Source organism: Lynx rufus, unplaced genomic scaffold, assembly GCF_022079265.1.
Source record: "Lynx rufus isolate CCGP_SWC_20201006 ecotype Redwood Valley unplaced genomic scaffold, mLynRuf1.p SCAF_2, whole genome shotgun sequence".
In the NCBI taxonomy this organism is placed as follows: Eukaryota; Metazoa; Chordata; class Mammalia; order Carnivora; family Felidae; genus Lynx; species Lynx rufus.
The window spans coordinates 29,973,972-30,118,150 of record NW_025814834.1 but is presented as its reverse complement, the minus strand read 5'-3'; the positions used below and the strand labels follow the sequence as shown (position 1 = coordinate 30,118,150).

General features: G+C 42.2%; 2 protein-coding genes and 1 long non-coding RNA gene across 4 annotated transcripts; 1 reads left to right on the top strand and 2 right to left on the bottom strand.

Annotated features, from left to right (window-relative positions):
* Positions 1-28,804: 28,804 nt before the first annotated feature.
* LOC124516088 (60S ribosomal protein L35a-like) lies at positions 28,805-29,193 on the bottom strand. Its single transcript, XM_047085246.1, is given in 2 exon segments — positions 28,805-29,049; positions 29,052-29,193. Coding segments are annotated over 2 exon segments (330 nt in total). The 5' UTR covers positions 29,137-29,193.
* A 37,188-nt stretch (positions 29,194-66,381) lies between these two features.
* Positions 66,382-128,766, bottom strand: INO80D (INO80 complex subunit D). Of its 2 annotated transcripts, XM_047083170.1 has the most exons (11): positions 127,839-127,980; positions 110,144-110,236; positions 109,792-110,038; positions 103,383-104,134; positions 95,102-95,210; positions 84,199-84,423; positions 78,374-78,483; positions 75,913-76,046; positions 70,071-70,288; positions 69,223-69,380; positions 66,382-68,103 (listed from the first exon to the last, which is right to left on the bottom strand). In XM_047083170.1, the coding sequence occupies exons 3-11, from the start codon at positions 110,007-110,009 to the stop codon at positions 66,938-66,940; spliced, it is 3,090 nt and encodes a 1,029-aa protein (XP_046939126.1). In that variant the 5' UTR covers positions 110,010-110,038; positions 110,144-110,236; positions 127,839-127,980; the 3' UTR covers positions 66,382-66,937. The 2 variants fall into 2 exon arrangements, with proteins under 2 accessions (XP_046939126.1, XP_046939127.1); XM_047083171.1 differs by lacking the exons at positions 110,144-110,236; positions 127,839-127,980 and adding an exon at positions 128,694-128,766.
* LOC124514853 (uncharacterized) lies at positions 128,508-129,656 on the top strand. The gene is made up of 2 exons (XR_006962680.1): positions 128,508-128,596; positions 128,751-129,656. It is a non-coding gene; the product is annotated as an uncharacterized LOC124514853 (long non-coding RNA).
* Positions 129,657-144,179: the final 14,523 nt, after the last annotated feature.

Here is a 144,179-nt window from a genome sequence, read left to right as displayed (position 1 = left end):
AAGAAAAAAAGAGGTCCCCTCGCCCCCAGAGGAGCCATGTTCCTCAGCCCAGCGGAGAAGGGCACACTTGTCTGATATGGTGGCTTGGGACCTGCCGCTGATTTTTCTCCATCCGCAGAGCGAATCTCTCTTTGATTGATTATCTCCCCAAAGCCTGTCCTGGGTTCACAAAGTACCAAAACTCATTGTTGCCAAGCATCTTGTTGAAGCTTTAATGATAAAATGCATTTATGTCTACATGGCCAGCCTTTAGAATTGCTGGTGTGATTTTAGAGTTTTGTTGGCTAAAAATAATACTTCCTTCACTGGACAGGGCCTAAAATTCACTTGTAAGATTCACTTAGCAGGGAGACACTCCTGTAACTTGAGGCTTCCTTCGGATGTTAAAATAAAAGATCCTGTAGAAGGGTTTATGCATTAAATACCACGGATTGTTTGCATCTCTGTATGAATGAGTGCTGGTCTGGCCTCAGCCAGGGTTTGACAGGAAGCAGAGGTAAAGAATATGAACAGAGACAGAGATTCCCTTACCTCACTTCTAACCGAGTCCATTTCCTCAGTGAGTTAAAGTCACATGGCTGACGTTTCACCAGGACTCTGGTCTGCTACAGGAAACACTTAGTCAAACACCTCCCATGGAAAAGGGTGGTACCTTCTAAAGCATCTTCTTTTTTTTTTTAATTTTTTTAATGTTTATTTATTTTTGAGACAGAGAGAGACAGAGCATGAAAGGGGGAGGGTCAGAGAGAGAGGGAGACACAGAATCCGAAACAGGCTCCAGGCTCTGAGCCATCAGCACAGAGCCCGACGCGGGGCTCGAATTCACAGACCGCGAGATCGTGACCTGAGCCAAAGTCGGACACTCAATCGACTGAGCCACCCAGGCTCTCCTAAAGCATCTTCTTAAGACCTTCTTCCCCCACATGCCTTCAGACCGCTTAAAACTCTCAAGGCTCTTCTGCCAAAATCTACTAATCGGGGCATCTCAGGAGCATGATACATGGTGGAGATGTCCTGTGGGACATTATTATTTTTTTCGTGGTACTTTTTTAAGCTTATTTAATTATTTTGAGAGAGAGAGAAAGATCAAGTACACGAGCAAGTGTGGGGAGGGGCAAAGAGAGAGGAAGAGAGAGAGAGAGAATCCCAAGCACTGACAGTACAGAGCCAGATGAGGGCCTTGAACCCACAAACCGTGAGACAATGACCTGAGCCCAAGTCAAGGGTCAGTCGCTTAACTGACTGAGCCACCCAGGCATCCCAGTCCTGTGAGACATTATTGCATTCAGGACAAGGGTGTTGTCCTTATCAGTAAACCGGAAATAGCAACCACCTCTAAGGTTGGTGGTGAGGACTAAGTGAAATCAGCGCATAAAAGGGTGCTGCTATTGGACCTTACCTGCAGGAAAAGGGGGACATAAATGGAGGTGACAGAAGAAACAAGCAGTAAGTAAGTTTCGCAGCTTTCCCTCAGTCTTTGAAATGGAGTGCCACTAAGTGCCGAGCTCAGAAACACCTGCTACTACGACATCGCCTCATTTAGTCCTTACAGCTGCCATTTCGTAGGTAAGAGAGGAGGCTAAGGGAGGTGGTGGAACTTGCCAAGCTGGCCGGGAAGTGAGCGGCAGAGCTGGGACTCCTGACTCTTACTTCTGAGTCTCTCTCTCTCCTTGGATAACATGGGCCCAATCCTGGAATAATAAGTAAACACCTCCTTGGGTCTGCCTATGATTACCAATATTAAGAATTGTCCTTGCAATGTGCACATATCACATGGAATACGCACAGCCACCCCATGAAATAGTATCAATCCCACATGGCAGATGAAGAACCTGATTCTCAGGGAAGTTAAGCGACTGTCTCAAGGTCACACAGCCAGTAAAAAGGAAGAGTTCTCAGATTTCACCCAAGTCAGTGCAATTTCAATAACCATACACTTAGATTGACAGGGATAAAGATAAAGGGAACAACCCCCCTCGGTTTGTTTCTGCTAACTTCACCATAATGCAGCATGCAAAAAATTAAGGAAAGCACTTTTAGAAAGGGACTTAAAATTGCAAAAACACCCCAAGGTTACAGGAAAATCCAGACATGAGACTTGAAAGGGCCGTGATTTTTAGAAAAGATATTTAGGAGTGAGGCAGCACTTTTTTAGGGCAACTCAATTGATTTAATTTTTAAAAAGAAAGAAAAAAATTAAAAGAGAGAAAGGAAGTTAAGGTTTTTTGGTGGGGTGTTTTGTTGTTGTTGTTGTTTTGTTTTTTTGAAAAGCCAAGTACCCAACCAGGGAATGCTCTCTGCCCTACACAGCATCCATCATAGAATGCTGCAGATTTTCTGAAACCAACTGTGTATGTGTGTGGAATTATTCCCTCAAGGAAAGTGGCCGAAACTCTGTTACACAGACTCATATAATAACTGCACGGGACAGAAATGAAGAAAGACACTCTGGAGAATACTCTGCCTGGTGGGAGGGGAGACCAGATGACCCAAGAGTGCCACGCCTTTCAAGTCACATGTCCCACATTCAAATTCACAAGTAAGCACACAGGACAAGGTGCACAGCCAGCAGGTACACACAGGAGGAGTCCCAGCTCCCATGAGCCCCAGGGACTGGACATCACTCTGAGGCATCCCTGGCTCACCACCTGCCTGGCGGGCCCTGCTGACTGAGCCTGGTGAGGCCACACAGGCTTCTGTCTGGCACAGCCAGGCAAACCCCCCCACCTGGCCACCATCACGCTCAGAGCCCTCCCCTCGGCAGGCTGCCCAAGCTGATGGATTGCATCCTGTCAGGATATTGACCCTGGTGAACAAGGGGACCCTTGTCTGTGATTAAAAGAACCTGAGCATAAAGAAAAGTCTTGAACTACAGATGATACCATGCCACTTGGGAGACATTGCCAGAAAATCAACTCCAACGGAATGCGATTGAGACCGTACGCATCTAGGGAACAGGACAAGAGGAGGTCCTACGCAGCCAGAAGGTCCCGGTCAGTTGTTCTACAAACACTGCAGCCGTGTGCCTCTGTGTGGAGACCAGACCACCCGCCAGCTTTCTTGCGTGATGACCTTGCATCCCATCCCTTTAGCAAGAACAAATCAGCCCCCACAGAGCCAAGGATCCAAGAGTAGAAGGGGCCTGTGGCCACCATGTAGCTCCTATCCCACAGACCCCTCAGCACCTCTTCCCTCCTGAGTCCACTGCTGAATGGAAAGGGCACTTGCGGGTCTGAGTCTTTCCACATCTCCCACCTGTCTCCAGGTTCAAAGTCTCCGAGAGGTTGACAATCTTCCTTTCCACTCTTCGTGCACTCTTCTGCTGAATTCCTCCGCTAACCACATTGGGTGTCCCTGAGCAAGGCAATCCGAGCCATTTAAAGTCAATGAAGGGGCTCAGGCCCCTTGAGAGCCAAGGTTGACCCATGAGAAACAGAAGGGACCCTTAGTGACTCCCTGGCGTGGAACAGACTTGAGCAGAGGCAAACACGGAAGCAGGTCCCATGATAGCAGCTCTTCAGCAGGATCTGAAAATCCAAATATGAGCCGCGTCAACCGTTCATTGCGTTGCGTGTTGGTTTTCGAGATGTGTTTTCCACGGAGGGCAGTTCTGTATCTAATTCATCTTTCTGTCTCTCACTTCAGGTACCCCACCCGACAACAATAGGCTTTCGTTTGCACTGTGTTTCACGGCTGGCAGCGTCCTTCCCCGTCAGTCGTCCTCTGTATCCTCAGCCGGCAGCCTCTGAACACCTAGTGTGTGCCCGGCACTGTGCTGGGCCACAGGGATGAAAGGTGGCACACCCCCTACCCTACCTATGTTGGGAGAAGGAAAGCTTGGAATACAGAGTGACAGACACAGTGACAGAAGAGAGCCCTCTCCACGCCCAGACGGGGAGACAGGTTAGCTGAGGAAGCTTCCTGGCGGTGGTGACCCTAAGCCCTGTCAAGAGGGCCGGGTGTGACTGGCCAGTGGGGAGCGCTGAGCCCACAGGAGTCAGGGAGCTGGAACATCACTGCACCACTGGCTAGGATGGAATGGCGGGACAAGGTCAGCTGAGGTTTGAGTTCACAGGACTTGTGCTCCAGGCAAGGAGCTCAGCTTTTATCACAAAGACCAGCAGGATGGCATCCACCCCGGAGACGGGTCTTTCTCACTGCAGCTGGGAAGGGGTGGGAGGGCGGCAGGGAGCGAAGAGGCTGGAAACAGGGAACGCAGGCAGAGAGAGGGGAAACCACACCCTGGGTGGCCGTAGGGAGCGGGTGAAGGGATACAGGTGGGAAACGGGTTAGGAAAATCAACAGCTCTTGCTGATGTGTGGCCATGGGGGGGGCAGAGGGGGGTGAAGGAGGAGTCAAGGATGATTCCCAGGGTCTGACTTAGAAGCCAGGGAGAAATGACGTTATCTGTGAAGGTGGAAATTCAGGAGCAGGGCAGGGGGTCTGAGAAGGAAGTGACCATCAAGTCAGGTTGGGACATGCGGAAGACCCTCGGGAGGTCTGTGTGGACACACGCAGTGGTTCTGACCTCTGGTTCTAGAGCCTGGACATGGGTTGGAAGTGGAGCTAGGGATCCGGGAACCCCCAGGGCCAGCTCCATCCCGGTGAACCATGTTACCCAGGGAAAGCACAGAGGATTGTTTAAAACAACCACAACAGAAGAAAACACGGGTATGGACAGAACCCAGGGACCACCGATATTTAAGAAACTATAGAAGGGGCAGGGGAGGCAGGGAATCCACAAAGAAGACTAATTTTAAAAGCTCGAGGGAAGAAAAATCAAGAGAGTTATATGTCAGTGATATCTCGATTTTTAAAAGAAATTAAAACAAAGGTAAAAAGAAAGAAAAATCAGGAAAGGGTGGTGTCATGAAAACAAAGGAAGGAGAGAAGAGGGCCTCAAGGACACAGAGTCCGATTTGTCCTTCACAGCATCATGACTGTTCCCATTTTACAGAGAAGAAAACTGAGGCTCAGAGACTTGGGGAGATTAAGCAACCTGTTCAAGGCTTTTGGTTTAGACCCCAGGCTCAAATCCAAGTCTTCAGGAACAGCACGGCTCATGGCTTACTCCACCCCCCCCACTCCCCCCCCCCACCCCCAGCTGCTGCCCACAGAGCAGGCTCTTGGATTCATTCACTCATTCATTCATTCACAGAACTAACTACTTCTTACTGTCAAACTCAGTCATTGGAAGTGCAGGAAGTGTTCCACACCAATACGTTCATACACTAACTGAACAGGTGCATGCGTAACTAGCTCTTCAGGTGCAGAGCAAGACCAACGTTTGCTAAAATGCTTCATGCCAGCTCCAGCCCACCGCTCCTCGATCCTGCAGGGTTCCTGGCATGTCCGCATGGGTGGCAGTATGAGAAAAGGGGGTGGGAAGAAGCTAGCGCCTGAGATACCCAGACACAGCGTGCGGCGCCTTCTGCCATGGTGGATGATGGGTCACGGCTGGGCACGGCAGCTGCTTTGCAAAGCTGCCCGCGGGCTGGGCGTCCTCCCGCCGGTGCGCGAGCCTGGAGCGCCCCCTAGTGCACGTGACGGACATAAACATTCCAGGGAGTGTGGTTGGAGACCAGAGCTGGGGGCTAGTGCTCTGGTCGGTGGTGTTCTGCGGGAGAGACGGGGGAACATTCTCCAACCCTAGTCTCTCTCAAGTCTTTGGTCCAATATGGCCACTTCAGATGGTCTGAAGAGGCTTTCCAAAGACGTCTTCGGTGGCCTGAGCACGTTCACCAGGACTGCCACTGACGACCAGCAGAACTACTGCAAGAGTTATCAAAGCCCATGGAAGTCTGAAACAGTTGGACAGCCCCCGAGGAGAAACCGATGTTTCAGGAAGAGCTAGGCAAAGTAGATACAGAGAGAGAAATGTAAACCTTGAAACCCACCTTCCCTGAGCACACCATTAATTCCAGCCACACTAAAGGATGCGTCCGATGAACAAAATTATTTTCCCATGGAAAGAAAGAAGGGAGAGGAGACAAAAGAAAAAAGATACATATGTGCCCATGAGGGATTTTTTTTTAAGGGCATAAACAATATGGGAAAGAGAAAAATGCAGGTTCCTTTGTAGCAAGCAGGAGGAGGCCACTTGATTTGGGATTCACTTGATGTGGGAATGATGGAATTTCCCTCTGCACCCAGCTTAAGAGTAAATCAGTCTTGAAATGTACCAGAGAAACCAACAAACAAAACATTCCCTTCTCCCGCATCTCTCATGCAAAGTGTCCCAAAGAGGCTCCGCAGAATGGAATTGAGCCGAGGTCTGCAATGAGAAAGCATATACGCTATAAAGGAACATTCTATATAGAAGCAATCAATCCAAGGTGATTCATGCAATCAGTCAGTCAGAGGTGTAAATCCCTCGGGGCGCATGAGGTATGCCGCTGGCCTGGATGCCTATTTTCTGGGGGCAATGAATGAATGGATTTCTCCCTCCTTCCCAGGTTCCAATGCTTTTAGCAATTGGCACTGTGGCGGGATTTATACCACGGTTCTTGTAAATTGTACCTTCTCTCTCTCCTTTTCAAAGGTTTCTTTCAATAAAATGCAGATGGAATTGTTGGAGAGCTGCTTTTCATGTGTTTATAGGTTACTTCTGCTCGGCTGCTTATGCAGGTGCGTGTCTCTAGGCCTCTTTGTTTTTTATTTTCTCTGCCTATTAGGGAAATGGAAACATATGGATTCCTTGTTTGGGCCCAGCGGACCTTATAGAATGGTATCCCTGTTGCTTTCCTCACACATCTTCCTGTAATCACATGGCTCTGAATTAGCCTCTTAATCCCCAGTGGAAAAGCCATAATACGGGGGAAATTCAATAAAATGTATATGTGGTGTGAATGCCAAAGCATTTACAAAAATAGATGGGAACGTGGTCATTTATACACCCGTGTTAGGAGACTCTTAGCTGGCGTTGGTGATGAGTCACAATGTGCGTAAAGAAGCAGACATCCAAAATGGCAGCCGTGAGCCTCATGTTCAAGCCAGCTGAGATTTTAAAATCTAGTTAGTTCTCAAGTGCAAAGAAATTGGAGGCCTGATTTTGGATCTGAACCTCCCACATAAATATTTCCAGGTTACATGAGCAGTTTAGTGCAGAGATTCTTGACTGGGAAGACGGAGTCTAGAAACATGCAGAGTGTTCCCCGAAACGAATGGCGAAGCCCCACTATAGGTAATATTCCCATATTATAATTTTCATCGTAAATAAATAATGCATTTATTGAAGTCTGCGTGTGTTTTATTAAAGGGCCCCACTACAGTCCTTTAGGAAGAAGAAATACGTAAATGTTCACCATCCCCAGCAGAGTGCTTATGAAGACTAATGGGAATACGGTGTCTACACTGCTCAAAATTTCAGAAAAGCATCCCTCAGGTGAAGATTATCACCTGGCAGTCATTCTTCCATGCCAGTCAAAGGGCAGCCCGGGAAGGAGGTGAAGCACACGGACATCGTCCCCACCCACATCTGGACCAAAAGACAAATGCAGCCTCTGAGGTCTCAAGTTTGCCACATTTTGCAATCGGGGGGCCCCAAAATGATTTGCAGAGGTCCAGACCAAATGTGGCTGGATTTCATGTGCTTCCCTGAGCCTTGCGGGAACACTGCCAAAGTTGCCATCCTGAGGGAGTCACACGGTAGAGTCCTGACAACCACAGCCCCTGACCACCTTCCCGCCACAACGGGTGGGGAGCATGCTCTTCTGGATGGGTAGATCCCACCTGAGTGGGGCAGAGACATAAAGCCTTCACCAGCCCTTTCCCGGACCCACTCCAGGTTTGGATATATGGCTGCCTGAGGAAGGACTTGGAGACACTCTCCGCCTGGTGGAGAATCACTGCATGGAATGAATGGTATCCGCGATGGAGCTTTTTGTTTGGTGAACAGAGCGGAAGCAGAAAAAGGAGTCACTGAAAACGCACTGCTTGGAAAATTCTTACAATGGGCCTCATGACTTGAATTTGATTTTTCTCCTTGAGATTCCTGGATCTAATTCTACAGCAGCTTTTTCTTTAAAGAAAATAGAACAAGGCCTAGCAGTGGGGTCCCTGACCTGGGCTTGAGCCCCCACCCACCCCCTCACCCCTGCCCTCCCCAGTCCCAGCTCTCCCTAAACATACAACCTCAGGCAGATTGGGGGACGTCTTGAGACTTGCCTTCTAAATCTGCAAAATGAGGGGCGCCTGGGTGGCTCAGTGGGTTAAGTGTCCGACTTCAGCTCAGACCAGGATCTCGTGATTCATGGGTTCAAGCCCCACATTGGGCCCTGCACTGACAGCTCAGAGCCTGGAGGCTGCTTTGGATTCTGTGTCTCCCTCTCTCTCTGTTCCTCCCCTACTCTCACTCTGTCTGTCTCTCTCTCTCCCTCTCTCTCTCTCTCAAAAATAAAGATTAAAAAAAAATTTTTTTTTTAATCTTCAAAATGAAAAGTTTGGACACGATGATTTCTAAACTCATTTCCAACCTGAACATCCTAGGACTCCACATATTAAGTGTTAAAAATTAAACGTTTAAATGTGCTACGCATACCAAGCAAATACAATGATGCTTGTGACTTAGGCAAGCCCAGAAGGGATTTCTCAACCGGGCAAAATTGGTCCCTCCACCCTGGTGTGGACTCCCCTTCTGACCATCAGCCCTCGTTCAAGAGATGGCTGGTCGGGGGGCGGGTTGGGCGTGGGGGTCCAGCGGGTGTGGGAAGGATCGCACAGGTTTTGTCACGGAAGCATTTTCTCACTTGGTCTATTTGCCAGGAGGAAGACGCAATAAATACTAATTAAAATAACCCGATGCGGCATCTTTCACCCTGACAAGTACCTCAGCCCCCATCTTTACATCAACAAAGCAAAGGTTTCACGTATGGATCTAGGGAGAGCAAAAGCATGGGAGTTACACCTCACACTCCCGCCCTCCAGAGCAGCCACAAGTTCTGTGAGTCTGTGATTGCAGCTATTTCAAATGTAATTACCTCAGTCACCCCCCACTGGGCAGGGACTCTTAAGGTCTGCTCAGCTTCTAGTGCGTGGCTGGTGCTCAATAAATGACAAATGCAATTATAATAATTAATAATTCATATATTAATAATGCAATCCTTTCCCCCTGTTCCGTAGTTGCCCGCCAACAGGCCATGCATACACACAGGAACGGGGGCTGCCGGGCGCCCCGGAATTTCTCCACACTTCCATAAAGCTGTGTCCAAAGGTCACCTTGAAGAGGCGATCCCGGCTGCCTATTAGTCTAACAAAGGTGGCTGGCCTAAGTCTTTGCTTCATTTTCTTTCTATCTCCTTCCCCTTACAACTATTTGGAACTGTCTTCGGAGGCCCAGCCCCGAGCAATAAATGCCACGTTAACACAGTCGATAGCTGCGTGGGACCCTCCTTGTGCTTCCCAGAGGCCCGGCAGTCATGCTACCTCACTCCTCCACAGCGCCTCCGTCCTGATCCAAAAACTGCAAAGAACTCAGGCCACTGGGTGTCCATCCAGACCCTCCCCCACCAGGGCCTCGCCTGGCAGCAAAGAGCCTTGAGGAGTGTGGAGCCGCTTATCTGGGGTGAATTGGTGAACTCAGTTTGGCAAATCCTTATCCCACAGCGAACAGATTGTTCATTTCAGAGGCAGTCACAAAAATCAAAAGCTCGAGCAGGTTATTAATATCCTAGCAAGTCTTCCCAGAAGAGGGCTAATGTTGATCTCTTTATCTCATCTGTGTTTTCTTTTTTCCTGGAATTCTTTGATTTTTCACAATGCAGGTAATTCTACTCTGTTTGATCAGAACTCACTCAAGTTGTCTAATGAATTTCAATTGCCAGTTTATTTAGTTTTCCAACTGGCCTCTCCTCCCCCGGACATTCCAAGCGATTTCCAAACTAGGATTAAAACCCGGTGCTTCTTACCCCCACCCCACCCCACCCCAAGCACCCTCCTCCCACTCCCCCTCCACTCCCCTTTCCTCACCCCCTCCCCTCCCCAACGGCTTGCTCTTCCCCCAGACCTTGCCACTTTCTGTGATATTAAGGCCTTGGTCAGCAGGAAGCAGCGAGGCTGACGTCATCAGACAACTCTGTAATCCTTCTGGAGCCCAGAAATGACTGACCTTTTGTTATGCACAAAATCCACTCCTACACCCTAACTCTGAAGGACCGGAAGGCAAAGGGGTCCTTTAAACTGATCACTTCGCTTCTTACAAATTGCTCTCTCACACTGTTTTTTTAGCTTTACTTTTTTCCAGGCTCCAAGTAAAACCAACTCGAATACAGCTTCTGATTTCACCTTCAGAGGATAAAGTATCTATGAAACGAACTTGCAGATTTAATTTTCTGGGTGTTGATTAGATCACATTCATCAAGATAATGTTTAATTGGAGAGCTCTGTTAAGCATACCACTGGCACCGGCCCACCCCAAATAGCTGCTGCTAATAAGCTGGTGTTCCCAGTTTCCACATCTGCACGACTCTGTCTCACTTCTGTCTCCGGTCCTCCTGGAGAAAGCGCTGTGTGTATGTTTTTGGTACACTTTATGCCTCATAGGGGACTGAGAATGGAACCCTTTGATATCAGGTTTTCTCTCTCCCATACTTCTAGTTCAGTACCAGAGCCAAAAGTATCTGCCTCTGTGTTAACACTCTCCTTCCAGACCATTAAAAATACCTTTGCCTTCAGTTCGGTTCTTTGTTTTACTGAATTTGAGATTTCTCATTAAACAAATACATTGTTCACTTACCGGTAAGCCCATCGGTACGAGAAGCCCAACACAGCAAACCCACCACCTTTCTCTATAAATCTGTTCTTCGTCTCCTGTCGTTTATACGAATTCGAGCACAACACCACTCCCCTAATCCAAAGGTTGGCAACCTCTTTCTGTAATGGTCCAGATAATAAATACTTCGGGCCTTAGGCCGTATGGTCTCTGTCATAACTACTCAATTCTGTTGTAGCGTGAAAGCAGCCATCGACAGCACATTAAGGAATAGCGTGGCAGTGTTCCAATTAAGTTTTATTTACAAAAACAGGTGGGGGGCGCCTGGGTGGCTCAGTCGGTTGAGCGTCCGACTTCGGCTCAGGTCACGATCTCACGGTCCGTGAGTTCGAGCCCCGCGTCGGGCTCTGTGCTGACAGCTCGGAGCCTGGAGCCTGCTTCGGATTCTGTGTCTCCCTCTCTCTCTGCCCCTCCCCAACACATTCTCTGTCTCTCTCCCTCCCCCCCCCAAAATAAATAAATAAACTTTTAGAAAATAATAAAAAATAAAATATACATATATATGAAAATTAACTGGTTAAACTTCTTGACATGCTGAGTCTGATTCATACACACATCATTCTCTTTCTAGAGTCATAGAAGTCTGTATCTTTCAACTCAATGCCTCCCCCAAGGCCATCAAGGTGATGACAATGCAGCATCTCTTGAAAGAGCGCTCTGCGAGTGTGTCCAGCCCCTGACACGTATTCTGCAAGTTTTAATGCTGTCCCTTTCTTGATCTTGCTAGATGGTGTCAAAGGAACGTTTGCCAACAGCAGGCAGGACTCCTATTCCTTTCTCAAAGAGCTCCTAAATGGTTTGTGGCTTAGAACGTTGAGGCCCTGCAGTTGTCCAGTGGTGCCACCAGGCAGAGCAGACTAATATGCTTATGACGGCAATGACAAGTGCATCCTGAGTCTGCCTGGCAGACAGCAATTACAACACAATCCTGATTGCAGAGATGTTAGTGTAAAAAAAATGTGCATCTTAGAATCCATGAAATATGGTATATATTTTATATTTTTTTTAAGTTTACTTATTTATTTTGAGAGAGAGAGTGCATGTCAGGGGAGGAGCAGAGAGAGAGAGAGAGAGAGAGAGAGAGAGAGAGAATCATAAGCAGGCTCCACGCTGCCAGCACAGAGCCTGAGGTGGGGTGCAATCTCACGAACTGAGCCAACCTAAGCCAAAATCAGGAGATTACAACTGAGATCACATCCTGAGCCAAAATCAGGAGTCGGACACCCAAACAACTGAGCCACCCAGGTGCCCCAATATATTCTATATTTTACGTTATAACAAATGTTTTCTGGCAGGATGTAACATTCTTTTTTAAACCCCTCCCCTTCAACCAGTGTTTAGATTAACTAACTACCATTGTTACCTATAAAATAGTAAAAGCACTTCTGCTGTGTGTCCCAAACAGTAATTTGGCAAGATCAGTCTCTATCGGAGATCTGGAGCTTGAGTAGCTCTCTTTGGATGAGTATGTCACTCGCGGCTAGACTGTGTCACTGGCTCTACCTTTAGCAATGGGGGGGGGGGGCAGAGGGGATTTGTTTTTTCCCCCAAACTCCTCCCAATAGGCTTGAACAATTCTTATTTCCCTACTTATGTGGCTTGAACAAGCTCAGCCATGGTGACAGAATAAGTAATAAGATTCTTAGGCTGCAATCTTCTAGTCCAAAGATTGTGCCATGACCTCAAATTTGTGAAGTCTTGTGGGACTCACAGGATACAAAAGAAAAGAGCTAAGTATCACAGGGAAATCCCTCTGACCCCGAGAGTTTGTATCATTCTTCCAGATTCACCCTTGGAAGGCAGGTGCACAAACGGAGGAAAAGCATCTGGGGCATTCAGGTTTATACAGGACAGCTCCCCGTCAGAAACTGGCTATGCCTCCAACATCCCCCTAGAATGAGTAGCTAGTTCAACTTTTGATGACAAAAACGGTGCCACTTCCCTTTTGGGATGAGCACTGGGTGTTGTATGGAAACCAATTTGACAATAAACTTCATATATTGAAAAAAAAAAAAAAAAACAGTGCCACTTCTATCGTTGTAGGGCTAGAAGGGATCTCAAAAAGCCAGACGCCTCAGGCTCCATCAGGAAAGACTGGAGAAAAGTGGAAGAGAGTGGATTTGCCTGTGGGACCACCCACGGTCAAGGACAGAGAGTCCAAATCCTACCCCCACACCTTGGGACCCTTGCTAGCAAATTCCTTAAGTTCTCCGGACAGTGGCTACGGATAAGACGATTTTTTTGATTATTAAAATAAAAGCCACCCACCCCAAACCCCACAATCAGAAATCATCTTTTTCGAGGCGCCTGGGTGGCTCTGTCAATTAAGCATCTTGACTCTTGATTTGGGCTCAGGTCATGATCTCATAGTCCTCGGGTGGAGCCCTGTGCTGGGCTCCTCCCTCACTGGGTGTGGAGCCTGCTTGAGATTCTCTCTCTCTCCTTCTGCCCGCCCCCCACCACATCTCAAAATAAATAAAATAAACATTTCAAGATAATTAATTAATTAATTGAACCAAATAAGAAAGAAGCTTTTTCTCCCTTTGCAACGTGAGTGAGGGTAGTCCTGCCCCAAATCCTGTAAGACCTCTTCTAAGGTTTAAACGGAATTCACTAAAGCACTTGGGGAAAAATACCATGGTTTGATTCTCTTGTGCTGTTTGCAAAAGAAAAGGCCGCAGAGTGAGGAGCAGAGCCCAGACGATGGCTGGTGGAGCCACAGGGCTCCCGCTTCTGACATTCAGCATCTGAACAGATCCAGATAAAACAAAACAAGCCGAGTTAGACATGAGCCCACAGCACCCTTCTTCCCGCGTGCCCGGAAAATCCTGAGCGGAACCGCCCATGCGCCTGGGAGACTTTCCGGCAGCCGTGAAGGGATTGGGGGGGGGGGGGGGGAGGTGGGCAGAGGGAAAGAGGAAGGGGGGGTCACTTTTCTCTGTCTTATTTCAGCTGTAAATTTTCTGGGCAATACGACCGTGACAATTGATTTATTCTTCATTTAATACAGATTTATTCTGCGAAGCTTTGAACACTCACTGACTCAGAATGGAGAATTTTCAGTTTAGCAAAAGCAAACGCTCAATAAATATTATTGGATATGAAATTTGTTAATCTGCACTTCCCCTGTTTGGAGATAACCATATTTTCTGCTGCCCCGTTTGACAGATCTCCAACCTCTAGCATTTCAATGTTAATCTGAAATGATAACTGATCAAGGCTCATAACCGATTTTCTTTTCAGACAAGACTGACATTTAAAAAAAAAAAAATCACCTTCTTAAAATCACCCAAAGAACAAGTCAGGAAATCCCTAGGGAATCTAATCAGATCTATTATGCTAACGATGAAGACACCCCTGCCCCCAAGCCCTCAAGAAAGGATCTTAAGGAAGTAGAAATTAAATTGCCAGGTCTAATGGATTCCCTGCGTGACTAAATCGTTGTATTATTTCTCATGTTTGAGGAGATACACAAATTTCACACAGAGGCCCACTCCCAGCTTGGATATTCCTGCTTTAACAGCTGTTGCCTTGCCCTGTGTCTAAGGTCAGGTTCATCGATGGAGGAGCCCAGGGGTTCCTACTCAAGTGGGCTGAAAGCATGAAAGAGTTTTCTGTTGACATTACTCGGATGCCTCCAGGAGACCCCTCCCCGGTCTGTCCCAGGGAAGATTCCGCCTCTCCTCCTCATGATGGGAGGTGGTGGTGATGAAAGGAATCGGGGTAGCTGAAAGCACTTTCATCTAAGTCTGAATAGTGCAGGATGGTTCGGGTCACCCAGCTGTCCCAAAGAGGCCCTGCCCCTCATGGCCTCCAACCTTCACCTCTAGCTTCAACAATCTGCTTCTTCTTGGGCCCCATTTCTTCCGCAAACTCCAGAGAGAAAACTAAATCAGCCATCTTAAGTCTTTGGGGGGAAAGGGTGGCATAAATACCTTCAACAAAGAATAACAAACTTTTTTTTCTAATGTTTATTTTTGAGAGAAAGAAAGAGGGAGAGCACATGCGAGGGGAGGAGGAGGGGCAGAGAGAGGGGGACAGAAGACCCCGAAGCAGGCTCAAAGCTGACAGCACAGAGCCCGAGGCGAGGCTCAAACTCACGAACTGTGAGATCACGACCTGAGCCCGAGTCAGAAACTTAACCTACTGAGCCACCCAGGTGCCCCAATTACAAACTTTTGACCTTCTCCTTTTGATCAGCCTATTGTCCAGGTCAACCCCAGTAGCAAAATCTGAACTAGCCCTCCAGGCTGTGGGCATAACATACAGTTTTTTACCCTCAATTCCACTTACTGCATTTACATTTTAATGTGGTTTAGACTTTATATATATTGGAAATCATCATTTAGGATGTATTGAATAATGGAATGAATATAATCGTATAGTCTATAATAGCACATGTGTTTAAATGCATCATCTGTGTAGTGTAGTACGGAATTTCTTTTTTTTCAAATAGCTATTAATAAGGCTAAATTTTTTTTTAATTTTTTTTTTTTTTTAATTTTTTTTTTCAACGTTTATTTATTTTTGGGACAGAGAGAGAGACAGAGCATGAACGGGCGAGGGGCAGAGAGAGAGGGAGACACAGAATCGGAAACAGGCTCCAGGCTCCGAGCCATCAGCCCAGAGCCCGACGCGGGGCTCGAACTCACAGACCGCGAGATCGTGACCTGGCTGAAGTCGGACGCTTAACCGACTGCGCCACCCAGGCGCCCCTTTAATTTTTTTTTTAACGTTTATTTATTTTTGAGACAGAGAGAGACAGAGCATGAACGGGGGAGGGGCAGAGAGAGAGGGAGACACAGAATCGGAAGCAGGCTCCAGGCTCCGAGCCATCAGCCCAGAGCCCGACGCGGGGCTCGAACTCCTGGACCGCGAGATCGTGACCTGAGTCGAAGTCGGACGCTCAACCGACTGAGCCACCCAGGCGCCCCAATAAGGCTAAATTTTTAACCTGATAAGCAGACCACTTTATCCAAACTCAGACAGGAACCATATCCTTTCTACAAATCCTAAGCTTAGTGAACACTAAAAATAACGTGATGCCTTAAGTTTAAAGTTAGTTCCTCAGGGAGTTCTTTGCTCTGATCATTTCTAGCAGCTTCTACCAAATTATTTCCATTCTCCAACATCAGTTTTAGTTATGCTTTAATAGGACCTTCCCCAGGAAAGTGTATCTACCTGTTAGGGAAAGAAATCAGAAAACACTGTAACTACATCTCAGACTTCCTCTTTCTGTTGTCATGTGAAACGGGCATAGGGAAGAAAGCAGACGATTCTGAGCTGAAAGCAGGGTGTGCGGCCGTGTAGGGGGTTCATTACACCTGGCAACCAGAGAGCTCATCAGAAGGCAGGAGGCCCGGGCTCCTGAGAGCAGGCCCCCACACATCCACAGGCCGGTGCCAACAAGCCCCGACCTCAGCCCATGAACAAGGAGAGGGCACCAAATGAAGCACCTGGAAGGCGAAGGGAAGAGAGAACTTCCTAACTTCCATGCGTGCGTTCACAAAAAGGGCGAGAGGGTCTGCACACAACATAGAAGGGCTCTGGACTCAAGTAAGATGCCTAGGACCTAGATAGTTCTTCCCTACTGCTCCCTGTCTTAGTTTGCTCAGGCACCGTACCACAGGCTGGTGGCTGAAACAACAGACATGTCTTCTCTCACAGTTACTGGTGGAGGCTGGAAGTCCGGAATCAAGGTGCCACCATATTTAATTGCTGGTGAGCCCCTTCTTCTTGGCTTGCCTTCTCCCTGTGTCCTCACATGGCCCTTCCTCAGTGTGTGCAAGGGGAGGGAGAGGGACAGAGTGAGAAAGAGAAGGGTTCTCTGGTGTCTCTTCTTAGAAGGTTACCAATCCCATCAGACCCAGGCCCCACCCTGAGCCTCTCATCTAATCCTAATTACCTCCCAAATGTTTCCTCTCCAAATACCATCACCTTGGGGGTTAGGGCTTCAACATATGGGAAGGGGGTCACACAAACATTTAGTCCATTGTAGGACCACAAGCCCTAAAACAACCAGCCACAGAGGCTCAGAGCCATGCGGTACAGCCATTTATTTCTCACACATGTATGAGGTTCATTGATTTCATCCGGAGGCCCAACTTATGTATTTGGGGTCCAACTAGGGGTTGGCTGATCCACACTGGATCACCTCGGGCCGTGTTCCTGGAGGCCCATGTCTCTTTCCTCTAGCAGGCTGGCCTGGCCCTGTGCTCCTGGTGGTGGCACAGAGAGAGCAAGCCTTTTCCGCCGTCTGGTTGTGTCACATTTGTTAACCACTCCGCTGGCCAAAGCCAGGGCGAGTATCTGAGCCCAGAGGCGGCACGGAGGGTGCGATATAAATAGTGTTTTAACACTGGTTAAACAGTATTTTAAGCAACGTTTTGACAAAGGAGGGGGGACGGGGTTAAGTCTATAACGTTCAATGAAACCAAGACTTTAAGAAAGAGTTCATCTTTCTTGGGTTTTGTCTCTCTCCTCTGCCTCCCCTTAGAGGGTGTTTTTCTCTGAAGAGAACGGTGGGGGTGGGGGGGGGGTGGCTCAGCAAGTGAAGTATCCAATGGGGCCTATTTGCAGCCAATTCCAGCTTGTGTGAGAAAGATAACACCACATCCTGAAAGTTACTAGGTGTGGGGAGAGGAGGAAAAAGACAAAAGAGCTGTTGTACAGACATCCTGATGAATTAAAAAAAAAAAAAAAAAAAAAACCTAGGCAATTTAAACAGAAAATCTAGGACTCTGAGCTTCTGAGTTGTCAGGATAATTGAGAACAGGTAATTTCCTAAGTGATAACGAACTAATGTAGAAGCCTTGGAAACAGGTTGTACCAAAATATCAAATTTAGGGAGATCCCCAAGAGACAGCATGACGCACGTGTTCTGGTAGTGAGAACGGCATCGCGACCCTGCACAGCCGAGCGCGTGAATGGTCCTGTGGCCTGTGGTCCCCTCCCGAAGGAGGCGAAAGCCTGCAGCAGATTCCAGTTGTCATAACCAGCCTTCCCTTTCTGCAGGGGGCCCTGGGAGTCAGCCCAGAAAGGGACCCAGGTGGCAGAAAGCAGACCAATCCTTGTCCCAGAGCAGCCAAGGGTGTGGGGCTTGGTGGTTGGGGAAGAGGTACCTCACTGCTCCTTCCTGAGTCCCCTGAGGCGTGACTCCACTAAGGGCAAGCCACCGGCAGACCCTTTGACCTCAAGGAAAACCCTGCCTCTGTTTCTCCATCTGTGGAACAGAGCCATTCAAAGCCGGACCAGCTGAGAGCAAGCCGTTGGGGCCAGAAATCACTGCCCTGCGTCTCCCACTATGCCAGGTACCATGGTAGCCCCTTCATGCCCATCAACCCACTCACTTTCTCTGAGAAGGATAACACCCCGTTCTGTGAAAGCCGTCACCCCAAATGCAGACAACCTAGCCCGGGAGCACTCACAGGGCGGAAACCCAGCCAAAAATAAAGGGAGGTAAAGAGGCCATCGGTGAGCAGGGTGCAGGGGTGCTTTGAAGGCGGGTCTGGTGTGCTGCTGAGTCCTGGCCCACCACACGCCCCCACCCTCCTCCAGCAGCTCGATTCACGCGGCCCTGGCCTTGGCCTGCGTGGAGGCGGAGCTCCGCAAACGGCCTCCATAGTGACATAGAGACGTCCATGGGCACAAGCTGTCACACTTGTCACTGACACCAAGTGATCTGGGGAGACACCTCCTGTCGCTTGTGGTAACCGTGGCTGTGCCAGCGGCAGTCGAAGGGCTCAGAACAAGGACAACCAGAGACTCAGAAAGCCTGGGGCCTGGAGACCAATCAACTGCTGTAAAATCTCTTTCCATTGAAATAGGACACGAAGTTCAACTTTAAAAAAGTCATCATCTGACACGCGTTCACAATTGGATTCCACACCTGGGTTTCTGAGCAAACGAGGAAATGAAGGTTTTGTCCAAAAGAAACCAAACAGAGCTGCTTTGATGGTCTGCTCATTCTGAGCCATCTTTTGTCATTTACTTGATTAATAAACAGAGGTGGTTCAAAACAAACAAACAAACAAACAAAAAAAAAACAAAGATGAAACAGAAGACACCCTTCAGCCCTGTCAGAAAATCACCACAACCTCCAGAAAACCACAGACACACAAAGGGAACATAATAGGACATGAGAGGTGCAGGCGTGGCCCCAGCTCAGAATGTAATCATCTCTCCCCTCCACCAGCCCTGCCTCTTCTCTCCCTTATCTGCCTCTGCCTCTCAGCTCCCACTCAGCGTATTCTCTCTGTAGATGGACACTGTGCCCAGCGCTACAAAATAGGCTACTTTTATACTAAAAGGAATTCAATAAAAGTGAAATACATAAAAGCCAGTGCTTATAGATTTTTGTTACGATTCTTTTCAGCCAGGTTTTAAAAAAGTCTCTGATGTGGGGAGAAGTATAACCAATGCATCTTGCAGGAGGAGACAAGATGTCCAGAAACAAAGCTGGTGTGCCTGCCCGAAGACAATCCCGGCCCCAGAACAACCCCCGCTCCCCCGCCGCCTTCCACAAGAACTGTTTTCCAGCTTAACCCCCCTCGTGTCCACGTGCTTTGGGACAACTTGCGTTTCGTCTGTCCTCTTGACGGTTTTGGGCACCGAGGAGGTGGTCCCCCCCCTAAACTGCATCTTTTTATGAATCTTTCATGAAAGCACTCTTTTTTTCATAAGCAGTGGTAATCTGATGGTCATAGAGATTGATGAGGGGCCCGGGTGTCAGCAGACAATCAGACAGATGGCAATTTTGACAAGAAATAATCGTAATGCTTTTCACTCTCTTGACCTCAACAATTCAAGGCTCTCAAAACACAGCAGCAACTCAGAATTACAGGGAAGGAGAGACCTTGGGAAGGGCATCCTGATTCTCCTTCCAGCTTCTCACCCAGAGCTCAGACTAAAGGAGATATTGTCATCGGCACGTGGCCTCAGGCCACTGTGGGGACTGCTGTGCTCCTGGTGAGGACACAGGTGCAGCCCATGAGCTGTGGTACGTGCCTCCTCATTGTCAGAGTCAAGGGCAGAGGACACAGTGAGCTCAAGAGCCCTCCCTGTGAGATGGAGAAGCTAAAGAGGAGCTGGAGGCCGAGGGCCATGGGAGCGGTGCAGGAGGCAGCAGTGGGCCCTCAGAGCACTGTCCTGGCAGGGGATGGTCACCGTGGCCACCAGGAAAGATCAGATGCTGCGGAACCTGCAGGGACACGATCATCATCACACTGTGGAGGGCCCGGCGGCCCTGTTCTTTCTTAGCAAACACGTTCTTCGTGACATGGCTCCTTCCTGGGCTGTTAATCAGATGCTAAGAGGGGACGTGCCCCGAGACAGTGACTAGTGACTCACTTCACCTTCCACTTGCCGGCTGCCATGACAGAGCACTTAATGAACCGCAGCGCACTAGCGTTTCCAGATGTGGGTACAGAGACGGCGGACTGCGGCTACCAAATCTTGGTGTTGCCCAGAAACGACGGGGGAGAAGTGAGGAGAGGACGTTTTGCCTTCGGTCACCCACATCCACACACACCAATACCAGGGCCATGTGCACAAGGACCAGTTTAAGGTGAACGTCTGGCAAATGGGTTGTCAATACAGTGATAGTTAATTTTCGTCATTTCATGAAGTTCAAGGCCTCCTTAGAACTCCCTCCCTCTTCATGGTCCCCATAATCATAAGCATTCCAGCCAAGCGGCTCAGGGTTGTCTGTGCGGGCATCTCTCCCTTCCCTCGAGGGCCCTATCTCTCCTGAATCTTATGCGAATCTTAATCCTCATCTCCTTTGAAAAAGTTAATCTTGCCTTTGACTAGAAAAGCAGGAACTATCCTGCGCCCATAAAAATCTATAATAATATCTTTGTTCTTGAATGCCAAATACAAAAAGTAGAGGTGACTCCACATCCTTCTCGCCTTCTTTATCACGTCCAAACTCTGAACTGGAGGAGTTTTAAAATGTGACAAATTTATTAATTTACTTTTCCAATTAAAAAAATGCACTTGTTGTAGCCTTCTGGAAACTGGCCTTGAAACAACAAATACCCACAAGTGAATAGTGGGAGCTGAACAGTCACTAAGAAATAATGAAGTACTTTTTATAAAAGTCCTGTTTATGGCTCAATTTTTCTGCTTTAAGTACTGGCTTAGGCAGGAATAGATCCAGGCATGATTAAAACAAGATAGAACTTGGGGAGCCTGGGTGGCTCAGTCGGTTAGGCATCCGACTTTGACTCAGGTCACGATCTCACAGTTTGTGAGTTCGAGCCCCGCACTGGGCTCTGAGCCGACAGATCATAGCCTGGAGCCTGTTTCAGATTCTGTGTCTCCCTCTCTCTCTGCCCCTCCCCCATTCACACTCTGTCTATCTCTCTCAAAAATAAATAAATAAATAAAAACATAAAATGGGGCGCCTGGGCGGCTCAGTGGGTTAAGCTTCCAGCTTCAGCTCAGGTCATGATCTCGTGGGCCGTGAGTTCAAGCCCCGCCTCGGGCTCTGTGCTGACAACTCAGAGCCTGGATCCCGCTTTGGATTCTGTATCTCCCTCTCTCTCTCTGTTCCTCCCCCTGGCACTCTGTCCCACTGTCTCTTAAAAATAAATAAAGAATGAAGAAACTTTAAAAAAATAAATAAATAAAAATAAAAACATAAAAAAAAAAAGATAGAACTTAATGTCCAAAGTGTTCCCAAAATACAACTGTTCCTCAAAGGCTCACCTCCACAACTACTCTGCACAGACCTTCGGCAGAGAAAAGTCCAAGCATCATAGCACGACAGTGCTCTGCCATCTGGTGGCCATAAGTGAAATGACCCTGAACTTTCAGTCAAAAAAACAGCTGAATCACACAAACCACAGCAATCATTAACACCGTGGTTTTCTGAAGCCCACTACCAATGAGCAGCGAAAGCTGGGATCCTGAAAAAACAAAACACAAAAACAAATTAGATGTGGAAGAATCTCCCCGAAGCGTCACAGCTATGCATGAAACTCTCTTAAACTGCTTGATTGGCTGAGCCTGTCTCGTTACCCAGCACAGGTACAGAAAAACAGCGATTATTAAGTCTGCAAACCCCTTCGATCATACGTATACGCTGACCATCTATCTGTGCCGTGCACATCTCTGGTGATGGTTAAATGGAAAAACACGTAGCTCATTTGGGTAATGCAGTTACAAGATGGGAAAGGAGATCTGGGACGTTCTGAGGGCCACCTGTGAATGTATTTAAATAAGTATGGTCTGCATGAGCTAGTCTATGATACACCAGTCCCAGAGACAACAAAACTGGTCACAGAAATTTGGAAAATCGGCCCCCTTGCTCCCTTTCTCCAGCACATCTGTCATTTCTCCCTCCTTGGTGATTTCTAATATACTTTAAAATATGAATCCCTCGGGGCGCCTGGGTGGCGCAGTCGGTTAAGCGTCCGACTTCAGCCAGGTCACGATCTCGCGGCCCGTGAGTTCGAGCCCCGCGTCGGGCTCTGGGCTGATGGCTCAGAGCCTGGAGCCTGTTTCCGGTTCTGTGTCTCCCTCTCTCTCTCTGCCCCTCCCCCGTTCATGCTCTGTCTCTCTCTGTCCCAAAAATAAATAAACGTTGAAAAAAAAAATTTTAAAAATAAATAAATAAATAAATAAAATAAAATAAAATAAAATATGAATCCCTCAGAGAAGTCTGACAGGAAAGTTGTTTTACTTGTTTAACTCAGACTCACTTAAATTTCTAGGACCTCTAAATATGTTTTATTTGTTGTTCTTTGGGGTTTTCTTTTCATGTTTTTTATTTTCGAGAGAGAGACAGAGTGTGAGCAGGGGAGGGGCAGAGAGGGAGACACAGAACTCGAAGCAGGCTCCAGGATCTGTGCTGTTAGCACAGAGCCTGATGTGGGGCTGGAACCCACAAGCCACGAGATCATGACCTGAGCTGAGATCAGATGCTTAACCGACTGAGCCGCCCAGGTGCCCCTACTTGGGTTTTTTTAAAAGCAATTTTATCCATGAGGTTTTTTTATGTTTATTTATTTTGAAAGAGAGAAAAAGAAAGAGTGTAGGGGAGGGGCAGAGAGAGAGAGAGAGAGAGAGGGAGAGAGAGGGAGAGAGAGAATCCCAAGCAGGCTCTACACTGTCAGCACAGAGCCTGATGTGGGGCTTGATCCTATGAACTGCCAGATCATGACCTGAGCCAAAATCAAGAGTCTGACACTCAATCAACTGAGCCACGCAGGTGCCCCTGTTATTTGTTTTTTTAGTTAGATCTTTGTTTCCGGATCCTTTTTAAAAATTGTTGTTGTCTTTAATATGAGCCAGAGAATTTGAGAAACTCAGATCTAAATGTAGTCTCAGCTCTGCCGTTAGCTGAGCAACATTTTGGAAAGTCCCCTAACCTCCCATGTGCCTTATTTTCTTCAGATGGAAACCAAGAGCAGAGAAGGAAAAGAAAACCTTTTACTTCAGCCATCTCTAAGTTCTACCATTGTTTCCCCATCTGCAATCAACTCTCAGCAATCCACACTGTGGATTATCTGAAGCCTTTCATCTGTGAAATAGCCAACTGACAACACACACTTGCTCCCTTCCTCTCCCCATATGCAACTAGGCTGTGAAGGAATAATAAAGAAGAAATTATAAGGGGAAAAGAACAGGAGAGGGAAGAACCAAAGGTACACGATTTCAAAAAACGCTGGGTGAAAAATAGTAACTAGCTCAAGTCATAACACGCAGCAGATTGTGTTTCCAAAGATGGCCACAACACTTCCTATCTCATGTGCTCTCTGGTGTGACCTTGCCACTCACCCATCAAGAGGGATAGTCTAATTTCCCTCACTCTTGAATCTGGGCTTGCCTTAATGACTTTCTTGTAACCAACAGAAGTCTTGCCTCTCTGCCTTGTCTCCAGGAAAGCTTTCTCTCAAAACATTCCCTCTTGGACCCCAGTAGCCATGCTGTAAGGAAGCCCAAGCCATGTCAAGTAACACCGAGTAGGCACCCTGCTCCACAAGCCCAGCTGAGCCGAGGTTTTGAGACATCCCAACCCAAGTGGCAGACAGGAGAGTAAAGAAGCCCCAGACAGAAAAGCTTTCCCGGGCTACTCTATCTGCTTTATTTTTATTCACAGCCTTAATGTAATTCATTTGTTTATTATTCTCCCTTGCTAGAATATAATCTCCATAAGGTCAGGGGACTTTATCCTATTAACCACTATATCCCCAACACGGAGTACATAAAAGGCACTCAATAAATATTTGATGAGTAAGTAAATGAATAAAACAATCAGAAAAAAAAAAACACAGGAAAATGCAATCCATGCAAAGAATAGAATGAAACTTCAACAGGTATTAATTAATATCCTCGGAGAGATGTATAGCATCCACATAACAAGTATTGGAAGCTGTCAGGGTAGCAGGGCAAAGAAGAATAAACAGAATAAGGAAGAGCTTATACAAAGTAAAAATGGAGTCGCTGAAATAAAAAATTCAATAGAAGGCTTATTAGATAAAGCTGACTAAATCTTGCAGAAAGCTGAATCAAAAAAAAATGAGGGGGAGGGAGAGAAAATTAGGGGCTCAATCGAGGGGGGCTCACATCTAATATAAAATCCAGAAAATAGGAGCAGAGAAAATGGAACATAGCTGAGTAGTACAGGGAACTCACAGGAAGCCGTGCGTGCACCAAGCCAGAGAATACGCCACCAAGTGGAGCAGAGCACAGAGGGCGGGGGGAGCCCAAGGGAAACACAGGACTGATGGATTGTGTGATTTGTCTGAGCATTTGGAGAAGCCATTATAAAGTATTTTGTTGGAAAGTTCTGTTAAGTATTGAGAAAAAAAAAAAACCAAACTGTGGGTGTGCGTGGTGACAGAGCCATAGTAAACTCCAAAACTAAAGACTTAGGTGACTATTAACTCCAGGAAAAGCAAAACATTATACAATTTAACCTAGCACTAAAAAGACAAGATTATTACTCTAACCCTCAATTGTGAGGTCAGCATGTTGGGGGGATGGGGGGAGGGAACGGCACTGAAGGAGGAGAAGTGTAAGTGAGCTAAGTCCTCCACCACCAGAAGCCAGGAGATCATGTCCAAAATGTGTAACTAATATATCTTAAGATAAGCATAGTATTTAGGTGTATGCAGTAAATACAGAAGAACCATAGAGTCCTAAGTGGGGACCTATGGCGAGGAGAGACAGATGAGCAGGAAATTAATATTTTTTTAATAAGCTCTTTGATACTCACTGGTTTTTCAGCTATGTGCCTGTGTGTCTTTGATATAGGTACACACACACACACACACACACATAAATATAAAAGACAAGGAAATCGACTCGAATATAGAAAAGGCCTGAGGAGGGTTTGTGGCAGTCCTGGATGGCAAGCTCCTGGGCATTGTTTCGTCTTCCTTCTTCTTGTTTGCATTTTCCAGATTTTCAATAATGAGAGTGTAATATGTTTGCAATGGAAACATTCCAATGAACATTGTAAAGAACATACTGCAAATATTTATGCCAAAGTGATACTCCCCAAATCTTGATACGGGCAGAAATTCCTTAAAATGTAGAAGCCCAGGCCTCACCTCCTGCGAGTCTGGACTTTCACAGATACCCTAAATATGCCAGAAGTGCCACAGTGCTCCAAACCAGAAAATTTTGCTTTAATTTCCTAAATTACGCAATACGTGAGGCACCTACAATGGACAGGAAGCTTAGTGTCTCTCCAGGATGAACCATTCTCTCACGTGCCCGCGTGTGTTTCCGCACAAGCCTCTGAGTTGCTAGCGCCCCCTGCAGGTGCAGGCTGGGAGCAGAGATGGGCATTTGCGGCGCACTCCCCAGGAGAGGTGCCCAGGAGATGCGGGAACCACCGGTTCGGGACCCCACTCCGCAAAGGGTGCTCCCCCACCCAGTCCCTGTAGCTCTCAGTTTCAGTGCCAGCAGTTGCTCGCTCCACAACATCTGGGGCCACTGTGTGACCACAGCCACAACAGAGACACTTGGAATTTTCCTGGAAAGTATGATTTGGTTGAGAGCAGTAACGGCTAGTAAATTCAACTGAAGAAGAGTTAACACAGTGAAGCAACTCCCCTCAGACGGTGGGAGTCCCAGCTCCACTGGAAGGGGTCAAGCATCGGTCGCCCCCCACCCCCAGGGGATGACACCACAGGCTTCCCACGGCCAGGAGGCTGGATTTCAAAGCCCCTCAGAACCCTAGCGCGGGGGGGTTGCCTAAAGCAATTTTGCCCACCCACCTCCCCCCATGAGACATTTAACAACATTTAGAGACATTTTTCTTTGCTACAGCTGGGCACTGGCAGTGGGATGCCCCTGGCATCTAGTAGATAGAAGCCAGGAACGTGGCTAAACAGCCTATGACACACAGGACAGCTCCTCCCACCAGCTCCTGTAAAGCATCATCCGACCCAAAACGTTAATAGTGCCCAGACTGACGAGCCATGTGCTAGAAACTGTGACAGAATTATTCAAATGAACTAAAAAGATTAGCTGTTTTCTTCTTTTGCCTCTATTATCTATAAATACTCCGCTTGATAGAATGTGTTCCGGGCCATGTGCAGAAGTTGGGACCATTTATCGACAGGTGCAAGCCCACCAGTCGATCCTTCCCAAATAAGATCAAGACACGCACTGTTACCGCCTCTCCTTAGCAGGCACAGACATAATCTCATAAAAGATAACTTTCCATGGTATGCTGCTTTTTTTTTTAAGTCTTACTTCCCAGTGGAAGCTGGAGATGGTAAAAAATAAAATCTGTGTACAAAACTAGTGAGAAAAACAATTTGACAAGCGATGTCCAATGCTAAAAATAAAGTAAGAGGTGTTAGTTTCCTAGTGTTGAGGAGAATAGCAGATGCCGTGAGGCAAGTTCAAGACACCAGCATGACGTATGTTGGAATGGAAGGATGTTAGATATAATCGTGACATCACCCCAGAAATAAAAGATCGGTCAATACGCTAGAGTAAGGTGTTTCGTTAGATACAGATATAATAAGGCCAACAGATCAGAAGATGACTATCATTAAAAAGATTGTTTGTTGGGGCACCTGGGTGGTGTCCAACATCGACTCAGGTCATGATCTCGCGATCTGTGAGTTCAAACCCGGCATCAGGCTCTGTGCTGACAGCTCAGAACCTGGAGCCTACTTTGGATTCCGGGTCTCCCTCTCTGCCTCTCCCCCACTCACACTCTGTCTCTCTCTCTCTCTCTCTGTCTCTCTCTCTCTGTCTCTCTCTCTCTCTCCGGGTCTCCCTCTCTGCCTCTCTCCCTCTCTCTCTCTCTCTCTCTCTCTCTCTCTCTCCGGGTCTCCCTCTCTGCCTCTCTCCCTCTCTCTCTCTCTCTCTCTCTCCGGGTCTCCCTCTCTGCCTCTCCCCCACTCACACTCTGTCTCTCTCTCTCTCTCTCTCTCTCTCTCAAAAATAAACATTAAAAAAAATGTTTTAAGGCTGTTTATTACTCATAGTTCTCCAGAGGAGGTACATGCCATGCCACACATGGCCATATGGGGAATCACTAGAAGCAGGTAGAGGGCAGAAGGGAAAGTATGAGCAAGAGTCTTTATTGTGGCTTCCATGGGGAAGACTGGGTGAAACAGAGTGGGCAGGCTCGTCTAAACAGGTTTAGGATTGGCTAGTTTGGGTCATTTCAGCAGGCTCTGGGCATAGGGTCTGTCCCTGGTTGTCTGGTCCCCGGCCCCAGGGTGATTACAGTAGGTGGATAAGGGCCCAGAGCCTGAGAACCCGATAAAGGAGGTGATTGTGGTCATGGGCTCTAGAGTGATAAGGGTGTGTTTGCCAAGCACCCTAGAGGCCAAACTCTTTATTATTTCTAGAAATTGGCTAACCCTGGAAGGGGCAGTCCCTCCAGGGTCTCCAAAGCTCCAAATAACAAAGCATCAGAATACAGAAAATAAAAGACATGATTAATACACAAAAGGAACACCTGAATGAAAAACTATGCAACATAGTAAACTTATTCTTGCTGAGTGCGCACGGGTCCACGAAAAGGAGATATACACCCAAGAAACGTGAACGGTGCCTGATAGAGTGGGGTTTTCCCCTCCACAGATTGGGCTTCACTCAAATGGCTGAGTCATCTAATGAGTGAACAAAACCAAACATACACACAAATACGCATCAACTGATGACTGAATAAATAAAATGTGGTTCATCCATACAATGGAATATTATTTTTCAATAAAAAGGAATGGAGTACCGGTACATGTTACCCCATGGATGAACCTTGAAACCATCATACTACATGGAAGAAGCCAGATAAAAAAGGTCACATACCGGGAGCACCTGGGCGGCTCAGTCAGTTGAGCGTCCGACTTCGGGTCTGGTCATGATCTCATGGTTCGTGTGTTCGAGCCCCATGTCAGGCTCTGCGCTGACAGCTCGGAGCCTGGAGCCTACTTCAGATTCTGTGTCTCCCTCTCTCTCTCCGCCCCTCCTCCACTCGCACTCTGTCCCTCAAAAATAAATAAACCTTGAAAAAAAATTAAAAAAAAAAAAAGGTCACATACCATATGATGCCATTTCTATGAAATGTCCTGAGTAGACAAATCTGTAGAGACAGAAAGTAGATTGGTGTTGCCAGGAGCCCAGGGGAAGGGGGAACGGAGCGATTGCTAATGCGTGTAAAGTTTTTGGGGGAGGTGATGAAAATGTTCTAAAATCAGAAAGTAGTAGTAATGGTCGTATCAATCTATGAACATACCAAAAAAAAAAAAAAAAAGCTACATTGAACTGTACATTGTAAAACAGTAAACTTTGGGCTGACCTGGCTGCCTCAGCTGGAAAAGCGTGCGATTCTTAATCTACGGGTGGTGCACTCAAGCCCCACATTGGCTGCAGAGATTTGCTAAAACAAAACAAATAACCTTAAAAAAAAAAAAAGAGTAAATTTTGTGGTTTACGAATTATGTCTCAGTAAAGCTGATTGCAAAAAAAAAAAATTATTTTATTTTATATATTTATTTTTTATTTTTTTCACAAGAAAACAAATCTACACCTTTATTTACTTAATTTGCAGTTAGCTTAAATCCTTAAAGGGTACAGCATCAAACAAATTCTGTGGCCAATGGCTTTAGCAGGAAGGTTGCTTCGGAATTTGGCACGAACCATGCCACTGTTTCTATGAGCACGAGTTACTTTTCCCCAGATCTCCCCAATGTTATTCGGTTTGCCACCAGGAGTCACTGTGTTGCTCTTTGCTTTGTACACATAAGCGTATCTCTTGCCTAGATAGAATTCAGTTTCATCTCAAGCATAAACACCTTCAATTTAAGAAGAGCTGTGTGCTCCCTCTGGTTCCAGAGACCCCGCTTATAGCCAGCAAAAATGGCTTTGGACCACAGCCTTCCAGACATATTTGTCGTTTCAGGAGTCCTGTTCGCAGCAGGTCTCCACAGGTTCCAAGATGGCGGAAGAGCTGTTACCAAAAAATGTTGAAAAATCAACAGGCTGTGCTAGGCTCCTCCTGAGACACAGAGTGATGAATTGGGAGTGAGCAGGCAGGAAGGCAGGGCTCAGGGCTGGCGGTCCTCCCAGAGGAGGGGCCTCGGGTAGGCAGGTAGCTTTGGTAGGCCTGCCCCCAAACTACCGTGCCCACTGGCTGGCCTAGTGAATTGTATTCCACCCTAAACTATTCATTACTTTGACATGTGACAGCTTTTGGTAATTGAGAGCCTCCTATTAACATGCAAATCCTCCCAGGAGAGTCAGAGCAGCGTGTCTCTGGAGGAGGGAGGGCAATCCTGTAGGAGAAGCTGCAGGCCACCTGCATGCAAATGCATCAGTGCAGGTATTGCCAACGAGGTGAGACTCAGCGGAGCCCTCAGTCGTGGGGGCAAGGGGAGGGGTTGTGACAGGGGCGTGAGTCTGACTCTGGAGAGATTGAAGGGGGAGGGGAGCAGGTGAGGGATGGATATGGGACAGAGGAAGGAGGACATGGAGTATGGGAATGGCTCGCTTTTCGGGGAACCATAGGAGGTGAAGGCAGACCACGGCAGAAACGAGCCTACACACCCCACCCTGTGGTCCCAAGCCTCCCTCCACCACACAGCACTCCCTGAGGTGACAGTGTGGCCATCCACGTCAGGACGGAACTAGGGTACAGACAGGGGAAAAGACCTCGAGTAGGTTAACAACAGACCAGGGAAGGACGTGACAGAAATCAGGAGGCACAGTGTCACAAGCCAAGGTGCCATGGCAAAGCCCAGGTGGCCTCACACCAGGACGGGGAGGTCGCTGAGGACCAGGGACAGTCCATGAGCCACAGTGGCAGGGCCAGCCCGGTAAGCCCGAGTCTCCTCCTGCCTCAGGCTGCCCAGTGTGGTTTGGTTCCACACGAACTGGACACAAATGATGTGTCACGCCAGCCCTCACTCCCCTCAATAGAAGGAGCTGCACTAAGAAATCTGTCAGTAACCTGTGCATTTTGCCACTCCCTCCTCCTGTGGTAAACATTACTGAAGGTCCGCCTGGCACAGGACCTATAGCAGACAGTAAGCACGTGGACAGACTGAGACGTGGCCCCTGAATGCAGTGGGGACAGAGTCACATCCAGAGTCGAAAAGAAAGCTCCTCCCATGGTCCTCGCCAGAGAAAGCCATTCTCCTTTTAGACTCAGGGGGAGAGCATTCACTCAGAGAACGAGGTCAAGGCTAGGGGCATAGTGTCACCACTTCCTATTTTATGAGCAGGTGTTACCATGGCCTGGGGAAAGGGCATGCATGAGGGGGAGAAGGAAGGCACATCTCGAGGGGCTTCTGTGGGGACAACAGGAAAGTCATCCAACATCAGGGGCTCTGAAGCTCAAACGTATCAGAATCACCTAGAACAGATTCCTGGGTCCCGCCCCCAATGTTTCCCCTTTGGTAAGTCTGGGGTGGAGCCTAAGCATCTGCATTTCTAATCAGTCCTCGGCCATACTGATGCAGGTGCTGCCTAGATAAACTGTCTCACCCATTTTCCCAGGTCACCCGCTCAGAGGGGTCATGTGAAGATACACATACAGGGCTAAAAGGAAGGGCCCAGCATCAAACAGTCTGGCTGGAGAGAAACACGAGGAGAGATTCCATTGAAAAGACACAAGTAGGGGCGCCTGGCTGGCTCAGTCGGTTAAGCGTCTGGCTTTTGAGTTCAGCTCAGGTCATGAAATCACGGTTCATGAGGTTGAGCCTCGCGTCAGGCTCTGCTCAGACAGCACGGAGCCTGCTTGGAATTCTCTCTCTCCCTCTCTCTGTGCCCCTCCCCCATTCGCACTCTCTCAAAATGAACATTAAAGAGCACACCCTATAAGATTTGTAACTGATCTCATTTAAACCACACAACACCCCCGCAGAGGTGGTGCATTCCTGTCGTCTATTTATCCATATCAGGAAATCAAAGCACAAGGAAGGTTAAGTATTAGACTCAAGTCCCAGAATCAAGTCCAGCTCAAGTGCCCTCACCCTTAACCACTGTGCCCTGCTGCTGGGAAAGGAAGTAGAACCGACACCAGAAACCGAGAAGCTAGAACTTTCTTTCCCTCAGAATCCTCCCACCAGACCTTTAAGCACCTCAACTTTGCAAGCCGCTCTTTTTGCAAGCGAAGTGAAAAGGGAAGGGTGAGTTTGCCCGGGCTGCCAAAGGAAAGTACCACGCACCGGGTGGTTTAAATAACAGAAACATATCGTCTCACAGCCCTGGAGGCTGGAGGTCCAAGGTCAAGGTGTCAGCAGGGTTCATTCCTTCTGTTGCTGTGAGGGAGAATCTGTCCCACATCTCTGGCCTAGCTTCGGGAGGTTTGCCTGCCATATTCGGTGTTCTTCACGTTTACATGGTGTTCTCGCTGTGTGCGTGTGTCTCTCCAAACTTCCCCTTTTTTATAAGGACACGATCAGATCCTACTGGATTGGAGGCCTATCTTGCTCCAACATGACCTCCTCTTAAGTAATTACATCTGCAACGACCCTAATTCCAAATAAGGTCATGTTCTGAGGTAAAGGGGACCAGGACATCGCTATATGAATTGCAGGGGTAGGGGTGGGCGGTATAATTCAACTCATAACAGGAAGCAAACACCTTCATGGAACTAACTCCAAATACCTACATCCTAACGATATCAAAAATTCTTCCCCGGACAGGGCCACCTTGCCATACTGTACACACTAAATAAAAAGTCCCACGTTCTTCCAGGACTTGAGAAGCCATCACCTATGATGTAGAATCAACTAGGAAAAAGGAGGAGTATGTTAAGGGAATTTTCACAATGAAAATTCTCTTTTTTCCCTAACACTTGACTTCAACTTTAATGTTACTCTTTCAGATGTATGTACCATCCAATTATAAGGTAGAAATGCAGCGAGTCAGGGCAAGATGGTCTTCTGGTACCTGCCACTAACCAGTGTGTGAACCTCTCCTCTTTGAATAGCATTTGAATAAAAGCTGTGCTCATTTTTGGAGAGCAAGGTTGAATTAGGGAAGATGGATGTGAAGATTTCTCTGAACACAGGTCTAAGAAGTAAAGCAAGGAGAGCTGGTGTTATGTATCAAACTACCTGGGAAAGACATAATTATCTCTCTCTTTCATTCTTAGAGATTTCCCACATGCTTACCCCACTCAGCGTGGGATGGGCCAAACGTAGAAGCCCACAGTATCCGAATCCTACAAGAAGTTCCCATGGTGAGGGATGAGAACAACCTTTTTCTGGGTATTTCTTCTTTTTCTTAGGCAGCGCCCTAATTAAGTGGAGGGAGAACAACACGGACCTCCTTGAGAATGCCAACTGACGTCCAATGCAGAATTCAATTTGGTTTAATGTATATTACACTGGGAAGATAAAGAGACTTGGGTTCCAGTCTTTGCTACAAAGACCTCTCATTCTTTCCTTTAGTTGCTGTTTATTGGACTGTGATGCGTCAGGCATTGTGAAAGCAATGAAGGAGAAAGTCAGATTTAACCAGAAACTTCTTTCATGGAGCTCTGCAGCCTTGAACAAATACTTGTCTTCGTGCGTAAGTTTCAAGTAATATAAAAATAGAAAATTGAATTTGCCTGAGGACTTCAGTTCAACAAACATCCACTGGCCCTTAGCTTGGGTCTAGACAGTGCATTCAGAGCTAGAAGGCTAGAGAGCAAGGCAGGGGGATGGGATCGACAGTGAGTTGCATGGGGCCCCTGCCTTGGAGACGCAGAAGCAGGGTGGGGAAGGCAGACATGTCAATAACCGAGATCGGTGCTCAACAGAGGCATGAGCACAAGCAAAGAAGGGGCTTATTCCGAGGGCTGAGAGCAGGAAAAGGCTTAAGGGTGCGAGGTGCACCCTATACGCTGGGCCCTGAAGAAAGAAATGCTTTCTTTGGTTAAGAACTGATGAAGGACAGTCCAGGTTCAATGTAGAGTGCGAGCCAAGGTCCTGGGCAGGAAAATACCACACTGACAATAAAGGCATGTAGCAAATGTAGTCCCCCTCAATAATGTGGCTCCTGTTTCCAGCCCTTTCATCCTGTACTAGGGACCCAAACATGCAGTGCAGAAGGGGGTCAGGAAACAGCTGGGCTCCAAGAGCCATCAGAGCAATTCAGGGGAGTCAATTATCGCAGATTACAAAATTGGCATGGGGCAGGGGTGGTGACAAAGCATGTCATCTAAAGGGGAGAGCCACTGCTCAGCTTGGCATGTTATATGATTAGAGCAGCCCAATTCAGGGATTCTTCAGAGAAGCTAGCAAAACATAGACAGAGTGTATGTATATATACTTTCACACGTAGGTACATGTATATAGACACATATGCACATACATACATTTTATTTATTTCTATATTTTTAATTGTTTTAATGTTTATTTTTGAGAGAGAGAGAGAGAGACAGAGTGTGAGCTGGGGAGGGGCAGAGAGAGAGGCAGACACAGAATCCAAAGCAGGCTCCAGGCTCTGAGCTGTCAGCACAGAGCACGACGCGGGGCTCGAACCCACGAAACAGGAGATCATGATCTGAGCCGAAGTCAGACACCCAACTGACTGAGCCACCCAGGTGCCCCATATATCTCTATATTTTTAAAATATATTTTTTTAATTTGAAATATCCTTAGTAGGTTGTGCAGGACAAATAAAGGGCATCAGTAGCTGTAGGCCAAATTCAGACCCACAGGCCACATTGCTACAAGTGGAAAGGACGCCGAAGTTCCAAGACAATGGCCCGCATGAGGCCACGTGGTAGATGCAGAGGCAGGGGTTCAAATCCCGGGCTATTTGAGCCCAACGCAGGGCTTGTGGAAGGGCAGGGCTGGCAAGGGGAAATCACCCAGTGATAGCGCTGGAAGTGGTGGACAGAGAGGATGGAAGCCATGAGGGCACAAAGGAGAAAAAGAGCTGGTAACCCGGGGACAAGGTGTTGTAGCAGTCAGAAAAAGACAAAAATCATATGACTTCACTCCTATGAGGACTTTAAGAGACAAAACAGATGAACATAAGGGAAGGGAAACAAAAGTAATATAAAAACAGGGAGAGGGACAAAACAGAAGAGACTCAGAAATATGGAGAACAAACTGAGGGTTGCTGGAGGGGGTGTGGGAGGGGGGATGGGCTAAATGGGTAAGGGGCACTAAAATCATTGTCGCACTGTATGAAATCATTGTTGCACTATATACTAACTAATTTGGATGTAAACTTTAAAAAATAAAATAAAAGAGATAAAATTAAAAAGAAGAGAAAAGAAAAAAAGGAAGGAAGGAAGGAAGGAGAAAGAAAGAGGGAGGGGAGAGAAGGGAAGGGAAGGGGAGGGGAGGGGAGGGGAGGGGAGGGGAGAGAAGGCCAAGACCAGACCAGCATTCTCCAGGGATATTAAAGAACCTAGCATTGAGCTCTGCCCTGCCAGGCGCCACAGGTGAACATTTGCATATGTCAGAGTAAAGCTCACTTCTACTAGCCATCCCTGCTCTCCTGGGAGATCCCCAGGGCCCTGCAAGTCTGGCAGAATTTCGGCAGAAGGGAAGACGGCAAACAAGTGCACATTTCCACCACGTACGTACGTGTTACATAGGTGCACACAGATGTCTGGGATCTGCTGGGTTTGTGATGCCAGCAGCGAAGCGATGGTGGGGAAAGGGGAGGAGGAGAGAAACAAAAACGTTGAGAAAAAGGAAGATGGAGAGATATTTAGACCTAAATGCAATATTGCACTTCTTCTTGCTGAAGCCATTCCCATCCAGCCACAGAGAGTCGCAACTCTTCCTGGGTTACACCTTAAGAGATTTTTTTTTGATGGAAAACGCGTATTCTTTTAAAAAATCAGGGAAAACCACCTACTTAGATGCATGGTAAAGCCATTAAGGCTGATGGCATAGCAGGACATACCTTATGGGTATGAGCATGCCAAGGAGAGCTTTGTTCCTGTCAAGGCTTTACTGTAACGACACACACCCTTAGTGACTTCAGTGGAAATGAAGCTTAGAGGGGTTCTTGGGGAAGACTGACAACAGCCACAAAGCAAATCTCTGGGACTCACACCGGTCAACATCGGGTAGCAAGGGGCTTGATTCGTGGGAAATAAAAGGGCAAATAAATGCATCTTTGATATTTGTGAAAAAAATCTACAGTCTCCACGGGCAGCAGTCAAATTTCCCTCTACAGGTTTCTTCCTCTTTTACAAGCGATCCTGCCCCAAAGGCTGAGCTGTATGAAGCAGGAAAGCGACCCTCCCTTCGGAGCAGCTCTGGAAGGAAGAGGTCAGAGGGGTGGAAGGAACGAAGCCCCTGACCCAGATGACAAAAGCAAGGACGGTGGCAGCTCAGTGTGCCTGAGCTTCCTCCCTGAGGCTGGGCACATGGTGTCAAGCTGTCCCCTGTGGTTTCAAGGGGGGCGGGGGCGCTCCTTCCTCCCATTTCCCTGAAGATTTTTTTTCTACTAGACACCTATTTTTAAAGCTTCTCTCTTTACCCGCTACACACTCCCTGCTCTGACCAAAAAGTTCATTCAGCCAACTTGGGGCGTCTGGGTGGCTCAGTCGTTTAAGCGACCAACTCTGGATTTCGGCTCAGGTCACAATGTCGCCGTTGGTGAGTTCAAGCCCCACGTCAGGCGGTGTGCTGGCAGCACGGAGTCTGCTTGGGATTCTCTCTCTCCCTCTCTCTCTCTCTCTGCCCCTCCCCCACTTTCTCTCTCTCCTTCTCTCTCTCTCTCTCTCAAAATAAATAAATAAACTTAAGAAAAATACGTCATTCAGGCAACTTGCAAAATACCTTTGTGGTGTATCTGTTTGAGTGGCTGCCACCGGCACTGGGTACCAGCTGAGAACCTGCCCAAACTTTGCAACGCTAAGGAGTAAGAAAGGAGTGAGCGTTGGATGGGGCAAAGGGGGGCAAAGAACAGACTCCCCAACAGAGAGGGACGGGAACATCCACAGCCAGGGACCTGGTTCCTCCCAGCACTTCTGGAATCAACAGACTTGATCCACCTAGCGTCATAGGAGGCTCGATCTCACTAACCTTGTATTTTTCTTTCCTTTCTGCCTGATGGCTTGTGTGTGTGTGACAGAGAGAGAGACGTCTCATGAAAAGCCCTGTTAAGAAACAATGGAGTCCCATACATTTTGTAACCGAGAAGCAATATAGCTCAGAGCTCAAGCTCCGGGCTCAAATTTGAGTTCTCGCCATAGTTACATCACTTCCTACCCACATGAACTTGGATGAGTTAATGAACCTCTCCAAGCCTGTTTTCTCACCTATACAATGGGACTACCTAATAAAGTTTGTGTCTAGAAAGAGAAAATAAGGAGGCAGTGAGTTCTGCTATTTTTCGTAACAAGCCTTCTTGAAATACCTGAAATTTTTAAACCATGTCTATTTATAATTTTGTTTAAAAGGTAAAAATTATTCTAAAATATTAAAATACTTCAGGAAATAGGAGCGTCTGGGTGGCTTAGTCAATTAAGCATCTGAGTCAATTTCAGCTCAGGTCATGATCTCACAGTTGTGGGATTGAGCCCCACATCAGGCTCCACACAGGGCGCAGAGGGTGCTTGGGATTCTTTCTCCCCCCGCCGTCTCTCTGCCCCACCCCCTGCTCACTCACTCACTCTCTCTCAAAAAAAAAACCAAAAACCAAACAAAAACAAAAAACACCTAAATAAATAAATAAAAGTAGCTTTAAGAAATAAAAAGAGAAAAAAAACCAAATCCTGAAGGCTAGGAAAAGGCTTTTTTTTCTAACCAAGAAAAGAATATACACAGGTTTATATTAATGAAATGCGTATTTGTATCCCTCAAACATGTATTTCTCAATTATGTTATGAAGAAAGTGAGGGTAGAAGATAAAATAGAGTGTTAATATTCACATTTCATTTTCAGCCTGAGGAGTTCATTGGGCGTAAGCCAGCCTGGGTCTGCTACTTACTTTGTGCTGGTTAGTCATTTCTCCATTACGTCTCTTTTTATTGCATGTATATTTATTTTCTTTATGAAAATCATAATTTCTACATACAGCAAAATATCCATTTTAGTTCTCCCTCAGGTCTCTTAATTCTTTTTTCTGAATATTAAAAAAAAAAAAAAAAAGCTTTTATCAGAAAAAGTTGATTAGATCTGTTTATTGGACGAAAAAATCCATTTTCCAAGTGCAGAGTGAATTATAGTATGAAAAGAGTTATTTGTAAAAAAAAAAATAGAAATATCAAATCTAGATTTGTGTGAAATAGCTTCTACTGCAATTTACTGTAAAGAGAGATTTAAAATATGGCATAACATCACCCTAACTGAAAATTTCTCTGGCAAAATATTCTCTTATTCTGAAAGAATTTTGACAAACAGCATTTCAGAGGTAAGGCTGAATCACGTTGTAGGTCAAAAACAGTTAAACATCCACAATTTTGTGTGATCGAATCTAAAAAAGGAGGACTCAGGAGAGGGTCATTACTTTTCTTCATAGTTACAATAAAAACTCTACTCGGATTGTGCACTTACAATGGGTGAATTTTATGGCATGTAAATTATGTCTCCGTGTTATGGACTGAAGGTTTGTGTTCACCCAAAATTCACACGTTGAAACCCTACCCCTCACTGTGGGCTTTGGGTGGTAATCAGGGTTAGATGAGGCCATGGGGGCAGCGTGCTCTCGAATGGGACGAGTGCCCTAAGGAGAGAACTTGCTCCCCTCTGTTCTTGGCCAGAGGAGGGTTCAAGAAGGTGGGCGTCCGCAAGAGAGCCTTCGCCAGGACTCTGACCGAGCTAGCACCCTGGTCTCAGGTTTCCAGTCCCCAATAAATTAATTCTGTTGTGTTATGAGCCACCCAATCTGTGGCACTTTGTGATAGAAGCCCAAACCAATGGAGACATTCAATGAAGCTGTTTAAAAAAATCTACTGGAGTCATTCATTCGTTACTATTTTCAAAACCCTAATCTATAATTTATCGGTGGGAGAGCTCACTGAGGTTCTATGAAGCTAAACAGCTTGTCTGACTCATCCAGAGGCGGGGAGAAACCCAGGCCACGATGAAAAGCACAGACCTTGCTCTTCGTGGCTCCACCCCCTCATTCATGAGACTTGGATATAAAAGGACCCAGCCTATTTCCAGTGTTTGCAGTACTCCAACATGGGAGGATAATTAAACCAAGGCCACGGAAGTTTGTAGAAAAAGAACCAGAAACTAAAGTCCACGGTCTCAATTGCTTCCTTCTCCCTGCGAAGTTAACCATTACCTTGAGGCCAAACAAGGCTCGCTGATGGCTCCCTCACTCTGACACACCTGCTTCTCCCCAGCCCACCTCTCAGCCGGCCCCCCGTGATGTTAGCAGAGGACAGCCTTCCAGTCCACGCTGGGGGACTGAAAACAAAATAAAAGAAAGAAAAAGAAAAAAAGGTTTGGGTAGCAACATTCAGAAAGCCTCTTTACGTGTTGGTTAGCAGCCGCGGTGGCCTGCTCGAACGCGCTCCTGGGAGCAGAGAGATGCACTAAACTTCCAGGAGGCCCTGGCAGAGGACTGCCTCAAACTTGAATGCACACCCGAACCCCCCCTGGATCTGATGAAAAGGCAAAGTCTTCTGCTTTAGATCCGGAGTGAGCTCTGAGACTCTGCATTTCTCTTTTTTCTTTTAGAGAGCACGAGTCAGGGAGGGACAGAGGGGGAGAGAGAAAGTCTTAAGCAGGCTCCACACTCAGTGCAGAACCTGATGTGGGGCTCAATCCCACGACCCTGGGATCATGACCTGAGCTGAAAGAATCAGACGCTCAACCGCTCAACCAACTGAGGCAGCCAGACACCCCCGAGGCTCTGCATCTGGGACAAACTCTTGGGATGTGCTGATGCTGCTATAGGGACTGCATTTCAAGCAGCAAAGTTCGAGAGCACCTCTGCTCCACAGAAACGCAGGCTGATGCAAAAAGGAGAACCACATATATAAATTTAAATTTTCTGGTACCCACATTAAAAAAGGAGAAAGAGGGGCGCCTGGGTGGCTCAGTGGGTTAAGTGACTGACTTCGGCTCAGGTCATGATCTCACCGGTTTGTGAGTTCAAGCCCCTCATCAGGATCTTTGCTGCTAGCTCAGAGCCTAGAGCCTGCTTCAGATTCTGTCTCCTTCTCTCTCTGCCCCTCCCCCACTCATACTCTCTCTCAAAAATAAATAAACATTAAAAAAATGTTTAAAAAGGAAAAAGAAATGGATATAATTAATCTTAATAATACATTTGTATATAACCCAGTAACTCAAAATATCATTTCAATATGGAACTAATACAAGAATTTCTTTTTTTTTTAATTTTTGTTAATGTTTATTTATTTTTGAGAGAGACAGAGACAGAGCATGAGCGGGGGAAGGGCCGAGAGAGAAGGAGACACAGAATCCAAAGCAGGCTCCAGACTCTGAGCTGTCAGCACAGAGCCTGACGCCGGGCTCGAACCCACGAGCCGAGAGATCATGACCTGAGCTGAAGTCGGACGCTTAACCGACTGAGCCACCCAGTTGCCCCATACAAGAATTTCTTTATGAGGCATTCTACATTCTTTTGTTCATACTAAGCATTCGAAATCTGGTATGTATTTTATACGTACAACCCATCTCAATTCCCACTAGCCATGTTCCAAGGGCTGAGTAGCCCTGGGTGACCAGTGGCTGTTTTGCAGGTGACACAGCTCTGGGGCCCTCCTTAATCGGCAAGCAACCAGCAGCCAACGCTAAGGGGAACTATTCTTATTCTACTCTCTTCTTTGCTAGCGAGAGGTCTGCGAAGAAGTCTTGCAGACTCAGAAACGAAGACAAGGAATGTTGAGTCTTTTGAGGTCTACTTATCAAAAACAGGGAGAGGCATGATTGCAAGAGGGGAAGGAGGGCATTTGCAAAAGGGGAGCCTTCTAACAGGGAAAGTAGCAAGCACACAATGGGAAGTTGGGAATGGCCAGTTCGGGTGGGTGAGACACAGGGCAAGGGGGAGGCCCCAAGGTTCCTCAGCTGCTTGCTCAGCCCTGACCCCTCACCCTCCATCCCTGACCTCGAGCTGCTCGGGTCATGCCCCACACCCTTCGGCCACAGCCGAACTCACCAACCCTGGAGCTTCCATTTAGTATCAAAAATGAAGTCAAAGAGGGAAAGAAAAAAAAATGTTTAAAGGATAAAGTAAAGATAAAAATGGAAGGTGAGGTAAGCGGGAGATAAAGGAATTTCCAGAAGAAGAAAAACTCTTCTAAACACTTAACCCCTATTTGCTTTCTCACTCTTAGTTCCCAGGCTACATAGAAGAAGATACATTTTGGAAACTTGGTTTTCCTGCCTTGACTAGAGGCAGGAGGAGGCCTGAAGCCACAGCGTTTTGGCCACATAACACCCACACGAGAGGATCGCTCTCAAGTCTTCTACAGAATTTGCTTATGGAAGTCACAGAACTAACTGTAGGACCATTGACTTCAAACCCCTTTTCAAGGCAGGAATTATTTCAGAAATAAGGACAGCCAGCGTTTCCTTGAAAACTTCCACAAAGGGTTTATGTCAAGAAGACATCCTTTTCCATATTTAAGGAGTATTACAAAGTCATTCCTATCAATTTATTTAACATTCACCCACTAATCCAAGTCCTGTTTCCGGAACTACACAAGATACTCGCCATCCTTATTCTTGAAATAATTGGAGACAGCTGTTCTGGGATGCTTGCCCTCGGTCTCTTGCTGTTCAAATCTGCCAACACCTTTTTATCAATTTGAGACCAATATGTATAGTATAATTGTCCAGAAAGAGAATTAGTTAAATAAATTGTGGTTCAGCCACACAGTGAATTATTATGCAGCCATTTAAAAATGATAATGGAGATGCAGATTTATTGATAGTGGAAGACCTTCACCATATGTTAAATAATTAAAAGGCAGGCTAGAAAACCACATGTATCGTAGAATCCTATTTCTTTTAATATATAAGTATATTGTTACAGAGAGAAAAGTCTAGAGGACACATTAATTTGTCACAAAGGTTATTTATGAATGAAGGCATTACAGATATTTTTGTCTTTCTGCTTAACCACATTTTCTAATTCTTCTGTAAGAACGTGGGGTACTTGTATAATACTGTTAAAGAATGTTTTACATAAATAAATATAAATCATAACGATTCTTCACAGCAGATAAGGAACAATGACAAATCATCCATGCATTCATCCAATGAATGAATATTTACTACATGCCAACTGTTCGAGGTGCAGTTGTAGGTACAGTAGTGAACAATAGAGACAAAAATCCCTGCTCTCTGGAACTTATATTCCAACAAAGGAGACAGACATTAAAATATAAATTAGTAAAATACATAGTATATTAGTGACAAGTGGTAAGGAGAGAAAAAAATTAAGCAGGGAAAAAGTAGTCAGCGTTGGGGAGATTGAAATTTTAGATAAGATTGCCAGGGAAAGCCTCACAAAAATGTACTGTTTTGAGTAAAGACCTGAAGTAGGTACACAGACAAGCTCTATCTGTGTGTCTGTGGAAAAAGCATTCCAAGTCCAGAGAAATTAATTACAAAGACCCTAAAGTAGAAGCATGCCCCACATTCAAGAAGGACCAAAGAACCCAGCAGAGCTGGGGTGGAGGGGGTTGGGGGGACAAGATCAAGGTATTAGCCAGACCAGTAGGGCCTTGCATCAGCCTAAGACAGGCAGCCATGGAGGTTTCTGAGCAGAGGACTCAGTGATCCCATTATGTTTGAACAGAGTCATTCCGGCTTCCATGTTGAGACTAGACTGAAGTGGGACAAGGACAAAAGCAGGGTGACCAGGCGGTCACTGAAATAATCCAAGCAAGAGATGACAGCAGCTTGGACCAGTGTGGTAACCAGTGGAGGTGGCTAATCAGATGAACCGTTGTTAGTAGCCAGAGTATATTGTGAGAACAGAGCCCTCAGGATTTGCCGGTGAACTAGATGTAGGGTGTAAGAGTGAGAGAGGAGTAAGGATGACACCAAGATTTTAGGAGGAAGCAATTGGACGATGAGGAAGAAGGTGAAAGGGTCCAATGGAGTAGACATGAGGAACTCAGTTTTGAACACTGAACTTGAAAACCTCTTGGACAATCAAACGGAGATGTCAAAAACACAGATACACATGTCTGGAGATAAGAAGAAAGATACTGGATTGAGATGTTAAAACACAAAATCCAACTGAGTAAATCTTAAAGATCATACTGGCTTTATTCAATGATTCATGAATTGGGCAGCATCCAATCAGACAGGTAGAAAGGAGCTCTAAGGAGCTATACAAAATGAAAAACTTTTATAGGTAGAGGGAGGCAGGAACAAGGAAATTATACTAGGCAGAAGAGCGGATTGGTTATTGGAAGCTTACTTTCCTTATGAGAGATGGAAGGGACCTAGCAGGCAGATGATTTAACTAGTGCTGATCAGGCAACTCCTAATTGGCTTAAGATCCCATTTCTGGGAGAACCAAAACTGTAATTGAGTTAAATCTCACTGGCGATACAGCCTTAGCATAAGTGACTCCATTTAGGGTCTGTTGTTGTTGTTGTTGTTGTTGTTGTTGTGGTTTTACCAGATATAAATCAGGAGCTATCAAATAGATGGAAATTAACGCCAAGAGACTGGAGGAGGTCGCCAGATTGTGAGTGTGGGGAGAAGAGTTGCAGGGTCCGAGCCTTGGGGCACCCAGAATTACAGGAGCAGCGAGAAGAGGACGATCCAGAGAGAGACTGGGAAGCACCAAGTGAGAAGGAAAAACGGCCAAGAGAATCTACTGTCCTAAATGTTAATAAAGATAAATGTAAAAAGAGTTTTAAGATGGAGGGAGTGGTCAGCTGTGTCTAGTGCTATTGCTAGGCTAAGTGAATGAAGGAACATGGGCTGAGTTAGCAACTCAGAGGTGCACATGACCTTGAAAGGGCAGTTCTGTGGACCACAGGGGCAGGAAGCAGTGGTGAAAGTCTCATCGAAGTAGGTTTGAGAGAGAATGGAAGGAGAGAAACTGGAGACTGCCAGTACACACGACTCTTTCAAGATTTGCTCTAAGGGATAGAAGAAAAATGGAATAATAACTAGAGATGAGGAAGCAAGAGAGTCTCTTTTGGTTTTTCCCTTTTAAGATGTGAAACATACAGCATGTCTGTATACAGGTGGAAAGGATCCAGAAGATAAGGAAACAGTAGGGAAGAGAAGGGAAAGTTACTGGAGTAGTGTCTTTGGGTAAATGAAAGGGAATAGGATCCAAGCCCAAGTGGAAGGGGAAGCCCTTCCTGGGGGCATGGATACTTCACCTATCGTACCAAGAAAGAAGGGGGCGGGAGGGGGGCGGCGGTAAATGGGAACAGATACATCTACCAGTGAGTACGAGTGTCATAGGAGCATGTAGGACTTGTCTTTAGTTGCCTCACTTTTCTTAGTGAAACAGGAAGCAAGGATATCTGCTCAAACTGAGGCTGAGGTTTGAGGTGAGATTCAAGGAAAGAGGAGAAAGTATGAACTTGCCCTCTAGGAAAGAGAAGAGTAAAGGGACCACTTGTTTGCTAGGCAGCATTACGGGTACACTTGAATTTAGTGACCATAAATCATGTTTGAGACCTACTATTTGTAATTCCATTTTTAAAAATAACTAGGCATCAATAAATGGAAATACTGACTTCACTACTAAAATCACAGTACCCTAGACTTTCCGAATTGAAAGTTACTTTAAATACTCTCATTTGACTTCTTTCTTTCATAGAGAAGGAAATAGAAGACCAAGGAAGTTAGGACGTTTGCTAAACTAGGTCCCTAAACAAATTAGTGGCAGAACCCAGATCTTTACTGTGGGGGAGAGAATGAATACTTGATAGACGTGCACCCCAAGAGCAGAATACGCACCAATGGCTGGAATGTATAGATTTCAGTAACGTATGGAATGGTCTCACTAGAGGCACACAATAATAGGATGCCTTACCGGAGAGGGAGTGAAGGTAGGAGACATCTTGTAAGTGTAGTGAAGGATGGTTCTTACCTTATGGAGTGAGGCTAGATTAGCCTTCCACTTCTGATATTCTACACTTCAAATGGAATGTTGAAGAATATCATGCATGGGCCTTGAAAAAAAAGAATACCAGGAGCAGCGTTAGGCTTACCAGAAGAAGTAGGGCCCACTGCCCACTTAGAAAAGCCTCCTCCCCAAGGGGCACCTGGGTGGCTCAGTCGGTGAAGCAGCCAACTTCGGCCCAGCTCAGAATCGCACACTTCATGAGTTCAGGCCCCACACTGGGCTTTCTATTCTCAGCGCAGAGCCCGCTTCGGATCCTCTGCCCCCCTTTACCCCTCCCCTGCTTGAGTGCTCTCTCTCTCTCTCTCTCTCAAAAATAAATAAACAAACAAAAAACAAACCTCCTCCCCTAAATTCTGCAATTATAACTCCTGAAATATGAGAACTAACTGAAGCACCCAACTTCCCCTTCCCGCACTGTGGCCCATGTGCTTAGACAGCACGAAATGTCCATAAAACAAGTAGTCAGAGGAAGAGTAGGGAGACCTCAGGAGCTTGGATAATAAACAGAACAGATAATTAGTCCTTGAATAATGGATGAACTTAGGCTTTAAGGCTATTACTCCGACAAACATTCTTAATGGCACTAAAACTAATCCAAACATTTTCCCAGTGCCAACCAGCGAACGGATTACGAGTTTGCTCCAAAGGAAACACTGTTTAGAAATGATGAATAAATTGCTATTCCAACAAATAGCAATTGCTGCAGCAGAGAAGGTGCCTTTAAAATACAATCTGGAAGGGGCACCTGGGTGGCTCAGTCAGTTGAGGGTCCAACGTCAGCTCAGGTCATGATGTCACGGCAGGTGGGTTCGAGGCCCGGTTCGGGCTCTGTGCTGACAGCTTGGAGCCTGGATCCTGCCTGGGATTCTGTCTCCATCTCTCTCTGCCCTTCCCCCGCTTGCTCTCTCTCTCTCTCTCTCTCTCTCTCAAAAATAAACATTTAAAAAATTTTTTAAAAATTCAATCTGGAAAAGCTTTCTCCAATCTAGTTGGTGCTGTAGCATGTTTGCACATTTAAAATTTTTCTACAGCATATTTGGGACAGAAGTGAGCGAATAAGCAAGGACGGGGATAACGTCCACAGATGGCTGCCATGTGTCAAGCAAGGCTGACGGATTCGGCCAGTAGGGAAACAAGCAGCCTTGTTAGATTCAGACAGTTTGTTACTTTAGGCGGACAGCAAAAGAAAAATGGGCAAAGGTGCCAGCACGTCATGTCCCGCGTCCCACAGGGCAATACTAAAACAAAAGGGGCCAGGTAACCTACAAGGTGGATGCAGGATGTTCTGTTGCTGAGGGGCCAGTGTCACAGCCTGTAGGTCAAAAGGTGGGGACAAGGTCTCACACTTCATCAGAAGCCAGGAAGCAACGAGAAGCTCACATGACGACTTCCTGGGGAGACAGGGAGGCAAGTGGAAATGACCCTAGAGCATCTCCGCACTCGGCTCTCGTGTTCTGGGACAATCGAGGGGCCTATGTGGAAGCATGCACAGATCACTGGGGTATCAGGTGGAGCCAATCCCCTGCACCTTGGTGGATTTAAAGAGTCTCTTGAGAAAGACTATGAATGAAAGGGATGCAAAAGTCAGTAAAAATAGCCAAAAGGTGGAACACCTGGGTGGCTCAGTCAGTTGAGTGTCCAACTTTTGATTTTGGCTCAGGTTATTATCCCACGGTCATGGGATCGAGCCCAGCATCACATTGGACTCTAAGCTGAGCGTGGGGCCTGCTTGGGATTCTCTCTCTCCCTCTGCCCCTCCTCTCTGCTTGCACATGTGCACGCTCTCTCTGTCTCTCAAAAATCTCTAAATAAAATATTTTTAAAATAAATTTTAATAAATAGCCCAAAGGGATCCGATGAGGAAGATGAGGCACTGATCACTCAGCAAGGGAAAGAGTTCACAAGGGCCATAATGGTTCACTGTGGTAGGATCTACCAGGGCCCGGGAACTAAGGAAAAGCCCACTGGATGCACCATAACAGGAGAGTTTGGAGCATCCCCAGCCCAGGGACCCGGAAACACTACGTTAGATCAACAAAACCAACAGCAGAAGGGCGTTGCTGGAATTTTTAAAGGCTAACAGACAAAATAACAAAATACCTTGAGAATACTATTATGTTACGTTACATGAATATCTGAAGAGTTTCTGTGATGGCATGATGTTCCCTAAATACTGTACTCAACAGATTTTGTTAGAGTTTGGATCTTCCCAGTCTTCAAGACCCTACAAAGCTAGAATCTCTGGTGGCATAAGGAGGGGAAAATATGACTTTAAAAAAAGAATCCAAAACAGCTTAGCATAGCTATACTTCATAGTGAAGACATTATTTTCAAAACAAAAAATAAAAGTTAGAATTTCGGATTTGGAAGGAATCTTGGAAATTGTATACTCCAAAGATTGTCAAACATTTAAAATTTCTAGTTCCAGAACTCACTGTTCAAAGAAAAGCCCATGAAAAAAGGAGGGGGGATCACAGAGCCTGACTGTTCACCCCACTCCATTTTCTAGTCCCACCCATCACTCTGAGGGACCTTGAGGCCTTCACAGAGCAAAGTTTAGAAATCACAAATCTAGCCTAATTCCCTGTTTATGGATGGGAAAACTAATATCCTGGAGGGTGAGTTTAATTTCCTAAGGTTAACTGTCTAGTTTATTTTATTTCATTTTTGGAGAGGTGGGAGGAGGGGCAGAAGGAGAAAGAAAAATCTCAAGCAGGCTCCACCCCCAGCACAGAGAGGATGTGAGGCTCAATCTCATGACCTCGAGATCATGACCTTGAGATCACACCCTGTGCTGAAACCAAGAGTAGGATGCTTAACTGACTGAGCCACGCAGGTGCCCCTTAAACTTCTAGTTTAGAGAGGCAGCTTGGACTCCTGAGCACTTTCTCACAGTACAGTATTGTTGTCTGATGAGCAAAGACAGTGGTTTCTTGAGACGGAATCTACTCCTGGTGAAGATGCTGGGAAGATTGTTGAAATGACAACAAAGGATTTAGAATATTTTTTAAATTTTTTTAAAAATGTTTATTCATTTTTGAGAGAGAGAGAGCGCAAGGAGGGGAGGGGCAGAGAGAGAGAGAGGGAGACCCAGAATCCGAAGCAGGCTCCAGGCTCTGAGCTGTCAGCACAGAGCGGGACTCAGGGCTCGAACCCACAAACTGTGAGATCATGACCTGAGCTGAAGTCGGACGCTTAACCGACTGAGCCACTCAGACGCCCCAGGATTTAGAAAATTATAGAAAACGTATAGAAATTATAGAAACTATAGAAATTATAGAAAAATATAGACACTATAGAAAAATTATTAGAAATTAGTTCATTAAGCAGCAGCAGGGTTTGAGAGGACTGACTTCAATTTTCAAGGACGTTCTGCTGTGGGTAAAATGCTATCAAACAGCATCACAGGCTACAGAGAAATCGTTTGTGAAAGGAAGAGTCAATCGATGTGGCAAACTTCACTGTTGCCTTATTTTAAGAAATTGCCACAGCCATCCCAGCCTTCAGCAACCACCACCCTGAATAGTCAGCAGCCAACAACATTGAGCAACACCCTCCACTAACAAAAAGATTAAGACTCACTGAAAGCTCAGAAGACAATTAGCATTTTTTAGCAATAAAGTATATTTTAATTAAGCTATGTACATTGTGTTTTTAGGCATAATGCTATCGTATACTTAATAGGTTACACTATAGTATAAACATAACTTTTATATTTACTGGGAAACCAAAAAATACATTTGACTCATTTTACCGCAATATTCACTTTATTGCAGTGGTCTGGAACCAAACCTGTAATGTCTCCAAGGTATGCCTGTATGTGATTTTAATGTTTCACTGCATTTTCTAACAAGGTTTTTATTTAGTCTTAGACCTAAAACACTTCCCAAAGGAGAGCATCTCCAATTTGGTAATTTATGTCAACAAGAAAATATGATTAATTAAAACAGATCAGATTTACTGCCAACTTTTTAGGAATAAATTTATTCTGTCAAGTAGCCTATTAATTAAACAGAAGTATGATAAGAGAAACAAATGGTAATAATAGAAATAAACTACAGCCCCAAGTTTCTTACTATTTTCAGAGAGAAATGTTGTAGGTAATAGCCATGAACAGAAAAAAGATGTTATACTTTATTTATTTTTTCTAAGTAGGCTCCACACCCAACGTGGGGCTCAAACTCACAACCCCAAGATCAAGAGTTTCATGCTCCACTGACTGAGCCAGCCAGGGTCCCCAAAGATGTTATACTTTAAATATCAAAATCCAGATACAGTTTTGGCACTGCTAGTCTATCAGTATATAAAAACCAAACAAAAAGGACATGATATGCTTCTTTAATGATTAATATTCTGCACATATTTTGAGGGAGATAGGACATGGGTAAACAAAATGCTGATAATCTAGCATATGCTGTGACAAATGACGGTTACAGACAAGATCACCAATTTTATTTATTTTTTTTTAGGTTTATTTATTTATTTGGCGGGGGCACGGGGGTGCGGAGAGAGAGGGAAAGAGAAAATCTTAAGCAGAGCCCGACATGGGGCTCAGTCCCACAACTGTGAGATCATGACCTGAGCCAAGATCAAGAGTCGGAGGCTTAGCAGCCTGAGTCATCCAGGTACCCCAATATCACCAATTTTTTTTAATGTTTATTTATTTTTGAGGGGGGTGGGGAGGGGCAGAGGGAGAAGGAGACATGGAATCTGAAGCAGGCTCCAGGTTCTGAGCTGTCAGCACAGAGCCCAATGTAGGGCTCAACCCCATGAACTGTGAGATCATGACCTGAGCCGAAGTCGGACGCTTAACCGACTGAGCCACCCAGGTGCCTGCCATGATCACCAATTTTAAATATGAAGATTTACTTAAATATCAAGATATACCCAAGAAGGTAGATGTATGATTTAGCTTCTCCTGGCCTCATCATGAGCAGCAATTTATTGAGGTTCTACTATGTATGCATTGGACCCCATCCGAAGCGATAAAGATTTTAAAAAGAGAAACTCTTATCTGAACGTGGCTTGGTCTGCTTAAGGAGGCACAGGACACAGAAAGATAAATGTAAGTCAGAGAAGCATGTTCTGCAGCAAATTAGTGCTACAGGCAGTGAGTGCTACCAAGGAAAAGTGACTGAAGATTCCTCTGGAGAGGGAATCTTCTTGAGGGTGGAATGCCTTGCAAGTAGGCTCTAAAGTAGGTAGTTCTTAAAAAAGCAAAGGGAGGGTCTTAATAGAATGCATCATCGCAGGTCTACACTGGGTGGTGGGTGTGCACAGACGTGTGTGCAGAGCAGTTTGGCCGGAAGAGGGGCTCGAAGGGAAGAACATTTGCTGTAGATGATCACACAATGAAATTTGGCTCAAACAGGTTATAAAGGAGCCTTGAAAAATCTATCTATGTTGGGACCCTCCGATGGGGGATGGAAGGAGATTGAATGAAGGACATTCAGATCTGAAATCATAAATTACTCTTGGCCAATTTTGGAGTGACGTGGGAAGATTAGTCGGGTAGGAGTGTATGTAAAGGCTGATCTGAGGGAGGAGAGTTTGGAAGCAAGGATACCAGTTAGGAAACTGCCATGCTAGGTTAGTCACCAAGGGATGAAAAGCTGGGAGAAACTGGGAGAAATCAAGATGACTGGAGATTCTAGTGTGGGTGACCTGGAGTCTCTCTGTTTGCTGAATGAATGAGTGAACAAATGAATAAGGGCAAAGACTCAGGTGAGAACTGGCTTAAAATGGGAAGATGAGCCACTCTGGAAAACAGTATGGAGGTTCCTCAAAAGGTTAAAAATAGAACTATCCTATGATCCAGCAATCTCACTACTAGGTATTTACCGAGAGAATACAAAAATACTAACTCAAAGGGTTACAAGCACCCTGATATGTATAGCAGCATTATCTACAATAGCCAAATTATAGAAACAGCTCAATCTCCCTCAACTGATGAACAGATAAAGAAGATGTTGTATAGGGGCACCTGGGTGGCTCAGGCAGTTGAGTGTCTGACTTCAGCTCAGGTCATGATCTCATGGTTTGTGGGTTCAGGCCCCACGTCAAGGCTTTGCACTGACAGCGTGGAACCTGCTTCAGATTCTCTATCTCCCTCTCTCTCTGCCCCTCCCCTGCTTGCGTTCATGTTCCCTCTCTCTCTCTCTCTCTCTCTCAAAAAGTAAATAAACATTAAAAAAAAAAAGATGTGGTATATATATATACAATGGAATATTACTCAGCCATAAAATAGAATGAAATCTTGCCATTTGCAATGACACGGGCGGAGCTAGAGAATGTTATGCGAAGCAAAATAAGTCACTCAAAGAAAAATACCATATGATTTCACGCATATGTGTAATTTAAGAAACAAAACAAATGAGCATCAGGGAAAAAGAGAGACAGACAAAACCAAGAAACAGACTCTTAACTATACAGAACTAACGGATGGTTACCAGAGGGAAGGTGGTGGGGGATGGGTGAAATAGGTGACCGAGATTAAAGAGTGCACTTGTGATGAGCACTAGGCATTGTATGGAAGTACTGAATCGCTATATTGTACATCTGAAACAAATACTGTATGTTAACTAACTGGAATTTAAATTAAAACTTTTGTAAAAAAACAGAAAAAAAGGGAAAGATAAGTTGGGATTTAGATAAACCAAATTCGTAGCGGTGGCCCAATATAGAGGCGGAGGTCCTCGGGAAGCAGATGTGAGGCTGAAGTCTGAGAGCCGTCAGAGCTAAGACACAGGTTTGACGCTAATCTCCGGGGAGGTCAACGTTTAAGCCATGAGAGCAGAAGGATCCTGCAGTGGGATTTCGTGTGCAGAGGAAGAACAACAGGGAAGGCTGAAGAATGAGTCTGAGACGTGTTCACACTGAAGGAGAAGGGAGTTGGGACTAACAAAGAACCCAGAAAAGGCATGTGAGAATTGAATGGAGAAACAGGACAGTGGACTGTCATCAGTGCTGACTGGTTCAGAGAAGTTAAAGAGAGTGACAGCAAAGGTCGCTGGTGGCCTTGGAAAGAATGGCTCCAGGAAAATGACAAGGGGAGAGCTGAACTGCAGTGGGTCAAGGAGTCATCGTGGAAAGAGCAAGTATAATGTTTAGCAGTAAAAAGAAATGACAGCAGTTGAAGGGAAAAGAAAGTAGAGGGAAGATTTTAGTCTTAAAGAAATATCCATGGTTAAGAGGGTAACTACTGTGGGCACCCTCTTTGGGCTCTAAGAATGTGAAGGTGATATCCGCTCTAGCTCTTAAAATTTGCTTTCGACTCTTTTAGTTTAGCAGGTAACATGCACAGTGTTTTTATAAAGGACCTTCTACTCTATTCTTTATACTTATATTTTATTTTCTTAGACACTTTTTAACCCAACACCTATTCTCTAAATCAGGATACAATGACACATTTCGTTCCATTAAATGCGTTACTATGCAAGATGAAACATCGAAGAATTTTTTAAAGCTTCAAAGCAAAAGGCAAAGTTATACTCAGTTAACTGGATTTCCGATTACATCCTAGAATATTTGGGAATGTGACTGGGTAAAAGTAACCCTATCTGTGCGTTATTTATGTCCTCTTGTATTATCAAAATCGGCACTCCCTTATCAGAAACTTCTTTCCTCAACTCCTGTCCATCCCCATCTTCCTTCTCCACGCCTAATCTTTGTTTATTTGTTCATTTTCCCCTAGACACTTATTTTAGGAATTAGCCTATGTTGTTTGTATCTTCAACCGTTTCCTCTAGTTACAAAATGAGTGTAACTAAAATTTACGAAGCGCTTGAAAAGTGCCACGGGCTAATCCAAGTGCTTTCCATGGGTGGCGTCCTGCAATCTTTGCAATGCATTTTATGGACAAGGCAAATGAAGCAGGGAGAGGTTAAGTGACTTACCTGAGATCACATAGTTCTTAAATAGTGGAGTCTATATTAGAACTAAGGAAGTCTTTTCCGGAGTCCACAGCCTTAACCAAGCACTGCGCTGCCTCTCACCAGATGCTCTAAGTTTCCTGAAATCTGCATTCCTTCTGTCCACAAACACGTTGAGGTTACTAACTTCATTCAGTAATACGTATTGGGAGATTGTAGGTAGGCATGCTGTGCTCAGGGCCAGAGTTTCAGGAGCTAACAATGCAGACGCTGGAGATTCCTGTCTGGAAGGGGAGGCAAACAAGAAGTCAGTCGTTCAGGTGGAGCGTGGGAGTGAGAAGGCTAGAGTCGGGGGGAGAGCTGACATTCCTCAATACCGTCACTCCAAGGGGCACCTGAGTGGCTAAGTGGGTTGATTTCAGCTCAGGGCATGACCTCATGGTTCATGAGTTTGAGCCCTGCATGGGGCTCTGTGTTGACAGCCAGAGCCTGCTTGGGGTTCTCTCCCTATCTCTCTGCCCCTCCCCCCTGTTCTGTCTCAAAAATAAATAAACATTTCAAAAAATTACCATCACTCCTAGTGGAATGTGAAGGAGGCAAGTCAGCCCCCTAGCCTTTGAATACCAGCTCAGGGTTCCCTAGCTGGGAGACTCTTGGGAAAGTGAGCTCTTCCTGGGCCCGTAAATAAACTATAGTAGTAGATTGCATACAGCTGCTCTCCAGAATCTGTCCTTGGCTTTCTTCCTTGATCATTTACAGCTGGCTTCAACAATGAACTCCATGCCCAAGACATGTGTATCTCTATCTCCAGCTTGAGCCTCTCTTCGGAGCCCTAACTACGCTCCTGGTGGGTCATGCCCACCAGATGTCCCTGCTTCCAACTCTAACTTCATAGATCTAAAACTCGTTGGCTCTCTCCAAACCCTTGGTCCTGAGTAGTGCCATCTACTTCTGCCACTGGCACCGGCACTCTTCCAGAAGCCCGGGTGGAGCCTCTTTTGATTCCACCTCCTCCCTTGCCCCACCATCTAATCAGTCAGGTGTCAAGTCTTTGAACTCCTCCCTCCTTTACATTTTTACTGCCACCACCGGTTTCTACTTCATTAAGTAGCCTAACCATTGCAGAGCCTCTGCTTCACTCTCCTCTCTGCCAGGAGACTTCCCGAATCACATCTGACCGCCCCTCCTGTGCCCCCTGCCTGTTCCACCTTCCATGCTCACTATGCAATCACCGTTGGCTTCTCCACTCTATTCCTCACCCCTCTTCTTTCTGCCTTCCACACCTGTCAAGTTCAACTGCTTATGCTGCTCCCTCCATCTGGGACACTTTCTCTATTTCTCAATGTCCAAATACTGCCCACCGCCAGTTCACACGCACGGTCCTCTACCAACTTTTCTCTCCTTTGGTTGGAAACCATCTCTTTCTGACATGAACTTACAAAGCGCTTTACTGCTCTTCTCAGCACTTGGCAATCTCTACCTTGCTTGTGTAGTTCTTACGCATCTTCTCTCCTCCACTACGTGGCAAAGCCTTTGGGTGTAGAATCCAGGCGCGGTTCATTTTATAGGTGTCGCAACTGTCTCTAACACAAAGTGCTCAAAAATATAAATCGGCGACTAAGAAAATGAGTGGAAGGCCTGGAAGAAGATTGGAAAGATGAGGGAAAAGAAACAGCAATAACATACCACCACGGGCTTGACTGAAAGCTGAACACTAAGCAGCAGACATCCCTCCATCACAGGGACCTCAAGTAGGAAAAATAATGCACTATAATCACATGTCACTTAAACATTTTTCCAGAAAGCCAGTTATGCGAAAGGAACAAAATAATACCACCTTAACGGTCAGATCCACACACTGCAGAAAGGTACAAACAAATGCAAGTAAGCAGGCTTTTAAATAATATAGGCTTTTTTTTCCTCCAAGAATTCTTGGTGGGGCACCTGGGTGGCTCAATGAGCTAAGCGTCCGACTCTCAATGTCCACTCAGGTCAGGATCTCATGGTCCCTGAGTTGGAGCTCCCCACCCCCCTCCCCTCCCGGTCAGGCCCTGAGCTGACAGCTTGGAGCCTGCTTGGGATTCACTGTCGCCATCTCTCTGCCCCTCCCCTGCTTGCACTCTCCCTCCCCCTCTCTCTCTCGAAAATAAATAAACAAACATTTAAAAAAGTGGGGAGGGCTGCTTGGATGGCTCACATGGTTAAGCCTCTGACTCTTGATTTAGGCTCAGGCCATGATCTCATAGTTCATGAGATTGAGCCCCACATCGAGCCCCGAGCTGGCAGCGTGGGGCCTGCTTGAGATTCTCTCTCTCCCCCTCTGTCTACCCTCCCCCTGTGCTCTCTCTCCTTCCCTCTCTCTCAAAATAAATAAATAAATAAATTAACATTAAAAAAAAATTATTGTTAATGAGGCACCTGGTTGGCTCAGTCAGTAGAGCATGCAACTCTTGATCTCGGGGTCACAAGTTCAACTCCCACGTTGGGTGTGGTGCTTACTTAAAAAAAAATATTATTAATAGAACAGAGGAAAGAGCAAGGAAGTGAAGATACGTCAATGAAGAGTTAAAAAAATAGATTCTCTTCTAAACTTTAATTTTTGCTTTTACTTGGCGATCCACAGGCTCCTAGCATCACGCTTTTAAAGATGTGGCCTCATCTGAAAACATTTCACTAATAATCGTGTCTCGTTAAGGCAGCTAGTTTCTAAAAATCAAATCAAGAACTGAGCCAGGACAATCTCAAAAGCTTGTGATTTGTGCAGATATTCAGAAAAGGAGCATCCTTAATAGAAATAAACAAAAGAATTTAATAATCGCTTTACACATTTATTTGGAGAGAGAGAGAGTAAGCATAAGCGGGAGAGGGGCAGAGAGAGAGAGGGAGAGAGAATCCCGAGCAGGCTCCGCTCTGTCAGTGCAGAGCTGATGAAGGGGGTCAAACCACAAACCAGGAGATCATGACCTGGGCCGAAATCAAGAGTCGGACGCTTAACTGACTGAACCACCCAGGCGCCCCATGAACAGGAGTTTAAAATCAACTATCATATAAGGGAAGAAATGGACAGATCAATTTCAAGCATTATTCTTCATACCTTGTCAATTTCAAAAGTGGAGCCCGGGATGGATGACGTTGTTACCGCGGGCCAATTTACTCGTACTGTGGGCATCTGTACTTCTGGTCTCAAAATGTCACCTTCTTTAGGAGAAGCAAAGTACAATTTTAGATGTATCTTAAGCATGCCTGGGTTAAGGAAGAAGGAAAACCAGTCTAAATGTCCCACAGAAGTGAAAAATAGTAAATCTCTAAGAAAAGGGATATGTGATTAGTTCACTAATTTCTCCTTATGATTTTTATCCTAGCCTCTATGTGCACCACAAAATCCTTTGGCAACAAGACAGCACAGGAAATGAAAAGTTCCAATCCGCCTATTAAAAAAAATAAAAGAATGTTTCTTCAAGTTTTTTCTTTTTTTAAACTCTTGGTTATACAGCATGAAGTTCTTCTTATACTTGTGAAGCTATGAAAATGAAGAGAGAAGGGGCTTCTGACTAAATGAAGTAGAAATGCAACTTCTGGTTGCATTTCAAGGTTAGATACCACGTTAAACTCACTTAGGCTTTAACTGATCTATAGCTACTACAAATATTAATCGTTGTTGGTCTAACCATAAAGAACCATGAGTACATCTCCCTGGAGTTCTTGATAAAATACATTAAAATAATTACTCTACTTAAATAACAAAGGGGGGGAATATGTGTGCCCTGGATTTGCAGCTTCTATGTATATCCAGGCAAAGGAAATTATACCCAAAACAAGGCTACTTCACAGCAAGATTTATTAATACATCCAAAAGAAAGAAAGAAAAATCATTTTGTCACACTATATACAGATAATACATACAGTGTTTTATACACATATTACATCAGTTTTTACACAAGAAAAATATACATAAAAATGTAAACTTTTGTATACAAAAACCCTTAAACAAATTAAACAAGGACCAGATAACAAAAGGAGACCAATCCATTATTATTTCATCAAATTTTTAAAACAGTAATACAGTACATTCATTGAGATATATATGGAAAATGTGAGCCATCTCTTCATGTTTAAAGGGAAATTACAAACCAAAAGCCCATCGCCTCCCAAAATGTGGTTCCCACCCCCACCCCCCAGCAATACCATACTCAATGCCATAGATACGCTTTTCCGTTAGAACTGGGCAGCAGGGGGATGGGGGTGGGGGGGTGGGGCTCTTACCCAAACCTGCCAACCTCCTCATCTTGCTCCTATAGTCTGTGCAGAAACGAGTGGCCCCTTAGCTTTTGTGCATATAACTAAGCTTCTAGCCACTATTCATGCAAATAGAGAGAAGATTCTCAGTTTGTAAGTTCCCTTTAAGCAGGTTTTTTTTTTTTTTTTTTTTGTAAATAGTTTTAATGTATGGCCTGTTAAACATACTTGTGTGCCAAGGTGAATGAGAACACTGAAAAAGAAGGGCTTTGAGAACCGCTAGTCCTTGCTACCGTGCAGTTACTTGGTAAGAAGAGATTTTACAACTGTGCAACCTGTCACTTACTGGATTCAAAGATGTTACCACCTCACCTCTGATTTCCCACTGCAACTTGGTTTCAATTCACACCTCAGGACTCCAGTTAGTACCATACAATTGCCAAGAGGCTTTCTGTTAAAGGCTGCTTCTGATATCAAGTTCCAGCTAAACTATTCCATGAAATCCCTCAAACCCCAACCTCTCTGTTTTAGTGTTCAGGGGAACTCTCAATCCACTGTTTTTTGTTTTTGCGTTTTTCGTAACGTCTTACAATGGAGGCTTGTCCATCTATGTTTATGTTCCTCTCTCTGTGAGGTCTTGAAATGTAATCTGCTGCCAACTCATCACAAAATAAAATATTCCACGTTTTTGTCCTTAATAGTCTGTCATTCGGCGTGTCAAATTGATATACTAATGAAAACACCTGAAGTTGTGGGGAATAAGAAATCTATGGCAAGTGCATGCAGACTTGGAGCTCTTTTAAAAAGAAAAAAAAAAAGTGTCTGGGAAGACCTTTTAAGTAAATAAATGCAAAACATGCTCAAGACAGCTTCAGGAGCGCTGCCTTCCCTCAAAGTTGAATTTTGAACAAGGCAGAATAACAATTAGGTGATACAATTCCCTGCAGCTAGAGAGTAGTTAACTCCCCCCCCAGGCAAAATGATCTCAGTGATCATTACTTATTAATGAAAGGAAGAGGCAGACTGGCGAATTAAGTTGGTCCAGAAGATGGTGGATGACATACACTAATGGAAATGTTAGGATTGCTTTATAACTGAAATAAACAGGCTGGTTTGTGGTACATCTCCATTTGAGAGAGAGGAAAAATGCACAAGGTTCCTCAAGTGAATCTCCAGCGCTCTCTCTCTTTCTCCTATGGGACAGATGGCATTTTAAAAAATGACAGTCTCCCTTTCGGTTAAAAAAAAAAAAAAAGTAACAATAAAAAGGAAAAGGAAGATAAATAAATAATGTGTGGATGTCTTTAGATGAGACTTTTAAATGTTCTTTTAAATAATTTTCGATAATGTATTTTAAATCATTACATACAACTGCCACTGCAGTGACAATATTCCAGTAGGGGCAGCATTTTGCTAAATGTAAAAGATTGCCATTTAAAACTCATACATATACATGTGTATATACAGTATATCAACACTATTTATATACATATATATCTGGAAAGCAACATTTCATTGCCTTTGAATATCTATATATCCACTCCCACAATATATGAGACATACTGTGTGAGTATATACGAAAGTATATGTACACATGCTCCAACATGTATATATACACTTTTGTCTGTGTGTGCATAAGAGCTTTAAAGGCACAATATATAGGGATGCAAGTGTTGTAGAGAGCTGCAGCAAAGTTAAAACAGAATGTCACCAACGTGAAAAAAAGTCAAGAGGAAATACAGCAAAACTCATTACGTAAGAATTCATTAAAGCAGTTTCATCATGAGTAAAAGGAGTTAGAGAATTCAAGAGGCATATGCGTGACTTTGTACGCTTTCCATGAAAAATGAAAATGGCAAATTTGTGGCTAAAACACAAAGTAAACCAAATTTTTAAGTGACAAATTGATGACGGTAAAGGAGAAAATAAACCTAACACTGTTATCAATTAATAAAATCGTAATTATGTTCTTTGCCAATGTGAGTAAAATGTCCCAAAATTATCTAGGTAAAACTTTCAAATGCGTTTTGTTTGACTGTTGGTTTGCTCGTTTTTGAGACAAAGACGAATGCCCAATCCTCAAAACTACTCTAGAAACTATTACCAAAACTTACATCTTCTGGAAAATTTAAGAGCGTAAGATCTTTAAAAGAAACAACTGAGGAGTTAATGAAATATGCTTAAGCCAAATGCTTCTGGCTAGAAAGGCCATAATGGGGGGGGGGGGGGGGAAGTACCAAATGAAGTGTGATGAGAGACTGATTTAGAAGGCAGTGAAAGTCTACGGCCATACCACCCTGAATGCGCCCGATCTCGTCTGATCTCAGAAGCTAAGCAGGGTCGGGCCTGGTTAGTACTTGGATAGGAGAAGGCATGAAGGTGAAGAATAGTGGAACTGGAAAGTAAGAATAGTTCTAGCAGGAATTCACTTATAATAACCATGAACAAGACTATCATCCAAAGGACTTCCGTCTTAGGATGCACTGATAATGTACTCTAGACTGTCACCTCCTCTTGCTTACAGAATAACCCAGAGTTTTCCAGGGACGGATAATCTTGCTTCACAAAGGCTGTTTATCTATTACACACACACATTTAGGGAAATATATGTATATAGCTTTATCTATACACACACATATACATACGTGTATATATAGATTTATACAAATGTATAAATAAACATAATACTTTTCAATCTTTCCATTAACAAGGCAAGTTCACATTCAGCAAAGTGCCACCACATCCCATATACACATCTCTGTACAGATATACACAAAAGGGTCTATTTTCACCCTTCAATCAGGGGGAATTTATTCTAGCAAATCCCATTAACCAGTAACTGAAGGGAGGAGTGGCACCGAAACCAACCCCCTTCTTTCATTTGCATGCATATGTACAAGAAATATGCAGATTTTTTTTTTTTTTTAATCCATAAAGCAAGAGTGAATGAAACTGGGAGATGCAGAAATACAACTATAAAAGGAACGACATGTAAAGCTCTCCTAGGTCTTGACTATACCTAAGATGAATGAGGCTTCAAAGAGAACTACAAATTCAGGTGTAGTATCAGGAGTTGTTTTGACATATTTCAAAGTACATGATTTTTTTTTAATATTAAATATAAATGTGATTGGAGCACTTAATAACAACTCTAGTTTGGGCTATCTGAGACCATCAGATACTCCAGTAATTAATGTATGGCAAAATGACAAAACTCAAACTATAGGAATGTATCTTTTTTAAATTCCCTATGAATCAGGTAAAAGTCAAGGGTAGCATAATTTTTCCTGTAACCAAAATACGGGGGCCGGGGGCACACTCACTTCATAAGTAAGAGCACAAATGAGTAAAAAAAAAAAAAAAAAAAAATTTTTGATTTTTGGAGATAACTAAAATCATCCCAGCTTTGAAATATGCATGGTGAAATGATCCCACCAACTCTTTCAACAAAGCAGTCCCTTCAAAAAATGGCATTCTTTAAAAAGAGCCTATACTTTCCTTAACTTTACCGAGAAAAGATGTTCAAGATTTTCTAACTTAGAATATGAAGAGATCTATTATTAACATAAAGAAAGGTTCAACGGATCTGGTCCCATCACCCCAGTAGATAAACACAGCTCACGTCTGGGTTTGCATCTCTCTCTCTCTCTTTCTCTCTCTAATTTTTATGCTCAAAGGTGAGAGGCTGGTCTTAGAACCTGCTGTTTCTCACGTCATTTTAAAAACATAGCGTAATATATAAGTTAATCAAAAGTTAAAAGAAAATGCACATGATATCAGAGATAGCCTTTTAACATAAGATAGCATAATGAAGAATTTGGTGTATTTATACTACGGAGACAATGAGAAAATAACTCTGATAGCCCCCTCTAAATAGTCATATTTCTACAATACATTCTGTTACCTTCCTCTATTTTCACCTAAGCACACATTCACCTCTCCCACACACGTGCCCCCCCAATGTATATTTTTGCATGTGTGTAAAAACACAGACAGAGACATGCACACGAGTAATTTAATTCTATTTTTAAGTCACAGTGGGAATTCCTTAGTGAGGAGGGATAAAAAGTTCCTGAATAAGACACTGAGAACATCTAGACTTATTATTTTCTCTATTTTACTTCCCAACTTACAGAATAAACTGTAAATTAAAGAATAAATCCATAGGAAATAAAGGAGGTCTTAAAAACTTAAGTTTACAAATTCCAGCTACAGTAGTTGGGAGCTTTGCTTGATCTATGTATTTCTATTTACCCTGTAACTAAGCTTCTAGCCATCTGAAGTGTAAACCACAGATCAGTTACTAAAGAAACACGACGCCCAACAGTTCTACGAGCAGTAATAAATGGTCTAAAGGTGTTCTACGTTTTGAGGCCCCAGGATATCCTTTTATTTTATATATCTGCAAGGTAGCAAAGGATAGCTATACACCTTGACACGGCAGAGATCCAGTGTAAAAAGGTGCTTCACTAGTTTGTTTTGTCAAAAAAAAAAAAAAAAAAAAGCTCATATATAATTTTTTAAGCTATTAAAACACATAGGCAACATAATTCATTACACTCAATACAGCTTTAGTATAAAACTTATAATTTATGAGGTGATGTTAATAGTATAAATTAATATACCTTTTCTCTTAAAATCTACAATAAGTATTCTGAAAGCTCATCGGGGAAGGAAATTTTTAAATAAAACTTTTAAAGCTGTGCGTGGTGGGAAAGGACTGTTTGCTGAAGCGGAGGAGAGCCTGAAGGAGAAAAGGAAGAGTCCTACGCAAGACACGGCGGGCTATGAAACCAAATGTTTTCTCTTTCTTGCGCTCTCTTCAATGGTGAGTCACCTTTAGTTTCTTTTAAAACTATTTTCTTATTTTAAAAACTGCCCTAATTTCCACAAGGAATCCCTGAGACATACTCAACACTGTACAGCGAAAAGAACGATCACTGTGCCGAGGAACTGATTCCAACCCTTCTGAGCAGATGAAGACAATGTTCCAAGCACCAGATTTCCTGTCACTTCCACGCTAATCTGCTGGAGCCCACTGGGCCCGAACCAGGCAGGGTGGAGTCCTTTCAGGGCAAACCAGTCTAGTCCCCGAGCAAAAGCAATGGTGTGGCGTCTAGCTGCACTGGAACCTTCCGCACTGCATACTGACATTTTTTCCAAGGGGAACTTTGGGTGCATCTAGAGCTTACTTCAGTGGTCCCCAGCTTAAACACACAAGTAAGAACAAACGAAAAATCAAGAGGCAGCTTCTAGTACTCTCAGGCCACGATCAGGACAGATCAGGCTGTACGTGTGCATACTTGAGAACTGGGGGCAGGCGGAGGCAGGCAGGCAGGAGGGAAGAGGGGAGGAAAGCTGGGCTGCCCTACAGAGCTTACCAAGAGTTAGAAAGCTTTTCTCTTGCAACATTCTTTTTCAGACTCAACTTTAGATCACCAAAAACTCCGCCACTCAAAGTAGTCAGACATTCCCAAGACTTGGGAACCTAGTTTATGGTCAAGAAAGTCACACCAAATTTGCTCTCTCTCCGAAATGCCACGTGTCCTTTATTGGCTCTGTTGATCACAGTGCAGAGAGGGGAAAGCTGACAGAAATCAGAGGTGAAGGGAACGAGAATTTTTGCTATTGAGAAATGAGGCTAAGTCGGCCCCGCAATTTTTGCATTAATGACACTGGCTACTAGGAGACAGAATTATTCACTTGTGTTTTAGGTTTTCTTTCCTAACTCACTAGTCAGGGGGAAATGCTTAACAGATACCCAAATATGCTCTTCACTGGTATTTTATGTCAAATTTTTTGAAAGATAGCATTTAAAATGTTACTTTAATCTACTAAACATGGATTCTTGTTCCCTCCAGGGTATGATACTGGAACGCTTATAAGGCTCAAGATATTAAGAAGTCATTAAACTGTTTTACCTTTCTATAGAATGCCAGTGAAGATTCCGTATTTTCAATGTATTGCGAGAGGAGGAAAAAAAAATCGATGTTCTATCACATGTATACTTCTACCTCCCACCTCACCAAGAAATGTATTTCACATCGGGAAAAAAAATCCTTGGAGTGATGTAGGTGTTAGTGATGGTTTAAAAGATACAGATGAAGACTGTTCAGTATGACTACATTTTCTTTTAAGGAATCCTTTAAACTGCCTCATTCAACTGCAGAGTTCTGCTGACCATTTAGAAGACCACTGGATCAGATTATTCCACATAAAACAGATTAAAAACACAACTTAGTAGAATGTTAAAAGGCTAAAAAGAAAGAGGTTGAAGAACCTGAAAACTAGCTACCTAAAAAAAAATTTTTCAAATGCAGTCGAAACTGATTAAATAATTAGTTTAGTGTTATCAATATCTTCATCTTTTTGCAATACCAGTCCACAACAACCTACTGAACTAACTCGGAGAAAGGGCGACCGCCTCAAACACTGCTGATGCAGCCCCAGAACCCCTCGCAAGGGGGCAGGAAGGACGACAAACGTAAGGGCGCAAGTTACAACGAACTGAATGGAAGGGGGTGTGCTTGGTTGGCTCAGTCGGTAGAATATGCGACTTGTGTTCTCAGGGTTGTGAGTTCGAGCCCCATGTTGGGTGTGGAGCCTACTTAAAACACAAAAAACTGAATGGTATATTGGTCAACAGAAACAGAAATTCTTTCACCTAAGAAGAAAGCTTACAGATCGGGCACGTATCACAGACACCGTTTCCTTCCAAATCAAAGCACTGTCTTTGCCTCTGGGTTGCGATGGTGGCCTGAGAACGAGCTCTGATAAGGAATAGCTTTTAGTGTTAGTCACAGAAAGTGAGGAGGCTTAGCTCGCAGTTGAGACATTGGGCTTATCGAAGAAATAAATGGGCTTATTGAAGAAATAAATCTTATAAATAATTATTTGGCAAAGATAAAGGATTAGCTTTCTTTAGCCTGACACCACTCAAGACAGTAACTACAATCTTAAGGAAAAGAAAACAAAGAAACACATCTTCCAACTTTATCTCCATACCTACTATTTGCTTCTTATGAAATTATAATCTTTTCATGGAGGGACACTAGACACACCGCACTGCCTGCCAGCATGAAATTGCTCAGGAAGTCACTTATAAAGCAGTTCTATCTCACGTGGTAGGTTACTAGAGGGGAAAAAAAAAATCCTTCACCATATAAGCTTTGTGACGATAATTACAAAATTTTTCCATTGCATAGTCTGTCATTTGGTGGGTTAAGTGTAATTGCTATTTACTATTGTGAATTGTTACTAGCTACATAACCTACGCAGATGTGCAAATTACTAAGCCATTTTTACAGAGAAAAAAACAATGTCTTAAGTACTTTAATTAAAATAATATTAACAATTATGTAGAGAGAGTAAAGGAGAGAAAACACATCTTTTCTTCGGATGCTATAGATCACAGCCAGTGAGTATCATTCGTTAGAATGGACTTCAGATTCTCAGAGCACAGAATGTATCCATTAACTGCAGCAACTCTGTAAATTAAATCACATTAACACAATCTAACTGGCCTTTATAAATGGTCCCAAAGAACTGCAGAAATAGAGTGACCCTTCTCTGCCACTATTTCTGATGAGTTTCACCCTCGAATAAAAAGCTAGCTTCCACCTAATTAGGACCTTACATACAATCTGTTTTTGATTCCAGTATTGCCTTATCATAGTATAGTGTAAGTGCTATTTAAAAGACACTAATTTTCCTGTTTCTGGAGGAAAAGACAATTCATTCCTTCCTCTACACATTAACAGCAAACCTACTACTGATAGACGAGAATTGCTCTGTATCAGCTAAAAGAAAAACGTAACAGGTGTCTCTGGGTTCACAGATGTTCTTCTGTCTTCCAAAAAGGGACTCGTAAGAAACCGCAAGGGCAAAGCAAATTGCAAGCTTGGATATTTGTTTTGCAGTAGATGAAATGAGAGGACAAATTTGTTTTTTTTGCTAATTCCTCAAACCTACACTGGTACTTTCTACGGGTGCCCTTTCTTCAGCTATCACTGTGGGCGTCTAAACAAAAATGAATTTACTCAAAAGTTTTTGGTGTGAAGCTGTAACTGGCAACATTCCTGATCATTTCGTGCCTCCTTATTAGAAAGCAGGAAAGGGCTTTTAAATGCACACAAAACAGAAAATTGCGAACAATAAAATGTGCAACTTACTGCAAACTCAGTTTTGATAACTGAAGAATTTTAAGCAGCTACCACGAGGGACAAATAGCCAGAAAAGTTCAAACCGACTCCCCATGACTTTCCCTTTGCTGTCAAAGAAGGGGGCCGATAAGATAGTGTCCTGCTCTGGTACAACCTTGGATTAGTACACGATGGAGACTAGACCAAATTGCTGGGAATGGACAGTTATCCGGCGAGGATTAGAATGGGAGGCAAAACGACTGGAGCAAACTAAATGACACTTCTGAGCAGAGGTAACTACTCATCATCATTTCATTACAGTACATTAAAATAAAAAAGCTTACTAACATAGGTTCACAGGTGAGAAATATTCAAATTATCTGCTCTCACCGTTCAGAATAGAAATTTATGGTGATACCAAATATAATTTTGCTTTGTGACATAATTTATAATTTAGAAATTTCTCAATCTGCAAAAAAGGCAAAGCTATTAAAAAATAAATCTTCCAATCAATTATCATGATTAAAAAAAAACTAAATATATTACAAACATATTTTTGGCCCACAAAAAGAAACTTCAATAAATACAAAATAGGGCATATAATGATTTCATACAGTCATGGGACATTTCCCCTCCATAACCTCAGGCGCATGGCATCTGCATAATGCCTGCTGATCACCATCATTCCTTTAAAAAGCAGAGAAAGAAAAGCTTTCAAAAGAAGGGAACTGGTTAGAATTAGCATGGCATAAAGAGAATACATATAGGAAGTAGGAAAATACATCCAAATCTTTACCTATTGAAAAGGAATTCAGATCAAATATTCCCTGACCAATGAATTATTATATCACATCATTAATAGATATGTTCTCTCTACTCATCTTTTAAAATATATATATGTAAATTAGACTAGACTCAGGTATAAATAGCCAATGGTATCTCAGGGGATGGTGAAACTTCTCAGCAAAAGCAGAAGAGTACAGATGACTTTAAAATCTAGTTCCACCCTTGGGAAGGGGGCAGGGGAGAAGGCAGGTAAAAAGAAACCTCACATATTCATTTCCATAGTCACCAACTTACTAAACTACCCAATATAATTTTCAACCCTAAAATCTCGGTACTTTAAAAAAATTTCTGCAGCTTAAATCTAAGTACTTAAATTGTTTTAAAAGTACCAACAGGGTAGGTAAAATTTAGGTCTAATTTCCATATTCTGCTTTGAAAGAAACTATAAAATGTGTATCCTTCAGATATTACACGTCACTTCACAACTGGCACATTGATTCTACAAGTGTCTTCAACATTTTACAACTCTTACCAAAGAATCACTACTGTAAACATGAAAAATTCAAAAGTAAAAGATGGACCAAGGAGTTCGGAGACTCCATCTTTCCAAACGTATCTGACCTAGCCTGCTTTTCACATCAAAATATGGTCTTTAATTACATCTCGTGAATGTATTCCATGAGAGAGGATGGAGAAACAAACACCTGTCTAAAAAGGCAAAATAACCACCAGACCTCAGAATCTCAGCAACCCTGCAGTCACTCCATGCTTTTTGTGACATCCCCACGGCCCTGACATGAATTCAGCTTCTCGTGTTCTTGGATAACTTAGCGGAAGAGGGTTGTACAATTCACGTCACCAGACCACCACCCTCTCTATTTGGGAAACTTCGTTAATTCGGTGGGAAAGGATGACCAACCTTATTAGGGTTGTGAGACGTGGGAAAGGAGAAGTAAGAGCCTTATTATACTCGTTAGGAAAGAAAAAAAAAAAAAACAGAAAGAAAGAAAGAAAGAAAAAGAACAACCATGGGACAGCTGCTTCCTGCCCTGCACAAAAACACACACATGGGCGCACACATACACACAGGCGGTCAAAAGACTAATAATGTTTTTCTTTTTAATTGAACATGATCACAATTAGGAATGGAATCCTGGCCTCGTGCGGTGTTTAGCAGTTGGTGCTAAGTCAGAGCCTTGATCTGTCCCTACACACCATTTGCTGTCTCTTACACAGGAACTCGATGAACAGGACCATTCTATCTAGAACCACCTCTGTAAAGACCTGGTAATAGAATGGAAAGCATTGATCTGAATACTAGGAAATAGTAAAGGGCACTGGTTATCTGAGGTATCTTCCACTTCTAGGACTTGCTGCTAAAAATCAATTCTATCCAGTCACTGTGCTGAGCCACTAAGGAAACCACTGGGGTAAGAGTGAACCCGCCGGGAGGGAATGAGCACCAGTGCAAAGGAGCACATGTGAACACTGAAGCGAGGTCCACTGCAGGGTTACTTGTTTAACTGGAAAAAGGAGTTCCCCTCTAGTCCCCATCTGTTATTTTTAAAATCTTCTTTAGGAAAAGGGGAAAGGGATGATCAACAGGAAACAAAGATAGAAAACACCAGGTTCCCCACCTGCCTGCAAACACACAGACACGCTCAGTTAGGGGAGGTAAAGGGAGAAGATGCATTATTGGTACTTGTAGCTGTGGCACCTGTTACCGTGAAGCCTGTAGGAGGGGCTATAGAGCTGTGGCTGGGCTGCAGGTCCTTAGGAATGCCACTGTGAGAACTCAGCTGGTGGCCGAAGGCTGCGCTGAACTGAGGGAGTTGCTGCTTGGGAGAGGTGGAGGCCATGAGTTCAGCAGAAGGCCCCATGCCACTGAAGCTGGTCTGCGGTAACCCCGGAAGCACGCTGGAGCTGCTGGGGGTCACGGTGGCGAAGGCAGGCTGTGTGGTCTCTGAGTTCGAAGTGGTGGGTGGCGTGGATAGGGAAGTGGAAAGAAGATGTCCATCTGCGCCAAGAAGGTTGCTAAATGGAGAGGGATCTCCAAGGTTGACAGGGAGATTGCCCCAGTGAGTTCTGGGGTTCACGACTCCTCCAAGTGGCACCTCGAGTTGGGTTGGGAGCAAGTGCTGCGCCATGATGGGCATCTCTGCTGAAAAGGTAGCTGCCATATTATCACCAGAGTAAGATGTCGTGTGGGGAGAGGTGATATGGTCACTGTAGGGAGACGGCACGTGCTCACTATCATAATGGCTTCCATGGGGCGAGGAGTGTGAATGATCACTGCTGTATTGCTGTCGTGAGGTGATTAGGTCATCTGCCTTGCTCAGCAGCTGGGCAGGATGTGGCCTCTGGGAGGCATGGCTGCCATCATGTAGTCCATGAAACTGTCCTGGGAAGGCTCTCTCCCCAAGTGCACTCTGGCTGATCAGAGTGGCAGAAGTAAGGCCGACGTTGGCTGGGGCAGAGAACTGCCCTTGGATCTGCCCTGCCAGGGGTGTAGGTGGGTTAGACAAGGTAGCAGAACGGAGCAGGTTCTCATCCAGCTCTAGACTAGAAAAATTATCATGTACTATGCGCCCATTCAGTAGCTCCCCTAGGTCTGTGTTTACTTCTCGGCTCAAGGACTGAATTCCTGAAGCTCCAGTACCTGTGGAGAACACCCCTATTCCTCTCTCTGACAGCTCCTGGACTGGCACACCATCTGACTGGGTAAGTACCCCAATGGTACTCAGGCACTCAAGAGAAGTGACAGCCTGCAAGGCCCGCTCAAGTTCCTCGGCCTCTTCGGTAGTTGGAAGAAGGTCTCCGTTCTTTCCTGAGCAAAACAAAAGCCGTCAAGAGAATCAGCAGAGTCGTTACGTATGCCATACCACAAAAATCCTCCATTGGAATTATCTGTAACAGTATTCTATTAAAGAGAGGCCCCACGGAAAAGGGAAGCTTCCAGGGACTAGACTGGAAAGAAAGAGTGAAAGAGTAGTCTGCAGGACAGGCCTGAGAGGTCAAGCTGTCCTGCAGCCTGTATCTTCAGTTTACTTACAGCAGTGTCTAAACCAAGCTAGCCAAAGCGTTAAATTCGTAAGGATTCTTCTAAGCATTACCGACTTAAAATGCATGGTGGCCGTCTGATTACACATGTTTTTACCTGAAGTTATGTCAAAATCATTACAATAGAAAATATATCATATTGGTTCGGACTGGAGACAAAAGGCCATGCAAGAGTCCCCTCGGTGCTTCTGCTCTTGAACTCTCTGCTCCAGCAGGAGGGCGGCCGTAGAAGACGGGAAAAGAGACAGGCGGCGCACCCGGGAGCCGAGCACTCACTCGCACTCAGTCCTCTCCAAAACGCTTCTGTGTTTCCCGCTAGTCCTGCTCCCCTCATGCCAGTTTTCATGAGAGGAAAGCCTGGGGGCTGCCACTGACTTCGTCTCCAACATTAAACATTTCTAGAGTTAGGAACTTGACTAGTCACCAGAAAAAATCCAGTTTTTAATGGTGAAAGAAACTTTCTAAGGGCATAAAAGGTTTTCCCTGAAAGCACCACAGAACTGGTGGGATTAAAGCAAACTTCGTTTTAGAAAAGTGCACTTCAACTCAAGTACAGGGTGGGGTATTGGAATAGGACGAGTTCTAAAAGCCTTCAGTAAACTCAAGTTTAAGATGTTTTTGTTGAAAAATAGAGTAAAATGACTCATTTTAAAGGGACAAAGTTAACAACCTAACAGTTGAATGATCAACCTACTAAGCCTATTAATTTGGCTAGTTGGACAAACCGCACTCCTTACCTTCTGAAAGCAGGGTAAAATCGATTTAGCAGGGTTGCATTTTCTAATTAGGGTGGAAGACACTGCGTGTGAGGAGGAATACTTCACAAACGCTATTTCCCTTTTTAAAAACTCATTCAGCCTTCTTGAATCAAAAAATTGAGCCATACCTTCAAAAAAATCAAAATCTTGTAAGTCATCAGGCAGCCGTGGCAGGACATCTGAAAAGTCCTCCTGGTTCAATTCCAAGTCATGTGGAATGTCAGTGATCTCATTGGCAATGTCGTCCGGCAACTCATCAGCACTCAGCTCCGGCGTGGATGGGCTCCTGTGGAAGAGGACACAGTTGGCCCCATCACGCCCCTTATCCCTTCACACCAGTGTCCCCAAGACACATTCGTCAAATGTGAAAATGGGAAATCCTAGCTTAAAATGTCTCCTTTTCCTACTTCCAGAAAAGGAAATTTACAAGCAAAAGGAAGACCTGACCATACTCAGTCACATAGCCCCAAAATCTTCACCCATGTAGGAAGAGAAGGCAACCGTTTCGAGATAGCTTTACCTCACATTAGTAGAACAAATCACAATTTTGTGCATTGAGTGTGTCTTAATACTTTTTAGAATTTCAAGTCTAGTCAAATAGTAATTTTTAAAAAGTGAAATGGACAGATAAAACTGAAATGTCTAGCTGAAACAGAAGCCTCATTCGACTGGTCAAAATGCTTAACTCCTGCCAAAATCAGTAAGGTATCAGATTTCTGACGGAACATTTCTGTCGAAACATATATGGAATTTCTGCTAAAGCAGAAAAATCTGAGGGCAGACAATTAAATTCTCAATTTCAGCATCTGCTTTCTGTGTTACAGTCAGAAACTTTATTTCAGATCTCACCCAGTCAGATATTTGGTAAAAATTACATTGAAGACTACAAGGTCTAGGCTCGTCTATCGAACGGCTTCGGTGGCTGAGCTGCAACGCTACAGAGATGATGCTAGGTGTTGTGAGAAGCATCACTGACCGGATCTGAGCGGTCTCCACTGGCAGTGAGACGCTGGTGGGCATGCTGAGGTTCCCTTGGGGGACTGCAGGGGGAATGGGTTTTTGGGGTCGACGAGGTCCACGCCGTCTCTTCTTCTTGTGTTTTTTGGTAAGTGCAGGAGGCTTGGTTTTTTTCCTGGGTTTCCTCTGCTGCTGGTGCTGAACTTTACGGGAGCTATCTCCTCTCAAGAAATTATCCTTTGAAATGAACAAATGGGTATTTTTAAACTGAGAATGTTTGGGAAAAGCCTAAGAGCTATCTCTTAACATTCTATAGAATGCCTAAAACATACTGTATACCTACAGCAAATATAACCCTAAGTAAATGAGTAAAAAATTCATTTTTTTAACTTAGTTCAAATTAATCCAAATCAATACATACAGTTCACCCCACATTTAAGGACACTGTGAGATTTTGGCAGGCCGAGAGGGAGGTGTGGGTGGGTAGAAGGGATAGGGAAAAAAAAAAAAAAAAAAGACACTGTGATAGGTGCTGTAGTGTTTAAAAAAAAAAAACAGAATGAATGAAATGTAATTGCATTCTCAAAAGAACTTACTCTTTCATGGAAAGAACAACAATATAAGTATATATAAATACAGTACAGAGAAAATAGGGCAATAATGGCATAAATACCTTCCATGCATGTACAAAAGGAAAATCAATTACTTTTAGTTTTGTGGGATTAAAAGATAAGTAGGATTTTAAGTCACTGGGGTAAGGGGAAGATCATTCTATAGCAATGACACTCACAAGACAAAACAGCAAATAATTGGGTATGACTGGTGCTTGGGGTATGGTGTAATGGAGGATGGAACATAAAAAGTAAGCTGTAAAGAAGTTGAGGACCAGATCACGTACGACTTTGATTACCATGTTCAGGATTTTCAGCTTCATTTTATAGGCAATGGGAAATGATTTTTGATGAAAGGAGTAACACAACTTGACAAATGCTTTAAAGGGATTCAGAACACTGGCAGCAATGAAACAGACAAGGCAAGAGAATGGAGGTATTATTTCCAATCAGAGGGCCATTTCAACAGTCAATACAAGATAAATGGCTACGGGCAATGTGAGTGGGAATGGAAAAGCAAGGCTCTGTAGGGACAGAATTCTCAAGATGTGACAGCTCCTTGGATGAAGGGAAGAACACTCTAACACGTCTCTCTAGGGTTTCTAGGTTGGGAGACTGTTAGATGATACCATTAGTTGGAACAGAGCACACAGCAGAATATGGACTCAGAAGAGAAGTTATGGAATTCAGCTTGGCTCCCATATAATTTGAGGTACAAAGATGTCCCAGGAGATAGAGGAGGAAATGGTATGAGGGATAAAGAAAGGGATGGAGATGTAGCCTCAGAAATCATGACACCGTAAAAGCCCTTCAAGTAATTTACATGGACCAGGGAGACAAGGTAAAGAGAGAAGACAAAGGGACCGTAGCTTTATATAACTGCTGCTACTCACTTGAGTGAACAAGGTAAGAACCAGCAAGGAGGAACAAGAGATTAACAACAGAACCAGCTTTCTTCATCGGCCACCCTTCAATCTGAATACTGCATTTCATCAGTTCCAAGGTACATTTTAGTATCTCTGCAACTGGGCTGCAACTGCTGTTGGCCTGGTGATGGTCATTACAGTTGGCATGGTCTACGTATGTGCGAGGGTGACAACAGTTCTTTGTACCGTCACTGTTTGACTCAAGGCATGTGCATTGTTGGTTTCACATGAAGAGGGAAAACTGTTGTTTGTACAAAAGCACGAAGAGTAGCTGAGGGCATAAAACTCATTAGTGAAGCAGATACTCATTGAAGAGCTGACCGCAATTCCTTTTTTTTTTTTTTTTTTTTTGCAAAGCAACAACCAAATGAGAAAGGAAAATAACCACAAAGTAGACAAAGCTGTATCAAAGATGATGATGTAGAAACTACCTCCTTTTCTATCTCAAGTAATTCAGTTGAAACCAGGAGTATTAGAGAAGATAAAAATCTATGTCTAACTAAGCCTAAAGAAGCTATTTTGATACATACAAAACAAAAACTGTAAAAGGGGCGCCTGTGGCTCAGTCACTTAAGCATCCAACTCTTGACTTCCGCTCAGGTCACAATCTCAGTCATGAGATCAAGCCCGACATCGGACTCTGTGCTGAGCATGAAGCCTGCTTGGAATTCTCCCTCCGTCCCTCCTCTGCTCATGTACTCTCTAACTCTCTCTCTCTCTAAAATAAATAAATCAACTTAAAAACAAAAACAAAAATTTTAAGTGGTAAGAAGTGTACTGTGCAGCATTTTTAAATTTCTTGGTGGTATACAAAATAGTGATTTTTACAACTGAAAGTATAAATCCAGGAAATCTAAAAGAAGTTTAACACTAGCCACATACTTGAATCTAAACACAATTACAGGGGCTCCTGGGTGGCTCAGTCAGTTAAGCATACAACTTCAGTTCAGGTCATGATCTCACGGTTCATGAGTTTAAGCCCCGTGTCGGGCTCTGTGCCGACAGCTCAGAGCCTAGAGCCTGCTTCAGATTCTGTGTCTCCCTCTTTTCTCTGCCTCTCTCTCTCTCAAAAATAAACATTTAAAAAAAATCTTTAAAAACAATTACACACTAAAGTCACAAGTGTACAAATTTATAAAACAAACAAACAAAAAAACAAAGAAAGGCTGTTTCCTAGCCTCTAACAGTCCTTTTTAGCTCAATACTTGAGGTCTACTTTTATCGTATCCATCATTTAATTCAACAAATAGTAACTAAGCAGCCACCAGTACCCACCAGGATGCTAGGCATCCATCCAGGCTTTCCCTCTAGGACCAGCAGAGACGTTAAGCAGGAGAGTCTGTCCAGCTCAAGATACACCAGTCCTACTCATAAGACACTCCAGTACCACCTGGTTCTAGTTCTAGGTGTGTGTCTTATTCTCCTAAGCTTGTGCAGCCCGGCAATATTCTTGGTAATGTGCCAGGCAGTCCCCACAGAACTGCTCCAGAATGAGGCCCTGCCATGCTCTTGGTAGTCCCCCACGAAGCTCCCCCACAGAGGTGGCGCCCCTATGCCTTAGCGGCTTTCCTAATGCCAACTGTTCACTGTCTCCACTATTTGCAAACACTCTTCACTCTCAACTTTCTCACTGCCTCATTCTACTTCCGTGCCAGGATGCTGCATTTACCAACTTACCATCTGCTGTCTGGTCTCATAGCCATTGAATAACATGTTCTGTGTCACAGCCTGGATGTCCTGTAGCTTCAGCTTCTACCAATGACTGTCCTGTCCAGCGTTTGAGTCTAATTCTGAATCTCAACCTCTCCCGGCCATGCGTCTAACTATCCAACAATCACTTATTGAGCATCTTTGTTCTAAGCACTGGGGATACAGCAATGGACAAAAAATGTTCCTGCCTTTGTAAAGTTATGTTCTAGTAAAAGGATACTGACAATAAATAAAATAGTAAGTAATACAATGAGACAGACATAAATGTTAGGAAGAAAAATAAGGTACAGTCTGAGGATAAAAAGTGACTGGGCAGAGAGGAAGTGGAAGGCTTCTTTGATGATGTGACATTTGATCAGAAACCCGAATGAAATGAAGGAGAGAGGCATGTAGAAACCAAGGAAAAGAACATCCTAGGAAAAGAGAAAAAAAACAAGTGCAAGGCCCACGAGGTGAGAGCATACTTCAAGGGATCAAGAAACAGCAAGAAGGCCAATGTTGCTGAAACTCTGGAAGTAAGGAGAGGGTACAAGATGAAGCTGGAAAAATTACAAGGGCCAGATCAGGAAGTCTCATAGGCCGTGATAAGAATGTTAGATTTGAAAAAAAAAAAAAAAAATGTTAGATTTGATTGTAGATGTGCTGGAAAGCCATTGGAAGGTTTTGACCAGGGAACTAAAGTGACCGACCACAAGTGCATCCTCTAAAAGGCCTCTAGGGGCGTCTGGGTGGCTCAATGGGTCACTTAAGTGACTGGCTCAGGTCATGATCTCACGGCTCGTGAGTTCAAACCCCGTGTCGGGCTCTGCGCTGGCAGCTCGGAGCCTTGAGCCTGCTTCGGATTCTATGTCTCATTCTCTCTCTGCCCTTCCCCTGCTTGTGCTCTGTCTCTCAAAAATAAATAAATGCAAAAAATAAAAAAAATTTTTTTTTAATAATAAAAGGCTTTTATAAGACATTCTGGAAAATGTAAAATTACAGGGACAGGAAAACATCAGTGGAGATACTTAGGGGTAGACTACAGAGGGGTAGCACAAGAGAATTTGGGGGGATTGACAGCAGATCTTGATTATGGTGGCGGTTATAGGGATGTATGCACTGTCAATCTCACAGCATTGTGCACCCAAGAGTGGATTTTACTGCACATAAACTCAAAGGAAGTGGGACACACACAGCCTACTCGGACTGCTGTGTGAACAGGACATCTGGGTGCAGATAAGAAGGGGGCAATAAGAAGAAGACCAATTAGGAGACTATTACAATAATCCAGACCAATTCGAGAGCAGAATGGTAGCAGTGGAGTTGGCAAACGTGTCCGGATTCAAGACAGTTTGAAAGTAGAGCCAAGAGATCTGCGTAGGTTTTATCACCCAGTATTAAGTCTCTCACTGGGGGACTGATGGGGTACAAACGTTGCTATACTCAGATGTAATCTTTAACTTACAACAGTCCTTGTGACACATTTAGCTGGTGGCAACACCAGGATCATAGCCTTAGACTATGAGGTCCTGGTCCAATGGCCATTCAGTTACCCTGCTGCTCCCCTGAAACTGTAAAATGCTTGCAGAAGGAAAGAATTGTCTTACTCAGCTTTTTCACACATATACCTTGCACACTACCTTGCAAATAGCAGAACTCAGCAAGTATCTAGGTAAAAGTAATAAAAATGCACTTTTTAAAAATAATGATGTAATTCAGATAGTCCACTAATTCAGACTTACCTCTCCTTCCAAATTACTCTGAATTAATTAGGGCTTATGATACTAGCATGAACAGAAGCAATAGTTAAGTTCAATAGAATTATAGAAAGGGTTGGCTTTTGGCCGAAATCTTATCAAATATCCAAGACATTCACAGAATTGAATATAAAAAAGCAAAAATCTAAAGAAATGGGGCGAAGAAAGCTTGAAAAATCTGTTAAGTGTAAGAAAATGTACCTTAAGGCAAAGACAGGTATAGAATAAGGATAGATAATAAACAAAATAACTATATGTTAGTAACTACTAAATACCTTCTAGAATAGTTTTTTTTTTAACTTATTTTTAATTTATTTTTTGAGAGAGAGAGACTGGGTGCATGTGACTGGCCCACCCAGGCACCCCTAGGACAGGTTTTTTTTTAATTTTTTTTTTAATGAGGCTATGAAGGGACACCTGGGTGGCTCCGTCAGTTAAGGATCCGACTTTTGATTTTGGCTCTGGTCACGATCTCACAGTTCATGAGATTAAGTCCCACAGTGGACTCTGCTGACAACAGGGAGCCTGCTTCAGATTGTCTTTCTGCCCCTCCCCTGCTGAAGCTCATTTTCTCTCTCTCTCAAAATAAATAAATAAGCATTATTAAAAAAAAAAAACAAAAACAAAAACAAAAAACACCCACTCTTTAAAAACAATAATAAAAATTTAAAAATGAAGCTATGAAATTTACTCAATGGGTCATGACAAGTATGTTTACATATTATATATTACATTATATTACATTATATGATATGATATGATATATGATATTTTATATATTTACATACAGTTTGTACCAAGTCACAAAATATTTTCTACTGTGGACTGCTATCCAAAGTTTGAAAGTCTCTGCTGCCGAAAATAAAATCTGAACTCACCATTTTTTTGGCATGTTCTTCACACAGAGGGGTCTGGTGTGTAATGTCAAACACGGGCACAGAGCACTGCTGTCCGTCTGCAAACTTGGCCGTGCAACTTGAGAAAAGCTGCTGAGAGCGGTTCAAGAGGATATCTGTGTTTTTCAAAGTTAAGAATGTAATACACTGAAACCCAAATTACTTTTTAAAATTTGTATATAAAATCTGCTTCTTCCCTTATGTTTAGCAAGTAACACATTTTCTTATCTATAAAAGCTAAAGAATGAACCCAACTACTGATGTGGGAAAATGGTAATTGTTGAATTTATCGGAAGATAAAAGAGTCTGTTTTGCTAAAGGGCTCCTAATAGGTGTCTCTTTAATAGCCTTTCTGATTTTTGTTATTTGGAAAAAGGAGGGTCATTTAAGTCTTCACACACTATTAAAAGTTGCACTATAATGGTAAAAAAAAAAAAAAAAAAACTTTAAGGAAAACTTTTTGCATACAATCCTCAGTGAGAATGGGGCACCTGGGTAACTCAGTCTGTTAAGTGTCCCAACTTCAGCTCAGGTCATGATTTCCTGGTTCACGAGTTCCAGCCCTGCAGCCGGCTCTGTGTTGACAGCTCAGAGTGTTGACAGCTCGGAGTGTGGAACGTGCTTCAGATTCTGTCCCAGTCTACCACTGCCCCTCCCCCACTCACCCTCTGCTCTCTCTCTCTCTCTCTCTCTCTCAAATACAAATATTCTTTAAAAAGAATAAAAATTTTAGGGGCGCCTGGGTGGCGCAGTCGGTTAAGCGTCCAACTTCAGCCAGGTCACGATCTCGCGGTCCGGGAGTTCGAGCCCCGCGTCAGGCTCTGGGCTGATGGCTCAGAGCCTGGAGCCTGTTTCCGATTCTGTGTCTCCCTCTCTCTCTGCCCCTCCCCCGTTCATGCTCTGTCTCTCTCTGTCCCAAAAATAAATAAACGTTGAAAAAAAAAAAACCAATTTAAAAAAAAAAAAAAAGAATAAAAATTTTAATTATATTTTAATTCTAAAAAACTCATCGATCCAAATTTGGATTTTTCATATAGCATTTCCAACACAAAACTCAAACTTACAACTTACGAAAACTTACTTTTAGATCAAAACCATACCATTAAAATTGGAACATCAGTTTTATTTTTTTTTTTTAATAATGCTTTTACTTTTATTCTTGAGAGAGACAGAGCGTGAATTGGGGAGAGGCAGAGAGAGAGGGAGACACAGAATCCAAAACGGGCTCCAGGCTCTGAGCTGTCAGCACAGAGCCCGACGTGGGACTTGAATTCGGGAATGGTGGGATCATGACATGAGCCGAAGTTGGATGCTTAACTGACTGAGCCACCCAGGCGCCCCAGAACATCAGTTTTATATCATAAACATTTTTTTTTTAATTTTTTTTTCAACGTTTATTTATTTTTGGGACAGAGACAGAGCATGAACGGGGGAGGGGCAGAGAGAGAGGGAGACACAGAATCGGAAACAGGCTCCAGGCTCCGAGCCATCAGCCCAGAGCCTGACGCGGGGCTCGAACTCCCGGACCGCGAGATCGTGACCTGGCTGAAGTCGGACGCTTAACCGACTGCGCCACCCAGGCGCCCCTCATAAACATTTTTAAGCATCCAAACTTTGAGCCCCTGGCTACATATTCTAAGACTTATTTTATACCTATCAAGAAAGTACCCTTCTTTCTGTTTTTCCTTTTTGCTTTTATAGTTAAGGCGATTTATAAAACTACATAGAAAGTGATGCTGAAAAAGTGAAAATTTAATCCCAAGAACAGAAAGGAAGGCAAAAAGTCAAAGACAATAAAGAACAAGTAACTGCTACTGTATAACTTTTTTAAATGCTACTCAATTTTAGATGTTTAATAAAACTGAAAATAGTAAGACTTCATAACCAGCCTGAATGAAACCCTTTTACCACAGGTTTCCTTCTAGTATATTCTGTCTTAATGTATCTTTTTTCCCAGTCAGTGAAGTTCATCCTTCCTTCATTTCAAATCAGCACTGTACCCAACACAAATAGCAAACTATTCCCAGAGCAAAAGGCACACTGTAAAACTGTATAACTTTCTTGGAAGATTAAGAACAGTTTTTGAATAATACGATTTGATTTTTCCATCAATTGAGTGTTATATATAGTTGCTTCTTACAAGCTACTTAAGAGGCACCACAAGAACCAGAATTCTGTTAACAAAATTTAATCAAGTGCCAGCCACTGGAAGAATCTGCTACTTGCCATCGATTTTGCCAATTTTGATGTAATTCTTGAAAAAGAATCACAATGATGTAAGCAGAAAAAAAGTATCCAGAAGACATCATGAAAATTAGAAGTTACATAAAAATTATTTTGAACATCAAATAGTTATGATTTCAAAAGTCATTCACGTGGCTTAAGAATGAAATATGAACCCGAATGAGTTCATACTTTTATGCCCACTCAATTAAGAGGATACGTTGGAAACAATGTCTGGTGAATGGAAGGGCTTTGTTAGGGCACTGTTCACCCTTCACGGTTCCACTGCATGCTGCTGGTTCCACCTCCCTCAGCTTGGTCCGGCTTATGCTAAGGAAGGAAAAACACATTAATTTTTTAAAAATGCGTTAGGAATCCAGGGCAACTTTTCAACACTATGTTAGCAGAGTGCAACACCAACATTTTACTTTTCCACATTCATTAAATGAAAGGTAAATAAATATGAGTTACGATGACCAGTTCCAATATTTCCCTAATTTACCGACAAAAGAAATAATTATAAATGATTTCCACTATGTCTGGTTTTTTTTCTTTCTTAAGTGACATTTTGGTTCCTTTTACTTCACAAAGAGGCAACAAGTAGACAAAAGTGATCAAGAACATGAGACTAGATTAATCGGGTCTAATTCTGAATCTCAGCCCTAACTCTTACTAGCTGTGTGACCTTGGGCAAGTTACTTAGCCTCGCTTGAGTCTCAACTTCTTCACCTATAAAGTGGAGACAGAGTACCTTTAGTGGACAGGTAAGCACCAAGATACAACACATCCAAAATACTTATCATAAGTAGCAGATGGTAGGATACCTAGTAAACAGTCCATGGCTGTTAGTTGCTGGTATTATTATCATCATCAGATTTGGGCCATGTCAAGCTGCTGAACAGTAAATGTGCAAAAAACTTGATCTATGATGTGAGGAAAGGGATAATGATATGCAGAAATGATTGATTTGCTCTCATCTTCCAAAATGAACTCACTTTGGATATATTCTTTTAACTTTTTATAGTATGTGCAACTCCTTCTTTCATTAAATGTTATCTCCACTTGGCACATTCAATGTTTCAATGTTTAAATCTTGTTTTTAAATTTACGAATAGGCGATGTGTTCACATGGTTCCAGAAAAACCAAAGAATAAAAACCAAGCAGTGGAGAGTCTCCTTTCTCCCCTTGTCCCAATTTGCAAGTTCCTACTCCCTCTATAGTTAGTATTCATTTTATTAGTTTCTGGATCTTTCCATAGTTTTACACAAACATAAAAAAAAATAAAAATATCCAAATTCTCAGAAGTACAAAACGACCCTGTTTGATTCTATAAAGCATCACAAACTAGTAGGCTTTTACGCACGTCTGAGCGTAGAAAAAGAATCTACGTAATACACTGAATCACAAGTCAGGCGTCAAAAACAAAATATCTTTTGAATTGTTTGTTTCTATATCTAAGGATTTTGATAGAATGGCTTACGCTAATTAGAAGGTCATACAGAACCAAAATTACATATGAATTTATAGCAAATCTAAACAACATTTCTATTATAACTTTCATATAAATAGTAACTGCAAACAGATAACCGTGGGCTGCCAGAGAAGTTGCTTTAATTCAGAGTTCTGTAAGATTTGTCAGAATCACAAGAGTGGGGAAGTGGGCCATTAACTCCAGCTCTGTAAAAAGGATACACAATTTCAAATAAAGGAAGCTTTACTATTTTGGCAGCTTAGCCCAAATTCTCTTGGTCTAGATTTAAATAGCAGGTAGTTCTCTATGCTGAATGGATAATTTTTGTAGAACACTTTTTAATAATTCGCTCAGCCATCTACAAAACCTAGGGTAGAGCACATTCCCTCGTTTTCTTTATCCTACACTTCAAAAGGAACCACCGGTTTCATTTTTTAAAATTGCTGATCTATGTCTTAAAACAAACAGCAAAATAAAGTCAGTATAAATAAACTCAGAGTCAGAATTTCAATATGCCCCTGGATAATTAAGGTAAAAATGCCTGACATTAGATCTATTTTATTATCCAGATAATCCCAACAAAACAAAGGGAGAATTACCAAAACATTTTGATGTTTTTATTTATTTTTTATTTTACTTTTTATTTTTTTAAATTTATATCCACGTTAGTCAGCATACAGTGCAACAATGATTTCAGGATTAGTGCCCCTTACCCATTTAGCCCATCCCCCCCCAACCCCTCCAGTAACCCTCAGTTTGTTCTCCATATTTATGAGTCTCTTCTGTTGTGTCCCCCTCCCTGTTTTTTGTTTTTTTTTTTATCTTTTTAAATGTTTTTATTTATTTTCGAGACAGACAGAGAGAGCATGAGCAAGGGAGGAGCACAGAGAGAGGAAGACACAGAATCCAAAGCAGGCTCCAGGCTCTGAGCTGTCAGCACAGAGGCCGACGTGGGGCTCAAACTCACGGACTGTGAGATCATGACCTGAGCTGAAGTTGGATGCCCAACTGACTGAGCCACCCAGGCGCCCCTACTGCCTGTTTTTATATTATTTTTGTTTCCCTTCCCTTATGTTCATCTGTTTTGTCTCTTAAAGTCCTCATATGAGTGAAGTCATATGATTTTTGCCTTTCTCTGACTAATTTCGCTTAGCATAATGCCCTCCAGTTCCATCCACGTAGCTGCAAATGGCAAGATTTCATTCTTTCTGATTGCCGAGTAATACTCCATTGTATATATATCCCACATCTTCTTTATCCATTCATCCATCGATGGACATTTGGGCTCTTTCCATACTTTGGCTATTGTTGATAATGCTGCTATAAACATGGAGGTGCATGTGTCCCTTCGAAACAGCACACCTGTATCCCGTGGAAAAATGCCTAGTAGTGCAACTGCTGGATCGTAGGGTAGTTCCATTTTTAGTTTTTTGAGGAACCCCCATACTGTTTTCCAGAGTGGTTGCACCAGCTTGCATTCCCATTGATGTTTTTAATATGAAAACACTCACTACAAGCTTCTCTTTTGTGTGATTAGATGCCCCTTTAACAATAAGTTTCTACACAAACAGCACTAGTCTCTCTATTGTGGCTACAAGGTAGTTCAATTAGAGTTTACATACTTTAAAAGCTATTTCAGTGGCTTATTCCACATATTCACCAACATATATGACAAAGTTATTAGATGAGAAAGAATAATGTTATTCAGGGGCACCTGGGTGGCTTAGTTGGTTGGGCGGCTGACTTCAGCTCAAGTCATGATCTCACGGTTCGTGAGTTCAAGCCCCGCGTCGGGCTCTGTGCTGACAGCTCAGAGCCGGGAGCCTGCTTCACAGTTTCTATGTCTCCCACTTTCTGCCCTCACCCTCACTCATGTTCCCTCCCTCCCTCCCTCTCTCTCTCTCAAAAATAAACATTAAAAAAAATTTTTTTTAAAGAATAATGTTATTCAGCTTATATCCAAGCTATATTTTAAAAGGCTACCTATTAAAAGGCAGCCACTAAAGTTTTAATTTCTAAAATATTTTAAAAGCAACTTTTTAAATCTCTTTTGTGGAACTGGTCTTTGAAAGCAAAAATATCAAATAGAGGGCATTATCCAACTGACACTGATTTTTGTGAACCTAAAATATAATGTAAACTAGCAAGTTACCAATCACCAACAAATGATTATGGCTCATTGCTAAATGAGTACCAGTGATGCACTGGGCAACAGACTTTTTACTAATCTTTAGTGACATAACCAAAAGGCGTCTTGGTATTTGTTTAGTAACATTTAGTTATCATGACGTTTTTAAAACATCACTAACAGTGGTTTGGGAACTTTTCTGAAAAAAAGCGGTCGGGGGGACCTTGATTCTACCAGCTAAAAATCATAGATAAATAGTTTTCTACACAAATACTAAATTGTCCCAAACTCCGAGTACAGTCCCTTACATCTTTGACAAGGTCATAATAACATACTAGATTCAAAGTATACAGTGCTCTACATACAAACTGCTTCATGCTGGACGAAACTAAAGTTTCTACTGAAATGATACGCTTGCCAAGCATTATGTAAACGTTAGATAGCGTTATTTTAAACCTATGTCAAACCAAGTGAATTCTTTCAACAAATAGAGAACAGGCATGTTTAATTCTATTCATCTGTTCAACACTAGAGATTTAAGAACAAAACGTACATTGTTCCTGCCCTCACAAAAATTACCGTCTGACATTGTATACAATTCTACAATGAAGCAGAGCTCAATAAGCACATGTAACAGGGGGACCAAACACAGTCAGTGGAACATGGGAATTTCTCTCCGAGAAGGCTAAGTCAGTAAGCGAGGACCTGACGAATGTTACAGAACGGACACTACCTACCCCCGCCCCTACAGAGGAGCAGGAACTGTGAGTGAGGGAGAATACTGGAGGCAGCAATCATTACGTAGGTTTATTAACTAGACATACAAGCTTTCAAACAACTCTAAATATGTCAAGAAGCAGAAAACTCTGAAGGGTATAGTTATCTTTTGGATAGATGCCATTAAAAAGTAGTTGTTTTTTTTTTTTTAATAGCAAATATAATGAAAACCAAAATACACAAAACTAAAAAATATATAGATATGTAAGAAATATGATCAGTAGCTGAAAATCAAAGGTTATTTTTCTTAGTTTGGTCTGTTTTAAATCCCTATTTCCTCAGTGACTTATGAGCATTAGAGAAAAATTGGAATATATAGACTATAATTTTTTTCAAACTTTATCAATAATCCTACCCTCTGAGATAGCCACTGCTAATATTTTGGCATAAAACTCCTAAAAGTGTGTGTGTGTGTGTGTGTGTGTGTGTGTGTGTGTGTGTGTGTCTCAAGGTTGTTATCTGAAAAAAATAAGTAAAAAGTGTGAAATAATAAACTCAATCAAGAACTGTGCCTTCTAAATTTGAAAATTATTTCCTTAATTAAATATGAAGATATTTTGGAAACTTTTAATTCAATTAAGCTAGTAGTTTCAAAAGGTACATAACCTAAATAAGTAATTACAATTAAGTTTTCACCACCTAAACTAATTTCCAAAATGGTAATAATACTACAATTTCTTCACTGAAATATCAGATAGCTCTACATTTCCAATATATGGATTTTCATTTAAAAATAGTATCACACATTATAAATCATGTTTTCAAAATAATTTTTAAGAACACAAGGGAATGGCTAGGATATATTCTTAAGGGAAAAAACTGGACACATACCTCTTAAACAGTATGGATCCAATTTTGCTTAAATACATACTTAAAATTTAAGGAGTCCAAAGACTAATTATGAAGTCATTAAAAATCGTGTTTTAAAGAACATCAGGAGAAAATGGCAATAATTCAATGTTAAGTGGGGAAAAAAGCACGAAATAAAATATACATATAGCATGATCTCATTTTTCCTTTTTAATACAAATGCATGGCTCCCTGGAGACTTCATACACACGCAAACACACACGTGTGTACACACAAGCAGAAGAAAAGACTAGAAGGAAACAACCAAAATATTTACAGTGCTCATTCTTTGTTTTCTGCATGGTGATACTGTGGAAAATTTCCCCTTCTTTTTTCTACATTTTTCAAATTTACAAAGCAATTACCTGGACTAGAAACAGAAAAGAGATTTTCCCTAAAAGAAATGCAATGGAATAAAGTATTTTGAAGACATAAAATGTGAGAAAGAAAATTTTTAAATAAGAAGTAAAATATGGAAAATGCTACTTTCGTGGTGAAAAAAAACCCCACAAACCCTACTTCTAAATAATACATGAAATTTGAAAGCATCGTTATTTTTGTAAAGACAGGTGGCACTCTCCAATACTTCACTACATAGATTTATCTGGCAGAGCCACAGCAATGCTTCTACTGTCAGCTCGTGGTGCTGTTATTTTGCCACCTGTACAACTCTCTGAGCAACAAAACCAAGGTGCGATGCTTCGACATTTCAGGTTTAAATGCCCACTGCCCACTGTGTCTCCGCTATCCACTCAACAAAATACAGAAGCCAGACAGAGACGAGTTCCTTACAAACAGGTGGCTGCCTAGGGCTCTAACCTGGTTCGGCTGCACGCAGCTCTCTGCAGTTCCTGGATTAACTGACCGGTACACTCGGGTTCTCTGCTGGCCGCCTGCAGCAAGGCTTTCCTAAACGTGTGCCGGCATTTCTTTTGACGAGATTCTGCCCGCTCCAGGCGGCAGAGGTGCTTATATTTCTGCTGAAAGTAAGTGCAAAGTTGGGTCACCCTGGAGCTCCTACTCTCCGTATCATCGTCATCTGACCTGGAAAGCGCAGGGAGAGAAGTGAAAACCTGATTAAGTGTGAGGCTCATTGGAGAGGGGAAAAGCAGGTCAAGAAGCTGGCCGACATGGGGTAAAATCCGTGGCAGGTGAGCATATGCTTAACAAAATTAGAGGATGAGAATTCCAGGAGAGCTGAAAAGTACCGTATTTCGACAACAAGTAAGGCAGCAGAGACAACCCAACGCTTTCAGAACCTTCTTAGCATCTCCTCGTTAGACACTTCATGCATCAGTGTCTTCTAAATTTCAGGTGACTTGGGGTTCTTGGGATTCTTGGGAAGAAAATCATGTTACCTTTGCTTACTAAAAGTCTGAGTAAATGACACGGCAGTTATGAGGAAACACTCAGCAAATTTCATAAAAGATAGGTCATACCAGAAATAGAGCAGTGAATTCCTGCAGCACCTTCTCGAAGAGCTGCCCTTTTATGTGTGCTGGTTTTAACGACTCTTTTCTTGCTAAGCACTTAAAGAATTTTGATTGCAGGGATCACAACCATTCCACAGTATTTTTCATTTTACCTTTTTAACCACAGAAGATATCCTAAACAACATTTCACGTATCATGGATTACACAGAGGTTTTTCTGTCATGATGGTAATTTCGAGCGGCCAGTGGACCCTGCTGGCCTGCTACATTGAAAAGGATGCTGAGGCCACATCGAGACTCAACAAGAGTGCTGTGGTAGGCGGGCAGTGTCTACCCTGGTGAGGTTAAAAAGGTCACTTTTCTATGGAACAAATGTAATCTCACCTTTTACTCTTAGGAATAATGCACACCAGACTCGAAAGCTGACCCAGGTTACTTTACCTTCTTCAAACAGCACGTATGTGATACTACAGACTATTTATTATTTTACTGATCTTCTGTAAATCATTGCTTGGCTTCTCTTAACTTCCTAAGTGATATCATTCCCTTTCGTTTCAAAATAGTCCGTAGGTGGCTACTTTGCAAATTTCCAGTCTAAGAAGTAAGTCCTAAGAAACAAGTTCTCTTCGGTATAGTCTCTACTACAAATATACCAATTGAAGGATCTTATTCAATCTTTTCATTTATTCAACACTCAACTTTGCTATGTGTCTATTATGTTGAGTACCATACAGGAGAAAAAAAATGTAAGCAATTCTCAATGCGGTTTAGATAGGATGAGCACATACCCAAAGTTAAACAATTCAAAAGACGATCGAATCAGTAACTAGAACAGTGGGGCAGGCTGACCAATGATTCAAATACCTGACCTTAAGTTAGAAAAATCTAGGAGCTTCTCACAATTTGAGATCCCAAGACCTACACTAGATCTACTGAACCAGAATTTCCATGGAATGGGGCCTAGGAATCTTTATTCTGAATTGTTCCCCAAAGTCCCACAGCAGGATTTCATGCGGGAGCTCTAGCTGAGCCAGTAGGTGCTATTAATATCCTTAACATGAGGCAGAGAATAATTAAGTGACAGAGTTACAGATATGGCTCAAGTGCCACTGAAGTTCACTAGCAAGTATGCTGGATCAGAGGCTTCGTTTTTTTGTTTATAAATGCTTATTTATTTATTTTGAGAGAGGTGGGGAGACAGCGAGAATCCCAAGCAGGCTCTGTGCTGTCAGCAAGGAGCCCAATGTGGGGGCTCGATCTCATGAACCCTGAGATCATGACCTGAGCCAAAATCAAGAGTCGGACGCTTAACTAACTGAGCCACCCAAGCACCCCTGGATAAGAGGCTTCGTAGAGGAGATGTCAACAGAGCTGAACCATAAAGAAAGGGCAGAATTTAAAGAGAGAAAAAGGGCACCTCACAAAGATAAAGGAATACAGGCCAGGCTTTGAAGATGGACAGGATGGGGAACAGTAAGTACTAACTAGCTAGCTTTTGCTAAGGTGTGGGGTACATAGGGGAGTGATGGCGGGAACGGTAAACTTTCTGAACCTAAACTAAACAGCAGATGAAAGGCTTTCACCTTTATTCTACAGGCAGTGAAGACCCTCATAGAGTTTGAAGAAAATCGGTAACAGTAACAGCTGGGTGCGAGAAAGATGACACCATCAGCAGACGGAAATGAGGAAGAGACTGGGGAAAAGGGCAGGGAGCAAATGATTCTGAAACTCCAGGTAACAGGTAACAAGAACCCACGCCGGGGTGACACAGCAGGAATGCAGAAGAGGAGAGGTAACCCGCATATATAAAAGGCAGACCTTGTCAACTGGGACAGGTAGATGGAAGGGACGAGAATCCCATGGCAGTTTCCATCACCGAAGACCAGGGCACAGGAACAAGAGCAGATCCAGGGCAGGACATAAATTCCATTTCAGACGTAAAGAATTTAAAGTACAGATGAGGTATCAAAGGCAGCAGTGGGAACACCGTTGGACATGATAAACAGGAACACAGTTAGGGAAGGAGTACAGATTTCATAGCCCAAAACCAGCAACTGAAGGACAAGGGAGTGACTGTACGTAAAAGGGCACAGAGATAATAGAAAGAACAAGGCATATAAGGGCCATTATCATAAAAGAATTAACTCAATTTGGTGACTGGATATAAAGGATAAGAAAACCAATAATGACTCAATGACTTTGAACTTGCATAACTAGGAGAATGGAAGGGCTATTAATAGAAAAAAGAGAGGAGAAACAACAAGTCTTAAAGGGAAAGTAAAGCTCAGGTAGATAATCATTTGCCAAAGCTGTTATTTGAAAAGACTCCATTATATTATAGCAGGGAGGAGAGACTAGCCCAGCAGTTCTCAAGTGTACAGTGAATGGAGAGAAGCACCTGGATGTTGAGGCGGGTTCCACCATTACAAAAGTATTCAAAGCTTATAAGGAATTTCCAGGCTTATCGTGTTGCGGACCAGGAAGCAGCAGTTTGCAGACCTGCACAGGTCCACAGACCACCCCTGGCATGGTCCTTAACCAGAAAATCTCCCAACATGCCTCCCACTTCTAAGATGTTGTGACATTAGTATTTCACACCTGATTGCGGAGAAAGAGTAGCAAACTGGGCAGAGAAAGGCCAGTGTCCGTCATTGACCAGCAGTGACAAGGCCTGGCACCTACTGCATTCTTGGTATGTTACCTTCCTTCCTTATCTGTGAAATAAAAGAGACCTGGGGCTTGGGGGCGCCTGGGTGGCTCAGTCGGTTAAGCGTCCAACTTGGGCTCAGGTCACAATCTCACGGTTCAGGAGTTCGAGCCCTGCGTCAGGCTCTGGAGCTTGCTTTGGATTCTGTCTCCCCCTCTCTCTCTGCCCCATCCCTGCTTGTGTTGTCTCAAAAATAAATAAATAAACATTTAAAAAAGAGAGAGAGCTGGGTTGTCTAGCTCCCAAGGTTGTTGGGAGAATGAAAAGACTTATCTGAAATTAGAATACAAGTATAGCTACTATTATTAAATATAGAAACCTAGGAATACTGGGTGGCTCAGTCAGTTAAGCATCTGACTCTTGATTTCGGCTCAGGTCATGACCTCATGGTTTATAAATTCAAGACCTATGTCCGGCTCTGCTGACAGTGTGGAGCCTCCTTGAGATTCTCTGTTTCCCTCTCTCTCTGCCCCTCCCCTGCACACATGCGCTCTCTCTTACTAAAAATAAGTAGTAAACATACACACACACACGCATATGAGATACACCTATATCCATTAACTAGCCTAAACAGTTTTACCATGAGTTCTATCAATATCCAAAGAAAAACTAATTCTAATTACACACAAAATACTCCAGATGTCAGAAAAGAGGGGAATATTCTCCTTTAATACAAGTACCCTAAGCTTGATACCAAAAATAAGGGGAAATATGACAAAAGGAAAATTATAGGAAAAGCTTATTAATGATCCCAGAGGCAAAAAATATTAGCAAATTGAATCTAGCAGTATATAATAAAGGACATATCCAATCTGGGTTAATTATTTCTCAATCCCACCTTACTATACATCTCTTCTGCAAAACAACACAATTTATTCCTCTTTTCCTTTCATGTTAAAAGTTCCTACTTCCTTCCTTCCTCCTGTTATTTTCCCCATTTCCTTCTATTCTCTTTCCAGTCATCACTCCATTTTTAGAAATTCTCATTTGTTTTTATAACTTCAACATCAACTTATATGCTGCGGACATGAATTTGTTCTCTAGCCCATACCTCACAATGATATTTCAGACACAGGATACTTGGTGTGCTCACCCACATCTAACTACCCAAGAAATGCTAGAATTAGCAGGACAGAGTACTGGGAGGAGACAGGTGCACAGAGAGAAGCACTCTGCAGATCTACAGAGGATTCCCCTCAGTTCCTCATTTGAGTCCTGTGATCAGTACAGGAGTGTGGGAAATACTGGAGGCCAGGAAAGAACCACCTGAAAAGAGGAGGCCCAACTAATCCCAGCAGCACACACAGGGCCAGGGTTAGTTTGTGTTCCCACTATCCCAAGCGCAAAAACCTGCAATATGCAGGGCACGGGGTAGACTACTCAAGAGCGTATGCCTCAGTAGTGGGGTGAAATCAGCCCTAAACTAAAGGCTGTTGTGGTCCCATTTCACAAAGTTTAAAAAGCAAGCCTCAAAAGCTGCTTCTAAGAAACAACCATCTCCCAAAACAAAGCTCTTTAAAGATGACAAAATACCAGAATCAAATAAGTAAAATTAACAATGTCTGACATCTAATTAAAAATTACCAGGGGGCGCCTAAATGGCTCAGTGGATTGGGCATTCGACTCTTGGTTTTGGCTCAGGTCATGGTATCACAATTTGTGAGTTCAAGCTCCGCATGGGGCTCTGTACTGACAGTACGGAGCCTGCTTGAGATTCTCTCTCCCTCCGTTCCTCCCTCTCTCTCTCTCTCTCTCTCTCTCTCAAAATAAATAAATAAAACTTTTGGTAAATCAGGAATCAACGGACAATTATAACTATATTTCACATGTTTGAGAAGGTAGAGTCATCATGACCGTGTCAAGGAGAGACATGGACAATATTAAGAAGACCCAAAACAAACTTCTAGAGATGAAAAATACAGTATCTAATATGAAAACTACACTGAATGGGATTGATGGTTGATTAGGTGCCACAGAGAAAAGATTAACAAACCTGAAGATTGCAATGGAAACTTTCCAAAATGGAACAGAGACAGGAAAAAAACAAGTGAACAGAACATCAATAAGCTGTGGGATAATTTCAAGCAGTCTAAAATATGTGTATCAAGTCTCTTACATAGAAGGGGGAAGAAAAATAATTGAAGAAATCTTGGCCAAAATTTTTCTAAATTTCGTAATTATAAACATACAGATCCAAAAGGTCAATGAACCCCAAACACTAGAAACATAAAAAAAATTAACTACACAAACGGTTTAAAACTACTGATAAAGAGGGGCGCCTGGGTGGCTCAGTCGGTTAAGTGTCCAATGTTGCCTCAGGTCATGATCTTGCTGTCAGTGAGTTCGAGCCCCACATTGGGCTCTGTGCTGACAGTGCAGAGCCTAGCGCCTGCTTCAGATTGTGTCTCCCTTTCTCTCTGCCTCTCTCTCTCTCTCTCTCTCAAAAATAAACATTAAAAAAATTTTTTAAAAAACTACTGATAAAGAAAAAAACGTCAAAACTCAGAGAAAAAAAAATATATAATGCTCCTTGGACCAAAGATGTGAATGACAGCTGACTTCTTAGTCAGAAATAATGCAATCCATGTGAGCAACACCCTTGAGTACTGAAAGAAAAATGGTTAACTTAGGATTAATATCTTTCAAAAATGAAGGCACACATTTGCAAAACCATGGATGGACCTACAGGGTATTATGCTAAGTGAAGTAAGTCAGAGAAAGACAAATACCGTATCGTTTCACTTATATGTGGAATCTAAAAAACAAAACAAAGCAGAAATGAACCCATAAATACGACCAACTAGTGGTTGCCAGAGGGGAAGTAAACCATTCATACAGAAAGAAAATGACATCAGATGGAAATATAGAACTATTCAAAAAATAAAGAGCCCTAGAAATTATAAATATGTGGATAAACACAAAAGAGTTATTTTTCTTTGAAATCTCCTTAAAAGAGAACTAACTGCTTAATACAACAGCAATGTATTACGGGGGTTATAACATATGTAGAGGGAAACATATAGCAACAAGCGTCTATGTTAGATGCAAGGAAGATTGGGGTGCCTGGGTGACTCAGTCAGTTAAGTGGCAGACTCTTGATTTCGGCTCAGGTCATGATCTCACATTTCATGAGTTCAAGCCCCACATCGGGCTCTGCACAGAAGACTCCAGAGCCTACTTGGGATTCCTTCTCTCTCCCTCTTTCTCTGTTCCTCCCCTACTTGTGTGCACGCACCCTCTCTGCTCTCCCTCTCTCTCTCTCAAAATAAATAAATAAACTTTAAAAAAAAAAAAAAAGGAAAAGAAAACAAGGAAGATCTCAGATTTAACTATTTATCACCTTAAAAACTTGAAAAAGATCTGCCCCTCCCTCACTTGTGCACGCACACGCATGCTCTCTCTCTCAAAATAGATAAGCATTAAAAAACTTGAAAAAGACAAATTAAACTAAAACAAAGAAGGAAGGAATAAAAGAATAGAAGAGAAGGAAAAAGTAAAGAGCAGAAAGCAATGACATAAAGCTAACAGAGAATCAATGAAACCCAAAACTGGTTCTTTAAGCAGATAAATGAAAAAGAATAGAAAATGCACACATAGGGGTGCCAGGGTGGCACAGTCAGTTAAGTGTCCAACTCTTGATTCCGGCTCAGGTCACGATCTCATGGTTCATGAGTTTGAGCCTCGCGTCGGGCTCTGCGGTGACAGGGTGGAGACTACTTGGGGTTCTGTCTCTCCCTCTCCCTCTCTGCCTCTCTCTCTCAAAATAAACATTAAAAATAAAAGAAAATGCAGGGGTGCCTGGGTGGCTCAGTCGTCGGGTAAAGTGTCTGACTTCAGCTCAGGTCATGATCTCGTGGTCTGTGGGTTCAAGCCCCACATCAGGCTCTGTGCTGAATGCTCGGAGCCTGGAGCCTGCTTCGGATTCTGTGTCTCCCTCTCTCTCTGCCCCTCCCCCATTCGTGCTCTCTCTCTCTCTCTCAATCTCTCAAAAATAAACATTAAAAAAAATTTTTTTTAAATAAAGTCAAATAAAATTAAATAAATAAAAAAATAAAGTAAAATGCACAAATAGACATACATATACATGTCAAGGGCTCCAACCCAATTACAGTGTTTTCAATATAGTGTTGATTAAATAGAAAATCCACATGGAAAAAAAAATGGTCCTTATTACTACCTCACATCATGTACAAAACATACAAAAAAAAATTTCACAAAGATTGATTGCCAGTAAAATAATAAAGCTTCCAGAAGATATGTAGCTTTATGACAGGGGGGTAAGCAATAATTGTTTAAAAGAGTCACAAATACACTAACCATAAAGAAAAGACTAATAACTTGCCCTCATTAAAATTAAGAACGGTTTTCTATCAAACATACCATTAGAAATATGAAAAGGTAAGCAGTTACTAGGTAATCACTGTTCCTTAAAAATATATTTAACATACCGACTTATTTCTGCTACTGAGACCTCAGGAAGAGCCTGAGAGAACTCTTTTAGCACATGCGTCTACAGTCAGACTAACCAAGAAATCTTTCACAAAACAAAACCAGGGCACCTTGACCAACACAGCGGGTACAGCATGTGACTCTTGATCTCCGGTTGTGAATTCAAGGCCCACATTGGGCGTAGAGCTTACTTAAGAAAATGAAACAGGGGCGCCTGGGTGGCTCAGTCAGTTAAGTGTCCAACTCTTGATTTCCGCTCAGGTCATGATCTCATGGTTCGTGGGGTCAAACTTCGCATCAGGCTCTGCACTGAACAGTGTGGAGCCTGTTTGAGATTCTCTCCTCCCTCTGTCTCTGTTCCTCCCTGATTCTGTTCTCTCTCTCTCTCAAAATAAATAAAACTTCAAAAATAAAGTCTTTAAAAAGAACAAAACAAAACAAGGCCAAACTTTTCCCTAAAATTTCTTCAAGTATAATCCTAGTTTAGCAAGAAAACTCATGAAAAGGTTCTGGGGAGGGGAGGGGTTTGTGGAGAATGGTGATCAGAACACTATCGGTTTTTCTTCCAAAATTCCAAAAACTCAATGAACTCACTGAACAATCTTAAATGGTAAAACCTTTTGAGTAATTTTAAATGGCAAAACTTCTTGAGGATACAATGGACAGGCTAGGTAGGGTAGGGCCAATTTTCTACAGCTGTCCATTTTCTACTAGACTTAACCACAAGGTACAATAAATGACAAGTAGCTGCAAGACGAAACTGAAATAAAGTTGTTCTATGGGTAGTTTAAATACAGGACAAAGGTCCCCACGAGAGGGCACAGTGGCAGATACAGATGTTGGAGATGCAGACAACGAAAGCATGGCAAAGCAGGCCAATCCAAGTTTCACCCAAGGGAGACCATATGGTGTGCCCATTCCCAGATCACAAGACTTTGACGAGAATATGCTGAGTGAGTGAGTGAATGAATGAATGGATGGATGAAGGGAAAAGATTAAAGTGCCTGCTGGACAAGAAGTGAGAATGGCTACTTATAAAAAGAAGGCAAATATCCTGAAGGAAAAGGAGAACCAGGAAAAGAGTATTGTGGTAAGTCAGAGAGCAAGCCAGCTAGCAAAAGTGACCAAGAAAGTAAAATGCTACAGAGATGAAGAAAAATTCGATGGTCTCAAGTCTAAAACAACAGAAATATTCCAAAAACTCTGTTAAGAACTGAGGGCAGAAACAGGGGCACCTTGGTGCTTCAGCTGGTTAAGCGACTGACTCTTGGTTTCAGCTCAGGTTACGATCTCACGGTTTGAGTTCCAGCCCTGCGTCAGGCTCCCCACTGACAGTGAGAGCCTGCTTGGGATTCTCTCTCTCCCTCTCTCTTTGCCCCTGCCCTGTTCGCACATGCTCTCAGTCTCTCAAAAAAAAGAAAGAAAGAATAGAAGGCAGCAACAATATACATTGCTCCTAATCAAGAGCAAATATGCCTAATATTGATGTTCAGGTCATCCTGAGAATTCCAACAGGAATCTTAACTACCATTTAATCAATCATTGCCCATGTATAGGGCATTGTGCTAAGCATTGACTTACGTTCCCTCATTTATAGCAATTTGGAAAATTAATTCAAAATATCCCAAATCAAGTTAAGCTCATAGGAACATCAACCTTAGGAAGCATGACGGATCGGAGCTGTAATTACAAAGGTGTGAGTTCAACTGTACTCTCTGAAAAATAAAAGAATTCACTAATGGTAAGCAAGCAGTCTTGAATGACACATAAAATGGAACCTTTGAGCCAGAAAAAAAAGTACAGCATTCTCTGATACTGTCTGGGAGTTGTGGAGGCCAGGACGACTGGCCATCAAGAAATCCAACTAGTTCTCCTTGCTCTAGTTAGTTCCAGGCCCAAATAAGCTCCCCATGTAGGCTGGCTTCGTCAACATTTGTACTACTTAATGATTATTTCTCAATTTGAACTGGCATTTTGGTTTGTACATTAGTCTCTAACGAATCAGTTCCCTAAGCCTAATTATTTCTGGCTGTACTAACAGATCACATATTAAGCCTATAAACTAAAAAAAACCAGACCCTAGAGAATATATGTCCATACAACAACACTGTGAAATTCTAGGAGTCAGCCGCGGGCAGATAGCTGGCCTCCCCTCTATCTTGCCAAACATCTATTCAAACCACAATACTTAAAAAATAATAACAATTAGCTGAGTCTGAGAGTCATCTTTGGCTCCACAGACAGGGATCTATTTCAGTATGGTTAACTGTACCAAGTGAATCCCTAAGGCAGTCCCCTGAAACAGAACGAGCTTTCTCACTATCAAGGAAGGGGCTGTGTGTTAATCAACCTACAGCTTTCTCATAAAGCAGATACCAAGAACCTCTAAAGAGATTATCTTGAAAAACATTTCAGCACATTAGAAATACTCAGCGATTGGGGTGCCTGGGTGACTCAGTTGGTTAAGCGTCTGACTTTGGCTCAGGTCATGATCTCACGGTTCATGGGTTCGAGCCCCACATCAGCTCTAAGCAGACACCTTGGAGCCTAGAGCCTGCTTTGGATTCTCTGTCTCCCTCTCTCTCTGCCCCTCCCCCCCACTTGCGTGCTCATGCTCTCTCTCTCAAAAATAAAACAAAAAAAAGTTTTAAAAATATTCAGCACTTAAGAAATATCAAAGAATGGATCAATTTTGTGGAAGACAGATGAAGTAAAAACCACTGATTTTCCAGCTATCAGAGCAGAGCCAAAGAAGATCCAGATACGTCAGACAGTGGGACTCCAAGTAGCCCTGGGACCACAGCCAAGTTCCTCAACCTGTCTGGGCCTTGGTTTCCTCTTCTGTAAAATGAGGAAATGAGACTAGGTAATCTCTAAAGTCCCTTTCCCACTCTAAATTCTATTATAATTGGTTCCTTCAGTGATAAATGGGAAAGGTACAGAAACGAATTTCCCAATTCAACTGAAGCGTAGCTCTCCTCCAACAATATAGTACATTTCTTCCCAAGTAGAATCTATTTCACCTCCATTACAACAAAACTAGATCCAACGAAATAAACAAACATTAGCATATAGAACGAAAAATCGGGCCACAGCAAGGGTAACTAAAGAATGAAAACAAAAGGAAGACTTACGTGTGTCTTTCATATCTGAGGGTTTCTCGGATGGACCATGCCACCTGGTATGGCGAGGCCTGCTCGGAGTCCTCCGGTTCCTCTCCGCTCTCTTCCGACCAGTCCAACCCTGGGACAGAGGAGAGGATATGGCAGGTGAGAATAAATGTATTCTTACTTAAAATTTAGGAAAAAAAAAGAAAAAGCTACCCAAAATGCATAACACAAAAACCTACAGCACCTGCTATCACAGTGTACATAAAATGCCTCCTGATGAGTTTCATCCCTGTTCTGGCAAAAATATTAATAATGAATACATGACATACACTCAGGTTAAAATAATGACGTTATAACAAAAAGCTATATTCCGAAGATGAAATTCCTCTGTCAGACATTTTACAGAGTAGACACAACATAAGCAAGGAGTCAAGTACCCCCTGCCAAAAAGGTAGAATTTCTGAAGTATCAAAACATTATACGTTAAACATCATACATTCTGACATACGTAATGTCAGGGAAACCCAAAACATCTTCACAATGGTAGGTAAGGAAGGCTAATGTGTGTTCAGGTAAGAAAGAAATCAAAAGGTACTGGTGAAAGCACTCTATACTTCAACAAAGAAGGGCCTTAGAATAAACTGTCAAAGGCAGACACTTCATCCCCTTTCCCAACACCTCCAAAAAAAGGACTCCACTCCCCCCAGGCAGGGCCATTGACTGGCTCAGAGGGAAGGGTAAGATGGCAATAACCTGATGTGGCTTGGAGTTCCTTTTAGTTCTTTTACACAAGAGCTGGCACATTTTGTGACATTTTGAAAAACAAGTTTAAAGGGGAAAAATAGAGAAATACAGTATGAACAATCACTTAGTTTATTAAATGCTACTGTTTTTAATGATTGGATAATTACTAGCTTCCAACATAGATGTTTTACCTTTATAGAAGTTTTGTATCTTGAAAAGGTCTTTTTTTAATTTTTTTTTTAAACGTTTATTTACTTTTGAGACAGAGAGAGACAGAGCATGAACGGGGGAGGGTCAGAGAGAGAGAGGGAGACACAGAATCTGAAACAGGCTCCAGGCTCTGAGCTGTCAGCACAGAGCCCGACGCGGGGCTCGAACTCACAGAGCACGAGATCATGACCTGAGCTGAAGTCGGACGCTTAGCCGACTGAGCCACCCAGGCGCCCCTTGAAAAGGTCTTAATACTGATGTTACACAGCCTAACATCCATAACTTCAATATACTGATAACGCAATGAGACTTTAATTAGATACCTTGATAAATACTGATGTTGTACAGCCTAACACACATAACTTTAATATACTCATACCTCTATGAGACTTTAGATACTTTCATAACTAGTATGGTCTTCCCTCTTAAACCTCCTAAAATCAAAAGACCATCTTCATTAGACACTTACGTTAAAAAGGACCTCACAAGTTGCTTCTATAATTTAAATGAGTTTATATGTGCTAAATAGGGAAATTAAGAAAAGGCTAATCAAAATGCAAATTATAAATGGTTAAAATTAAATAACACACTGCCACTGGCATAAAGAAACCTCAAATCTAGTTCCAAGATGACCATCCAAACTGTCAAGTCACCTTAAAAAGTAAATTACTTTCTCTCTACTAAAATAGTAATTACAAAAAACAAAGTCAGAAACAAGTAATCACAATAGAATTAGCTTCAGGACAGAATATTAAAAGGCAAAGCCTTTCAAACACAAAGTTACATTTAAGCACTTTCAAAAATTAGGACATGAATTATCTTTTATTGTTTTTATATAATTAACAGCAATTTCTACTAAGTCACCTGTACCTTCTCTGAAAAATCAAGATCTCAGTCATAAGTACTAAGATGGAAGTGTTTCTCTTGTGAAATTAACTGTCCAATAAAGCAAACCTTTGATCTTGGCTTCATTATCACTAGTTTTAATGTAACTAACTGAGATAACCAGCCCAGGCAAAACTGTTTTTAGCTGATTACAAAACTGTATTTTTCTTTAAGTATTCTTTGCTGACATGAATGCAGACTGTACTTGGTCACAACAGTGCATTACAATTTCTCTTCTCCAAAGTAACCTTTGTTTTGAAAACCTAGGCCCGTAATATGCTTGAATAAAAAAGACAATACATTTTCTATAAGTTTTCATTCTGTTCAAAATGATAGAGCCTGGGTGGCTCAGTCAGTTAAGCTTAAGTGTCCGACTTTGGTTCAGGTCATGATCTCAGGGTTCATGGGTTCGACCCCCATGTGGGGCTCTGTGCTGACAGCTTAGAGCTGGGAGCCTGCTTCACATTCTATGTCTTCCCCTCCCTCTCTGCCCCTCCCCTGCTCACACCCTGTCTCTCTCTCAAAAATAAATAAACCTTAAAAAAAATTTTTAATTCAAAATGATAGAAAACCAGCCCTCAACACAACATAGTTTGTTTCAAAAGCTAAAAGAAAAAAATCAGCATCCACAGATAATCCAAAGTATAAATATTTAGAAGAGGACGTAGGTAAATTGTGGAATAAGAGGCAAACATCTGGGAAGAAATAAAGTTAGATCTTTGCCTCAAAACTCATACCTAACGAATTCCAAATAGAGGACTGCAATGTAAATAATAAGACAAGAAAAGGACTAAAAGAAAATATAGGTGAACATATTACACAGTCTTGGAATGAAGAGAGCCCAAGCAAGTAAAAAACAAAATAAAGCAAAACAAAACAATAAACCTGATTCAAAAGGAAGAAATTCTAAAAAAATAGAACATACAAACGATTTCAACTCCTAAATTCCAAAATCATTGTCATAGATATTTAAAAGCAAATAACAAATGGGCAGGAGGAGAGGTTTTGCAACAAATATGATGTATAAAAAGCTGTTACCTAATCAATAAAAAAAGAGAAACACTTCCATAAAAATGAGTGAAAAAAACCTGAAAAGGTGAAAAAAGAACAAGACCTATAAATGTTCAAAAAGCATATGAACAAATACTCAAAGCTACATCATTAATTCAAAATAGCAGTTCTCACTCCAAGTATGGTCCATAGATCCCCAGGGGTCCCTGAGACCCTCTTAGAGAGTTCCTTAGGTCAACACTACCTTCAAAATAATACTAAGACATTATTTGCTCATTTCACCGTTGTTGACATTTGCACTGATTGGGGCAGGGGGAGGAGGGAACCATGGTGAACAAACCTGCTGGCACCTCAGCGGGAATCAGAACAATGGCACCAAACTGTACTAGCAGTCATTATAGGTTTCACACCATGAATTGCAGTGAAATAAAAGCCAAAAACAAGTTTTAAGAGTATCTTTGACAAAGCAATTGTATATTAAAGATTACTGATTTTATTAAATCTCAATTCTTTTTTTTTTTTTTTATTTTTTTTTTTTTCCAACGTTTATTTACTTTTGGGACAGAGAGAGACAGAGCATGAACGGGGGAGGGGCAGAGAGAGAGGGAGACAGAATCGGAAACAGGCTCCAGGCTCTGAGCCATCAGCCCAGAGCCTGACGCGGGGCTCGAACTCACGGACCGCGAGATCGTGACCTGGCTGAAGTTGGACGCTTAACCGACTGCGCCACCCAGGCGCCCCAATTCTTTTTTTTTTTTTTTTTAACGTTTATTTATTTTTGAGAGAGACAGAGACAGAGTGTGAGCGGGGGAGGGACAGAGAGAAAGGGAGACAATCTGGAACAGGCTTCAGGCTCTGAGCAAGCTGTCAGCACAGAGCCCAACGCAGGGCTTGAACTCACAAACCGCGAGATCATGACCTGAGCCAAAGTCGGATGCTTAACCAACTGAGCCACTTAGGCGCCCCTAAATCTCAATTCTTGACCACACGTCTTTCCAACATCTTTGTGACTCAATGGAAAGTCATAAAGCGCCTCTGCATACCTCCCAAGAAAGTATGGTGGTTGCTTTGAGGAAAACACTTACTCCACTGTTTTAGCTGTGACCTCAACTAGCTGCTTTTTTGTCATCCAACACCATTTTTATTCGAAAGAGTGACTGACAAACTACAGTTATTAAGACTTGGGTATCTGGCAGTCATTTTTTTCTAAAATGAATGCAGTGAAACTGTCACTTCAAAGAAAGCAATGAACAGTATTTGCTACCAACTATGAAATTCACATTTTCACTTGAAAGCTTGTTGTTTTTGTTGTTGTTGTTGTTTTTGGTTGTTTTTTTTTTTTTAACTTTTTTTTTTAACTTTTACTTATTTATTTATTTGGGACAGAGAGAGACAGAGCACGAACGGGGGAGGGGCAGAGAGAGAGGGAGACACAGAATGGGAAGCAGGCTCCAGGCTCTGAGCCATCAGCCCAGAGCCTGACGCAGGGCTCGAACTCACGGACCGCGAGATCGTGACCTGGCTGAAGTCGGACGCTTAACCGACTGCGCCACCCAGGCGCCCCGATTTGGTTGTTTTTTTTTTTTGGAAAACCTGAAGTCTTCACTAAGTCTATGACAACTTTCTAAAAGATTTTTCTGATGAGGTTGGGTGAGAGTATCAATGAATGTGATTTTTAAATTTTGTATAACGAAATATATCAACATTTGGAACATATGTTTAACTTGGTAAACCACTATTTTCCAAATGACCAACACATGATGTTACAAAATCATGCATGAGTAAAAAGATCCATGCAAAGTACAAAGTAGATCAATGGATTTTAATGTAAGAGTTTGCAAAAATTCCTTGATAATGGCCTCAGATTCCACATTGCAACTAATCTTTAAAAACCCACCACTTGTTGGGGGCTCCTGGGTGACTCAGTCGGTTAAGCATCTAACCCTTGACTTTGACTCAGGTCATGAGAGCCCTGAGTCGGGCTCTGAGTTGATAGCATGGAGCCTGCTTGGGATTCCCTCTCCCTCTCTGCCCCTCCCCTCCACTTGCTCTGTCTCACTCAAAATAAATAGGTATATAAAAAAAAAAAAAAAAAAAAAGGAGGACGCCTCTTCTCAGTGGCTCAGTTGGTTGAGCGTCCAACTTCAGCTAAGGTCAAGATCTCACAGACTGTGAGTTTGAGCCCCACATTAGGTTCACTGTTGTCAGTGCAAAGCCCACTTCAGATCCACCATCCCCGTCTTCTCACGCTCTCTCTCAAAAATAAACATTAAAAGAAAAAAAGCTGCAAAACTTAAAAAACAACAGAAAAAAGAAAAAGAAGAAAAGAAACTACCACTTGTGAAATTTTGGTGTAGAATCAAGAATATGCATAATTATTTTTTAAAAACCAGTAAAATATTCCTCCCTTTTCCAGCTACGAATGTGTAAGGCCATATTTTTATCTACTAATCAAAACCACGTATTACGACAGATTGAACGCAGAAGTGGACAGGAGAATCTAGCTGTCTCCCAGCAAACCACACATTAAGATTTGCCCAACAATGTAAAATAATGCTTCTCTTATTATATTTCTGTTCTTGGGAAAACATATAGCTATTTTTCACAAAAAGAACATGTTAACATGTAGTGACTTTGTTGTCATCTTTAAATGCATTAGGATTTTTTAAATTTCTGAGTTTTAATTTCTAATTCAGTAAATATCAATAAATTTAACTCATATACACAAAGGCTTTGGAGTGTCCTCAATAATTTTTAAGAGTGAAAAGGGATTGATTTTAAAGCCAAAAAGCTTGAGAAACACTGATCTAAAGTACACAAATTAAAGCAAATTTTGGGGGCGCCTGGGTGGCTCGGTCGGTTAAGTGTCCAACTTCGGCTCAGGCCATGATCTCACTGTTCCTGAGTTTGAGCCCCGCATTGGGCTCTGAATTGAGAGCTCAGAGCCTGAAGCCTGCTTCGGATTCTGTGTCTCACTCTCTGCCCCTCCCCTGCTTGTGCGCTGTCTCTCAAAAATAAATATTAAAAAAAATTAATAAAAAAATCAATTTTGTATCAAATTTGGAAAGGCAAAATAACAACTAATATCTCATACTATAAAGATGTAGAAAAACTATCATTGTCATATACTGCTGCAAGAGGTAATGTGACAAAATAATTCTGAAGAAAATATTTGACAACATGTATCAAAAAGCTTTCTATTTTAAGTTTTATTTATCTACTTTGAGAGAGAAAACAACATGAACAGGGGAGGGACAGAGACAGAAGGAGAGAAAGAATCCCAAGCAGGCTCTCTGGGGTCAGTGCAGAGGGTGATGCAGGGCTTGACCTCACGACCATGAGATCGTGACCTGAGCTGAAATCAAGAGTCAGACGCTTAACTGACTGAGCTACCCAGGTGCCCCTCACAAAACTTTTTAAAAACCGCAAAAGCTTAGAATCCCCAATTCTGCTTCTAGGAATCTATTTGAAGGAAAAATTAAAGATGTGATAGGAATAATTTTACTGTGAAACTATACAGCTACAACACTTTATAATGATACAAACTGCAAACAACCTAAATTAGAAAAAGGATTCAGCTGTGACAAATGACGTTTTGTATGAAAAATTACTCCCTTGGTAGTCCAATATGAAAAAATTTTAAAACAGTTTACAAAACTGTATGTAGAGCAGGAACCCAACTTTATATAACTTAACTATACCAAGGTATTAACAAATCAGTATTAATAAGGTTTGGGTGTTTTAATTTATTATTTTTATCTACACCTTTTCTTTAAGTTTTATTAGTTGCTTTAATTACCAAAAGTCATACATGGTTTACTAACAGGTGAAACAATATAAAACTATACTGTAAGAAGAGTTACCTTTCCCGTCTCTGTAAAAACACATCCTGACCAGTTTTATCCCCCCTTGAGAGCCAATGTCAGCAGCCTGGTAGTGTATATTCAGTTACACTTTGCCTATAATCACACCTAAGAGGCAAACATCTATCTATACATCTACTTGATCAATAGATGCACTGGTGCCCCCTGTTTATATTTTTTTTATGGGATAATACCCACACTTCTTGGTTCTTTTCTACTTAATATAACATAGGCACATCAAGTTAAAAGACACAGATTTCATTCTTTTTAATAGCTATATAATACTTCATAAAGCATATATATATATATATATATATATATATATATATATATATACCATAATTACTCAAGGCCTACTATTGGTTATAAAGGTTGTTTCTGGATTTTTAATACTGCAAGAAACGTTGCAATAAACATCCTTGAACACATATCCTTACATTTTGATATATGTATTTTTTAATCCAAAGATAGAGTCCCAAAAGTGAGTTTGCTGGCTATATATACACACTCTTAATTAGTAAATACTACCACATTACTTATCAGCAATGTATAAGCCTCATCAACAACACTGGATATAGTTTTTGCCAATCTGATAGTAACTTACTGTTACTTTAATTTGCATTTCCTCACCTGCTATGGGGATTGGGGTTTTCACTGGTTTACTGACCATTTAATTTACCTTTCTTCTTCCTCTATTCCCATCCTTTTCCTATTTTTCTATTGTATTGCTATCATATGCCATGCAAATAATTTTTCCTAAAGTTAGGATCACAGCTAACACCATATTTAAGAATAAATTCCAAATGAATTAAAAGTTTAAATAATCAGGGGTGCCTGGGTGGCTCAGTTAAGCTTTGGACTCTTGATTTCAGCTCAGGTCATGATCGAGGTTCACCTGCTTAGGATTCTCTCTCTCCCTCTCTCTCTAACCCTCCCCTGCTCGTGCACATGGGCTTTCTCTCTCAAAAGTAAATAAATAAACTTAAAAAAAAGTTTAAATAATCAAAAACAAGCTATCAATAACAAAATATAAAGTATCTGTATGAACTTGGGATCAGAGAGATTTTCTTGAGCAAGAAAATTCAGAAGCAATAAAGACAGACATTTCACTACATTAAAGTTTTAGCTGTATTTTTTTTTTTCCACTTTTAAATTATCAACAGATACTGCTTTGGGAATTTTTTTTCAACAAGTTTTTCTTTTTTTTAACTGTCGGCAGATATTAACAATGCTATCGTTATTCCAAAGTCCTATGATAAGACATGTCGAAAACCTCATCAGACACAGGTGCTGAGCTGGCAGAGGCACAGAACTGCCAAACACAACCAACCGCCTTTTAACACCGCCGCTACGACCACTAACCAGAAGCTGTGATGGGATTCTACACTTCCCAACTGCGGCTTCCGCATCCCGTCCACCAGGGAGGTTTCCTTTACCAAGGCCTGCCTAAACACGGAGCCCCGCAGCGGACCCCCGCCCCAGTGCCCTCCACCCCCATCGCACAGGGGGCGGCCGTGGGCACGCGGCCTCGCGGGAAAGGGCACATTTTGTTCCCGTCACGCGGGCACGATCTGGCACAAGAGAGAACTCACCTAGATGGGGGAACAGATCAGTGTCCAGCTGATGTTTCTGGGTGCACAGTCTCACCAGTCTCTGCAGTCGGCTGATGCAGGAGAAGTGTGGAGAGAAGGCTGTGGCTTTCATAAGGACCCGATCAGTGCTGGGCGGGTCCGCGGCGGGCGCCCTGCCGGAGGGCAGGAGGGGCAGCGGCCTCTTGTGAGACGACTGCCTTGCTTGTGCTATAGTGTGTGTGGTGGGGGCCACTCCCTGCAGTGGTAGGCTGGTGTTCGGAGGTGGAGGGGACTTGCAGACGAAACCCTGCGGTGGCGGCGGCGCCGGAGGTTTTAAAGAAGTGGGGGAGGGTGACGGGTGGGGGTGCTGCTGCGGGGGCTGCTGCTGTGAAGGTGCAGGAGGGGGACTAAAGTGCTCTTGTCGAACTTTTAAAATCTCGGTCTCTCTCTGGCGCTGCCGATTCTGGGCCAACTTGCTCTGCAACTTCTTTCTCACAGTTGCCCCTTTCTTTAGGTCATCATCTTCCTCGTTGAAAGCAAACGGGTCTTCCAACTCGGTTTCCAGGTAGTGGAGAGGGACCCTAGCCCCGGGCGGAGAGAGGGACATTCCATCCAGTCCATTGGGCATCTTCAAGGCCAGCGTGGGCACCGTCAGGCTGAAAGCCATGGTATCCATCTGGTGCCTGACCTTTACCTCATCTATAGGATCATTCTTTTTCTTCCTCTCTTTTTTCGGGATAAAGCCAAGTACCTGCAAGTGGCTGTTGCAGTACCTTTAAAAACACACACACAGAAGGGGGAAAGGGTTATGATATACAGAGTAAGAAAAGGAGAATATAGAACGACATGGTATAAATTGTGACTCCTGCCTAGTATGTTATAAATTCATGACTATCTTAACTCTTGGCATTGGTGGATTTAATGTAAACAACTGCCGCTACTCTCAAGCAATCCTCCAAGTCTGCCATTTTCCTGAAGCAAATATGTGAACTGTGTGTATGTGCAGAGGCTGCAGGACAGAAGCAAGTCATTCAAATAGTGAGTGGCCCCGGATAACCATCTGGCTATTGCTTCTCGCTCTGCTTTGTTATTTTATTTTGTATTCATAGCATACAAAGTAAGGAGTCTAAAGGATCACCTAAAACTCTCCTATGCAGAAATATGTATGTATGTATATTTTCAAATATTTGTAGTCACAAAGATCTTATGACATAGCCCCTAATAATGTAGTGTCTACAGTGTATTCTACACACACACACACACACACACACACACACACACACACACACAGTAAGAGAGAAAGAAGAGAATACAGAAGAGAAGGAAAAAGTAAATTAAAACTAATTAGTGGGACTACAGATGAAAGGAGTTCCTCAACAGCGAGAGAGAGAAGTACATGTTTCTACCTGCAGTAAATACTAAAATAATGCCCTGTATACAGATGAGGAAGCTAAACCTGATAGAAATCAAATAACTTGCCCCAAACCCCACATCTGGAAAGTGTCAGAGTGGAGACCTGAACAGATTATCAAAGCTCAGAAAGACTCTTAGTAGGTCTTCAACACGAGGCTACTTTTGTAATGTAAACGGTATTTTAAAAATACTAAAAAAGGACAGAATCCTTCTACATAATAAGAAAGTAGAATGCATGTTTCTCCAGTAAACCACACTGAAAACCTATGGAGGCTTTTCGCCACTAGAAAAGCTGTGTTTTCCAAACTGGTATTCCTTAAGCAATTCAGAGTAGGTTAACAAGTATGCTTTAAAGAGTATTCCATGCTTAAATAAATTTGGAAAATACTGGCTTAAACAGAATTAGACAACGATTTTGTTGTTTGTTTCTGATGAACAACTTCTCACAGCATTTTGTATGATAATGTGCATTATGCTTCGAGGTGGAGATGTACCCATCTGACAGTGTTTCCCTAACTTATTCGAAAATGGCATCTATTTTGACTGTAGCCCACCTGTGTTATCTCCATCGGACACAGTTTTGGGGGAAAAGGCACTAAAGTAAATAATTAACGTCAGTCCTCAAACTCATTGGGCTGCATCGAACAAATTTTAACTGTTTTTAACGTTTATTTATTTTTGAGAGAAAGAGTGCACGAGCGAAGGAGGGGCAGAGAGAGAGGCAGACAGGATCCGAAGCAGGCTACGCTATAGTGAAGGGTGTGATTTGGGGCTCGAACCCATGAACGGTGAGATCATGACCTGAGCCGAAGTCAGATGCTTAACTGACTGAGCCACCCAGGTGCCCCTGAAACAAATTTTTAAGTAGTTATTAAAAATACAGATTCACCAAATAATCAGGAGACATGGTTTCGTTGGCTTTATACATAAATCTATCAGAGGCACTTCTCAATTTTAATAGGACTATTAAGAAAGCTTTCTGGACAGTATAGAGAATCTACACACCTAACAAGTTTGGGCTAGGTCTCACAGATACCTTACCCAGAATAGATTCATAAAGCTGTGGCCAACAAGGAAAAAAGTTTCAGGGATAACCGCATTAACCAAGCTTCCCAATAAAGAATAAATGATTTCTGTTGTCGTTGTCAAGTCATTTTCAAATTAACAAAAGGGTTAGTGAGGAGAATAATATTTTTTTAATTTGGAAATCTAATTTTTCTGCTCATTACACACAGGCAGCCTGAACTGGTAACTGAGCCCGCTATGCGCCGCCACCTCACGTAACATGGCAGAGGCTGATCTGCCTGTACAGTCCTTCCTCGACCTCACCCTCAACTCCTGCTCCAGTCACTCTGTCAGCATCACCACAACACAGAGTCTGAATTTGTAAAAATATTTCCTCTTCTAAAAGGGAAAAGTTTTCATAGCTAGAATTACAACAGCTTCCTTAGTTATGATCGGTGCTTAAAAGTGTACAAATATGAACAGGGAAGACATTGCTAAGGGGTTCTTTTGAGGGGAGGAAAATGTAAAATTGGACTATGATGATAGTGGTACAACCTGTAAATATCCTAAAAAATACTGAATTGAACACTTCAAGTGCATGAATTGTATGGGATGTGAATTATATCTTAACTAAGCTGTTTTAGAAAAGAGTAAACATTGGGGCGCCTGGGTGGCTCAAGTCGGTTAAGCATCCGACTTCGGCTCAGGTCATGATCTCGAGTTTCATGAGTTCAAGCCCCGCGTCGGGCTCTGTGCTGACAGCGCAGAGCCTGGAGCCTGCTTCGGATTCTATGTCTCCCCCTCTCTCTGCCCCTCCCCTGCTTGTGCTGTCTCTCAAAAAATGAATAAATGTTAAAAAAAAGAAAAAAAGAAACAAAAGAGTAAACATACAAGAAACAAAAAATTTCTTGGCAAATATATACTACTAAAATGTATAAAATTATAGCAAACAAATTTAAAATATTATATAAAATAACCAACATAATATAACCACTTACCTCTGAGACACCAACGTAACAGTGATAAGCCTTAGCTTCCCAACTTTAAGTATATTAGGAAATTAACTTTACTTTTTAATTATACCAGTACTTCTACTGAACATAACATTATTCTACTTCAAAAAGGTAGAATCCCATAAGTTAGCATTTATAATACATACCAGATAAGTTGGGCACCAGATATTGAGAACCTTCCTTTAGCTGACTACCAGTCAGATCATTTTATCAACTAAGAGTCCTCAAGGGGGAGGGAAGGCCTCAGGAATTTGTTTTCTAAAATAATACATGAAACCACCTCAAATTCCTAAGTGTCCAAAGAAGAACTGCATTAACAATAATGAAAGCTTTGTTGGGATGAGCACTGGGTGCCCTATGGAAGTGATGAATCACTGGGTTCTACTCCTGAAACCAATACCACACTGTTTGTTAACTAACTTGAATTTAAAAAAATAAAAAACTGGGGCGCCTGGGTGGCTCAGTCGGTTGAGCGGCCGACTTTGGCTCGGGTCATGATCTCGCGGTCCGTGAGTTTGAGCCCCGCGTCGGGCTCTGTGCTGACAGCTCGGAGCCTGGGGCCTGTTTCGGATTCTGTGTCTCCCTCTCTCTGACCCTCCCCTGTTCATGCTCTGTCTCTCCCTGTCTCAAAAATAAATAAAACGTTAAAAAATAAATAAATAAAAATAAAAATAAAAAACTAATGAAAGCTTATTTTCAAAAGAATCTCAATCTTTTCTACACTATATCATATCATAGAGTGTAGTTGTAACTATCAATATTTATATACATGTTTAGACCTTATATGAATTCCACCTGGATTTTTTTTTTTTTTTAAGTTTATTTATTTATTTTGAAAGAGTGAGTGCGCATGAGCTGGAGAGAGGCAGAGAGGGAGACAGAGGATCAGAAGTGGGCTCTGGGCTGACAGGAGAGAGCCCAAGGCGGGGCTCAAACTCCCGAATGAGATCATGACCTCAGCCAAAGTCTGACACTTAACCGACTGAGCCACCCAGGTGCCCCTCAACCTGGATTTGAGGTAATAAGAAAAATATTACCTCCTGCTAGCTAATGTCTACTCTAATCTATTCCAAATGCTACAAATAATAAAAATATTGATCACATTTGCATTGGTTTGAACCAATTTTGAAAAAATATATGCAATTTAGTAAGTACTTAAGTATTGCTTCTTTTGACATAGCAAAATTCCTTCTTGTTCTAAAAAGAGGAAATTACTTCAAATATCAAGGTGAAGACCTAGGATTGAGAGAATTAACATCTTGGAGAAATTCAGAGCTACTCTTGCTTTACTTCTTACTGCTAGCTAGTAGAAATTTCTTTACCTACTTGCTTCTGCTGAAATGAAGGAGAGGAAAAAAGCCACAGTGGACAACTGCAACTGTGATAAGCTGACAAAACTACAGGGGTGCCTATCTGGCTCAGTCAGAAGAGCATGTGACTCTTGATCTCGGGGTTGTGAGTTCAAGCCCCACATTAGATATAGAGATTACTTAAATAAATAAATAAACTAAAAAAAAAAAAAAAGACAAAAATTATAGATGTGTTTATAGTGGAGCCTGAAGTAAATTAATCCAAGTTCATCAATTCTTCAAGTTAAAAAAGGGCAGGGGTAAGAAGAAATGGGCATGTTAAGTCTGCTAAAACCAACTGGACCCATATGGTTAGCCAGGAACAGTGGTCCCTTTCTCATCTGAGATTAAAATTTTATTCCTTGTCTCCCTGAGCAGCTGCTTCAAATTTTCAGGTATTGTAATGTGAAGCTTTAAGTGCTCATTAGAAATTCTCAGAGAGTATTCCCAAATCACCACATGGTGCTATACTCATTTTGGTGAGAGGTCTATCAACACAAATTATCTATTTCATCCTGAAAGTGTAAAAATTGTTCACCATGACATATAAAATACATGGTTTCTTTTCAACCAATGTATGCAGGTGACAATTGCTTATGTATAGGAATAAGGATATATATATATATATGTGTATATATGTGTGTGTGTGTATATATATGTATATATATGTGTGTATATATATATGTATATATATATATATACATACACGTGTGTGTGTGTATATATATATATATATATATACACATATATATACACATACATACATATTTTAAAGATAGAAGTAAAAAGTTCACATTTTCTACCTAAAGATAACAAGTATTTGAAACTTTTGGGAAAATAATCGTGTTATCTCCCTGTGACATCCTGCAATGATCCACATGGTTTCTGGAGAAGTGAAGAAAAAGAAACATGAAAAAGAGGCTATAAGAGGAAAAAAAAGAGATTATATGGGAAATAGTGTGAATTTTCCTAAGAATATGAATGATGAATAACCATCATAAGACTCCTCTAAAAACACCTCCATGTTTAATTCAGCCAAGTAAAAATTCACAATCCTAGTGATAAAGCCTACTCATACTAATGAAAATATCATTTTTCAATTATAGTAAACATACTTTATATGGAACTCTTTTAACCAAAAGAGGCAACATTATAAAACAATGCCAAACACTGCTTAGAAGTCTGATAGAAAATAAATCTAATTCAAGTAATCATTCTTTTGAATAATTTTCAAGAAGTACATACCCTTTGCTACCTTTCAAGCACAGATTTTAAAATTCCAAAATTATTATTGTTAATTACAACACCTAAGTAGTTCCTATAATTTCTGTTGTTTAAGCAGATTTCTATCAAAATCAGGACTTACTTTGTAGGACTGCAAACCAAACACAAGCAACAACTGAGGGAAAAATTCTTTTAAAGTCTATTGCATCAATAAAAACACTCAAACATACTTTTCAAATAATTCCCCAAGTTTACTACCCCATTTTTTAAAAACTGCCATCTCTCATCTTTAGAAGCATTCCAAGGTTTACTTAGATTACCCCTGGAACTCAATGTTTAAATTCACCACATTAAGAAAAAAAATGACAAGAAAAATTCCAAGCCTATGAATTAAATCAAAGATGGATTCCCACTATTAGCTCTTACCTACGATCCTCTGATTTGGGGATTGGGTTGGTGCAGCGTTGGCTGTTATATTTGGCCACATATTCACATTGCTTGAAGGGGGCAGTCTTGTCCTCCAGAACGTGTCTGATACAGAAAGCGTAGCCGTTGAGTCGCCGCTGCTTGCACAGTTTGGGGCTATATGAGCACAAGGGCTTATTGTCAACCTCAGAGAAGTGTATATGTTTCCCTTCATACATCACGTGACTCTATTCCTTGTGAACATCAGCTAAAAGACCACCACAAAAAAAGAAACCCAAATGATAAATCAGAGAGTATAAGGCAGATTTAAGTTGAGAATTTCACTGAGGGACTTCTGGCCCCACAGTCATACCTGATTTTAAATCTTCTGCACCATAGCAATGTTAAGAGAACCCCAAGGATACCACAGTTTGGAATGCTGCAGAATCAAGATGAAGCAGATTGTCTACAAAAATATCAAAAGGCCTAGTTAACAAATAGGAACATGAAAAGCTTGCTCACCTGGGAAGTGAAATTCTAGGATATCACCCTTCCTAATGGGATGGATTCTTCATTGTAATCCATCATCCCGACATTAAATTCAAATAATAAGAGACATGATAAAATATCAAGTTACCTTATCCCTCCAAATTGAACTAAATAACTTTTACTCTGGTTAAGTGTTGTAAGTACCTCAAAGTTACAAATGTCATAAACAGATGTCATAAGGTGGCAGGTCTTTTTTATTTCATTACTGGTGGCTGATTGTTGCATCTGTTTTCAGAGCCCAGATCTTTTCACAATACCAGAATGAACCTACAGACCTAAAACTTCCCTCAGAAATTCAACATTTTTTGATATGTTGGCAAAATATTTGGCAATTTGCAACAAATGTTCCTATGAAATACAAAAAAAAAGGAGGCAATCCCTATTTTAAAAGTCATTTTGCCTGTAATATTTTCCACATTTATCCCACCCAAACTATAAACTTCTTGAGCCCAAAGGCTCTTCACCCAATACACTGCTACCATTCAGTGCACTGCTATCCATAAACGCTGCTCCCAACTACGCTAAATAGTCTAAGAATCATGACTTCTAAGATTCTGGAGGTTTAGTAACAAAATGCAAGTTAGAAATCACATAATGCCCACTACCTCTCTACACACAAAATGTCCAACAGGAACATTTACATATTGTAACTCCATATAGTCTACAATGAAACTGAATCAACTGATTTGTCAAGTCAGGACTGTATGTGGGCTGATGTGGTCTAACACTTTCTCCAGAATCCAAAAGTCACCCAGATGGCTGATGAAATAGCTTGGATCCTAGCTACAGAAAAACTCAAGAAATACTCTCTTCTTTACAAAACTGAATAGGAAATTCCTTACACCAATAAATGACAAGATACATAAATACTTAAAGGACTCAGAAGACAGGTTTGCCAAAATCTGCTACTTTCGGTGTTACCTTGAACAAATAATAAACGCTCAGTTTTCTCATATGCAAAATAGGGGTTAATAGTAGTAGCTATGTTACCATCACGTTGCTCTAAGGATCAAGTAGATAACAGAGCACACAACCCACCAAGTATCAAGCACTGAACAAATAGGAGTTACTAAAAAATGTCAATGCTGGGGCGCCTGTGTGGCTCAGTTGGTTAAGCTTCCAACTCCGGCTCAGGTCATGATCTCATAGGTTGTGAGTTCAAGCCTGCTTGGAATTCTCTCCCTCTCTCCCTGCCCCTCCCCCACTGGCTCTTTCTCTCAAAATAAACAAACTTAAAACAAAACAAAACAAAACAAAAAAAATGTCAATGCTCTCCCAAGAAGACATCCAGATGGCCAACCGACACATGAAAAAATGCTCAGCATCACTCATCATCAGGGAACTACAAATCAAAACCACAATGAGATACCACCTTACACCTGTCAAAATGGCAACATTAACAACTCAGGCAACGACAGACGTTGGCAAGGATGCGGAGAAAGATCTCTTTTGCATTGTTGGTGGGAATGCCAGCTGGTGCAGCCACTCTGGAAAACAGTATGGAGGTTCCTCAAAAAACTAAAAATAGAACTACCCTACGACCCAGCAGTTGCACTACTAGGCATTTATCCACGGGATACAGGTGTGCTGTTTCGAAGGGACACATGCACCCCCATGTTTATAGCAGCACTATCAACAATAGCCAAAGTATGGAAAGAGCCCAAATGGCCAACAATGGATGAATGAATAAAGAAGACGTAGTATATATACACAATGGACTATTACTCGGCAATCAAAAAGAATGAAATCTTGCCATTTGCAACTACGTGGATGGAACTGGAGGGTATTACGCTAAGTGAAATTAGTCAAAGACAAATATGACTTCACTCATATGAGGACTTTAAGAGACAAAACAGATGAACCTAAGGGAAGGGAAACAAAAATAAAAACAGGGAAGGGGACAAAACAGAAGAGACTCATAAATACAGAGAACAAACTGAGGGTTACTGGAGGGGTCATGGGAGGGGGATGGGCTAAATGGGGAAGGGGCACTAAGAAATCTACTCCTGAAATCATTGTTGCACTATATGCTAATCTGGATGTAAATTTTAAAAAATAAAAAATAAAATAAAATTTAAAAATGCCAATGCTTTGGGGAGCCTGGGTGGCTCAGTCAGTTTAGGGACCAACCCTTGCTTTCAGCTCAGGTCATGTGTCTCCTGGATTGTGTGCTGGAGCCCCCACATAGGCCTCTGTACCGACAGTGGGGAGCCTGCTTAGGATTCTCTCACCCCCTCTCTCTACCCCTCCCCCACTCATGCTGGCTCTCTCTCAAAATAAATAAATAAACCTTAAAAAAATGTCAAGAGGTGCCTGGGTGGCTCAATCCGTTAAATGTCTGGCTCTTGGTTTCGGTTCAAGTCCTGATCTCACTCTTCGGGAGTTCAAGCCCCACGTGAAGCACTGCACTGACAGTGCAGAGCCTGCTTGAAATTCACTGTCCTTCCCCTGCTCTCTCTCAAAAATAAATAAAATAAAAACTTAAAAAAAATTTTTTTAAATAAGAACTTTCCCTTTTCACTTTATTAGGATACAAGGAAAAGTTGTATTAAAAATTTTAATTTAACTGTCCTAAAGGTCTAGATGTTCAGGACAGGAAATATTTCAAAGCAAACTCATGCTGTTTCATTTTTATACTCTCTCTTTGGCTTGCTCATCCACCTGGTCAACATAAATATTTCATAAATTAGTTCAAGTAAACCTCTGTGAACTTCAGGGGGAAAATACACTGGATATAAGTGAAACAAGTAATTTATAGAACTAATTTGATTGCCATTGTGAAAAAGCAGCCAATGTATCTAGCTGCATGAGAATATTTTATAAATAATAGAAAGAAAGGACACCTGGGTGGCTCAGTCGGTTGAGCGTCCAACTTCAGCTCAGGTCATGATCTCACAGCTTGTGAGTTTGAGCCCCGTGTTGGGCTCTGTGCTGACAGCTCAGAGCCTGGAGCCTGCTTCAGATTCTGTGTCTCCCTCTCTCTCTGCCCCTAACCCACTCGCATGCTGTCTCTGTCTCTCTCAAAAATAAATAAACATTAAAAAAAAATTTTAATAAGTAACAGAACAAGACTGAGGGCAGGGATGGAGGGATATGATGGACCACCTTCACTTTTAAGACATATTCTAGGTTAACAATCACATCTGTGTAGATTGATGATTTCCCTTTCTTTCCAATTTTTATACATCTTTTTTTCTCTATTTGAATTGGCTAGAACTGCTGGAATGATGCTAATAATAATGGCAACAACTGTAACTCCCGTTAAATGAGAATTGCTTACCGTCAACAGTAGGAATAATGCAAACTTTTTATAAGACATATTTCCTATCATGTTAAGAAGTATCAAGTAATTCCTATTAAGAGTTGTTTAGGGGCACCTGGGTGGCTCAGTCGGTTGAGTGTCCGACTTGTGCTAAGGTCATGATGAGCCCTGCATTGGGCTCTGTGCTGACAGCTCAGAGCCTGGAGCCTGCTTCGGATTCTGTGTCTCCTCCTTCCTCTGCCCCTCCCCTGCTCATGCTCTGTCTGTCTCTCAAAAATAAACATTAAAAAACAAATAAAGAATTGTTTCTTTTTTAAAATAAACTCAGAACTGATAGTTAATTTTACCAAATTCTTTTTCAGCTTCTCAAGAGAAAATCATTTTTCTCTTTTATACTTTTAAAAACACGGCACTTAGTATTTCCCATTAGTGATGTATTTAGTATTTCCTGATTTCCTGATACTTCATCCTGGGATGAAGGTAACTTGGTCATCATGTATTATTCTTTTAATGCGTCACTAAATCACACTTGCTAATTTTTAGGATTTTTGTAATTTGAGACTGGTCTAGTGTTTAGTTTTTGTGTGCTTTTTCAGAATTTGGTATCAAAATAATATTTCAAAAAATAACTTAGCAAATCTCTTTTCCTATGTACTAGAACAAGTTAAAAAGCACTGCAGTTATGTTTCTTAGAAGGATGCCTGGGCCTCGTGCTTTTTTGTGTAGATCAGGTTTTTTCATACTTACCTGCACGCAATTTAGCAATAGGACCACTTACATTTAATTTCCTAAATATCCGTGATGCATTCTCTGACTCTGCGTCTGTTCATACACAGGTGACTCGTGCTTTCTCCCTTTGCTCATGATTAGGCTCAATGGGGGTTTATCTGTTTAAAACTGTTACCAACATCTTAAAAGAAAGGTTCAAATCTCTTAGATTTATTAATACCTCCAAGTATGTTTTCTAAATCCATCAATTTCTGCTTTTATATTTGCTAATACCTCCTTTCTGCTTTCTTTCCATTTTATTATTATTATTTTGTAACTTCTTGGGATGAATTCTTCTCCTCTATCATTCTTTTCTTTAGTAATTTACTTATATCTATGAATTTTCCGCTGAGTACGACTTTAGCCATATTCCGTAAGAACACATAGAATTCTGATGATTGGTATTACTAGTTGATACGGATTTGATTTTTCAATTTTTCCTTTAGCCCAAGAGTTGTTTAATTGTCTCAGCTGGCAGAGTTTTATGCTTTCCTTCGCTTTAGTTCTATAAGAATAAGGAGAATATGGATATATCTCTGCTTTTTGGATTTGACTGATATTTTCTCTGGGCTGTAATAGGGTATGCTTGAAAAAGTATTCGTTGTTTCCATGGTGTGCTGTTTGCTATTCCGTATATCATGCTATTACCTTTTACTTTTAAGTTTTCTAAAGCACAGTTTTAGATCATGGGTCAGCAAACTGGCTTAAAGGACAAATTTGGCCCACTACCTGTTTCTGTAAATAGTTTTACTGGAACAATGTCCTGTTCATTCATTTTACATGCTGTCTATGGCTGCCTTCACATCGTAATAGAGCTGAGTAGTTACAAAAGAGATCGTATGGTCATGACACTTAAAAAACTCACTAAATCAATCAATCTCTAAAATATTATTTGCTGGTCCCTTTTCAGATGCATCTCTTAATGGATATAACTTTTTTGTCCCAATCTGTCATTTTCTTCTAATAAATGAGTAGTATCTAATTTATAATTTTATATTTATTTACATGACAAATAGTTTGTCCTAATTTTATTTTTTTTTGTGTTGCTTTTAGCTTTTAATTTTTTATTAAAAATTTCACTATATAGTCTGTTTTCCTGGAAGATTTATAGTCTGTGTCCTTTGGATAACATCTCTTCACTCCACACTAAGAAAAGAAATTGGTATATGATTGACCCTCTGAATAATGTGAGAGTTAAGTGCACCAACACCCTACATAGTCAAAAATCTATATATAACTTTTGACTTCCCAAAAACTTAACTACTAGTAGCCTACTGTTGACTGGAAGTCTTACTAATAACATTAAACAGCTGATTAACACATATTTTGCATGTTATATGAATTATATACCGTATTCTTCTCTATTTTCATTTTGTAACTACCCAATCTCCAATTTTTCCCTTATATTTCTGTACTGCCATAGTTTATAACATTATAATATTTACACTTACATTTATTTAATGCTAATCACTAATCCTTTTAACTTAGTGTTCAATTCATCTATTAATTCAGTAGTTTATAATACAGTCACCTCCCTTCTCCAGCCTTGCCCCGCTTCTGCAGGGCTGACTTAGGAGAACTACGCTGTGCTTTTTCTGTTCGGAAATATGTGTCAATCGATATTATACTTACACGATAGCTTACCTGGACATAAAATTCCTGGGTCATATTTTTTTTGTCTAGTGACCTTGTGTATTTTTTTTTTCCATTTTGACTTAATAATAAGTCTTTACATTTAAAGATTAGAAACCATTCTAGAATTTCAAGTCTTTTATTAGGGAAACTCTTCCTTAATGTCTTGGTAAGTTCTTTCTGCTTCAATGATTCTATTCTTCAGGGGTTATCAATTATTGGTATGTTAGATTTACCGTGCTCCGTATCTATCACTCCCTTTTACTTTTTCCATTTGGATTGCTCAAATCTCTCAAGCTTACCTCCATTATTCCCAACAAGAGTGTATCTGATGCTTTGAAAGTGACCTTCATTTGTATAATAACTACGTATATATTTTTTCTTTTGTAACCTGTTCTATCAGCTCACTCTTACCTCTTCCCGTTGTCTTATCATTGATTTCTTGAGCTTTGTCTCCTCTTTAATCTCCTGCTTCAGAGAAGCCATCTCACCCCCAACTCACCCCCAACTCCACACACCACCTGTCACCATAGGGAACTATGTTCATAATTTTCACTTGCTGGGCTCTTTCTGGAAATGATTATCACCAACACTCTTCCCTTGAAGCTTGACTCAATGCTGAACTTGTCTCCCCAACTCACAGAGGCCCAAAGGCCATAGATTTTCAGGGGATGATAATGCAGGCTTCATTTCTCTTCAGTGGACCAAGATCAGCAGCTGTAAAGATACGTGCTTCCAGTTTCTCCTCTACTCTAAACTTCTCGCAAACACAGTTATCACTGCAGTCCGTAATTCAGCCCTCCCTCTGGCCATTCAGGGAGCCCAATGTACATACCAACTCTGCCATTCCACATATGCAGGTTATTGGTTTTGCTCCCAAGGTGTGTCAGCTATTTGGGAGAAAGCTGCATCCTCACTTTGCCTGAGTTCACGCTCTCCCGGCATGCTCTTACCTTGACTCAATTTTCACTGCACTTACCAGCACTCATTCACTTATTCTGGTTATAAGGTTTTGTTAGTTACCAAAGAATGAGTTGCTTTTGTTTCTCACGCTCCTTGTTACTTCTAGTTGGTTTGAAGAGAACAAAGATGTCAGTACTCTTTATATTTTAAAATTCTGTATGGTAAAATATATCAAAATAAAACCAAAATCATAAAACAAATGTATTACCCAATTTTTTGTAAGAAATCCATTGCTTCTGTAATCAATTATTTTTTATTTTAAAGAATCAATATGCTATTTAAAAAGTTAATAAACTTGGGGCGCCTGGGTGGCTCAGTCAGTTAAGTATCCAACCTTGGCTCAGGTCATTATTTCATGGTTCGGGAGTTCGAGCCCTGCATTGATTGGGTTCTGCACTCTCAGTGCAGAGCCTGCTTGGGATTTTCTCTCTTTCCCTCTCTCTCTCTCTCTCTCTGTGTCTCTCTCTCAAAATAAATAAACTGTATTTATTTATTTGAAAATAAATAGTTACTAAAGTTGATTCAATTCATTTCACTATGTGAAATCCACATGACTCTAGCTTTAATGGCAAGTATTTACTAATCACTTGTGAAAAGTTCATCATTTTCTCAGAAGCTGTGGAAAATAGTAAAAGACACAATTTTTAACTAATATAACACTGTGTTAACTAAATGGAATTAAGATAAAAACCTAAATTTAGAAAAAAGACATAATTTTTGCCTTTAGATGATATCGCCTATGAGACAAGATGCATTCAAAAGGAAGTGTACAATTGGAGGCCCTCATGACAGCTGAGCGGCCCAGGCTCCTCTAGTCTCATCAAATCTAAGAAGCTGCTCCCTCTGTCTAGAGCAGTGGACATCTTCCCTGTTCGTGCTCCCACTTGGGGCCAGACCTAGTCCAATCCTTCAGAAGCCAGCTTAGTCATGGCCACCTACAGATTCCCAAAGGCTGGGTTAGGTACATGCTCCTCTGAGGTATTCCGTGCATTTCCCTGTTTCAGTGATCATCACATTCCACTGTAACTGCCTATTCTGCTGTCTTCTCTCCTAAAAAATAAGTTCCCAGATGGACAAACCATTTTCTGTTCATCATCATATCCCAGGGCCTAGCACAGTGCCCAGAAGTTAACAGGTGCTCAATAAATAGGTGCCGCTTACATAAATAGCTTCTGTGACAGTAATTCTTAATTCCAGGTGGTCTACCTAAAACAGAGGTTACAATTCACCCAGGGATCATTAAATAATTTAAAATCACTAAACTGGCACTTCGGACAGTCTGTACAGTAATTTCTAATAGCCACAGTCATATACCAAGAGAAAGTTAGTATAATTTAGAAACTTTAGGGGTGCCTGGGTGGCTCAGTTGGTTAAAAGTCCAACTTTTGCTCAGGTCATGATCTCACAGTCTAGGAGTTCGAGCCCCATGTTGGGCTCTGTGCTGACAGCTTAGAGCCTGGAGCCTGCTTCAGATTCTGTCTCCCTCTCTCTCTGCCCCTCCCCCACTTGTGCTAGCTGTCTCTCTCTCTCTCTCTCTCTCTCTCTCTCTCTCTCAAAAATAAACCTTAAAAAAAATTCAGAAACTTTAAAGTTTTTATGAAGTAACATCAAATAGATATCATATAAAGTGGCACCCAATGTCTATTCAGCAAATAATGTTTAAAAAATAAGTAAGAAAGGGGGCGCCTGGGTGGCTCAGTCGGTTAAGTGTCCAACTTCAGCTCAGGTCACGATGTCACAGCTCGTGGGTTTGAGCCCCGCATCGGGCTCTGTGCCTACAGCTCAGAGCCTGGAGCCTGCTTCCAATTCTGCGTCTCCCTCTTTCTCTGCCCTTCCCTTGCTTGCGCTCTCTCTCTCAAAAATAGATAAACATTTAAAAAATAATAATAATAAATAAAGTAAGAAAAAAGTGACCTTGTAATTTTTCTGTAAGTCTAACACTATTCTGGGATACCTGGGTGGCTCAGTTGGTTGAGGGTAAGACACTTGAGAGCGTCCAACACTAGATTTAGGCTCAGGTCGTGATACCAGGGTCATGGGATCCAGCCCCACTTCTGGCTCCCCTGCAAAGGGCTCTGTGCTGAGCGTGAGGCCTGCTTGAGATTCTCTCTCTCCTTCTGCCCCTCCCCCATGCACATGCATGCTCTCTCTAAAATAAAAAGAAACAAAAACCAAAAAAACCCAAAAAAACATTTTAAAATAATATAAGTAAGAATGCCTTCAAATCTGCCAATTCAGCCTTTTTTTTTCTTTTCTTTTTTTTTTTTTTTTTTTTTTTGAGAGAAAGAGAGCTTGCCCACGAGCAGGGGAGGGGCAGCGTGGTGGTGAGCACCCTAAGCAGGCTCCACACTAGGCCCAGAGCCCCACAAGGGCTCCATCTCACTACCAGGAGAGAACTCGAGGCAAAATCAAGAGGCCAACACTTAACCAACGGAGCCACCCATGCACCCCATATTCAGATTCTTTCTAACTCAAAGAATTCACTGTCTACCCACCTGCCCTCTTCAGTATTTGCCACAAGGTGCCAAAGCTCTTGCCAAGGACCTCTAAGACATTACAGAATGGTGTTTAATTTCAACATCTTAGAAACAACTTCTATTTAACCTTAATTTTTTTCTATCTACCTGTGATCAATTTTTCTTCCCATTTCTTTGATTTTTAATATTTTAAAGTTCCACTAAAAACCAACTCTATATCATTCTATGTTTTGAACAATCAACACTTCGCCATTTTCAAATCCCTCTTTTAAATGCTCAATTTAATCTTCATACTTAATATTTCCAATTCCCTAATGTATTCAGACTCACTTTATATACCATAAAAGGAAAGAATGTTGGAGGAGAATGGCCCTGTGCTTTGAAATCTAGCTTCCTTCTAAATGAATTACTATTTAATATCAAAATTACTTTGTCTATAAACTGGACACAACTCTTCATCTGGTCTTCTCTACATTAATGGGTTTTTAATTAAAGAAGAAATCATAACAAAAGCACTAAAGTAGATCTCAGAAAAAAAAGAAACCTATTTTTTTTTCATTTTTTACATGTAGCCTCCTACAACTGACGTTATTTACCCCTAACTCCAAAGGTGAAGTTCACATAGCCTTCACTCCTTAACATTTGTTGTAAGACATAAAGAGAGGAAACGTATAAAGTCCACATGGTCTTAATCAAATTATTACTGTCTAATCCATGAAGAAGAAAAACTATACCTAAACTCTATTTTTTAACACATGATCAGTATCACTTGAAAAAGATAAAAAAATCCCAACCACACTCAATTTATTGACAGCGATAGTAGATATTATCTTCTGCTGTGGAAATAACTTGTTTGGACTGTAAGTGGATCTGTGCTCCCTTAAAGAACACAATGCAAGCAACTGAACACTAGAGAGCAGAATATATGCCGTTATTTATTACTAAAAGGCAAATGTAATCATTACTGAGAATAGTCTCACAGAATTAGTATTTCCACAGCAAACAGCAAACATATCCACATACTGGAATTCAAGAGTGGAAAATAATGGTTAGGTATAAAATCTTAAAAAACATACAAACAACCTTCCTCGGTATTATATTATAATGCTGAGTTTAACTGGAAAAGAAAACACTTCCTTCCCATAGTTTCTTCTCTCAAATACAGCGGAAGAAGATATTAAGCAGGGAGAAAAGACAAGCCTTTAACAAAGCAACCTATGGCCCTTTCAGTCTTTCCACAGCAACACATAAACCAATCTGACCAAAATATGAACATTATTCTCTTTGGGACTGCCACTGTACCACATCCATGCGGAAACTCTGCATGTCATTACTGTTCTTTTGAGTCTCATGTTTCAGAAGCATGTTCATTTCACTGCCACAGCAGATTCCCCTAATTGCTCTCTGTAATTGTATAGTTTAGCCCCTTTTAGGAACCTAGACTTACGACATACCTTACAATTTTTTTAAATCGAGCACTTTAATTCCCAGAATGTTAGCTTTCTTAACATATTTAATACAATGAAAAAAAAATTTACTTATCCCTGAGTCCTATACTTTCAAGGCTCAAAAAACTTTTCTACCCATGCTATGCTTTTTAAAATTATTTTTGTTATGATGGTTTTTTTTTTTTTTTTTTTTGAGAGAGAGAGAGAGCACGTGTGCATGAGTGGGTGAGAGGGGCAGAGGGAGAGAGAAAATCTTAAGCAGGCTCCACACCCAGCAAGGAGCCTAAGGAGGGACCTGAACTGATCCCATGACCCTGGGGTCAGGACCTGAGCCAAAATCAAGAGTCAGACACTCAACCAACCGAGTCACCTAAATGCCCCTTAAGCTTTCTTTGAAGTTTGTTTTTTTTTCATTTCTTTTAATGTTTATTCACTTTTGAGAGACAGAGTGAGTGGGGGAGGGGCAGAGAGAGAGGGAAACACAGGATCCGAAGCAGGCTCCAGGCTCTGAGCTGTCAGCACAGAGCCTGAAGTGGGGCTCGAACTCACAAGCTATGAGATCATGACTCACAAGCTATGAGAACTCACAAGCTATGAGATCGGACGCCCAACCGACTGAGCCACCCAGGCACCCCTGAAGTAAGTTTTCATTCAAATTCATGGAGCACCAAAAGGTAGTGAGATACTAAACAGATAAGTATACTGATTAAAGAAAAAAACAAAAAACAAAAAAAACAAAAAAAAACAAAAAACTAACATCGCACATAGCGATGTGAAAAGCGGTAAAATTAAGACTCGGAAATGAAAATCTTCCCGCTGATGTGATCTGAAGAGAAAGATCAGTGAGAAAAATTGCCTATCACCCCAAAACATAAACGATATTCAGCATAAAGTTCAAACTAAAATACTTGAAAATAAACCAAATAAATGCTTATTGAACATCTATTATGTGCCAAATACTTTGCTGTACAAATGAGTCTGCATTATGAGTTTAAATTAACATGGCCCTTAAGCTAGTTGAATTCCTTGGCTGATTTATTAGAAAGGGAAGGACAGTTCTGTGGCAGGTGTCAGTACTCCTGGGCTCTAGCGCATGTCAGAGATGGTGCTCCAATCTGGCTCTGCGAAGTACTAGGTGTGTGACCTTGGGCAAGTTATTAGGTTCCAGTTTTCTCCTATGTAAAAGAGAGGACTATAATAGTATGCACCTCACTGAGTCCTTCAGGAGAATTAAATTAGGTATTTCATGAACGGTACTTAGCATGGTACCCAGCACATAGTAATCACTTAATCTTAACTACTATTAGAAGCAGTAAGAAGTAGTTTATTGGTATTATCATTTTAATCTAGAATCTGCAGGGCTAAAATGCACTCTCCAGCTGCTAGTGGTTTTCTGAATGGTACAGTGTAATTCTCCATTAAGTCAGGGCCTCCCACCTTCTTGGAGCTAGAGTAACAGAATCCACTAAGAATAAACCATATAATCTACATTAAAAATCCAGTGTTAAAAATATTTTCTATGTTCTATAGAGTCACTATATCCTTATATTCTCGTGATGCGAAACATCAACTCAATGAGCATTGCTTGATTTGGCTGCAGCATTGATGAGTTCCACTTAATAAACCTTTACAACAAAGGCTTCTGAGTCCCTATGCAAGCCACGGTCACACTCCATTGTGACAGAAACCCTATATTGCAGGACCAGAAGAAAAACTAAGTTATAGCTATAGTCCTCAAAGTTCTTTTGTTCTAAGAACCTGAAACTAATGGCCTCTTTGTTGCTAAATTCCACATACACTTTTCCATCCCTATCTTACTTAACCTCTGCAGTGTTTCACACTGTTGACCACTTTCTCTTTCTTGAAAAGCTCTCCTTTCTGGCAGCTCCGTGGATTCCTTTCTCTTGCTCCCACACTTAAATGTCAATGTTCCCCAAGACTTTCTTATTCTTATTTTGTAGGGATGGATGCAAGGTGAAACGCCTAAATGGGCCACAAGGGTGGGACAGGGACAGACTTTGCTCCTCTAAAGGTGGCTGACTCAAACCAGTTCTAGCAAGTTGTTGTGATATTAAAAAAAAGAAGAAAAGAGACAAATGCAGACCCAAGGTTTCTAAATCTTAGCATTTTCAAAAGGCAAGAAGCCAGATTTCCCATTAAATTGTTAAAATAGAGATGCGTGACCTCAAGCAAGTTACTTTATAAATCGGTTTCCTCATCTATGAAATGGCAGTGATAAAGTCACAAATTTTACATAAAGTGAATAAAACAAAACATTTCTACAGCCCCTCGTTTTATCTTCCACTCTACATCTACCCCAAGACTACAGGTTATGATCCCAAGTTTAGTTTGAAAACACATGTACAAATCGTAAACACACCTAAATGCATTCTTCTGGAGAAGAATCCAGAGTCCATCAGATTCCCCCCAAAAGACTTCAGAACCAGACTAAGCCAAATGTTTCTGCTTCTACAGCTTTAGCTGTCATCTCCATGACACGATCCCCAAATCGACATCTGGCCAACCTATGCAGACCACTTTACCTCTGTGACCAGCCTGTCCACTGACTTGTCTCCATCTCCACTGTCATTCCCAACACCTCAGTTCAAACCTTCCATCTCTTCTTAGCAGCTTCCTCTCTGGTCTATTCCAGTCTTGCTCTCCTTCTCTCCAATCTTTGTACAACTCAGATCCTCTGAAACGCAAATAATTTATTTGGCCAAAGCCCTTCAGGGTCTGCTCACGAATGTAAAAGGAATCCAAACTCTGGAGCCCATCACTTAAACTCCCAAGGACCTGACCAGGCTGACCTCTCCCCCTCCCACTATTTATTCCTATTCCTACAACTCCTACAATTTGCAACACAGAATACTCTTTTGTCCTCAGGCATTTATTCCTACTAGCAGGTCCCACCTCTCCAAATGCCTTTCTAACTCCTCCCATTCGCTTAGGGCAGAAACCCTAAAAGTCTAGAAACCCTGGAAAGTCCTTCTTTTCTTTGAGGCTTACCCCTAGGCCAGAATAAATAGGTTCTCTTCCTCCAGGCTAATCTATCCCTTATCATTTAATGTTGTAAATGTCAGCCTTTCCCCCCCCCCCCCACCCCTAGACTAAAAACTCCTCAAGGGCAGAGAATGTGTCGCAGTATTACAAGGCCACAGTGACCAAGAGGAAACTAATCTGGTAAATGAATGAAACAGCACTGGTTCTGGCAACTTCCACCATCACCCCAGGTAAACATCCTACCCTCCTAAGGTGAGCCCACCAAAGTCACAGACTTCCTCAAAGCTCTGCAGCCCACCCCCCCCCCCCCACACACACACAAGCAGGCAGATAACTACAAGGCTTTCAAGGGAGCAGCTGGAAGTAAAGTAAACCCGCTTTCGATGCCCACTGGAGTACTTACCAGTCCTTTACATCTGCCAACTCACAGAATCCAACGGCTATACCACCATCAAGCTGCTGAAACTTCTATGAAAATCCTGCTAACTTTTCAGTGGCACAAAAAGGTATTTGCCACATGAAGGCAATTATAATATTCTATCTGTACTCAAATACAGTATCAGTATTAAATTCTTAGTATTGGTAATACATACGGAGCCAAGAGCTTCTTGACATTGAAAACACATCCATAATAAGAAGAATCTTTAGAGGAAAACATTATATAAAAGTCACGCACCAGGCACCATTTTAAAAACTATGCACAACTCCTCATTTAACTGTCACGGCAACCCTATGATAAAGGTATTATTATCACCCCTTTTCACAGATGAAGAAACCGAGACTTAATGAAATTTGGTCCAAGTCACGTGAGATTCCAGGCCGCTCTGAGGTCAGAACCCAAACACTTAACCAACATGAAACTACACAACACTTAAATGCAAGATCCTAAGATTCAGCTGCGTGCACATCCAATCACACAAGGAGAGAAAACACAACCAAAAATGTTAACAGTGGTTATACCTCTGAGTGTGATAGACAGGGCCGAGTGGGGTGAATATGAGCTAGTATAACTTGTAGTCAGAAAAAAGCAAACAAATAGAAGAAATGGTATTTAGATGGTTTAAAAAAAAAAAGGTTAAGGTGGGTTAGGAGAATAGTTAATGAGCACCTACCAAGAGCCAAGCACATAGGCCATCTCATCTAATCCTTACGCCAAAAAATGTTCTATTTCCGTTTTACAGATAAAGAAACTAAACATTAAGTAATGCTCCCAGTGGAAGAGCTGGGATCAGAACCCAAAGCCCAGTCGAAATGTGCCTGACTGCAGGATACCACACGACAACTAAAATTTAACCGAAAAGCCGTTCAAAAACAAATCACATTCTGGGAAAGAATCAGAACCAAGTAGCCTGGCATAATAAGTGCAAGGTGAAAAAGAACAGAGGCCTAAGGTTTTAACTTGAAGCTTTAGTCACTAGTTATCTCTGAAAGTGTCTCAAAGAGCCAGAAGCATTGTCTAAAACTAGCCATCACAGGGAGGACCCTGGGACAGACCTGTACCTGATGGAGTGGGAAGGAGATTCCATTGCTGTTTGTTTTGCAAAGCAGAGTCGTATTAGCATAAGTTAAATGGACTTAAATGTGACTCCATTGTCAAAGCAGCAGAGTATCTGCTTTGGGGACAATTTGCTGCTTCCAGCCCAGACTCACCCATTCATCTATTGTTTACAAGTTCCCAGGTGTGTGGGGGGAGAAATGAGGTGTTACAAGTCTGAGACTATTGCTAACTGTATTCAGATATAAATGACCTCTCATTACCCAGAACTACTGTTCCAAACCTGGACGGTGAGAGTGGCTAACCCTTAGGGAACATCTGTGGTAAGAATGAATGGATCAGCACTTTTTTTGACAGGACATGTTTGAATGCTCTGACTTTGAAATTTTAAAATCCATATAAACTACAATCTCATTTCTCTAAAATAGCAGTAATATGATTTACTGAGGAAAATAGCTGGGGTGGGGGCCTACACACATTTCCTTATACAATCTTTCAGAAGAAATAAGATGCGATTATTTCACTTACAAGTTACAATAAACATCTACTTTTGAAACTAAATACTTAATAGTGAAACATATATTAATTACCTTAGCAATCTAAAATTAACTCAATATTTGCCCTGAAACTCTTATTAGTTTCAAATAAAATACAACTTTTAAAAGTGTCAAATCTTCCATTCCTTCAAGAATAAAGTAGCCCATGACACAATTAGATTAGGAAATTTCTGTAGGTTTGGGACAGGGTGGGAAAAAGCAGAAAACTCTGGGATTTGTACATACAGTTTTTGAAAGCTTGGGAAAGTGAAGTCGATAATATACCTTAAAGCTAGCAAATTATGGGGCAAAGATTTTTTTTTTTAATCCTAAAATGTTCTAGGAAAAGAGACTCACTGAACGATTTCTTCCATCCAACATGCTCTAAAAATAAGGGCAAGCTATAATAGAAGTAACAATTCTGAGTACACAAGTACATGAAAACGTCCAAGTCAATAAGCAATTTCAATTAATCGATAAAGTTGAACAACCATTAAACGTAATTTGCATTTTTGTATGAAATCCATGCCTCAAATATCAAGCTTTCCTTAAGTAAAATGCTAAATGGCTGGATATCTATCATTGTGGAGAAACAGGAGTTTTATTTTAGGCAGACAAAAGGAAAAGAAAGACACAGAAGAATCATAGGAGGAGTCTCACTTCCACGCCCGACAGGAGTCAGACCAAGTCATGGGTGATCCATAGCTCTGCTCAAGTGCCAGCTTCTCACTAGGTAACATTTGGGGGGGGGGGGGGGTTGTGTGGTCACAATGTGGAACACCTCTGCCCATGAACGACAGCCTGATACCGGGCAGGGCACACACACAGACACACAACATAATGGCCTGGGTCCGCTAAAAAAAGAAGGGGTGGGGGGGAACAAAAAACGAAAGAGGAAAAATAACTTGCAAACTTTTGCCCACACCAGGGGCTGGTAGTGGGGGCAGGGGACATTTAACATTTCCACTTCCATACTAGACGACAACCAGAAGGTGGTTAAGTGTAGCCACAGGAAACATCCCATCCCTGAAAACCAGGAAATCGAGATCTGGAAATTTAAGTTTTTTACTTTTGTTTGTTTGTTTGTTTGTTTTTGCAACTTGCAAAGCTCGTGGCACCAAAATAAAACTAAAATTGAACCCGTTTAAACATAGGGGGAAAAAAAAATACCAAAACCACACTGTGTCAGCTTCGTTCAGTTCCCTGAGGGCTCTTCCACAGACCCTTCTGAGTTGTGGCAATAACAAGTTTCCTTAAAAATCCCCAATTTTCGATGTCTAGGGTCGGACATAATATCACATCAATCCAAGTAGTTATTGTCACAATAAATAAGCCACTCATCCTTAAACTGTAGACCTGGTTTCAGAAGCTGCCCTGCCCACCTCCTCTCCCTCCTCCTAATTTTTAATGCTTCCAAGCGTTCTGACAACCAGGGTCTCCCCCCTCGGGTTCCGTTCGTGTGTCCGATATACCAGACGCTGACCAAATAGGACAGGAAACTCCCACGTCTGGGGGCTGCTCCAGAAATCCAACCCCCGCTAATGACAATCTCCTCACCGCTCCCTTCGTCTTTCCCTGTGCGGGGACCGTCCAGGAAAGGGGGGGCTTGAGACCCGGAGGAGTCCGAGAGGAAAGGAGGGGGCGTGCTTAATCTGAAATGAACACCCCCGGTTTCTGGAGCAAAGGCTAAAAAGGCGATTAGGAGAGCCAGCCCAGGAGAAATACCACCTGAATTTACCTCCTCCTTTCCCACACCAAAAGCCCAGTCACTAACTAATAAGCTGAGAAAATTCCCTGGAAAACTTTTCCAAACGGGCAGAGAAGGCCCTCTCCCCAGCCTGGGGGCTCCTGGGGAATCGGCAGGAGTTTGCAGCCCGGGAAGGGCTCGCCGGGGAGTGGGGTGGGGCGCGGGCGAGGGGTGCAGGGGCGGAGTACCTTCAATGGACAGGAACTGGCAAAGAGTTGCAAAATAGCCGAGTGCTCTCCTCCACGCCCTCGGGGGTCGCGGGCGCTAGGACCAGGGCTCCCCGAAAGGAGGGCAACCCCCAATTCGGGCCTAAAAGGAAACTTTCCGGGCCGCGGCTGCACCTGACTCCTCGCCGCCCCTCCACCCCACCCCACGCCCGCCAGGCCGCCCGCCCCGCCCCGGCCTGGCCGCCCAGAGCGCAGAGGGGAATAAATAAATTCAACTATTACCGGAATCGAGGGTGGGGGGGGGCGTCGGCGAGAGACCAGGGGGAAGGGCCGGGCGGGTGCCCATTCCCCACTCCTAGGCCCTGACGCCCCTGTCCCGGCAACCCGGGCCTGCCGCCCCGCGGGGGAGCCTCCCGGCCGGCGCACGATCGGGCCCCGCAGCGCCGCCGTCCCGCCCGGAGGCCCCGGGGGAGCCGGAGGGGCGCGCGGAGGCCCGGGGTGCCGGGGCAGGGCGCGGCCGCCGCGGGGCCCGCCGGCCCGAGGCCTAGCCGGCTCCCCCCCAACCCCCCGCCCCGGCCCACACCCCCACCCGGGCCCGCGCAGGCCGCGCCGCTCGGCCGGCTCGGGCCCCGGCTGGACCCCCCGCCCGCCTGCCGCCGCCGCCCGTGGGCGCCCCCAGGTCCTGCGGCCCCCAGCCCCCGCCACCCCGGCGCCAGCCCCTCTCACCCTTTCATTCTCTGCCCGGGGCCTGACGCGGGCCGGCGGATCCCCGGCCTCACGTAAGCGCGCTCGCCGCCCGCCCTGCCTGCGCGGCCCTGCCCGCCGCCCTACGGGAGCCCGGGGATGTGGGCCGGGCCTGGGGCCGCCTCTGCTTACCTTTCAGCTGCTTTTTTTTTTTCTCCTTCCCCCCTTTTCCCTCGGCCGGGCTGACAGATCAGAGTGAGAGGCGCTGGCAATGGACTAGGAAGCTCGGCTGCCGCTGCTACTGCTCCCCCCTGGGCTCCGGCGAGAGCCTTTCCCTGTCAAGCAAGAGGGGTGAGGATCATATTTTTATTTTGGAAACTAAAAAGTGCTCCCAGGGTCGGTGATTATTAAGGGGAAATCCCTGAATATACTCTCCAGCCAAGAAGGCAGGGCTGCCGGGGCTGCACAAGAAGAGGCAGCAGCCTCCTACAGCACCACTACAGGCACTGCGAGGACATAACACCAGAGAGCCGCTCCTCTGCCCTCCGAAACGACAACTTTCCTACCATCTTGGAGGCAGAGGAAAGGGGGGCCGGGGGGAAAAGTGCACCCGCTCCCGATAAAGTGCAAATTTCGACTTCTCATCTCTGGAAAAAAGTCCATACCGGCCGTCTACACTGGCGCCTGGGGGAGAAAGCAGGGAAGAAACTGGGGGTGCTTGAGAAACGTTTTCATTCGCACCTCGGGGGAAAATGTTTCTGCATCTTCTGATGGAAAGAAATCTTTACAAGACACAGGTTTTCCGGTGATTATTGTTTTCTGTTTCCTATGTGATTTTTTTCCAGGTTGGTGGCAGTGGCATTTTAATTTTTTTTTTTTTCAGGCTAATAACGATTCTTCTCCGTTGCGGATCGGATCCAAGTTCTGTGTCTGGTGGTCAGTTTATAAATTTGTACTTCAAGAGACTTCATAGCCACTGTATCTTATATTGGTCTATGGATATGTTTTTACATGCATATTTGCAGGTCGCTTTCTATATAAAAATTTGTATTATATATTCCACTCAAAACTGAGATTGCCAAAAGACAATTGTTAAGGGATGTCTTTTGTCTCCTTGTCTCAAAGCTATGTAAATAAAACCTGACTGTCCAGAAAGGCATGATCCAGCTGTTTATTTTTCACAGTGCCAATAAAGGCAGAGATCACTGAGAGGTTAAATACAATTTAAGTATAACTGAGCACATTTCTGAGAATAATCCTCATTCTGTTATGGTCTACCCATGAAGAAAGGTTACTGTAAAACTGGAAATAGACTTGAAAAGACAGCTTTAGATTTTCTTTAAAATTGCTTATTGAGGAAATGTGCTTATTCTACCCAGATATTTGATTTTCTCATTAGATTCTTTAGGGGTTAGATCTTTGGCGCATCGCACATGTTGCTGTCCACTTTCTGTGTCACAGAGTGGAAAAATGTGTGTTTTTGTTAGAGTTGATATGTTGTTGGTTCTTAACTTCCAGTGTGCTGCCAGCTGTATAAATCACTTTTAATATATTGCAGTGGTTGTCACAGATCTACTTTTTTTAAATGAGCACAGCTTACTGGATAAATGGGATCAAAGTTACCCAAAGCTGAGGTAGCACCGAGATCAGAGAAGGGTACCGCCCACTTGCAACAATTCCCATGGACTCTTACTGGAGGAGAATAAGTTACAGAGATATTTTCCTATTTTTGCGAAGAAAGAGAATACCAGAAAAATTATCAGAGGAACTTCTTATATGTTCTACAGGGAATGATGAACTGAATCTTGTACTAAAAGTTATTTTTCTGACATACGTTGGCCAACCGAGTGGGAATGGATTTGTGATGTTAGTGCCTCGAATCAGCAGAATATTTAATTTCTCTCATTTAAAATGTATTGCAAAGCATTTAGAAATGACTGATGACTCCACTTAAAAATGTTTATTTTTTGAGATTCCAAATTTAGAAGAAATTCCCATAAGGTTAAAGTGAGTTCAGATAATGCATGTATCAGATAATTATTATTTTCATGTTGACCCCATCTTTGTCCTCTAAATTTGAATACAGTACCTGAATACTTTGGGTTTTCTTTTTGTGGCCTTTTATTTTTCTCTGTAGTAGAAAAATCTGAAATAATTAAGGTGTAAAGTTAACAGATTCTTTTTTTTTTTTTTTTTTTTTTTTTTTTTTTAAATTTTTTTTTTTTCAACGTTTATTTATTTTTGGGACAGAGAGAGACAGAGCATGAACGGGGGAGGGGCAGAGAGAGAGGGAGACACAGAATCGGAAGCAGGCTCCAGGCTCCGAGCCATCAGCCCAGAGCCTGACGCGGGGCTCGAACTCACGGAGTGCGAGATCGTGACCTGGCTGAAGTCGGACACTTAACCGACTGCGCCACCCAGGCGCCCCTAAAGTTAACAGATTCTTATCATCTTGGAAACCTCAATTGTGAAGTTGTGTTCTATGTACAACTTTTTAAAAAACATTTGGAGAGCAAACACATTGGTCATAACAAGGAAATTACTTCTCTTAACGTGGAACTCTAGTGGACTCAAAAAACGGGTTTTTGAACTTGTTCCTATATATGATGTGACCTTATAGGTATGCTTTACATTTTCAAGAAATTAAGATGTGTTCGCTTTAAGCTGACTGCACCCTTTTATGCAATCCCTCTTGTGACACCCAAACTTATTTGTGTGATAGGGATATGGGATATGGTGCATAATCTTAGCATCTCAGTGTCTTTCTCTTTATAAAGCTTGACTTGTACATGGCTATAATCCATGATGTTTATCCACCAGCTGAGCTAAATAACCCAGACCTGGGGAATTACAGTTTAACCAAGAAAGAAATCTCACTACATTTTGCAATATTGGTGAATTTAATTGGCCAGTATTTCAGGTGATAATTGAATTCCTTTTAGGTGCTATGTCTCCCCAGTTACTAGATGCTAAAGGTGCTAACAAAACTACTGACATAATTAATCTTAAATAACCCTATTTTTGCTCAATAAAATTCCCAATATTCAAATTTGTCTAACATTATTGAGCACCTAGTGCATTTTGGTAACCTTGTTGGACACTTTATGTATGTGCTCTCATTTAATACCCCCAAGAGCTCCAAACAGAGTTATTTTTCCTTCTTTTCTCTCCTCTTTCTCCTCCTCCTCCTCCTCTTCTTTTTCCTTTCTTTACTTAAGTACTGTTGGGATCACTTCTTGGCCCTAAAACTTAATAAAAAGATTTCAAATTCTCCTCTAGAATTTCCGAGGTGCCTGCCACAGCTCTATGTTCTGGATCTGGAAATGCGAAATTCCTGCCATGTGCTCTGTGCCAAAACCAAATGTTGAGTAGCCAGCAATTGGAGCCCTCTTCATCAGTGACAAGTGGCCTAGCTCACCTTTGTGAGCTGGTAACTAAGTCTCTCCATTATGTTAAAGAATGCAAAAAGATAAATATAGTTGCCAATTGAAATAGCACTGTGATTGAGAGACTTCCTCTTGATCCTGAAAACTAACAGTATATGTTGTAAAGTACTAGCATAATTGGAAATGCCACCTGTGGTTGTAAAGTTATGCTGTTTCATAAAGATCTAGTTAACGGATGACAGTGCATCCATGAATGCCAGGTTTACCTTATGTGATACGTGAAGCAATAGTGTCTTTTATTTATTCTGTTAATTTCGGAAGACTTAATTTCACAGTTTGGCCTGTAGGTGAAGTGGGAAATGTTTGCCTTAATATTTTTACTATTGGAATCTTTAATTGATCTGTATTTTGGTATTAATGATTGTAATTTTGTAAAAATTAACCACCTTATTGTGAACATTATAGTGAAGTGAAGAAAATACCACCTGTATATCCTTTAAAGGTCTCATTCATAGATTGTGTGGATTTCAAGTGAAAGAGTTTTGCATACTTAATATTATTAGATATCTTTAAGCAATAAAGCCATGACTTTATTGGCAAATGTTTGCTGACAGAATCATTAAGTGTTTAAAAAGACAAGTGACAGCAGACATGGTTATATAAATTACACATGGGATTTTTTTGGAGGGATAGGGCTATGGATATAAACCTTCCCTAATCATACAAATGTTTTTCCTAACATTTCTAAAAGTGGACTCTAAAGGGGCGCATAGGTGGCTCAGTCGGTTAAGCGTCCGACTTCAGCTCAGGTCACGATCTCGCAGTCCGTGAGTTCGAGCCCCGCGTCCGGCTCTGGGCTGATGGCTCAGAACCTGGAGCCTGCTTCCGATTCTGTGTCTCCCTCTCTCTCTGCCCCTCCCCCGTTCATGCTCTGTCTCTCCCTGTCTCAAAAATAAATAAACGTTAAAAAAAAAAAAGCAGACTCTAAATTCATATCAAGAGTCCATAGCCAGGGTAAAAACTCCCAAGGAGGTGAAAAGACAGGAGTGGGGTGTGCGGTGTGTGTACAGAGCCTGAGTTTTCAGAGCCACGCTATTAGGATGGCCATAAACACAGGTTTTTTTCACTTGAAGCATTGCTGTTTTGGAAACATTTGTTGGTAATGTTTCTATCTAAAACAAAGATTTGGTTTTATTGTGGTTACCGTGTCCTACAAGAAAATGTTTCTGAGACCGGCATATTTGGCAGACATCGACACCATAGTTGTAGATTATCTGAGTATGAAATTTCTGTAATACAGATTCACCTGTAGTCAAAACACACATGATCAGGTAATCTCCAAGTTCTAAACACCTAACCCAGGGGCACGGAGCCCTGGAAATTACGACCTGATGCCAAACCAGAAACCAAGAAAAGTTGTTTTATTTAATCCCCACAAGGGCCAAAAGATATCCTCCGGGAACCTGATGGTCACTGGCAGCAGCAGGGGCAAGACGTGTCCCTGGTGCCGTTTCACTGCCTTATCGTGCTGTAGGCAGAAGAATGTAACAGAACCTAGGCTGTCTGCCTTCTAGGGCCATTCCATGGACTACTAACCTTACACTAAGGAAAACAACTCTCTAACTGAAGTTACGGTTTAGGTAATGATTAGTAAAAAGAAATACCCAAAAGCAGTATTAATGATTGGATTTGAGTAGAATTATAAGTGATGGTCAACCTTTGCTATAATTTCAAATGAAAAACTATCCCTAAAGTGGTGGTTAGCTACAACATTGTAGTAAGAAGAGAAGTCCATAGAGCCCTCAGAATAACAAGCAAAGGTCAACACGAAGATTACAGTGTTCGTTTCTGCTACATTCCTGGGTAAGGGAACTTTTGTAGACCCAGTGGGAACTTAACCACTATTTCCATGGGAAAATAAATTCCGGGTTCCAAATAGCTCATCTACAATGATGTTCTGGAACATGTCCATTAATTAGTTTGGACCTGCTACACTGTAACATCTTTGTCATATATTTGTTATAGAATACCAGAATTCAATAGTAAGGTTGGAGAAAGGGGGGAAATTCTCTCATTCAGTTAAAGTAAGGATTAACTAGGGGCCCTTTGATGGCTCAGTTGGTTAAGCGACCGACTCTTGAGTTTGGCTCAGGTCACGATCTCATGGTTTGTGGGACTGAGCCCCGGGTCTGTGTTGGCGGCGCAGGGCCTGCTTGGGATTCTCTCTTGTTCTCTCTCTGCCCCTCTCCTGCTCACACGCCCGTGTGCTCTCTTTCTCTCTCAAAATAAATAAGCGTTACAAAACAAAAAACTTCCTATCTTCTCCGTTTGTTTAAAAATATAAATAAGGGGTAACTGTTAACACAATTCAAACAGCTGATTCAAATTCAGGTGAGGAGGATGATCAAATTATAAAACGGTAAGGCCAATTGTACACCAGGAGGAAAACCTCAGTGACCAAAAGTTGTATTTTCACCTTAACTGCATACATTGGTGTTTCTGTTTTATGCATATCTGGGTGCTATATGAGCTTACAAGTAGGTGTTTGCTTTTTTTTTTTTTTTTAAGTGTATTTTGAGAGAGAGAGAGAGTGAGGACGAGCCGGGGAGGGGCAGAGAGAGAGAGGGAGAGAGAGAGAATCCCAAGCACGGTCTGTGCTGGCAGTGCAGAGCCCAACACAGGGCTAGATCACACAAACCCATGAGATCATGACCTGAGCCAAAATCAAGAGTGGGTCACTCAACCGACTGAGCCATCCAGGGGGCCCTGCATTTTGTTTTATTAAGGAAAACCAGAAAGAGAAAGAAATGGACAGAAGTAGATACGATTCTACTAAAAATTATCCAACCTCATTCTTCTATTAGGTCGTTGATGTTTTTTTCCCCACGCCGCAAGCCACGGCCATTCTTGTCTTCATGCCTCTGTTCTGAGCTCTGCCAGTTAAATCCTTGAGTTTTCTAGGTTTTGTTTGTTTCGTTTGTTTGTTTGTTTCCACATGTGTTCCTCTTGTGCAAAAGGGCCTGATGTGGTTGGGAGTTCAGTCATCAATCAAGGCTATCTGGTTCAGGAACTTGGCTTTACCACTTTCCTTGGTAGTGTGATCCTGGGCAAGCCACTTAACCTCTCCGTGTCCTCCTTTGTCAAAATGAGGATTACAGAGTTGTGAGGATTCAGTGGCATAGTGCATGTGAGGCCCGAGGCAGGGTCTCCTGCACCTAGTAAGTGCTATGTAAAGGTCAGCTGCTCTTTTTGATTGCTTGCCAATAAACACTTTACAGGCAGTACGGCTCAAGGTCAGGGAGAACTGTTTTGTTTTTGTTTTGTTTTGAAACACTACCAAGACAGTGGGCTTAGCAGCACTAGACACAAGTTGACCTCAACACAGAAAAAGATCAAAGACTATGATTATGGTATACCAAATATCTGCATTAAAATATAAACAGTCCATTGACTTTTTTTCCAGATAGTGTTGAATACCCAGGTGAGTGATAGTCTGCAATAAAGAATTTTAAGTTTAGCTGAGATTTTTGGTGTCCTTCAGACTCCATCAAAGTGTTAAGAAATATAAAGTGGGGTACAGGAAGAGTACACACAGAATGCACAACAGGAGAATATGGTCACCATTATTATTAACCCCTCCGTTAGCCATCCTAAAGAATGAGAAATGCATTTCAGCTTCAATATGAGGTATTGAAGAAGAATTTGCTGACAATGAATCATAAAAAAGATGATGAAACATCTTCAAAAAGAGCCATCCCACAAAGGAACGAGTAGATGTTTGATGTGTAACATTTCCAACTAACTTGTTTTAGCGGGCAGGTATTCGTTTTAAAATGCAAATACAGTTCAGGGTTAAAGTGTGGGGTATAGATCAGAAAACCATGTGTGAATCCAATAGCTAATATTTATTTACTAGCTATGCAAACGGGCAAGTTCCCTAGTCTCTCAGACTTCAATGCTCTCATTCTTAACACCATTGCTTGAATAAGATGATTTATAGGACCATCTGTGGTATAATATCTGACACCTAACAGCCACTCCACAACTGTCCATTCCTATTTCTTTTCTCTGAATTCATAGAAAGCAACTGGAATCAAAGTAGGACTTTCATTAGAAAATGGAAAGGAGCCAGAGGGCGCCAGGGTGGCTCAGTTGGTTAAGTGGCTGACTTCAGCTCAGGCCATGATCTCGTGGTTCATAACTTTGAGCCCTGCGTCTGGCTCTGTGCTGACAGCTCAGAGCCTGGAGCCTGCTTTGGATTCTGTGTCTCCCTCTCTCTCTGCCCCTCCCCTGTCTCTCTCTCTCTCTCAAAAATAAAACATTAAAAAAAAAATTTTTTTAAGTATTGAACAAATACCACATTAATTAGAACCCTATTTACATATTTATTATTTGCTTGGAAGATTTATGTGAGATTTCTCTTTGAAGTTATTAGTGGTCTTGATGAAATGAAAGTTTAATTTTAAAAACCATGATTGAACTATACATTTTCACAGCCAGAACAGATTCAGCCAACACAAAGCCACAAGTGTTTTATTCACTCAGCTATGTGCCAGACTGATAGGCCTTTCCCTAGAACTTGGCTCCAATGGAAAATGATCACAGGGGTCTTCCTTTACAGGGTACTAGGTGATACAATGCCAAGAGAACTCACCTCAACTCTGTGGCATATTGTGTTTGAAACAGGGAACTTAAGAAATCAACTTCGCAGCTAATGACCTACTAAAAAGAATAGAATGATAGAACGGAAAATATCCAGAGTCATTGTGGTCAAAGTTTATTTCACGAAACCGTTCCCTTCAGTTACGTGCGCATGTATGTGCTTTTATGGTGAACTGGAACAAAAAGTTTTAGAGCTACTGCTGTGTATTCTGAGGCTGAAATTTGTAGCGTCCTGCAGGGTATAAGTAGTGAACCAGACAGGCCCTGTCCTCATGGGCTTTACAGCTGAGGCATAGGATAAAGGTCTGAACTGGCCTAGATTGAAGACTATAGGGAGAGGTGGAGCCAGAGAGGCGCTTGAGACCAGTGGGCTTAAAAATATTAACTTTCTTTTTCTTTTTTCTCAACTGCTGGCCAAACATTCTGGGGGCAAATCTGCTGGCTGATGAGAGAACACGTGACCCTGGATAGGTTATCTCATGAAAATGCAGTTTGTCCACGCAGTTTAGCTTGCCGTATCTCAAAGACGTTGTGTGGTCAAGGATGAAAGAAAACCTGGAAACACTAGGACTTCTGTGCTTGGAAAATATGAACAGGGTTGTGATTAAAGTCACTGAAGGAAGTAGATCAGCTGAACATTAAATCGTTTACATAAAGTCAAAGATAACTAAAATCTCAGGTGAAGTATTTAAGACTAAAAGGAAGTATTTTTTCACCCAGCAAGCTCTGACCATGTAAAACTTAATTGAAAAGGCGGAATTTGTGGGGCACCTGGCTGGCTCGGTTCAGAAGATTGTGTGACTCTTGATCTTGGGGTTGCAAGTTCGAGCCCTGCATTGGATGCACAGGTTACTTAAAAATAAGGTCTTAAAAAAAAAAACGATGGAATTTATTGCAAAGGTTAACTTTGTGACAGTTGAAAATAGGAGACTCAGCCCAAATTGGTTAGCCTTCCTTCAATTAGGGAAATATTTATTGAGAGCTTGCTGGGCATGGCACTCAGACTCTGTGGGGAAGTAGAAGATAGTACATAGTTGGGCACAGGGAGCTTACAGTCTAGCTGCAAAGATAAATAACATCCTGGAAGCCCTGGAGACAAGCAAGGGCTCACAGTAGGGAACCAAAGGGGCAGAGTAAGGAGAGAAGGCCAGGTCCAGGCCCTACTGGGTAGCTCAGTGACCCTGGGCTGCTCTCAGAACTCTGAGCTTCTTTCGCTCCTTCTAAAAACCTGCGAGTGTGCTTGTGTACGTTCAAGAAAAGATGTGAAAATCTATAGCACAGTCCTGGCACATGGAAGATCCTAGATGAGTGTTTGTTGAACCTAAAGGGAGAGGGTTTTTATTTATCTGGGACAGAGGAAGTGGTATGAGGTAAAGCAAGAGTACTGTGTCTTACAGTATCACAAGAGTGTGCTGAAAAATAGAAATTAAAGACGAAGGGTAGGGCCCGAGTGAGAGAACTTCGAAAGCCAAGCTGAAAAATCTAAACAGATACAATAGGCAATAAAGAAGCATTATTTGTACTTAAGCAAAAAGGATCTTCTGCTATTTAATTATTCAAGGAATACCCATTAATCATTTATAGTGTGCCGGGCACTGCAGTTAGGATACTGGGGAAACAGTAGCCCCTGCCCTCAAGTGGCTTCACTCTGGCAAGAGAGAAGAGAATTATTGTTTTAGAGATGTTTTAGTTTATACAGATCCCACTTTAAAAAATGTAAGTACCATGAAGGCTAGGGTTTTTTCCTTTATTATTCTTTTTTATTTTAAAAGTTTTTTTAATGTCTTATTTTTGAGAGAGAGCAAGAGTGGGGGAAGGGCAGAGAGAGAGGGAGAGGCAGACAGAGGATCTGAAGCTGGCAGCACAGAGCCCAATGCAGGACTCAAACCCATGAACTGTGAAATCATGACCTGAGCCAAAGTTGGACACTTAACCAACTAAGCCACCCAGGCACCCCTTAAATTTATTTTTCTTTATTCATTTTTAAAGTAGGCTTCATACCCAATGTAGGGCTTGAAGTCATGACCCTGAGATCTACTGACTGAGGCAACCAGGCACCCCTCCTTTTTTTTTTTTTTTAACCTATTTTGTTCACTAAGCGTCTAGAAAAGTGCCTGGCACAAAATTTGCACCATAAATATTTATTAACTTAATAGTTTAGATTTTGAATTCTTAAATAGTACAATGTCTTCAAGACTATTACATAATTAAGATATGGCTATTTGAGGGCACCTGGGTGGCTCAGTCGGTTAAGCGTCCAACGTCAGCTCAGGTCATGATCTCGCGGTTCACAAGTTTGAGTTGACAGCCCAGAGCCTAGAGCCTGCTTCGGATTCCGTGTCTCCTTCTTTCTCTGCCACTCCCCTGTTCGTGCTCTGTCTCTGTCTCTCTCAAAAATGAACATAAAAAAACGTTTTTTTAAAGATATGGCTATTTTATAGGTTGAATGAGAAGAGTTCTGAGGAAGCAAATGTGGACTTTCAATCTCACTAAGAGTCCCAAGGTGATTAGTAAAATATCTGTACAATTCTAATGATGCCAATATATTCCAATTGTCCATATTATAGTGTAGGCTAAAAAATCTGGGAGCAGTGCAAAGTATGCTACTTTGTTCTATTGGCTTATTTCTCTTGTACATTTTTTATTGCCAAAAAAAACTTTAAATGTATGCATACTCTATTTTTAAATGATTAATGCCACATCATATTGAAAACTCTACAGGTTAAAAAGTAACATAAAAGATCACCTGAAATAAAAACAAACATACCAGAGAAGAAAAATATGGTTTTATGGGGCACCTGAGTGGCATAGTTGGTTAAGTGTCCGACTCTTGATCTCAACTCAAGTCATGATCTCACAGTTTGTGAGTTCGGGCCGCACATCGGGCTCTGCACTGATGGTGTGGAGCCTGCTTGGGATTCTGTCTCTCCTTCTCTCTGACCCTCCCCTGCTTGTGCTCTCTTTCTCCCTCAAAATGAATAAATAAATAAATCATTTAAAAAAAAAGAAAAATATAGTTTTAGTTACAGCCTTTTGTATGGAAACTCTGTAGCATACTTGAGGAAAGATCTTTAAGTATTCCCTTCCCCCATTTTGTAGGACATAATCAATTATTCCATCTGCTCTTCTGGGTAACTTAGCATCTGCTAATTGACTAACATTCTTCCCTGAGTTTCCTGTAGCCATAGATGGTTCTAGAACATAAAAACAAAAGATATCTAAGAATAGCTTTCATAATACAAGTTTCCTTTAAATTATAGAGGAAAAAGGGAGGGGGTGGAGGGATGGGTTAAATAGGTGATGGGGATTAAGGAGTGCACTTGATGTAGGGAGCACAGGGTGATATATGGAATTGTTGAATCATGATATTATACACCTGAAACTAATATGATACTGTATGTTAACTAACTGGAGTTTAAATAAAAACTTTAAAAATAAATAAATAAATAATAAAGTATAGAGGGGGGGGAAAGAATCAATACTGACCAACTGGGAAGAACTAAATAAATATTTACATAGTCATAAATCATTTTACTTTTCCCAGAGATTTTATGATGTTTTAAAGTATTAATATATAAAGCAGAAGCAATTAAGCAATTTAATACCAACAGAATTTATACTTCAGATGGGGGAAGAATGGATCATCTCAGTTTGTGGTCAGATACACAGATGCTTCCTGTTACTCTGTCCAGAACGATGTTAACATTAACCTCGGAGGAGGCCGTTAAGCCAGTCTTGAGCTGGAAATGGTAAGCATTGTGTTCCTCTCTATGGAGGAAGGAGGGAAGAATTATGTTACCTAAAATGTACAAGCAGCAAAGTTAGAGTATTTTATACAGTTATCACTGATGATGTGATAAAGCATCATTCAATCCACACGGTATGTGTCCATCTCTCTGAAGTAAAGCTAACAAAAAATTATAGGGGAAGAGACTCATGATACCATACTTAGAAAGCTCATGTAGGGGCACCTTGGTGAAGCAGTCAGTTAAGCGACTAACTCTTGGTTTCGGCTCAGGTCATGATGTCATGGTTCATAAGTTTGAGCCCCGGGTCCTCTGCACTGACAGTGCAAAGCCTGTTTGGGATTCTCTCTCTCTCTCCTCCTCTCTCTCCCCACCCTCCCCCTGCTCATGCTCGCTCTCTCGAATTAAATAAACTTTGAAAAAAAAAAAGAAAGCTCTTGTAAATACTCCATGTAGTCCATTTGTCCTTTTTTTTTTTTTTTTTTCCTATTAGAAGGGGGTTTCTATCTTGTCTGAATCAAACTGTTTGAATGGTGTGTTACTGAATTCTTTTTTTGGTTGCCTCTCTTTATCCTGACTTGAATTCAGAAAATTTCTGAAATATTCATTCTTTTAAACCGTAAAAGGATTTTGTGTATTTGTTGTTTATGCCAACTCTTTAATTTGAAATAAAAAGAAAATTCAAAGAGCAAAGCAATAACCGCAAAAAGCCTCCACAATGTACTAAGCTGTCCAGATTTTCATTTTTGGATTATATCCATTCATAGTATTTGCTTTCATTAATCTGTATCAGCACATCAAAATCATTACAATGTTAAAGCACACTAAGTCTTCCAAAACATACCAACTCTTCCAAAATTAAGCTTTCTTGGGGCGCCTGGGTGGCGCAGTCGGTTAAACGTCCGACTTCAGCCAGGTCACGATCTCGCGGTCCGTGAGTTCGAGCCCCGTGTCAGGCTCTGGGCTGATGGCTCAGAGCCTGGAGCCTGTTTCCGATTCTGTGTCTCCCTCTCTCTCTGACCCTCCCCCGTTCATGCTGTCTCTCTCTGTCCCAAAAATAAATAAACGTTGAAAAAAAAAATTAAAAAAAAAATTAAGCTTTCTTAAAGGAAAATAGAACTACTAAAAAACAAACAGTAAGCAACTATTTCAGCTAATAATCTGTTACTTATTTTTTTTAAAGTTTATTTTGAGAGAGAGAGAGAACATGAGCGGGAGAGGGGCAGGGAGAGACAGAGAATCCCAAGAGGACTTCATCATGACCTGAGCTAAACCAAGAGTCAGACGCTTAACTGACTAAGCCACCCAGGCGCCCCTCAGCTAAGAATCCTAAAGTACCACTACAAACTCACTGTTTGTAACAACTGGAAAAACCAACATCTAGCAAGTGATTTGTTTACGGTTACATAGCCTAGCCAGTTCTAGAGAGAAATGACTGTGTTTTGCTGTAGTTTTTGTTGTTAACTAAACTGCAGATTTCACCAGTTTACCACTAAAGTCCTTTTTCCACTCCAGACACTCAATCTTTCCTTGTCTCTCATGATCTCAACTGTCTTGAAGAGTACTAGTCAGTCATTTTGTAGAATCTCTCTCCATTTGGGTTCCTCTTATGTTTTCCCATGATTAGATGAGGTAATTTATTTTAGGCAAGAAAATCTCGTATGCGATGTGTCCTTTTCAGAGCACCCTATTGGGGCATGATGTTGAGATATGTTATGGCTGCCTGTATAGTTTTCTTCCGCTGCCAGAGTAAATCACCACAGACCCAGCACGGTAAGACACCACCCGCTTATTATCTCATGGATTCTGGAGGTGAGAAGTCCAGGCAAGTTGAAGCTGGGCTTCCTGCTCGGGGTCTCACAAGGCTGAAACTGAGGTGTCGGATGGCTGCATTCGCATGTGGAGCTTGTATCCTTCTTCCCAGTTCATGCAGGTTGTTGGCAGAATTCAGCTTCTTGGTTATAGAACTGACCTGTCTTCTGGCTATCTGGCAGCCAGGGATCACTTTCAGTTCCTAGAGGCCACTCTCAAGTTCTAGTTGTGTGGTGCCTCCACCTACAATGGCAGCAGGAGCACCTCCCAGACAATCCCTCTCACACCTCGAATCTCTGACTTCTAGGCCAAGATTTAAAAGACTCAGAAAGGGGCACCTGGCTGGATCAGTTGGGAGAGCATGGGACTCTTGATCTCCGAATTATAGGTTTGAGCCCCATGTTGGATATAGAGATTACTTAAAAATAAAATCTTACAAAAAATAAATAAGTAAAAAAAAAGGCACATATAATTAGGTCAGGCCCCAACCCATCATCTCCCTTTCTTAAAGTCAACAGTGTCACATAATATAACCTCATTCCAGGATTTAAATCCATTATATTCACAGCCTGGAGGCAAGGCATATATATCAAAGGTAGCAAGGACAGAGGAAGTGAGCAGACATCTTAAAATTCTGCCTGCCACACTAGTGATTATTGATCTTGATTACTTGGTTAAGCTTCTTCTAGATTTCTCCACTGTAAAGTTATAATTATATAAAAAAATTGTAATTTAAAAATATCATGGGAGGGGCACGTGGGTGGCTTGGTCGTTTAAGCATCCAACTTCCACTCAGGTCAAGATCTCATGCTTTGTGAGTTTGAGCCCCGTGTTGGCCTCTGTGCTGACAGCTCAGAGCCTGGAGCCTGCTTCAGATTCTGTGTCTCCCTTTCTCTCTGCCCCTCCCCTGCTCATTCTCTGTCTCTCTTTGTCTCAAAAATAAATAAAAAACAAAAAATTTAAAAAATAAATTAATAAATAAGACAAAAAAATTTTTTTAATGTTATGGGAGACATACTTTGAACTATGTAAATATTCTGCTTTTCCTCAAACTTTCTCACATTAATTTAATTTTTTCCCCCACATTAACATTCTTCAATGGAATTGTCCACTCTCCTCCATTTATGTATTTATGTATGTATTTATTTTATTATGGACTCATGCATATATATTTATACTTAATTTGGGGAGATATAATCCAAATTATCATTATTTTGTTGTTCAACTTCCAGCTTTAGCCACTGATACCTTTTTCAGGTAGTGTCTGTACCCTTTTGACATACCCTCAATCTTTTTTGAGCACTTCTTCACTTTCTGATACCAAAAGATGCTCTAGATTCAATTATATTTTTTCCTACCCCAGCCCTGGAATAAATCACTTTTCCAAGGATAACTCCAGTTGTGTTTTGTTCGTTTTTTCATTTTATTTATTTTTAAAGTAGATTCTATACCCAACATGGGGCTCAAACTTATGCCCTAAGATCAAGAGTTGCCTACTGTACCGACTCAGCCAGCTAGACACCCTAAGATAACTCCAGTTTTAATCCAAGAGAACTAGAAGTAAATTTGTTTGTACTGACTACAAATTAGTGTCTCCATAAGTTAGGTGCAGATTAATGAATGTATAATAGAAACTTGCTGCCTAACAAAGTGCCACAAATTTAGTGGCTTACAAAAACATGGTTTAGGGTCACCTGGGTTGCTCAGTCAGTTAAGTGTCTGACTCTTGATTTCAGCTCAGGTCATAATCTCATGGTTTGTGAGATCAAGCCCCACATTGGGCTCAGCATGGAGAGCATGGAGCCTGCTTGGGATTCTCTCTCTTTTCTTCTCTGTCTTGCTCTCTCTTTCCCTCTCCCTCTCTGAAAAAATAAACTTAAAAAAATACAATAAAATGAAAACAACATAGATTTTTATCTTACGGTTCTGTGGGTCAGAAGTCCAAAATGGGTTTTACAGGGCTGAAATTAAGCTATCAGCAAGGTTGCATTTCTCTGGAGGCTCCAGGGAATATAATGTTTCCTTGCCTTTTCCAGCTTCTAGAAGCTACCTGAATTCCTTGACTCATGATC

Excerpts from the sequence above, each read along its gene's own strand:
- INO80D (XM_047083171.1), bottom strand. The coding sequence starts at position 110,009 with ATGTATGAAGGGAAACATATACACTTCTCTGAGGTTGACAATAAGCCC. Across the intron at positions 104,135-109,791 it reads CCCAAATCAGAGGATCGTAG|GTACTGCAACAGCCACTTGC; the intron begins GTAAGAGCTAAT and ends GTGTTTTTAAAG. Across the intron at positions 78,484-84,198 it reads GCTGCGTGCAGCCGAACCAG|CATAAGCCGGACCAAGCTGA; the intron begins GTTAGAGCCCTA and ends TTCCTTCCTTAG.